General features: G+C 41.1%; 1 protein-coding gene across 3 annotated transcripts; it reads left to right on the top strand.

Annotated features, from left to right (window-relative positions):
• Nucleotides 1-1,801: 1,801 nt before the first annotated feature.
• CORIN (corin, serine peptidase) lies at nucleotides 1,802-106,950 on the top strand. Of its 3 annotated transcripts, none has more exons than XM_033159808.1 (22): nucleotides 1,802-1,895; nucleotides 23,478-23,622; nucleotides 25,895-26,332; nucleotides 36,435-36,645; nucleotides 50,880-51,061; nucleotides 60,764-60,877; nucleotides 64,342-64,449; nucleotides 66,217-66,327; nucleotides 66,713-66,835; nucleotides 69,704-69,811; nucleotides 71,738-71,969; nucleotides 74,580-74,725; nucleotides 75,152-75,259; nucleotides 82,879-82,992; nucleotides 86,044-86,154; nucleotides 88,186-88,315; nucleotides 98,815-98,937; nucleotides 99,484-99,533; nucleotides 101,041-101,215; nucleotides 102,788-103,059; nucleotides 105,409-105,542; nucleotides 106,474-106,950. In XM_033159808.1, the coding sequence occupies exons 2-22, from the start codon at nucleotides 23,502-23,504 to the stop codon at nucleotides 106,654-106,656; spliced, it is 3,294 nt and encodes a 1,097-aa protein (XP_033015699.1). In that variant the 5' UTR covers nucleotides 1,802-1,895; nucleotides 23,478-23,501; the 3' UTR covers nucleotides 106,657-106,950. The 3 variants fall into 3 exon arrangements, with proteins under 3 accessions (XP_033015699.1, XP_033015697.1, XP_033015698.1); XM_033159806.1 differs by lacking the exon at nucleotides 1,802-1,895 and adding an exon at nucleotides 2,322-2,390; XM_033159807.1 differs by lacking the exon at nucleotides 1,802-1,895 and adding an exon at nucleotides 11,657-11,814.
• Nucleotides 106,951-115,314: the final 8,364 nt, after the last annotated feature.

The following is a 115,314-nucleotide window of genomic DNA, read 5'->3' as shown; positions in this document are numbered from 1 at the left end:
TGCCCCCCCTGCCCCCTCAAATGTTTTATTGGTGGGGGGGGGCAAAATACCCCTTGGCCCCTAGGAGTTGGCTCCTATGGTTGCAATGTTCAAATTTACACTCTTAGATATATTCAAGATTACATTGCAATACAGACAACCCACAATTTTCACAGGGGTTACGTTCCAAGGCATCGTGTGTTTAAGTGAAATCACGTAAATTTGAAACGCCATTGAAAAAGCCTGCAAACACTCCCTTCTGCCTCTTTTTGTGATGTTTTTGTGACGTTTCCGGGTCACTTCTGGGTTCGGTGTGATGCACACATGCACAGTTGTGCAGATAATTAGACATGCCTAAAATGGTTGCTGCCTGTATTGCATTGTAACTTTAAAAGCATTTGAAATGTTTATTAGGGTCGTTTCCTGATGCCATGATTGGGTTGGTATTATTTCATCATGTGATGGAGGCAGGTGCGATCACTCCTCAGTTTTTTCTTTCTTACAACCATAATAATGCAAGGTTGAAACAGTTGTCGTATGTGCTTTTGGCCTGCATACCTTTTGTATTATTGTCACTGTGTAGCTAGTTCATAGTGATGATTCTGAGAAGTCATCTCATTTGCAAGAGGGTGCTAGTCATGAGAGATTTGGACCTATACTTCTGCCTCCCTATCCAGCATTTCATTGGTAGGCCTACTTGCTGCCTAATTCAGTAGGCAAAACATTCCCAAAGCATAGGGAGATACATAAGGTCTTGCACAAATAACCCAAGCACTAAGATATTCCACTGGGACGCAGTGCCACCACCACTGTCATAGGCTAAGAAGGCAGCAACGAACAAGTCTTGCTCATCTGTGGCACTGTGGTTGCATAACTTTATCCTGAATGAGACTCGCCTAGTGCCCACTGCATTATATTTTAAGACACTGGAATTTATTTATGCTTCAGTCACCCTCTCAGTTTGTACTGTTCATTATTTCTTTGTTACTTTTATGTGGCTTATTTTGTTTTGTTTTGAATTGCACCAATGACTGTGGCCAAAATATTATGAAGAGTGGCATACTAATACCTTAAACAAATGCATACTCATGCTAAACTTTGGATTTAATTTGTGGTACGTCTGTCAAAGAAGTTGTCAGTCACTGTTTTAATCCCATTTGTTTTTGTTTTTTTAAAGAATTTATTAGATTTTCCAATTAAAAAAACCAATTAAAGCCAATATATTATAATACATGGTTAAACACTCCAGGCTCCCCCCTCTAGGCTGTGTTTTAATCCCATTTGAACTGAGTGCGCATTATGTGCAGGCACTAACTCCTAAGCACCCTAGACCTATTCCATATAGCAACCCCAATAGCAAAGAATTTACTGTGGGGAAGAAAGCTGTGTGATCCGAAATGTTGTGCTCCCAGCTTTTACAAAAGTGTGTCAGTGAGCAAGAAAAGGTGTGGATTTTATGCGATTGTTAGGGAACCTACTGAGAACTTTAAAAGCGACAACCAAAAACCATGAACAGTCCCATGAACAGGCCTCACTTTGTAGTTCATCTCCTTATGGTCCGTGAGATCTATCCACTACCTGCGTTCTGTATTTTCTCTGCTGCAGCTAAAATCGGAGGCAGCGGCATTCCACCACGGGAGCTGGCTTTTAGAAAGAAAGAAAACTTTTGTTGAAAGAGATTTATATAAGCCTCGCCATGTACTCGTACTAAGTACAGCTTAATACTGTTTCATAAGGAGAAGGGGGTGCTGCTGGGAAGGAGGGTATTCAGGAAAGAGTCGTCTCTTTCCGCAGGGTCGCCGGTGGACGAAGGAACAGCCTGCCTAGCTCTCGACAGGCTAGCCGGAGCGAAACTCCGGCTTTCCTGGCGCCGGTGCTTCGACTTGGCGACTGAAGACGACCAAGGCGCGCAGCAGGTACGCGGCAAAGGTACCAGAGGGACAGAGGCAGCGAGAGCCACGTCGCCTTTAAGGCTGACCCGCGACAGCCTCCTGCTCTCCTTTCGCGGGGTCTCTTGGGGTGCGGGTGGGGCGGCTTCCAGCTCTCCATCTCCGGGCGCCCTTTCTCATCCTTTCCGCCTTTGGCACAGGTTCCCCGGGCTCTCCTCTTTCTCCGAAGCTGGCTGCCTTGCCGAAAGAGAAGGGGCGGGCGGGGGCGATGGGTGGCTTTCTCCTGCAGTTGATTCTGATCATCATGGGGAGGGGTTGGGTGTGGATTGCTGAACGGACAAAATGCCGAGCCACCCCCACTCGGAAGGAGCCTGCCTGCCTACCTACCGTGGGGGCACTCCGCAACCGTGACGGTGCGCTTTGCTGCCAAGGCGCCGAGAGACCCATAGCCGGAGCATGTTGGCGCTGCAGCCGCTCCCTCCGGAAGAGGAGCGCTACCGGCAGGTCCTTGCCAATCAGCGGGTAAGACGAACGCGGCTCCAGCGCCGCTTGGCCCGGCGGCGCCCTTTGGCCACTTGGCGCGGCCCGAGCCTAACGCTGTAGATAGAGACAGGCAGCCGGGGAAGGAAAACTCTCCTAGAAAAATGCTAGGATCGCAGCCTCGCGCGCTCTGCTGGTGCGCGTACCCTGCAGCGGATGGAAAGGCTCTCCTGGTAGAGCCGAGCCTGAAGCGATGCCCTTTTACTACTACAGTAGTGGTACCTCTGGTTAAGTACAGTACTTAATTCGTTCCGGAGGTCCGTTCTTAACCTGAAACTGTTATTAACCTGAAGCACCACTTTAGCTAATAGGACCTCCGCTGCCGCTGCGCCGCCAGAGCACGATTTCTGTTCTTATCCTGAAGCAAAGTTCTTAACCTGAAGCGTTATTTCTAGGTTAGCGGAGTCTGTAACCTGAAGCGTATGTAACCCGAGGTACCACTGTACTACTTATTTGTGTCTTTTATATTTTTAAACATCGCGGGTAGTTTCTCGCACCTTTGAAGCCGCTCTGACCCCAGGTGGGGTCAACACGTAACGGTGGATTTCCCCCACTCTTTCTTAATTATGCCCAGAGTGGGGGGTTTTAATCGGGTGTGGGGATTGTAGATTATAGAAGCGGGACTTGTTCCAGATTAAATAAAAATGACCTTTTGCGCTTTCACACTGCAACAATTGAAGCGCGCGCTTAAAAATTAAAGTGAATGCAACGTTGACTGCGTGTATTACGAACGCTCTCAAAGATTGGGCGCAGCTCCCTAGAAAGTGGAGGCTCGCAGGAAGCCGGAGTTTGCTGCCCGGTAATGTTTGGAATGGGCCCGTGAGAGGAGGAAGAAGAAAGCGATTTTCCATGGGAGTTATTTGCCTAGAAACGCGCTTCCCCTGTTGTTCTAGCCAATCTCTAATTTGAAGCGAGAGGTTGCCGTGCCAGTTTCTGGAGACATTATTTATCTTCGGCTCTAGAAATAAACGCCAAACTAAACAAATATTAATTAATCAGTAGCCTAGCGGGAAGTGGTTTCGCTGCGTCGTCCTGTATTTATCCCTAGTTCGTGCGTCTGCCCGTCCTAAACACACAGACTCAAACACACGGGTAGTGGGGCCTTTGGGCGCGTTTAAGCGTCCAGGAATGACATGGAGCGGTGGTTACCGACCTCCCCCTCCGTCCTTTCGCTTCTGGTGGGGAGGCAAGTGGCCGCGCGTCTTTTGATGGTGCTGAAACCAGCAAGCCACAAGGAGATCCAGCTGCAGGTACGTCTGTCCTGCTACAGTACAGTAGTTGCAAACATGGATAGCCTGGTCTGGGAAAAGCGTGGGGGGAAATACGAAACAAACTGATTTTTACTGTATCTGAAGAAGTGTGCATGCACACGAAAGCTCATACCAAGAACAAACTCGGTTGGTCTCTAAGGTGCTACTGGAAAGAATTTCCTATTTTGATTTTTACTGTGTCACGGTGAAGTCTCTGGACAAAGTAGCGCCTGCAACAGGTTTGCGCGTTGCGCCCCGGGCTGCGCGGGAGCTGCTGGGACTGCCTTAGGAAAAGCGGGACGGGTTTTAAGGAGAATTTTGTTTACTAGTTTGCTGGTTGTAGACAGGAGCCGTGGTGTCTGGACTCTTCCTCCTTTCTTCAGTGGGACAAAGAGATCAGAACAAAACTGATCTGTCACCTGAGTTAGTTTTTGCTCGTTCTCCCTCTCCAATTCACTTAATTCTTCGGGAGGACTGATCCGCTGAGATACTTGGCTTTTCTTTTATAGCGTTGTCTTTCCAAAATCACCTTTTTCTCTCCGAAACCTTCACCCGCAGTGAGTGTGGATCCAGGGTTTAACAAAGCACAGAGAAAGGGGTTATCGTGTTCCCTATTTCCGGAGCGCCTTCAGAATACAAAGTGATTTATACTGTATAAGTCTTATGTCAGTCCGCTTTTCCTTCTCTCTTTCCAATAGAGAGTCAGCAACAAGAGTAATTCCTAATTTCCTAAGAGGTGAACAGTTGCACATAGCAAAGCAAACTAAAGCGGAAAATGGGTGAGTTTGTTAGTGCTTGTTTTCACCCAGCTGCTTATGTCCAATTAAGTTGGCAACAGACAGTTCCTGATCAATACCTTAAACCTCATAGGTTGGAAAAGACCTGCAAAGCACCACCTGGTTTTGACATTTAACTGCTTCCAATCACAGTATGCTCTAATAGCAATGCTTAAAAACACCCCTGTTTTTAAAAGGATCTTAAAGAAATATGGTACAATGCAGGCTTCTTCAGAAGCAAGTTCCACCAAGTTTGGTGACGTTTGCACTTAAGTAAGGGAGAAATCCTATTCATTTACATGGGAGTAAGTTCCACTGAGCGTAACGGCATTTTCTTTTGAGGAGACAAGTATAAGCTTGCACTGAAAGTATGCTCAGGCCACATACTTACTGCCACTTTCCTGCATTTGACTGAAGTTTTAGGTCCTCATACAAACAAGTCGGTTTTTTGGATACCCAAATAATGCTTGGATCCACAACTCTTCAAACAATCTGGTCCAACCATCTTCAGTGACAAATGAATCTTCATCAAATCTAAATAGCTTTATGAGTTTGTGGGTGCCAGGCCCAGACTCCTATAATCCTGTGTTGTTGTTGTTCAGTCGTTCAGTCGTGTCCGACTCTTCGTGACCCCATGGACCAGAGCACGCCAGGCACGCCTATCCTTCACTGCCTCTCGCAGTTTGGCCAAACTCATGTTAGTAGCTTCGAGAACACTGTCCACCCATCTCATCCTCTGTCGTCCCCTTCTCCTTGTGCCCTCCATCTTTCCCAACATCAGGGTCTTTTCTAGGGAGTCTTCTCTTCTCATGAGGTGGCCAAAGTACTGGAGCCTCAACTTCAGGATCTGTCCTTCTAGTGAGCACTCAGGGCTGATTTCTTTGAGAATGGATAGGTTTGATCTTCTTGCAGTCCATGGGACTCTCAGGAGTCTCCTCCAGCACCATAATTCAAAAGCATCAATTCTTCGGTGATCAGCCTTCTTGATGGTCCAGCTCTCACTTCCGTACATTACTACTGGGAAAACCATAGCTTTAACTATACAAACCTTTGTCGGCAAGGTGATGTCTTTGCTTTTTAAGATGCTGTCTAGGTTTGTCATTGCTTTTCTCCCAAAAAGCAGGCGTCTTCTAATTTCGTGACTGCTGTCACCACCTGCAGTGATCATGGAACCCAAGAAAGTGAAATCTCTCACTGCCTCCATTTCTTCCCCTTCTATTTGCCAGGAGGTGAAGGGACCAGTGGCCATGATCTTAGTTTTTTTGATGTTGAGCTTCAGACCATATTTTGCGCTCTCCTCTTTCACCCTCACCTATAATCCTAGCAAGTGTTAAAAGCTAATCAAGCCAGGCTAGCTTCCTGATGAGATAATCACCTGGGTGATTCGGCCATTGAGAGAACAGAGGAAAGGGGGCTCTGTGCCTGATGGCAATTGGGTGGGGGCCCTTCTTCAACTTTTAGTTAGAAGGACAAAGTCTGAGTTGGAGGGTAGAGTTTGCTGTGATATGACCTGGAAGAAAAAGCTGCAGGCTGGAAAGGCAGAGAGAATCTCGGTTGATTTCTGCTTGACTCCAAGGTTACAGCTGTGGAAGGAACAAGACCCTTTTGGGTGTTAATGTTGTCAGCCCCTCCATCATTGGCTCAGGTTGTATATATGTGTAAATGAACTGTAAAATACAGAGACTACAGTCACTGCGGTGCCTCATTCACAAAAGGAAACACCAACCCTGGGTGAGTGCCTGGAAGCCCGGAATCTCTCACTGCTCAGAGATTGGGGTGGTGTGCAACAACACTTTTGGTCCATCTGGGGTCCACTGCATAGCACGCATAACAGATCCAGACACTATAATGTTTATGGTAGCAGCAGTAGTACTTGTATAACTGATTTTCCTCATGAATATATGTTAATAATTATGGGTAAGAAGGAGATAAAGGGATACCTTCTTATTTGCATCCCATATCTATGTGATTTCCCAATATGGAGGAGCTGCCAACATATTATTTTACTTCTTTCTACAAAAGTTTCAAAGTGGTGTACAAGAATACAAACTATACAAGTGTAAATAATAGAAATGTAGCATTTAAAATTAGCAATGACAAGTTAATGAGGCACTAATAAAAATTAATAAATGAAATTATCCTCTCCATGTACAGCACAAGATTGATCACCCAAAAATCCTGCTTAAATTACCATAAAAACCACAACAGTATTAATACAAAAATACCTACAGGTTTTTTTTTAACAGTACTTCATTGGGCACCTCCCTCGGGATAGCATTCAACAAATGAGGGGGCTGCCACACAAAAACTGTTTTCTCTTTGCCACTCTCTAAACTTCTCTGGGGAGAGGCACATAGAGTTCTTGGTGGTTCATATAAGAAAAGGTAGTCCATGAGGTATTGGGATCCTAAACTGTGTAAAGCTTTGTAGATTAAATCCAACACTTTGAATTGGGCAATGTGAGCCTTAAAGCTTCATGCACCAAAATAACTTTGGAACAAAGAACTCATTGGTACCTTTGCTTCATTCTCTATGTGGAAACTTTTCTGTGACTGAATGAAGCTTTCCTATCTTGTTTATTTTAAAAGTATCATTTCTCCTGTAATGGAACCATTCCAATTGATAGCACTCTTTCTTGCAGGAGTATCTTATGAATGACTGAACCAAATTAAATTTTCCAGAACTGAAACGTATGCGATCACTCCAATTTGATAAAACCATGTTCTGGAATTTTGCCAGGTCTGGTGTTTTTTTCCAGTCCATCTGTTGAGGGAAGTCTGAACTACAGTTGATAAAAAGTAAATTCAATAGTTATTTGTGCAAGACCTTGATGTTTAGCCCTGTAGTTTATGTCTTTAAACATTACCTCAATCCATTCCCAGTTTTGAATAATCAATATTTTCCTTTCTGGATCAGAATGCTTCTGCAATTTACCCCAGAGGCCATTATAGTTTTATAGGAAATAAGTAGCCATTCCTCATTGGAGCTGCCCACACTCTTTTTCTCCCAAAGAGGAAACACATTCCTCCTCACTTGGCCTGGGCATTCAAGCAGTGAAAAACAGCCTGTTATTCTTTCATATGTTCCCATAGCAGTTTGCAACTGTAGTATGTTTATTCACTTGGCAGTAAGGAAGTCTTTTGTCACTTAGAAGGTGTCGGCCAACAGCATATGGAGGGCTATCCTTGACTGAAGTAGTTTCACTGAATGTTGTGGAAATATTCCAAAGTCTGAGTATTAAAGCCAAAATAATATTAACGATCACCTGCCCTGGGATCTGCTGGTGATCTGGCTGCTGCAGTTCAAACCAGCTGAAGTTTCTGAGTAGTCGTCCAGTGCAGCCCCACACAGAGCACTTTGCAATAATGCAGTCTGGAAGTTACCAGAGGATGGAGTACTGTGGCCAAGTCATCTCCATCCAAAAGGGGCCATAGCTAGTGAACTAGCTGGACCTGTTAACAATCACTCATAGCCAATAATAATCAATATACCATATTCTGGAATATAAAGTCATTTAATTCGCAATTCAAAATAGCCCTTTAAAAAAAATGACACACAGAAGTGCACAAGCATGCACACACACAGACACATTCCACCACTCTGTATTTATTCAGCCAATTTGTAGCTGAATACTATGGACCTAATGTGGGTTACAAGTGCTACAACAGGAAGGAAGTGGAAGGGAACCATAGGCAGTCATGCAGTAAGGGTGTTAAAAAGGTAAAGGTAAAGGACCCCTAACAGTTAAGTCCAGTTGCGAACGACTCTGGCGTTGCGGTGCTCATCTCACTTTACTGGCCAAGGGAGCCAATGTTTGTCCACAGACAGTTTTTCTGGGTCATGTGGCCAGCATGACTAAGCTGCTTCTGGCAAAACCAGAGCAGCACATGGAAACGCCGTTTACCTTCCTGCCGGAGCGGTACCTATTTATCTACTTGCACTTTGACGTGACGCTTTCGAACTGCTAGGTTGGCAGAAGCTGGGACCAAGCAACGGGAGCTAACCCCGTCGTGGGGATTCGAACCGCCGACCTTCCGATCGGCAAGCCCTAGGCTCTGTGGTTTAGATCACAGCGCCACCTGCGTTCCCTAGTAAGGGTGTTAGCAGGTCACAAAAAGAGAAGATGGACTCCAATTTAGCTCCTGTTTTCTTCCAAGGGGGAAACAGTGCACAACTGCATGTAACCAGTGTGACTAATAGGTACATGACTGATAAGGAATAGGTGAGGAAATACCAAGCTACCATATGTGAGTTCAAATTTTCAGGGCCACATGAATTGCATCCTAGGGTACTGAAAGAACTTGCTGATGTGTTCTCAGAATCTCTGTCCATCAACTTTGAGAAAGTTTAGAGAAAAAGTGAGGTTCCAAAGTACTGAAGATTAGAGCAACTGTTGTCAATCAGCAAAAAGGGGCAAATGGGAGATCCAAAAAGAATTATAGTCAGCCTGACTTTGGTATCTGGGAAGATACTAGGAAAGACAGTAAAGCAGTCAACTTGAAAGCATTTTGATGACAATGTAGTGATTAGTAGAAGCCAGCATAGATTTGCTAAGAATAAATATCGTCAGGCTAATCTTTATCTGTTTTTAAAAATCGGGTTACTAGTTTAGTAATTTTGGGAATGCTGTGGATGTATTTTTTTTTTATTTCAGCAAATATTTGGCAGTGCTCCCCACTGGCAGAGCTTCATGCTCCGGCACCGGGAAGCAGGTGGGGTCGGGGCTGGCGCGCGTTCTGGGTGGGGGTGTGGCGTGCATTCTGGGGACGTGGCGCACAGCGCGGGTGGGGGCAGCCGAGATGTAACCCTACCAGGATTGCGCTGCCCGGGGTGCCCCGCCCTTCCAACGCCCCGCCCTTCCAACGCCAGTGGTGCTCCCCATTCTATTCTGGATACCAAACTAGTTAAATGTAATATGGAATTGGTTGAAAAACCAAATTCAATAGCGATCATCAGTGGTTCCTCATGTAACTGGAGGAAGATTTCTAGTGGGGTGCTGCAGTTCTCTGTCCTGGACTTTGTGATGAACAGCCTTTTTATCAAATATTTAGATGAAGTGGTGGTGGAAAGGTGATACTTATAATACTTACAGATGACACAAAACTGGGAGTTATAGTGAGCACTTCAAAAGAAGGGAATAAAATTCTAAATGGCCTTGATGAGTCAAATCTAACAATGAAATTCAACAGAGATAAATGCAAAAATCTGCATTCAATTCATATTATATAATAAAAATCAAATGTATATGATGGAGAATTACTGGTTTAGCTGTAGTGCGTATGTAGTGCATATGAAAAAGATATTGGGCTTGCAGTCAATCATAAGTTGTCCACAAGCCAGCAGTGTGATGTGGCCGCAAAAAAGACTTATGCCTATTTAGTCTTCTTTAATAGAAGTTTCCAATGCACAGGAAGTAGTATTTCCACTTTATTCTGCACTAGTCATAACTCAGCTGGCGTACTGTGTCGAGTTCCGGGCATCACAATTTGAGGATGTAGATAAACTGGCGCGGGTGGCGCTGTGGGTTAAACCACAGAGCCTAGGGCTTGCTGATCAGAAGGTCGGCGGTTCAAATCCCCGCAACGGGGTGAGCTCCTGTTCTTTGGTCCCAGCTCCTGCCCACCTAGCAGTTCGAAAGCACGTCAAAGTGCAAGTAGATAAATAGGTACCGCTTCAGCAGGAAGGTAAACAGTGTTTCCGTGCGCTGCTCTGGTTCATCATAAGTGGCTTAGTCATGCTAGCCACATGACCCGGAAGCTGTACGCCGGCTCCCTCAGCCAGTTAACGCGAGATGAGCGCCGCAACCCCAGAGTCGGACATGACTGGACCTAATGGTCAGGGGTCCCTTTACCTTTTAGATAAACTGGAATGGGTTCAGAGGAGGCAGTGAAGATGGCCAGCAAAATAAGTCCTCTAAGGGAAGGCTTAAGGATCTGTAGACGTTTAGCCTAAAAGAAGGCAAGACTGAGGGAGCACACAAAAACCCTCTTCAAATACTTGGAAGGGCTGTCCCAGAGGCAGGACTAGATCTAATGGATCTGAGTAACATGGGCAGGTAGATTGTGGTTGGACATTAGGGAAATACCTTAATGAGCAGCAATGAGACCAGATAACGGGGGGGGGGGGAGTGATGACTTCTCCTTCCCAGGAGGTTCTTTAAGCCGGGGCTGGGCAGCCATCTGTTTGGGAAACTCTAGCTCTGGATTTCTTGCATTGAGCAGGTGGTTGGGCTACCGCCTACAACAAGACCCTCCACTCCAACTTCAATTCTATGGTCGTACGAATTTAGGTATAAATACAGGGATTGATCCCACTGGGTCCCAATATCTCACTTCCTCCCCGCACAGAAATCCAGAGTAGCTTTTATAGTAAGTGCATCACCATGCTGGGTGGGGCAGGGAAACGGGACCTGTTGTATTTGTGTCCATTATGCAGCTTATAAATGGCACAGAGCTTTGGGGGGGGTGCGTGGGCTAAACCTCAGAAGTTTTTGCTCATCCCAAGAAAACAAGATTATTATTTTAAAACGCCACTGCTTTCCCCTCCTACCACAGTTAACCACAACAAAAAGCCTCCAAGTATCTGAAATTGGGGGGGGGGTTACCTGTCAGAAAAAGGGGGTGCCTGCTTGACAAGTTTGCCAGGCTCCCTGTGATTGTCGTAGGATGCGCATAAATCTAACAGGTGTGGGAAATTTTTCCCTAAGCATCCGTCTCAGTTATTGGGTGGAGGGTGTACATTAATCCGAATTGCAAAATCCAGAGTAGCAGCTGCAAACTTAGACTGCAAACTTACAAAACCAAGGAAGGCTTGCAGCGCCTTAAAAGCCAGCCAAACCCATGGAGGCTTTATTATTATGCCATAATAAATCTGTTGATTCCCCCCCCCCCCAAGCATCTGCTGCTGTTTCCTGCAGAATTTGCAAACGCACCCCAGACCCTGCTACGCAAAAAAGCTTATTTGGGCCGAGGGGGCAAGTTTAGGAATTAAGCGGTGCTTCCGAGGGGTCGCTTCTCTGGACAGTTTTGGGCATCCTAAATAACGTCTATGGAAGTGGGCGCGAACCAGCACACGGAGGAGATAAATCTTGTTATTGAAGCCCACGTTTAAGTTGTTACCTCAGCAAAAGCACGGCAACGGGAACAGGAGGCCGGGGGGGGGGGGGCTGCCGTCGGAAGACGAGAAGGGGATTCCCTCAGAGATGTCGGCTGAAAAAGAGACCTGACCCGTCGGTGTCATATTTTTTTCCCCCTTCCCTGAGGGGGAAGAAGCGCACAGCAGTCGGCCGGGGCAACCCCGCCGCTATAAATAGCGGGAGCGAAGCTGAGATGTCAGATTCCCGGGCCCTCAGCGCTTCCCCCGCGCAATGGAAAGTCTGAGGTAAAAAATGTCGCCGTAAAAATAGAGCGCCCGGGGACGCCGGCGCCGCTGAGGAAGAAGCCTCGCTCCAGTCACGGCCCTCTTGAATCCATGTAGAGACAGGCTGTTCTCCGGGTGCCGGAAGAGGCCCTATTTCCTTGCCAAAGCCTGGCGTCGAGTTTTGCTTCACGTGAGGACATAAGAACCTGCATTGGGCCTGCTTCGTGGCCAGGGGGCATCAAGGGAGGGTAGCCATATTTCTCTCTCCCCGCCCCACCGCCGCGCCTTCTGGGGAATTGAACAACTGCGAGATAGGAAACTTTCCACGTAACTTTATTTATTTATTTTTAAAGCTTCGCATGCTTCACTTCTGCCTGTCAAAGCCCACCAAAGTGACTGCTGTAAGGTTGTCATATTAACCTGCCCCCCCCCAAACTCTTTCCTTTCACAATCACCACCACATGGTTTGTAATCTAATGGATTCCATAAGCCATAAGGATTCCATGAGGTCACCAAGTGCCTACCCAGCTGCCCTGTTGTCTGGCAGGTGAAACAGGGTTGCCAGAACTATTTTTTTTAAAAAATATGGTAGTTTACTGCTACCTCCTTGTTTTTCTGCATTTGCAAAATCCAAAAGGAAACGTCTACAAAGGTAAATGTAACTCAGCAAATAGGTTTTACTCTTCTGTTTGTTTGTTTTTAATGCAACAGAAGATTTTAGGAATCCCGCCATGCACGCCTGTTTTTAACGGGAAGTGCCTTTGTTCGGGTTTTACATGTCTTCTCTTTCCATATTTGCTTTGATATAAAGTTTCAGTTTGGAAAGAAATGAAGGCATGTAAGCAAGACTAAACTGAAGAAGGGCTATGCCCAAAATAGATGTGGTGAAATGTTTAGAGGATGTTCATGTTATTGGGGAGATTTCACATAAGCTTTGTATAAATAATAAACTTACTAAAATGTAATTTCTCAACAATCAGCTGAAACGGTGAGAAACGCTAGCATCTTTTCATAACCTTAGAAAGGAAGAAATAATTATGTTATTGAGAACAATCTCAAGTTTAATCATTCAGCATCAATGCCTAACAAAATGTAGAGTATCTGTAAATTATTGTTGATTTGAGACTAAAGACATCATACTAAATTTGAAAATTTCCCCCTCCTCTCCCCTCAACTCTGATTTAAGGGTAATTTTAAACTAGACCCAGTTCAGAGTTACTTCTAGACATTCAAGTATGTGAAATTTCTATGAACCTGTGCAACTGACTAGAAACAGAAATTTCTGTTAAGTGTTTTAACTTGTATTAGGACAGCTTCAGATACAAATATTTTAACTAATATGTTATTGTCTGAGCCTTGTTAAGCTTTTTGATACTATGGCAAAACATACATTTAAAAATGTGCATATATCAATATTCAGCTAATATTCCCAAGTACGTGGGTATCTCAGTTCCTGCAGTATTGTACACAACAGTAATTGTGGTCATAAATGTTTTTGTCTATTTTAGGTAGCACAGTAATTAAGCAGCTTCCATTTCTTCCTTTCCTCCTTGTTAACAGTAATGACTGCTTTTGGAGAAAATCAGGATTCATTATAGACATTTAATTCTCCATTATAGGTTGAGTCGTGTAATGGGATTCCCTTTCAAATGTTTGTTGGGAAGGTACCAAAAGGGAACTGCACACCAAAGATATTTTCTCTTCCTGGAATCACTGGTGTGTAATTCCCTTATTGGCATTATTCCAACTACATATTTGTACAGGAATTCCATGCTGCCAGGAATGAGAAAACATATGTGAATGGGTCCTAATTTAGGCTTCAAGTAGACTATTGCATCCTCTGGAGAATAGAAGGCATAAGAGGATTCAGTTATTCTGCACCAGTGAATTTATTTCTTTTGCTTCCCCCCCTACAGAAATTGAAGTTGAGTATTAGGTCTTACAGAATGAGAACCCTTTCAAAGACTTGTCAGATACCTACATACCAGAGAACCAAATTTACTGTGGGGACCCAATACCCCAATTAAAAATCATCCTTCACACATTAACAGTATTTAATATTTTTTGTGATTTGTGTGTTTTGTGTATATGTGTGAGTAGGAGGGTGGGGGTGGGGGTGGCCACAGCTACTTTTGGCATACTTGCTGCTGGCATGTAGCTATTGGAGGGTTAGCCAAGAGGAAATACAGTCCTCTAGACAAAAAAGTTAGCTACCCCTACCTTCTGACATGCCTTATTTGAACATACTTACCTGCTTAATTTCTGCATGCTCTGCAAGTGTTGCCAGGTTACAGTCCATATACTAATGCCATATGTTTTGTCTCTGCCCTCATTTTGTGTTGTGTTTTTTCAATAGTAAGCCTATGGGCACGGACTGCTTTGTTTTTATCATAGCACTATAGAGCTGGAAGGGATCCCAAGGGTCATCAAGTCAACCCCCCTGCAATGCAGGCATCACAACTAAAGAATCCCTGACAGATAGCCATCCAACCTCTGCTTAAAAACCTCCAGTGGAATTTCAGCACCTTTTGAAGTAGTCCGTTCCACTGTTGAACAGCTCTTACTGTCAGAAAGTTCTTCCTAATGTTTAACCAGGATCTCCTTTATTATAATTTGATATCATTTGTTTGGTTCCTACCCTCTGGAGCAGGAGAAAACAAGCTTGCTCCATCTTCCATGTCATGGCCCTTTAGATATTTGTTGTTATCATGTTACCTCTCAGACTCCTCATTGCCCACCTCCAGTCCACAGAGATCTCACCTGTTCTCCATGAATTCTGAAAGCTTATAGACTAGTTCTGACACTGTACCTGCAAGTTCTTTTAACATCCTTGGATGCCGTTCATCAGGCCCTGGATCTGAATCCATTTAAAGTAGCAAGAAGGGACGCGGGTGGCGCTGTGGGTTAAACCACAGAGCCTAGGGCTTGCTGATCAGAAGGTTAGTGGTTCGAATCCCCGCGACGGGGTGAGCTCCTGTTGCTGGGTCCCAGCTCCTGCCCACCTAGCAGTTCGAAAGCACGTCAGAGTGCAAGTAGATAAATAGGAACCACTCCAGCGGGAATGTAAACGGCATTTCCGTGCGCTGCTCTGGTTCGCCAGAAACGGCTTAGTCATGCTGGCCACATGACCCAGAAGCTGTAGGCCAGCTCCCTTGGCCAGTAACGCGAGATGAGCGCCGCAACCCCAGAGTCGGACACGACTGGACCTAATGGTCAGGGGTCCCTTTACCCTTACCTTAAGGTGCTACTGGAAGGAATTTTTTTTAAAAAAATTCCACTATGGTAGACCAACACGGCTACCTACCTGTAACAATAACATCTTATGTACTTTAGAGGAGAAATTGTGAATTGCAGAATTTTAAATACCGGTACCCGTCTTCATCCTTGGCTTCACTCAATTTTGTTTATAACACTCTTCCATTTTCTTCCAGTTGTGAGGGTGTGGGATTGGGAGAGGCCTCACAAATAGAGTAGCCTAGGGCCTCTCTTCATTTAAATCCTGGCCTGCAAAAAGCCTAATAGAATGCTCCACCCAGCCCATATTTCCCAGTGGCTTTTGCAATTCTGTAGCTATTTAATTGCTGTGGCTGTTTGATCAAAGAAGATTGCTCTGTTTAAAAAAATCACTGTTTTCTGGACTTAAGGGCTCTCTTGTAAGCTATGTCTGTCTGGAGAGTCGTATGCATATAAACATTCATAGGAGGCTGCAAAGCCTGAACTTAATTGAGCAGATCCTATCAGCTCTTGGTTGTGGGGCAGATCTTATCAGCACTATTTTATTTGTAGTAAGAACATTTTGCTCTAGTTTACAACAGTTGTCCTTGTTTCCAAACTTGAAGCAACTTCTATTTTGGTATACCAATGATTTAATCAGTCTATTATTGTATGTATATTTGTGGTTGTGAGTCAAGGACCCGCCGCCCGCTTAGAGATAAATAAGACACAAGGACGGAGGAATTTAGGTTAATGGGCTAAAGAAGGACACAACTTTATTGGTTACAGCATGTGAGTGGTATTGGCCTTAGGCATTGGATCAGACAACTACACATGACTCCACCCCGCTCAGTGGGGAGTCATTAAAGGGTTAACAAGTGGGTGGAGCTTGTTGATATAAATACAACTGGAAGCTCCCCCTGATGTTACCGGGGGTCGTGCCATGGCCCTAGCCACCAGCAGGGCATCGGACAGGATCCATGACCGCTGGATCCCTTTAACAGAATCCCCCAAAAAGGGAGGGGTAGGTGATGGCCAGAACCTGCCTTCAACACATCACACATATTCTAATGCCTAACCGCCCGAACCAAAAGGCTCGCCGCCAAATACCCTCATAGCTGCAACCAATCCCTAATGCTTCTGATGATATCGGCCAACCACACATCATTTCTTTGATCAGAAAAATGAAAACCATCATCATGAAACAGAGCCACCTCGCTGAACCTGATGTCAGCATACTCGATCACATGGCCATTAATATAACGCAATTTGCGAGCCACCACACGATTCAAGAGTTTACTGGATTTGTCAATGGCCACAGGGCAACCACTGCCACACCAAACTCTCCTCTTCAGAAGGGAGGACCAGAACAAGGTTGTCTCGGGAAATAAAGCAGCAAATTAATCTAAGTCCTTCATTATGTTCAAAAACAAGTCCAAGCTCTTCCTGAAGGTCAAATCGTTCTTCCCAAGCTGAATGACCATGATGTTGGGAGGACCAAACAATGCTGCTTTTGCCTTTACAACTGGCATAAACTCTTCCCATTGCATGCCGCATCTAGAAATCCAGGAAACCTGAACATTTGCTGGCAACCCAAGGTTGTTGCCCAAGCCGCAATCTCTGGCTCGCACCCGGGCCTAGTGGACGATATTGTGACCGCAGATCCAAACTTGAACGTTAGCAGAAGCTGAAGAATAAGAAAGCGAAAAGACAGGTAAGTGGTTGTGTACTAAAAATTCTTTTTGTATGTACCCTTTGTATGCATTCGACTTCCAGCGACCCAGTTCCTTGATTCTGTCTGTTGGGAGGCCTAAATGGGTGGCCACTGTGGCAGCCCCAATCCTGAAAGAGTGGGCAGCATATTTCCTGGCAGGGAAACCACAGGCATCAATCGCCTTTCACAGTACACACGTGAACTGATGTCTCATCAACTGGGAACCATCCTTGTGTATGAGTAAAGGGCCATAGCCAGCAGGTCTAAGATACAGGTACTGCCTGGTGTCCTTTACTGGGCATGGTCCCTGGTGTTTGGAAGCAGCAAGTTTGATCAGGGCACCCTTTCCACTCTGGTCTGTTTTTGACCGCTGAATACACACTATTAGCTCGGAGCTGGAAAATTGTATGTCATTTACATGGAGGCCACGGGAAGTACTATTTGGTTGGACTTCAGACACCACCTCACCAACCCTCAAGGCTCTAAAGAAGTCAATGGCATACGCTGCGGAAAACAATCGTGATTCATATTTTGACCAGCATATTAACCTAAGCTTTTTGCGTATCAAGCAGAGGAGGTCAAATCTTACCGGCCTTCTGCCTTCATTTTTTGAAGGTTGGAGTCTGCCCCAACCCTCAGTTGCTCTGTGGACAACAAAGTCATCGCAAGAGTCAAAGGAAAATAAAGATTTGCTTTAAAAGGTGATGGCAGCAGTATGGATTTTTAAGGTTTTGGCTGCCCACCCCAAATTATGGACGTGTGCTAGGTACTGTAATACGTCATTGGTAGAGGGCGGGATGCTGGGGGCAATAGCTGAAGCTTTGGACCTGAATCCATGAAATCGCACCAAGCTTTCTTATAATACCTGAGAGTAGAAAGTGCCACTGAGGCTAATACTCCCTTGATCACATCGCGTTTTCAAGGCTCCAGAGGTGGTCCGGGAAAGGTTCTGGCAGCTGCTGAGCCCAAGGTGCTAACAACCGGAAGCAGTCTATCTGAAATTGAGATAGAGCATCTGCTATGTCTAATAACACCTGGGATTAATTTGGCGGAGAAAATAATGTTATACTTGAGGCACAGCAACACAAATGAGCGAAGCAGGTGAGACACCCTCTCAGAACGTGATGACTGTTTGGCTGATACGTTAACCACTGCTTGGTTGTTGGTCCTAAAGCATACCAGGTGATTTCAGAATTCATCGGTCCATAGGTGAACAGCTACCACTATGGGAAAAACTCCAGAAAAGTAAGATATTGAGTAATGGATTCGCCCTGCCAACTTTCCGGCCACCACTGAGTGGACCGGTGACCCTAAAGAAACCCCTGAACCCAAGGGACCCTGCAGGATCGGATTGAACCTGGAAGTCTAAAGACAGTTTTAGATTGTCCTGCCATAATGAGATCCCGTTGTAATGCTCCAGAAATCTACACCAAATCTCCAGGTCTGCTTTGACAGACTTGGGAAGGCGGACCCTATGATGCGGAAGCTTAAGGCCCGTAGATAATACTGCCTCTCTTGGTTGGGCCAAATGCTTCAGGGCCTCAGGCAGTTGCATTCAGGGAGAGTGCTGTGTGCAGTGGGGCTATGGTTTGCACTTGTTGGTTTACAGCAGGCTGGGGAACCTGATCAGAAAGTCTATTTTCTTGCACTTCTCTTCACATTCAGGGACTTTGGATAAGTGAATTTTTAAATAGCAGTTCTGGTCTTGCTGCTCCTTCAGCTTCATCTGAAGTATAGCATCTGTCAGCTTTCCAAGATGGGTCTGGTTTTGAAGCCCCAAGTCCAGCACTTCACTAGCTGTCACAGATGTGTCTGCTGCCTTGCTCGATATATCTTTTGGTCTCCAGTGGTTTTACAGCTTTCTCCAATCTTTAAGCAAATCATGTGCAAACTTTTTAATTTGTGTAGCTAGTTCACCTGTCACTATATACTTCACTGAACTGGAGACTAGATGATAATCTCAGTGTTTTGCCCCAGGACTGCCAGTTGCTAATCATTGCCTTTTACGTTTTCTTAATTCTCTTAATCTCAGCAGTTTATAAAAGGTTAACTGTTTACACATCTGTTTATATTTTTTAAATGAAATATTTGAAACGAATGGAATTATTAATAACAGATGTAAAGATAACAATAGCAGTATGTGAAAACCAGCTTGTCATATAGAATTTCCTCAGCTATTTTCAACTTTACAAAGACATATTTCCTGTATAATTTATCAACATGGTACTAATTACATTCTCATAACACACATAACATGTCGTTTATAAATGAGGACTTACCGTATTTTTCGCTCCACAAGATGCACTTCTTCCCTCCTTAAAATGAAGGTAAAATGTCTAGGCGTCTTATGGAGCGAAGGCACTGGACGGCAGCAGGATCCCTCGAACGGAGGGATGCCACTGCCGCTGGAGCCATGGCTCCCAGTGGTGGGGGAGGGGGAGCAGCCCGAAATCGGGCTTCCTCGCCCCCCTCCGCCGCTGCCACTGCCAGCTGCAGAGCAGCTGTGCTGGGCAGCAGCTGCTTAGCTCCTGCCTAGCCCCACTGCTTTGGGGCGAGTGGTGAGGGAGGGCTCTGTCTCGGCCGCTTTCCCTCCGCTTCCCCACAGTGAGCCGGGGAGAAGGAAGACGCGGTTGCCCCGTGAGAGGTGATGACGGGATCAGCACCCTGAAAGCACTCCTTTCAGGGCACTCATCCCGCCGCCACCTCTCACAAGAGCAGGCTTCCTTCCCCCTCTCTTTCTTTCTCTCTTCTCTCTCCCTTTCTTCTCTCTCTCTCACACCACCCTTTCCTTCTCCCCCCCCCTCTCTCTCACACACAACTCCTTCCTTCCTTCCTTCCCTCACTCTTTCCCTCTCACCCCTTCCTCCCTTCCTTCTCTCTCTCTTCCCTCCCTCTCTCCCCCCTCTCTCCTTCCTTCTCCCTCTCTCTTTCACTCTCTCTCACCCCTTCCTTCCTTCCTTCCTTCCTTCCTTCCTTCCCTCTCTCTCTCTCTCTCTCTCTCTCTCTCTCTCTCTCTCTCTCTCTCTCTCTCTCTCTCTCTCCCTTCCTTCCTTCCTTGTCTCTCTCTCTTTCTCTCTCTCACCCCTTCCTTCCTTCCTTCTCCCTCTTTCTTTCACTCTGTCACCCCTGAATGCAGCGGAGGTGGGGGGCGGCAGCGGTGGAGGAATGCTGCTGGTTGCTCCCCGCCAACCCCGTTCGCCAAAGCAGGCTTGTTTTTGTGATCGGGGTTGGCGGGGAATAACCAGCAGCATCCCTCCACCCCCCTCCCAGCCTCTTAGTGGAGGAAAACCAGAAAAATAGCCCCCCCCCCTGTTTTCCTCCTCTAAAAACTAGGTGCACCTATGGTTCGGTGCACCCTATGGAGCGAAAAATACGGTACTTATTGAAATGATGATTTAGGAAACAGCAACATTTTGGGACAGTTTCTGTGATTTTGCTGATGGCAACAGTGAAAATATACTTCGTTCCTTTTTGAAATATCTGCCATTTTCTGTGCTATTACAATTTGTAAGGTTTTTCTAAAGAGAGGACAGAATTATTATGTTCCACATAATGGAAAAAAGTGGAACAACATCGCCAAAAAGGTTATTATATCCAGGTTATACTTTAGGATTTTAGTTTACATACAACAGCATGCAATACTGCATATGCAGCCTGAGACAATGATTAGAGATGCACATTCTCATCAGTATTGCAATGCAGATGGAAGTGTGCGCTCCCCCAATGCGGTTTAAATAACACCTGGACACCTCAAATCATCATGCATTTATTTCTCTTTTCTATTGATATATATATATTTATTTCAAGCTTAAAAGTTACATTTTGTTATTCAACACTTATATTAAGTTCTACAATATTAATGACTTCCCACTCACCGATTATCAATGCTTATACAGTATACTCAAGATTACAGACAATGGCATTTTATAATTCCACCATATCCAGTTTCATCATCTTTAACAGGTTTCTCAATATGTTCTGCTATTTTTTTCTTAATCTTCAAACTCTGCTGTGGATTTCACCTATGGGAAATTTTTTTTTAATAGACTAGAAAGCGTTGCCAGTCCTCTTTAAAGGATTCTGTTATTCTGTCTCTTATCAGTGCCGTCAGTTTTGCCATCTCTGTATATTCCAAGGTTTTCACCAGTCATTCTTCTTTTGAAGGTATTCTCTCATCTTTCTGCATAGAGATTCCTTACCCACAGTGGTTACATAGATAAATGCAGTTTAAGTTTTCTTTGGAATTTCACTTTCCAGTATCCCCAGCAGGAAGGCTTTCTTGAGAAAGGTCAGTTTGAATTTCCCCCCAATATCATGGCCCAAAAGGCCGTGGCCTCCATGAATTCTCCCCCCCCCCCCCAATATCATGGCCCAAAAGGCTGTGGCCTCCATGAATTTCCACCCAGTATCATGGCCCAAAAGGCCGTGGCCTCCATGCAGGTCTACCTCGTGATAGAATGACCCCTCTCAATTCTTACATTTCCAACACTTGTTTGATACATTCTTTTACAATCGAGCTAGCTTCTTTGATGTTAAATACCACCTGTACATCATCTTTCAAGCTACAACATGCTGTAAATTTCATACATGTTTTCCGAAGCTTTTCGCAGGCAGCAATATCTATATTGTGTCCAACATCTTTTGCCCACTTAATCGTTTTTTTATGTGCAAAGGCCTCTATTGATGATATCCATAGGTTTTTTTGTGTTCCAGAAGATTTTTATTCCTCCTCCACACCCCCAACAGACTCCTCCTTATATAATGATTAAGCAAGTCTTTATGTACTTTGACTTTGTCATGCCACAAATAGGAATGCCACCCATATCTTTTATCAATTCCTCCCAAATCCAGTAATCTAATCTTCATTAATGTTACCCACTTTTTAAACCAAGTTAAACATGCTGCTTCATGATGCAATTTTAAATTTGTTAAGGCTAAGGCTTCTCTTTCTTTTACATCTGTTAAATTATTGAAACTTATTATTGGTCTCTTCCCTTGTCAAACAATTGTAGTAATGTCTGTTTGCAATTGTTTAAAACATATTACTGAATTGATTATTGGCACGGCCTGAAAGAGAAACAACATTTTAGGTAATAACATTCTTCTTCACCACCAAAATTCTACCCATGAGGGACAGATGCATTCTTCTTCATATCTGTAAATCCACTTTAACAGTATTCCATATTTTCACATAATTGTTTTGAAACAAAATTGCATTTTTGTCAACCAGACCAGGCTCACAAGAAAATTGGTCTTAATACAGTAGCTTGCTTCCATACACATACTGCTCCCTCAGTATAGTCTCCCTCATTTTGTACTCATTGCTTTGGAGTTCACACTATTTTCAGAACTAATTCACCCCCTAAATATTAGCCACATTTATTATATAGGTCATTAATAAAAATGATAGCCTGTGATAGGATTTGTTTAAAAAATGAAAAAAAAATTGGAGTACTCTTTTAACTCTGCATTATTTTTCATGATGCAACAGAGAAAATAGTGGAACTTCTGTTCCAAGTTATTTCTTTCTTTCTGAGCATTTTGTCTTTACTCATTTTTTCAAAGCAAATGTTTAATGCAAGGATTAATGCTTGTCCATCATAGATATTTCAGTTCATAAGAATACCAAAGAACAAAAACAATTTATCCTTTGTGGTTTTTACTGAAGCTATACAACAATGTTTGAAATTTAAGAAAGCAACAGCAGAGTTTACTAAGCCCCAATAACTATGTTGAGCTTCTGATTATCCTTTCAATTCTTCAAGGAAGACTCCAAAACAATTTTTGTCATTCATTCACTGTTTCCATTGTGATGGACAAACCAAAACAATGAAATTGTCTTCAAATCCTGGGCTAAATCTGCACATTCTGAATCAATAGAACCACAGGATGCCTTGTTGTGAGGACAAGATAGCAAGTTGATTAACTGGACTGGGAGAAATGCCCATATTTTGCGGGTGGTAAGGAGGAAGGGGATAGTATTAGGTTAGGGAAGAGGAATTGGTTTTTAAGGATGAAGGAATACTCACTTCCAAGGTTTGGTTGGTGGATAGCTGGAGCCTGTGAAAACCACTGTATATACATTAGAATGAACCATGTAGCTTGAGTCAGTATTGTTGACTTTTATATTGGATTTTATGAGAGATACTGTCCTTATTACATAGAATTTGTCTGCCAAAGAATGCCTCCATATATTGGGCATTGTTTTGGCAGTGGGTAAATGTACCCTCTTTTTATCCCATCACTGTTTGCCTCCAGCTAGTACAAAACAAATCTCTTTTTATGTTCTTGTTGTTCCTGTGTCAGAAATTGTATAATTTGAGGAGTTGTATTCAGCAGAGACCCACCATCTGGGATTAATAATCTTGCTATTCAAATAAACACCTTGTAAAAGGTTGAACATTTGCCCTACAATCCTAGGAAAAAACAAAAACAAATATAGACTCTTTTTTAAAAAAGGAATGTATTTTATATTAGCACTTCTAAATCTTTTAGGACAGCTGCTTGGCTTTTGAGCCCCTTAATATATAGATTTTTTTGTGTTTCCAGAAAAATATTTCCCCTCTCACAGCCTTCAAAGCATTTCGGACATGCGTTTCCTTATAAGAGCATGTTGTCCAATCATTGCAAGTGCACCATAAATTAATTTAATAAATATATTCTGTTGAGTATATTTTGCTTTAGTGTCACTATTATGTCATACTTAGATGCAGCTTTTATGTTAGAAATTTAAAAACTAGCCGCCTCTGTGTTTCAGGCCCCTGTAACAGATGAAGATAACATGGAGGATGGTTGCTCTCAGAAACTTGTCTCTGCCAAGTACCTTCGACTCTTGTTGCTAATATTGATTCCATGCATTTGTGCTCTTATACTTTTGCTGGTGATCCTTCTTACATTTGTGGGTAAGTACTACATTCATATGCAAGGACAAAAAGATCAGTGCAACAAACCTTGCTAGTAATTTAACTTAATAATGTAAAGTAGCACTGATAGCATTCTGTAATTTAAGTGAAAAGATATTTAGTTATCAATTTCTTCTCTTGGTAGGCAAGAGGAATACTGCATTAATAGTTGTATGGGGAGCATATTTTGGGGTTCCATATCTCTGACTCATGGGTCACTTGATAACCTTCTATGCTTGCACTAAGGTCTGAGCTTTAATGTTCATGAGAATCCTGCATTAAAGTTCATCAACCTGGGAAGGTAGCCCATTTAGGAGAAGGAAAGGTCTGATCCTAAATCTCCCCTGCCTTGTGGGATAACTTTGGGAAAAGAAAAGGCTAAGGAGCAAACCCTACACAAATCCGGAGTGGAGTCCCTGAGATGGTTGGATGATGCCTGGTACGCCTCTTTCTGGCAACTGCTGCAGCCAAGCTGGTTGCATTTGAAGAGTTGCATTTGGCCCATGGGCCTGACATACACTACCTCTGACTTAGGGAAAATAAATAATATTAATTCTGGCCAAGTGAACTATTAAAATGTTGGAAGCAGTCATGCTACGTGACTGTAAAAAACATTTTTATAGCATCTGCATTTTTTATTTGTTTAGATGATCAAAAGAATCCTGCATTGCCAGGGGTTGGACTGGATGACCCTCATGGTCCCTTCCAACTCTATGATTCGTGGGCATTACTGTATTGTCTGATAACTGAGTCTAGGGATCCGTCTTTAAATAGAGAACAGACTGAAGGGAATTAAGATCAAGTAAGCTAACAAAGTAGAAACATGATATTTAAAGTGTATTTCTAGGAATAAAATAATCCAAACCCAAGATTCGCTGGGATAAGAGAGTTTTGATTTGATATGTGCTGGGCTTTCCCAGCTGAGTCAGGGCTGAGCAGGGTCTATGATGGCATAAGTCCTGCACCCTGTCTCAGACTGTGGAACTTAAGCTGATGTAACTTATACTGGTGTAAGTCCCCAAAGAGGGGTGTTCTGGGGGCCTGATAGGAGTTGGGTGGGGCAATGAGAAACCTATTCCAACACCTTTCAGCTTAGTCATGTGACTTAGCAACTCAATGGAACTTAGGCAACAGAAAAGGTGGTATAAATCAAATTCTTCCTAAACAGAGTTTGGAATAGGAGTAATTTATGTTGGATTTCTGTAGTTAGGAGAGCTCTGCAACTAAAAAAACTTTATACTTTGGTTACTTTTGTTACCCACATCAGCACATTTATTTTATGTAGGCTGTCTTGTTGGCTCATACATTAAAAGAAATATTCAAAAGAAACATAGGAAGAATTTAGTAAATACATATGAACAAGTAATTGTTAGCTCATGCTTTTAAAAATAAATTACACAGTTTTAGAATTAAAGATAATTACCATGGGATCAAGTAGTCTGCTGTGGTGAGATTATAGTTAAGAAATCCTCAATACAGTTGAAATTTATTTACAAATAAAATATATGCAGTAAGTCTATGAGAAGCTGGCCAGACCAAAATACTCATAACCCCATTTGTATTTTTTGTTGTTATTAATCTATTTATAGGTTTGAACTTTAAACTGCATAATGCTCTACATAGCAAACAATGTCTGTCTGGCATTTTATTTTTTATTTTTTTAAAAAAAACAATTTCTATTGGTTTTTAACCAAAAACAAATACAAGAACCATTAAGCACTTATCCAGCAGTACATTGAATGGTGTTTGTTCTATCAATTGACTCTAGATATAAACAATGTTCAAACATACTGCTTAATGTAACCTCTCCACTGAAAATATTGAGCAGTTGATATAATAAGGTCTTGATTTTGGTCATTAATATAATTAAAGAAAGGGGTCCACATTTCTTGGAATTCCGTTTCCACATTTCTATTTGTTATGTCTTTAATTGCCCTTCTGTGTCTGGTGAGATGCTCAGACATTGCTGTATCCCAGATATTATTTTCCCATATGTTCATTTTAAATGTTATTAAGGGGGAAGTACGTTTGTCTATAGAGCTACAAAGTGTCTTTTAAAAGATACAGATGGCAATGTACACAATGGAAGGAAAATCGGAAAACTGATGCCTAGAATTAAACAAACAAAAAACCCTTATCCTCTCCTGCCTTCTATTCTATAGTTTCCAACTACCTATCTCTTCCAGTAGGTAGTGTATGGGATGTTCATTCTTGTTCAGTGAATTTTGTCAGGTTCTCTGGTTTATGTTCTATGATTTTTCCTTCCATTCAGGTGTGTTGGGGAAAAAATGCTTACATTCAAATGAAAGCGACTTACTTCACCCTGATGGTGACACTGAAATGCCTGATACTCCTTTTCCAAACATGACTGAAGGTCGTTCAAACGTGGTTCCATCTATGGGGAACAAAATACAGCCACCATCTTGGACCACAAACCCATTATTTCACCTTGACCAAATACATAAAAACTTTAGTATACATAAGGGCGCTGCACAGGTTGCCTCACAAACTCCATCACTGAAAACTAGTCCTACAGGTGAAAAGATTTTGACCAAAGCTCCTGGAGACAACTCCTGGTCATCAACCAATATAGGAGACGAAACCCTAGAGTCCACAGACACATCTGTGAAGATCATAGACAAGAATTCATCTTTTTCTATCCTGAAACCTACCAGACCATCTGCTGTGCAGCAAATGGATTTGAAAAAAAGTAAGTTTATATTAATATGGATCCTTAATTAATTATGATGCAAGAAAGATAATATAATTTTGTGGTGTTGTAATTTTCATACGTCCTAAATCAATAGCTACCAAGGAATATCAGGTGGGTAGCCGTGTTGGTCTGCCATAGTCAAAACAAAATCGAAAATTCTTTCTAGTAGCACCTTAGAGACCAACTGAGTTTGTTCCTGGTATGAGCTTTCGTGTGCTTTTCGTGGTATCTGAAGAAGTGTGCATGCACACGAAAGCTCATACCAGGAACAAACTCAGTTGGTCTCTAAGGTGCTACTACAAGGAATATCAGTTTGTTCAGGTAATTCTCACCATTTTTTGGGGGGAGGGGGAGTTGTTGAGCTTTTTTGTTACTTTTCCCCAAAGTTGTTGCACAATACGACAAGGGTTGCCATGCATCTGGAAATACGACAACCCTATCATACATGTCCTCATCTGGACCTTGTTTAATGTCAAACCATTATTTAGCTGGCTAAATAATTGTTCTGAACACGGATGATTGAAGATCGCTGCCAGTATGGCAGACTAAGCTCTTTAATCAGAAGCAAATACTGTACAGATAACTGCTTAGCAAGATACATTAAACAAGCATGGTAAGTACATTAAGTACATCATATTGAAGTGATAAGCCTGTTCACTTTTAAAAACTGGCCATTTGTTGACTTGCCTGGTTGGAAGGCTGTTGATAATTCTGTAGTCAATAGCTAAAATCCAAGAAAATTAGTCTCATTTAAATCTCATTTGTAATCAGTAGAACTAGCTGGTTTACAAGCCTTGTTGATTTAAATGGCACTTAAGCACAATTGGTTGGATTGAAGCCTTTGTATTATAGGAGGGCATCTCTTCTCAAATGTGACAATTTTACTTTTATATGTGTCTTGGGCACTTCCTCCATAGTTGTGTGTGTGTGTGTGTGTCTATATATATATATATATATAGAGAGAGAGAGAGAGAGAGAGAGAGAAAATATATTTAAGGGCAGCTTATAGACTTCAGATGGGACATTCTGAAATGCCCTGAAAACTGGAACTGAAAATATCAAACTGAATAAAATGTCTTTCCTTGTTTTACCTTTCATAGTTTTAGTACATCTAGGTAGTCTACTTAGCACGACAATTATTTATCAGCGACCATTTGCTTACACTACATAAGGTAAAGGTAAAGGGACCCCTGACCATTAGGTCCAGTCGCGGATGACTCTAGGGTTGCGGCGCTCATCTCGCATTACTGGCCGAGGGAGCGAGCGTACAGCTTCCGGGTCATGTGGCCAGCATGACTAAGCCACTTCTGGCGAACCAGTGCAGTGCACGGAAATGCCGTTTACCTTCCCGCCGGAGCGGTACCTATTTATCTACTTGCACTTTGACGTGCTTTCGAACTGCTAGGTGGGCAGGAGCAGGGACCGAACAACGGGAGCTCACCCCGTTGTGGGGATTCAAACCACCTACCTTCTGATCGACAAGCCTTAGGCTCTGTGGTTTAACCCACAGCGCCACCCTGCAAATAAAAGGGGGGAAAGTAAGGAACTGCTAACTTAATAAAAATAATTTTATAGATGTAAATGTAATATGATGTAAATATCTGATCAAAAACAGATAAAACTAGATAAAATCTGAGTTGTTCTGCAACTTGTCTCAAAACATTGCACTAAAGGGAGACTTGGCATGGACGCAGTCCTCATTGAAGAGATCAGGGCCAGCTCAAAACTGCTGCCTCACTTTGTCTAAAGGTGTAGGGTTAGCCCTAGCTGGGATAGTTATTGGTTCTAACATGTCCACAGAGGGGGGTATATTCTTATTTTAAGTGATTTCTTTTAATTTCTCATGTTAATTTATATTCCTTCCCTATATCCATTGTGTTACATATACATGCATGGTTGCATACGTAAATAAATAAATAAATAAATAAATAAATAAATAACTACCAAACAGTTGCTAGCAATTCTCTGTGACCTCTTACTACCTTTCAAAATTGAAGAAACAGAAAGCTCCTTCCATTGCTTCATTCTCAACTGCATGTCTTTCCAACAGCCTGTCAGAACAATACAGTTTTTAAAAGACATCCAAAAGAAAGCAAGGAGGATTCCTGCAAAATTTTGGGGGGCAAGGAGTTCCACAGGGCAGGCCCTGCCACTCCAACAGTCCGGTCCCTCATTTTTGCAATGGGGTTCTCTTTTGGTGCCTTCATCTTATGTTATACCTTGTTCCTGTATAATTGAAAAACACAATGTTTTTGAAAAACAACTTGGCCCCTGGCAAAGGCCGACCGACTAAACCTAATTTTAGTTAGAGTGAAGTTAACATTTTTTCTATAGTAAACTTAGGGAACAGCTCTGTTATAGAAATATTTGTGGAACATGTTCTTTGTGTGTTTATAGATTAAAGCAAGCACAAACATTTACTACAGCAGTCTACCTGTAATGCTCTACTTCCTTCCAAGATAAATTTATCTAAGGCCAAGGAAGAAGAGTAGCCATAGGTAAGGTAAAAGGTAAAGGATCCGTGGATGGTTAAGTCCAGTCAAATTAGACTATGGGGTGTGGCGCTTATCTCCGCATTTAGGCCAAGGGAGCCAACGTTTGTCCACAGACAGCTTTCTGGGTCATGTAGCCAGCATGACTAAACTAAACCACTTCTGGAGCAACAGAACACTGTGATGTATAAATTATCAGAGATAATTTTATCCAAGAAAAAGAAAGAAGGGTAGCAACAGGCACACGCAGAACATGGGGTGTTGACCTAGACTGTGCAAACCTTACCAGCATGTCATTCTTTGCTTGTTTAGACCTTTTACCTTTCGCCAAAATAAATTCACACAGGAGTTTGGTTTGGTTTTTGGCAGAAATTTAGGCCACAACTTTATTGATTACAATCAAGTGAGTGGTTGCATAGGTTCTGGTTCAACTATCTCCCTGCACCCATGTAGGCAGCACTGTCCCAGAGCCACGTTCGTAGGACAGCCATGGATGAACACCAGGGACAGCTGATGGAGGGAACACCAAACAGCTTCCCTGATGTCCCCTGGACTCGGGTGCAGGCCGAACCCCTTCTGGGGAATGCCAAACCAGTGTGTCCTTGGATTCCTTTACCGGAATATCCTGTCACATACCTTTGCCTATCACCTGAACCAGAGCCTATCCGCCACCAAGAGCCAGTGTGGTGTAGTGGTTAAGAGCGGTAGACTCGTTATCTGGGGAACTGGGTTCGTGTCTCTGGTCCTCCACATGCAGCTGCTGGGTGACCTTGGGCTAGTCACACTTCTCTGAAGTCTCTCAGCCCCACTCACCTCACAGAGTGTTTGTTGTGGGGGAGGAAGGGAAAGGAGAATGTTAGCCGCTTTGAGACTCCTTCGGGTAGTGATAAAGCGGGATATCAAATCCAAACTCTTCTACTTTTCTTCAAGAGCGTAAGTGCTCACCGCCAACCACTCACCCTTGTAACCAATCCCTCAACCCTGCTGACATGGAGGTCAGCCATAAATCATTCCCAGATACAGACAGGTGAACACCATCAGACCTGTAAATGGATGCATTGCGATAGGTGATGCCTGGGTGGCATATGAGTGCTCCCCCCATGGACAAAACCTTTCTGGCCACCACGCTCTGGATGTGTCTCCTGGCCCTCTTGGTGGCAGCTGGGCTACGACTCTCCCCATGTGCGCCTATGCAAGAGTTGCGACCAAAATATTTTGAGTCCAGGAATAGTTGGCCACCAACTTTTCCAAGTCCTCCTGCATGCGGGTCCGCAGGCTCAGACTGGGAGCTTCCAGCAGGTCGTTCTCGCCCCGCTGGAGCACCATTGCAGCAGGCACGTTCGCAATAGACAGCCTGCTCCTGATCGTTGGGAGAAGCTCCACCCAACACATTCCATGCCTGTAAATCCAGGATAGCCGCATGTGCTCAGGAAGCCCGAGCCGGTGTCCAGTTCCAGACTCTGCCACCCTCATGCTGGCCCAGTGGACAACGCTGTGCCCGACTATCCAAATGTGCAAGGGAAGCGGACCTACAAATGAACAAAACACAATTACTGACTGTACCTCAGTGCCGTTTCCAAACGTACCCTTTGTAAGCCTCGGATTTCCAATGGCCCAAGTCCTTGATCCTGTCTACCGACAGGCCCAGATGCACAGCGGTGGTAGCTGACCCAATGCGGAAGAAATGAGGTGCGAATTCAGTGGCCTGCCGGCCGCATGCTGCTACTGCCCCAAAGAGGAAGCTCGTAAGCCTCGCATGGGTTTATATAGGTCCCGCATTACTGCTTCTTCAAGGCACCCCATTGGCCAGATTGCACCCAAACAACGCAGTACCCACCTATCAGGGGTTGTGGCTGTTCCAGGATTACCCACCCACAACACCGGGTCAGGTGGCCAGCTCACACCACAACACGTGCCCTCTTTAATGGAGGACCCAATTTCTCTTCTGTGTCAAGCAACTAACAAATGTAAGAAATAATAAAAAAGAGTATCCACATATTGAGTTCTTCCCTTACTCACTATTTTAAAGCATGTAGAAAAATTTCTACCCAATGTCCTGAACTCATCATATTGTGCATCTCTGCTACCAAGCACTCAGTGAGGTTAGAGGTGGTTCACAATGTCAAATTCCTTCTTGAGATTGTGTGTTGCAGGCACAAGATTGAGTGTCAGCAGTCAAGTATGAATCAGGTGGTGTAGACCCAGTAGCCATTTCTGAGATTGCAGACAGTTGCTTTCCAGCAGCCATGAAGACAGAGATGGCTACTGGTTTCCTAAATCCTCATATTTTTTCCACACAGTTTTATACCCACATATATGATTGCCTGTAATAATTTGAAAGCATGAAAAAGCCACTGAAGTGCATTAAAAGTAATTTAATGTAAAGAACAAGAGGCCCTTTCGGTTTTGAGCCAATAATGTTGCATCTATAGTTCAACCTGTTTACTCATCTTTCGCTTTCCTTAATGTTTTCTTTTTCTTTTCTTTTCTTTAAAAAAATCAGTTGATTTTTAAAAGACCAATTGTAAGTTTTACTACTAACGAAAGAAAATCTTTGCCATGGGAAATTATGAGTAAAATTCAGTGCTGCTGTTCCTCTTGCAGAATGTTTTCTGATCCAGCTGAAGGGGAGGCAAATTTTGCTAGTTTCCTACAGCCTTGGTGCCACTTTCCACATTGTTGGAAAACGATTTTCAGAGGGTACAGAACTACAGTGGGGAAATTGCTCCCCCTTTTCTTAGGTTAGTAGACACTTCCATTGGATCAAAAGTCATTCTGCAGTTGGAATGACAGCATTAGTTTTCCTCCATGTCTGGACTAGAGGCTAAGACATGAGAGTGCATTTGTGTTCATTTTATAGTATAGCTTATTGGCTGTCATAATTGATCTAGCAGCCTGTCATGCTTTGCTCTGAAAAAGTGTTTCCAGAAAGAAGCAAATGATATGAAAGAAAATAGTTTCCAATTCCAACAGAGGAACTGAAATGCACACATAGTTTTGGTATTCTTGCACATACACACCTTTTTAACCAGACACACAGTTTACATGGTAAAAAAAACTGATCATGGGAAAAAATCATCATTGTGTTTCCATAGAACACATAGGCAGCATAGAAACGCTATAAATAAAATGAATATAATCTCAAGTGATTGTAAGATATTGCATCATCAAATGGAGCTTTGGATGGGTTGTACCAAGTGCTGTTCTGGCATTCTTTGTTACTATAATTTTACACCTAAGGGGAAGATAGCCTGCACTAGTGATATAAAAGTTGGTTTAAGATTTACTTTATATGTGAAAAACGTATTTTCAAATGACATCAGGGAGGTGGTGTTTTGGTGAAAAGCTGTGGTGTTTGATTTTTGCATTATCAGCATTTTAGTCACGTGACACTTTATTTGATAATTTGATTGATACTGCAAATCAGAAGACACCTGGATTGTTGGTGGTAGAGACTTTTAGGGGGACTCTGAACTTAGAGGTGGCGCTGTGGTCTAAACCACTGAGCCTAGGGCTTGCTGAACGGAAGGTCGACGGTTCGAATTCCCTCGACAGGGTGAGCCCTTGTTGCTTGGTCCCAGCTCCTGCCCACCTAGCAGTTCGAAACACGTCAAAGTGCAAGTAGATAAATAGGTACCGCTCCGGTGGGAAGGTAAACAGCGTTTTCGTGTGCTGCTCTGGTTCGCTGGAAGCAGCTTTGTCATGCTGGCCACATGACTTGGAAGCTGTCTGCAGACAAACGCCGGCTCCCTCGGCCTATGGAGCAAGATGAGCACTCAACCCCAGAGTCGTCCGTGACTGGACCTAATGGTCAGGGGTACCTTTACCTTTACCTTTAAACTTAGTATTTCTGCAGGACAGATTTAAGTGCATACTGAAACTTTAGGATTGTACAGTTAAAGAAGGTTGGAAAGTGATGGGAAAATGTATTGAGAAGTGTGAGATGAATAAATTGGAAGACACAAACACCCCACAAGCAAATCAGGATGAATGTTAATTGTCATGTAACTACCCCACAAACAGATCAGAACAAATGCTCAATAAAGAGCAGATATAGTCTAACCTTCATTTAAGCTTTGTGCAAGCAGGGTTTTTTTCCAGCCAGAACTTGTCAGAACTCAGTTCTGGCACCTCTCAGGTGGGTGCCATTGCCATTATAAGAGAACAAGGGAAGCATTCATGGTGAGTTCCAGCACTTCTTTTTCTAGAAATATAGCACTGTGTGCAAGCAAATCAGGGTGAATAGTCCCTAAATAGATTGTCTGGAGAAGTTCTTTGGCTGCATCTATACTACAAATATATTCTGGTTTTGTACCAGTTTAGCTACTTGCGCCCCAATAATCATGAGAACTATAGTTTGGTGAGGACCAAACTGAAAGGGGAATAGATGACATTTCCCATTCAGAATCGCTGTTTTCACAATTCTGAAGTGAAGAAGGAATGACTATTGGAAAGTAATACTTTTGTCCCTATGAGGCATGTGTACAGTTCATCTTAGCTTCTGGCCAATAATATTTTTGGAAGATCCTAGACCAGAGGATTCACAGTTGTTTCCAATGAGGCTCAGTACAACATGGCTCTGTTTAAGAAATGGGAATTGTGTTTGTGTGTGTAATGCCGCATAATACTTCAGTAATTTGTTCCAAAGATTTAGCCACTCCATTATTGAACATTATATAAAATAAATTGGGTTAGCCCCAGAGCTTATCCAGACAGAAGTATCTCCCAGTAGTCTGCAGAATGGGGTTACAAGCTCATTGGATGTAATCAAAATTAACGGGGATAATCCTTTGCACAGTTTTATGTTTATACAGTATTTCAAGAATGGGCTGGACCAATGTACGCTCGCACAAAGTATGGCATTTCTGGATAGTAATTAGACATGACTGGCAAATGTCCTTTAGACACTATTATTTATCTCCTCTGTGTGGTGATTGTAGAGCCTCAGGTTATGCAGTGGAAGACCCTGTTCTTCCCAGCTGTTGTTCCATCCTCTCAAGAGAAGGGATTTTGAACAGCACATTGCTAGAATATCTTAATAGCCAAAGTGTGGGGCCTTACAGTGGAAGAGGTGGTCCTGAGAATTTAATTGCAAAAATGTGCAACATATAGTATGAAATTGGTTGTTTAAATATATTAATAGAGGCAAAACATGTTGCAATAAATATTGTATCCATGTGTTAGGAATAGCATTGGGGAATCCTTGCATTGTAAAAAGCTAAGTTATGTTATTATAAGTTGTTTATTTAATTAAGAGACTGTAATATGTTGTGGAAACTTGGACATAAATTAGAGGGAAGATAAAAGAAAGGAATACTGAAAGGAAAATTTAGTTAAGTTGTCACTTTAAAAATAAATAGAAATTGCTACATGCGGCGTAAGAAAAACTCTTGAAAGCAACCAGTGGGAGTCTGCAACATATGACAAGGATTGTTTAAACCCTGAAATGTTAGATGCTTCTAATTAAAATAAGACAGTAATTCTATACCATTTACCTGGGAGTAAATCCCATTGATTCCAACAGGCCTTACTTCTGAGTAGACATTTATAGAATTGTGCTATCAATGTATTGTTGACATGACCTACAAAGGCACATGTAAGACTAGGTCAGAAATATGTACAAATACAAGAATGGGAGATGCTAAAAGAAAGCAGAATTTCATAGTATGAAAATAAATGCTGTCGATAGGTACTCAAAGTAAACAAGATAATTAACACCAGCTCCCACAAGAGGTGGTGAACACTCCTTTCCTTGGAGGTTTTTAAGCAGAGGTTGGATGGCCATCTGTCATGAATGCTTTAGCAAGATTCCTGCATTGCAGGGTGTTGAAGTAGATGGCCCTTGATCTCTTCCAACTCCTAAGATTCTATGAACATTGCACTCCTATGTATATCTGCTCATCAAGTGCAGTGGGACTTTATCCCAGGCATCAGATTGCAGTGTGAATAAGACAAGTTCTGACAAATAAGATCAATTTCAGAATGATGAAGGAAGGACTACATTGGCAAATGACACCAGCTAGGTTGATTAAAATATACCCAGAAACTACAGATCATTGTTGGAAATGTAAAATACCAAGGGGGGGGATATTCCATATTATGTGGTCATGTACAAAGACCTAGATATTTTGGAATTTAGTATTATCAGAAATAAAAAATATAATGGGCTACAACTTCCCAAGAGATCTAATGATAATATTATCCAGATATCTGGGGTAGGGGGCATGGAATACCAGAAGATATAGATATGACAACTTATTTGTAAATGGCTACTATCAACATAATATTTCAGAACTAGAAAAGTACCACCTATTTGCCTAACTAAAGCTTGGGATGTGGTGCATATGGTAAAATTAACCAATCTGGTTAAAATGATAGAGGGTAGACAAAGAGAAAATGTTTTTATAGAAAAATTGAGTTTGTTTTTTTATATTGGAACAATAAAGTGCAAGACTCAGTGAATTCATACTATTTGTTGGGGAAAATTTAAGAGTACAAAGTATAGATGAAATAATTGAGCTGGGGAAGGATTATTACTAGGTTCTTTTTTCCTTTTTTAATGGTTAATGATGTAATTAATTACTGGATATTAAAACTGTATTTATGAATAATATTTTGTGGGAATTGCACAGTATTAATTATAGTTCTGTACTACTGTAGCATATTGTACATTTCTGTATTCTTATAAAGAATTATAAATACTCTGAATAAACTAAACTGAAGGAAGGAAGGAAGGACTAACCAATGTTAATATTGAGTCTATTTAGGCAGGCTGCAATCCAATATACCCATTGAACTCAGTGGCACTTACTTGTGTTATAAGTAGGGTTGGAAGGTTGGAAAACAAGGAAAATCCCATATTTGGAATTACAAAAGAGGGATTGAAAAGAAAACTGCTAATATATAATAATATCTTTATGTAAATCCATGGTGTGGCTGAATTTAGTGAACTGGGGAAGCATAGTGCTAGAGAAGGTGTAGAGAACATCATTCAAATAATGTAGTGATTTGAGCATTTTCCCTTTGACGAAAGGCGAAAACACTTGAAACTTTTTAGGTTAGAAAAATGGTGGCAAAGGAAAAAAATTAGGTAATAAAACACTTCAGAGTGTGGAAAAACGGAATATATTTTTTCTTTCAATTATAATACTAGAAGTCAAGTTCTCCCAATGAAATTAATGTACCAGGACAGACAAATGAAATGACTTCTTCACACAATGCATATTATATTTAATTTATGGAATTCACTGCCTTATGATGTGTTGACGTCCAGTGCCTTGATGACTTGAAAAGAATTTTGGAGAGATTCATAGAGTAAAATTCTGATTGTCAGCTGTTGAAGGGAAAACAAGAGAGGAGGGATGTTGCTCCATGTGCCCAGGGGCAAAATGGATATTGGTGGGGTGTAGAGTGGGCAACAGTATATCAAAAAGAAGGAAATGTAGATGAGGTTTAAAGTGAGAAAAACAACAGCAGAGAAAACAAGGAAGTACTGTACTAACAGAAGAGGCAACTAAATGTCACATATTTATTTGAACTATTCAGCCAATTTTTACTTTGTAGTACAATAATGTTGTTCATCCCCCGCATATGTTCTTGTTTCACAGGTTCCTGCATAAGTATCACCTACAGCCAGTGCCAAATGCTGCCATATAACCGCACCACTTTAACACCAGTCCTTTCCATTGTCAAAAGCATTGAAATGGAAAAATTTCTCAAGTTCTTCGGTTATCTCAACCGCCTCAGCTGCTATCAACACATCATGCTGTTCGGCTGTAGCCTTGCTCTTCCTGAGTGCATCAGTGATGGTGATGACAGGTATTTGGGAACTAAAATGGGGTAATCAGAACTAGCTACAACCAAATATTGAATCATGGCAATGCAGCCTAGAGTTAAACCATATGGCCTTTTTGATTGAAATAATTTAGCTGTGGATAGCAGTCTCCAACAGATTTTTGCCAAGCTAAACGAGCTCAAGGGAACAAGCTGTAGCGTATTACTCAGGGACAATTAATAGCATTCTTATAACAGTTTGAACACATTAACTCTTGTGAATGATTTTGTTATAGATTATGGGCCAGTTGGATGCATCTTAATCCACATTTAATTTAGTGGCAGAATTCAATATGCAGCGTTTTGAAATGTCCTGTGAAAGTATTTGTCCTCTTCCCTAGAAAATACAGCTCACCTTAAATATAAACAAATTCTTACCTATCTGAGGTAGTTTTTGCCTGATGTGTTGTACTTTGAGTAGCTTTATGCAAGGTATACATTCCATTTCTCCCATCAGTAGCCCTATGCAGCTGAATATTTGGTGGTTTCTATAGTCCTAGATCATGCATGTGGTTTTTAGGCTCTGTGGCGAGGTTTCAGTGGGGCCTGCTACTGCCATCCCCTCCACACATTATTTCACCCTGTATAAAATACCCTATGTATTCTAGCAAAAGAAGGTTAAGTTTTCCATCCGTGTAGCCAGTAAAGACACAGACTTGTTTGAGGCCAGGCACGGGGAACCCTACTCTTGTTATGGTCACATAATTGTGCTTTTCAGTTTAATAGGGACAACACTTGAAAAATACTGTGTTTTGTGTTGACACCAGGAGATACGTTATAATATTGAAGATTATGATTTCTCAAGTCTTAAGCAGAACTAACAGGCTTACAGTCACAGATCTAGACAGGAGGATGAATGTGAGCCAAGAGGTCACCCACATATCCTGAGGCTTAGCCCCCACACCTTACTCTCCCCAATTTCCTTTCCTTCCCAGTGCCTTCCCATGCTGTTGGAAAGTGCAGAATCGCCCTTGTGCAGAGTGTGCCAGCACCAGCCAATCTCTCCCCCCCCCACACACACATAGAAGGTTCTCCGAAACTCTTCTCTCCTTTCCCTCCTCTGGCTCACCTCTGCAGCATCCTTGGGCTGCTTCTGGCACAGATCTCCCCCACTTTAGCCTGCTGCTGGGCACCTCCCTTTTGTCTGCTACATCTCCATGCTGTGCCATGGCCCGTGGTGATGGTAGCTCCACCTCTTCCTCTCTTGGGGCTAGGAGGTTGCTAGAGAGGCAAGGAGGCTTGAGTTGTTCCAGTTTTCCTGGGCTTCTGGTTCCATTGGATGCCACCAGGACTTAAGTGCACCAAGCCAGCCCTGTGGTTCATGGGTTATTGAGCCAGGCTGGCCCTGCGAGGGTGGACAGCATTAAGTGGGAAAACTCTTTCTCCCCTTCTGTCCTGTCTGTGCACGCTTCCTTTTCTTGGTGGCGGCAGTGGCAAAGGGTTGATGAAGAGGGGAAAGACTATTCATGTTTCCCTGCCACCACCACCTTCTTTTCTTTGTGTCTTGGGACACAAAGGGGAGAAATACTTTTTTGTGGTTCTGGTAAATGTCATTAGGGCAGGGTGCTGTTTGTTTCCTCTACAGGGCCGTCTTAATCATATCCGGCGCCGTGGTGCAGAAGGGGCAGGGCGCGACATTCTTGGAGCCCCTCCCCCCTCCTCCCCGCTCCCTGCACTTGGCAGCTCAAGGCTCACTTGCCGCATGGGCTTCCTCAGCAGTCCCGCTAGTGCCGCAGGGCGGGCAGGAGGGAGAAGGGCGCTGCATAGCTTTGTGCGCCGCCGCCACTGCCTCCTCTCCTAGGCAGGAAGGAAGAGAGTGTGGCTGGCCGTAGGAAGAGCCACTGATGCCGCCACCCAGCATGCCCTCACAGCTGTTCCCAGTTGGTGCTGGACTCTGATGGGCGGGCGCCATGGTGCAGGGCGCCACTAATCCTAATGTGTAAGACAGCCCTGTTCCCCTCTTACCTGCCACCTGCCATATGTGGGGCATGTATCCCCTCTTGCCTCCCCTTGAGCCACATATGCAGGCTTGCAATCTAAATAGGTGCAGGTGGAAAAGGAAAGAAGAAGTGGGTAAGGTGGGACAGCAAGAGAAAATAGATTACTAAATTTTAATAACTGGAAAAGTTACATGAAAATGGATATTATTTGAGGCACTTGTTAAAGAGCAGAAGAGTTGAATCAAATGATACTCTGGAGCCAATGAGTTCCAGAGATAAACTACTGCCAAAGGAAACAGGCAGAGGCATGAGAAAAACAGATGTAATCTTTGATCTAAGTAAGAGATTAGTACCAGAGGAACATAGAGCTCAAGGAGGAGTATAAAGCTTAAACAAGAAATATGAAAAGGAGGTTCAAGCATTTAGAAGTACAAAGTAAGAAATTTAAGTGAATGTGTTAAAGGCAAGAATCCAGTGCAAATAGGAAAAGAAGGAGAAAATCATGATAATTTTTACAGACAAGAGCGTGAGATGAGCTGCATAGTAAAGGATGATGGATACATGATTTTGAAAGGGCTTGGATTTGCAATGAAAAAAGAGAGAGAGTCAAATATTGGTATTGATTCTAGTTACTCTTTGAGCCACCTTGATGTTACAGTCAACAAGTGATGAACATGTATGTGTGGATGAGCCTTTATTTTCATGAGCTTCATGCATACCTATAGACTTAGAAAGTTTTTCTAAGAAAGTCTAACAATGTATCCACCGCACCACATTCATCAAATTCTCAGATGTATTCCCAGTCAACCTTATTCACTATTTAGGCTGCAGCTACCTGAGAGTAAACAAAACTTAATTCAGTTGGATTTACTTCTTCTATGAATGATAATTTTTACTTCTTCCATGAATGATAATCATATCATTCATAGTATTAAAGATGAAACATTGGGTTTTGAACCTAAGGCCTAATGTTTGTCCTGCCCCCATCTCCAGTAGATTCCAAATTAGTTTTCCAAATCAGGGTGCTGGCTGCTTTTCTTATTTCGAGGCTATTAAAATTATATTTAAATAAGCTAAAATAAATAAATGTTAATGATTATAGTTTTTGACGTTGTGCATTTTAGTTGCTGCAGGTGTGCTGGTATATCTGAGTGGAAATCAATTCAGAGTGAAGAAATCTCTTCATTCACAGAGTGATTAGCATTGATTCACACATAATGTTTACATGTGATTACACACTAAATCATATGCAGTGCTCATCTGTGCAATGTCGGTGATTTCATAAAGATGGCAAGTACACGTACATAGGTTTATCATATAAAACTTCATTTGACAGCCTTCCATGCCACCATTAGCTCCTGTGGTACTCAGGCCCACTAAGCATGATTGATCACTGAATATACCCAAGTGATGATGCCCTCTCCGTGTGGCAGCTGTGGAAAAATATATAGTTTGCCTACATGGAATATGATTGCATTGTTTCTCTTCAAATCGTATAAATCTTGTGTATCATGTATTTGGTGTGAATAGTGACAATTATCAGAACTCGTTTCCCATGTCCAAGCCTTTTTGTGATTTATATTTATGTGTGTGTGTTTTGTTTTAGTGCATTAGTAGTTGAACACTTCTTTGTTGCACCACTCCAGTATGGGAGTGCTCATCAAGACATGAAAAAGAAGTGGCAGATACCAGCAAGGTCACCCTCCCCCACTTGCCCAAAGCAACATCCCATCATTTTATGAGGTTAATTCATTTAGTTGTTTAAAGGCATGTTTGGGGCTTCCTGTCACTGTTCATCTACACAATCCCTAATATACCTTACATTGTAACAAAACAAAGAGATAGTAAGGTATTTTATTCCATTTTTTCCCTTAAAATACTCTTGCAATTTTTTGACATAAAATACCTCAATGTTCACCTAGTTGCCAAATATTCGGAGTCTGATTATATTGGTTTCAGTTTTTTTATACTAGACAAATACCTAATTGTTGTATTTAGTAATTGTATTCAGTAAAGACTGCTTACCTCCTTTGGGGACAGCAGCACAGCACGGTGAGCCACAGGGAGAGGGCATTCCATCGCCGACATGGTGGCTGATGTCATCATTGGCCTCAGCTGGCTGCAGGGGCACTCAGAATTGCCTGCTCAATTTTATTTGAATTGGCCAATCATGGCCTTTGCAGGGAGGAGACAAGACCCTTTAAAGGCTGGGCGCACTTGGAGTGGGCAGCATACTCACCCCACATGTCTGGGCTGCCCGGTAGGTGAGCAGCGCACATGTACAGTATGACTTTGCTGTGGAGCTAATTGATCATTGTATTCAGGGCCAGGAAGGAATTTGCCTGTGGACCTATTGAGCCTGTCTGAGCGTTTTCCCTTTCTCATAGCAATTGTCACAACTTTGGCAGAAAAAGACATTGGGTTGGATCCATAGTCTAAGTGTTGGGGTGGGGAGTGAAGCCTCATCCACTCCTAGGTCAGGATCAAAATGCAGGGTACCCCAGTAAAGGAGTCTAGAGGGAGAGTTGTATCTGGTGGTCTAGACACCCTACTGGCAGCCTGGTGAGACTCCTGATTTGGGGAGATACCTGAACCCAGGCTCTACCCTGAAGGAGTAACTAATCAGGACATGCCCACTTGGAAGTAACCTAGAGTTCAGTGGAGCTTAATCCCAGATAAGTATGCATGGCAGGAATGCAGAACTTGTTACTCTCCTAAAGCTATTGGATTCTAACTTCCATCTCAACTTGAACCATCCTAGCCAATGGGCAGAAATGAAGGGAGTTGTAGTTGAAGAACATCAATGAGGTATAGGATTGCAGGCTCAATAAATGAATTACGTTTACAGTAAAGAAAGCTCTTGATATCACTTAGTACTGTGAAGTACTAAACCTATGAGTGCTGAAGGGACAGAAGAAAATCACATCAAAGGTATAAGCTATTAATAGCTACTAGAGGGGGCTGGTTATGTGTCAAATGAAGAGTGGTAAGAAAGCAGAGGGCTAAGTGATAAGGGCAGCTGGCAAGGAGATTAGTGAAAAGAAAACTATTGTTCTTAAGATATGAGGGAATTTGTGGAACACTAATTATGATTGGCAAGTATTAACATAAATATTGTCAAGTGTAAAAACAGTCTAATTTTGACATCTGGTTCAATTATTTAATCTTGATTTTTTTAAATATAAAAATGTGTCCTCTGTTTTAATTATTTCTTTTGGCATTAGAAATCTGAAACATTTATTGTTTTTATAGCATGGTATTAAGCACATGTTCCGGGAGTTTTATTGTCCAAATCACAAGCGGAAAGGTTTGGTCAGGACACATAAAACATCTTTCCTCCATTGTTACAGAGGAAACATGAGTTCCAGCACCTATTACAGGGTTGGAGAGGAACATGAATAGTCAAACAGAAGAGGAAAAGAGCATCTAGGTGTGTGTCTCCAGAAAGCGTCTGTAGAAAGAATAGCTCTGACTAAATGGAGTTTAGAAACCAGTGCATTTCATTTGACACAGCAGGTGAAAAGTGTTTTTTGTGGGCTCGGGGGGGGGGGGGAGAAGGCCGATTTCACTCAGCCAGGTGTTTTTCAAACTAAATTAACTATATTTGGGAGGTCAGGATGAGCTAGTGTGATGTGCATATTTCCTGCAGAGTGCACCTGGCAGTTCTGCCTTTAAATATACCCCTTGATTACAAGGTTATCACTGTTGATTGGTGTAAATGTTTTTATGAGATAATGCAGGCCAGTAAATCTTCCATTTTGTATTGCAACTGATTAGGGACTAGGGAACAAATGTTATAAAAAAGCAAGGTCTGCTATAAAGGATTTAAGTACATGTTCCATGGAAATTAAAGGGGGGGGGGCTGCTCTGTGAATAAGCAGATCCAAACTTGCTTGTGGCCTGTGCTTGGAAGAAAAACATCAACATGAAGCAGTAACCTCAGCCATTCCAGTGGGCACATAGCACTTGTATGCGGATGATCACCAGAAACCCAGTGATTTTATGTGGGCTGGTGGAAGGCCCGACTGGATGGCCGTGGTGGCTGTGCCTACGCAGAAGGAATGCGAAACAAATTTTCTAGCCTTGAGGCTGCATTCCATAATGGCTTTTCTGAGAACCGCAGTGAACTGGTATCTGGATAAGTAGGTGCCATCCTTATAAATGAGTAGTGGACCTTCAAAAAGGCAGGGACCTTTCCCTAATGTGGCTCCTTTCCCTAACTGATTTGTCTTGGAGGAGCGCATCAATCGTGGGTGGCATTTAAAGGGTCTTGGCTCCTCCTGCCAAATGCTACGATTGGCCAATTCAAACAACATTTAATAGGCTGTCCCAAAAGGCCCCACAGGTAGCCAAGGCTATGTGGGTTACGGAATGCCCTCTTCCCCCATCTCAGCTCACTGAGGCTATACAATGTCGCAACCGCCACTGTCCCTGAAGAAGATAAGCGAACTTTCTGTTGGTGGATATTTGAGGGGGAGGGTAGTTGATCAAAGGTAAGCTGTACTACTTCCTCTGCAGTGAACTATGGGGTGAGGTGGTGGAAAAGAGAACAGGTAATAGAATCAGTCCCTCTCCTCTTCCCTGATCCCCATCTATTCCAGAGTAGGGAGGGCGGAGAAATTCAATTCCGTTTGCATTTAAAGTCAAATTTATCAATTTTGTACTTTCTGAAACATATGAGAACTGAAACATGGTTATTCTTTGAAATGTACTTCTCCATCCAACTAATGTTTACAAAAATGTATATATTAGCCACCCAGATTTGCTGGGGCAGATGGGTGTGTCTACAAATAATAAAATTCCATTAGGATAATTGTGCACCAAAATGGCTATGAATTTTCATGAGAATTTTTAAAAAGAAATTTTGCAAATTTCTGCAGAAATGTGGAGAACCAAATTTAAGATTGGAAAAATGAGAAACTGAAAGAACCAAAACTGAAAGAACTTGCCATCCTTATTTCAGAGTACCCAGTGGGCTATTTACAGATAATTTTCATGCTGCTTTTGTGGATGTGACAGCATGCACACAATTAATAGACAGGAAATTATTAGGGCAGAGGTATTTTTTTGAGAAAGCTCATGCAGTACAAGCTCTGGTAGTCATAGCCCAACTCTCCTGACCCAAGTCTGATATTCAGTCCACTGAACCACATTGTACTTTATGAAAGTATTAGGAAGGACTTGCAGAAAACACAGACCAGAATTGATGGCATTCTGAAATAACTTTTCTCTTGTACAGAAAAACTACGATAGGCCAGCTATTCCTGATAATTCTTCTGGTTAGAGTCAGCTGCTGAATACTAGAAATGCATTTTCTATGTCCTCATACTTGCCTTTCTGCAATTAACTTGATTCCTCTTAAATAGGAGGACAGAAAACACTCAATGAGCCATCATGAGGTCATTTGGCTGAGAAGCAGACAATAACTGGTGGCACTCTTTTAGTTATTAAACTCTGAACAAATGGCAATAATTAGTGTTAACAATGTTCAGTTTGAACAAGAAATTACTTCAGGTATTTAGGAATGTCAACACAGTACAGCTTTAAAAACTCTTGTCCAGACTTAACAGCAGGCTTCTCCTAAACTTTCAAGCTGTGAAATATGAACCCTACCATTTCCACATTTTACACACCCTTTCACACACTGAAATACTATCTACAATGCGCATCAAACATATCCCCTCTATTTTTAATCTATTTCTGTGCAGAATTTGCTGCTTGTAGTGTTGTCAACTTCAGTTAGCAGCCTCATTCTCATAGAATATGTTTCAACTGATTAAGGCTGTGTACACACCACACTTTTAAAGCACATTTGAAGCACATCCTTCCCCTCAAGGAATTCTGGGCACTGTAGTTTACCCCTTCCCAGCAACCCTTAACAACCTTCAGAGGTCAGAATCGTCTGAGGGAAATAATGTGTGTAGGAGTGGGGTTCATGCTTGTTGGTTCAGCCCCAAGCAATCTGCATATAGTAGGTGTAAAAGGTTTTTTTTTTAAATGTACAATGGATACAGTTGTATGCACATATGGTATTCCATGTGATTGGAAACCCTGCATGATCTTGAATCCAGTCCTTTTAAGGACCTGCCAAATGGCAAGGGCCAGAAGATCCCACTGGGCATCAGTGCACACGCAGAACACATAAGGCTAATGATAGTCAAACTGAGACTACCGGTATTTCTCCATCAAGGTGACATTCTTGGGACAATGTTTATGATGGAATGAACTGTGTGGAAAAGTGTTACAAGAATAGTGCATTACGGTTATACTATACCAATGTTGGATATGAAAGAGCAAACATTTCAGATAAAGAATAGTTAGTCTACTACCATTTTGGAGACCTTAGATGATCCAGCATTTTAGTGTTCCAAAACCATAGAGCAATTTACTCTTAATTATCATTGGATAATGCTGGTTACAATGCACCACAGGAGTCATCCTATAAGTATCCTTCTTTCACTTTAGGGCAGTGATGGCCAAACTTGGCCCTCCAGCTGTTTTGGGACTACAACTCCCATTATCTAGCTAACAGGACCAGTGGTCAGGGATGATGGGAATTGTAGTCCAAAACAGCTGGAGGGCCAAGTTTGGCCATCACTGCTTTAGGGTCTAAAGATTGCACTAGTGGTGCATACCTGTCATGTACTCCAGGTGCATGAAGTGTGCGTATGAGTGAAAGCAAGACCTTCTGTGTGATACATCCTTGGCATATTATTTTATTTTAGCATAAGTGCAGTATCCCCAGGGCCTGGATTGAGCAGCACATGGTGCTTGCCTGCATAGTCTTCAGGTGATCTTTCACACATCTAGTGCATTCATGCTTCCATCCACATGAAACTGTCAGGGGCGGGATCATGGTCTAGTTCAGGAAGAAAATGATTTCAGAGAACAATGCTGGCAGGTAGCTCCTTTTTCTGTAGCATTTCACAGGAGGGTTTCATAGGTATTTTATCATAGGAATCATTGTGGAACTGATCTTCAGGCAGGAAAAATATCTTGCATTCATGGGTTCCATTTTGGAATGTGCAAAAGATAAGCCACACAGAACACTGACAGCTGATTTTATCTCATGATCCAAAGAAATTTAGTCAGGGAATACAAGGACTCATGCTGTGTTACATTATCCTATGTCCTATGGTGGCTTTAAAAGCACACACACACAAATGGTAGCACTCATTTATTTTTAACATCTGGTATATAAAGATTAATCAAGATGTAGATGCTTAACCATAATATCATTGTTGACAGGGGGAACAAATAGGTCTGTATTAAATTTGATCACTGCTTCATATTTATTTGCTTTACTGAGCTTAAAGGACCAAATGTAGTTGTGGCAAGTGTTGTGGTAAATGGTATGGCATAGAATTAGCATTTTCTTGGTTGCTTCCAGACCATAAACTTGGCCTATTTATCATAAATTTCTCCTTTTATGAGCCCAGTCATTTCTAAATTATTAAGTTGTTAGTATAACCCATGCAAGCATACTGCTGCATAAGAGACTGATTTATAATAGTTATGCTTGAAATAATTTGCTGAATCTTCCTCCTACACACATAGGTTTTCATTTAGAAAATCTAAACTTATCACTGTGTGGATGTGAGCATTGAAACATTAACTTAGTTGATAAAGTGGAGGGGAAAACAAAGCAATGTCACAAAGGACCACCCATCCAGAATCCCTGTTCAAATCCAGAAGAAAAACACACACCAATAAATAAATTCCAGTTGTGCAGCTTCCCACTCAAAGAATGAATTTATACAACAAAAGAGCCACATGGATTTGTTTACATTTTTAATATTCAGTATAATTAGTTTCTAACTGTATGCATTAAAAGCAACATGGTGGAAAACACATCATGCCATAGTTTTATTGGATTATTTATTGGAATTTTTGTATTCTGATCTATGGAGTTGAAAAGTCCTTCTGCACCACCCAGAATGAATGAAGGGCCTTCTGTTTTTATTTTATTTTTAAATGTATATTTTTTTACTGACGTGTTTGCCTCTACCAAGTGAACTGTTAGCAATTTTGTCTTCTGCATTAGTGGAAAAATTCTCCCCTTTTAAGATAGGTTTGTTGTGTAATTATTATTCTATTTGTGAAGTATTAGTTTTTTAGTTTTTAAAAAAGAGAAGTAGGTTTTACATATTTTAAATTAAATGCTTTCTCAAGTTAATTGAAATCCTGTTTATATAATACTGTTATGGGTTTGCAGGGGGCCAAGGATCCCTTAAAAGTTCTGGGTGCCAGGTTCTCCTCATAATTTCTGAAATTAGCAAATTAGGAAAGATGGGGTTTGATCAATGGATTTAGCAAGGCTTTAAAAAGCAGGTCAAGCCAGCTTCCTCAGGAGATTGGCTGAGAGAGGTGCCATCAAGGAACAAAACAGGTGATGGCAGAGGCAATGGCCTGACAAAAGGTGAACCATTGGGACATTCAGTGTCAGACAAGAAGGGGGGGGGGGGAGAGAAGGTTGCCAGCGTTACAAGCGGCATGGTGTCACCACAGGAAAAAAGTGTCCTTTTTGCACGAGGCTTGAGTTGCATTTTAGCAAGTTTTTGGGAAAAAGAAGGATGGGGCTAGAGGCCATGAGGGCTGATGAACAGACAAGCTGTGTGGAGGAGACACAGAGATAGCGTTTTGGCTGCTTTTGAATCCTATGCTGTGCTGCTGTGGGGAATCAAGCCCCCTCATAAGATGCAGTGCTCAGAACCCTCTCTACTCGGGTGTAAATATGTGTAAATAAACCCTGGTTAAGTACCGAGACCCCTGGAAGGTGGCCGGTAACAATATTAAATGCCCTTTATGCACAACACTAGTGAAATTATCATAGATCAGAAAGATGATGGGTTTATCTTGAGCCTTGCCTAGTACTAACCTCTGACAGCAGCTTACTTGATACTTGGAAAGGGAGCCCTCACATTCCAAAATAGTATCTTTCACCACTATTTTGTGATGTGATGAAAGACAGAAACGTTCCAGAACTATGTAAAAGGTCTCTGCCAGTAGCAGATGCAATACCAACAATAAATGACTTGCAACTTCTCCCACTGACAAGGGCAGCTAGCTATCAGTATATACCGGTACCCACATTGCTGCCTGCATGCTGTCCTGCCAATTAAAGCCCTGTTATCTGAGCCAGTAACACCTTTTCAGAACAAGTCACTCAATAACTCTTTTCCTGTTTGTGAGGGAGCTTTATTTTTGGAGAGTGAAAGACCTCAGAATATTTTGGAGCCTGTCAATGTGTAATGTGCAGCTCTGGGGTAGGTCCTGGAAGCCACAGAAGGAAACTAGGCAAGACAAATAAGTGCTTATTTCTCTTTTGTCTCTTTCTTTCTTTTTTCTTTGTTTTATAGAGAACTCTTAATCCATAGTAGTATGGAAAAACATCAGTACACAATGATAACATTTTTGGCTTACTGGACACTTACATATGGATTTTTATATCTAGACTGGATCTATTCGCTTGATCATTTTTTAGAGTTAATATACTCTTCTATCACATTTGAAGCTTATCCTTTGAACATTAGCCTAAAACAAACTGAAATATACAACAAGGTCTCTGCATATTCTAGCTCAACGGTAGCAAATGTTAGGCCCTCCAGATAACTGTCAACATCCCCCCAAAATGGCAATGCTGGGATGGAGCTAAGATGCTCAAGATACCTCCACTACAGTGGCCATTGAAGTGGTAGTTGATAGAATCCAATCTTCAAGAAACTCCCTTTTGCAGTTTTCAAATAACTGTGATCACCACAAGTACCAGTTTGCATGACTGGGGTACACGTTGCTAAAGTCACTTTGTACAGGTCACATTGGAGCTGGGCACCATCAGAGCAGAGGCATTCCATACATTGATTGGAGCTGGCAGTGGCTACTTTAACATTGATTTAATTTGTTCATTCCTTACATATCGGTCATGTGCTGCTGTGTTTCAGCAATACAGTAATTCACATATGTGTTGCCAAGGTGGAACACCATCAACTTACCTGCCAAAAGACTCATTGCTCCTAATCAGCGGGCCAGTAAGAAAGATACTTATTATCATGGTGAGACACTCTGCGGGGTATAGTGATGTTCAGGTGGCCTGGCTGAGTGGCACCTGTCTCAACGGGGTTTCAGGAGTGTATAAGCGGATCAAGTGGCAACAAGTGGATCAGTTGGCAAGCAGGTCCCACCGTCAACTTCCATGTGGTTTCTCCAGTTTCAAGGTCAGTCATGCGGAAGCCATGGGTGCCATGATGGCATTAGCCACCTCACCTCCCTTTAAGTTGCCAAGGCCCATTTTTCCTTCTAAATCGACAGTGCCTGTGTCTGACTGTCCGGCATTTGAACGCAGCTGACTAAATCGCTAAGGAATTAGGGTCGGCATTTCTCAGGTGTTTGATACCCCCAAAGGGGCCAAGCCAACAAAAATATTGGCTCACTCCATTATGTCACCGTCAACATGGTGCTATTGTGACTAATACTCCTTTCCCAAGTATATATACCAGGCACTACAGAATGGCCCTGTTGGCTTCAGCTGATGCTGACTTTGGGTGCATAGTTCATAAACAGGTACTCTAGTCTCAGTAAATGCAGTTGGAACCCACCCGGTTGGGAATGCTGTGGTGTGTCCCAACCCATTCAGGTCCTCGGTAACCGTATCAAATAGCACACTTGGTCTTACCTGATGCATAGATTTGATAGGTTCTGAGGACACGAATTGGGCCCATCCCTAGTACTGGGGTCTGCAGTTCCTTCTCTACTTCAATTCTTCCTTTGGTTATTTGAACTAAGCTGGGAGGGAGGCAGGCAGTTGTATAGAGTTTTTCTTTCCAGATATGTTCAACATCTGATGCTGCTTGGATAATTGGGAAAAAAAACCTGAAGGGAACTGTGCCTGCCTTCCAGAGTTCTTTGCTCTCCTGCTTCCATCATGTGATGAGGGTCATAACCCTTGCTGGGCAAACAGATTGTCCTGGGAAACATGGATATAGCTGTTGCTCTCTGAAGGGCCTTATGCTGCAGTTAGGCCCCATTACAGTCATCTGAAAGAATACCATAAGAAACATCTTTTCCATAGCAAGTTATCTCCATTTAGGCTGTAATATTTGCAACAAGTACTACTCAATATCACACAAATCACCTTCCCCTAATTATGTTATGAATTTTCACACTTCCCAGCAGCCACCAACAATCTGGAGCAGTAACTGGTGAAACTGATAACGTGGCATGACATGTGTTGAATTCTTACAAGTGTAAGATGCCCAGTGGAAGTTGTTTGCTAGTTGCTACAGGAAGATTGTTCTTGGCAGCATTTCTCTAGTGACCATAATGTGTACTCTGGACTGCAGGTGAAAAAGATGGAAAGTTATAATAGCCTCTAAGAGCCAAACTAGATGCATGCATAGTTTAGTGTGAAGCATGCAGGCTTCAGAGAGGAGATTGCAGTCTTAGCTCTTAGGCTGTCCTCTTGTTTTTCCAAACCTGGGCTCATGGCTTAGCTTTCTCCTAATAGTCTAAGAGCTCATAGTTTGCCTGATAAAACTAAACCACAAGTCCAGATTCAGATGACATGTTAAGTCAAACTGTGGCTTAGCTCAACACAGCACAGCTGCAAAAAGACGGGAGAAGCAAAGTGGCCACAATCTCCCCTCCTGGAGCCCGTTTCTGCTTGTTCATGCAAAGCTACAATTTGGCTTAGCATTCACTGTGAAATGAAGGCAGTGCAAAGGAAGGTGAGGTTTTATTTCTTCATTCTCTTACTGAGCTTGGAATGGAGATTGGCCCTTCTTTGAGGGTAGGGTAAAAATTTCACATCTGCCATCCAACACCTGATGTATATTTTGCTCTAGGAGGCTTAGTTTGGTCAGAATCTAGTATACACTTCCAGAGTGAACGCTAAATACATTACTTCTGGTAAATGAGCCACCATAGCCACAAGAGGACTGTGGAAATTTGTGTCACAGGCTTTTTAGACTCGTCAACCCATGTACTATCTGAAACCAAAGGGCTGCATTCGTTGCCAGATGGGAAATATATTGCCATTATTTTCAGCTCTCCTACCTCACTATAGGAGCCCATTGGGAAATTGGTACTTTTCCCCTTAAGGCTCCTAGCTGGGCAGAGGGCAGGGGCGGGCAACCTCTTTGCTGTTTAAAATGAAAGCTCTCTATTTGTGCTTTTCGTTTAAAAATCAAAAATAAATAAATAAATAAATAAATAAATAAATAAATAAATAAATATGGATACTGGAAGGACAATAATCTTAGAAATATTTGTTTTTCTTTCTAGTCATGGGCTCCTGCCTTGCAGATCATTCTGTGAAGCTGCAAAGGAAGGTTGTGAACCAGTTCTTGGGATGGTGAATTCTTCATGGCCAGAGTTCCTAGCGTGTTTCCAGTTCCAAAACAAAACTGAAAATAACAACACCACCAGGGTATGCTTCTCCCCAGAACAAGAAAAAGGAAAGCGATGTAAGTTCCCTTTAATTTTTTTACTAAAGTTCTGCAGCGTGTTTCAGGTTCTACATATAATGTCCAAATTGCATGTTACACACAGCCATGTCTTCTTCTTTTTTGGCAATTATTTTAATTGAAATGAATCTCAGAGGTAGAGATAGAGGTAGAGTGGAATCTGTTCCACTGTGGGGAGGGGGCATTTTTCAGTGGTTTACTGACTGGAATGGAAAGAGATAAACATTCCCATCCCCGGTTGTTTCTCTGCTGCAGTCTCAGAAGCTGCTCTTGTGTTACAAAAGAAAAGAAAGAGGATACATCCAGCTGTGTGTAACATGTTAAAGGCTCATTTCTTTCTTCTAAGATTCTGATGCTGCAATTTTGATAATGTTTTAGTTCAGCTTGTATTCTTTATAGCTTTTATTGCATGATCTAGCCTATCCATTGGTTTAAAGCTGCTGTTTTAAATTGTTTTATACTGTGTTGTAGCAGGTTTTTACAACTGTGATTTCTCTCTTATTTCAAACATATTTGTATGTATGTAAACCACCATGTAAGTGCCATACCCTAAAAATCCCTATTTAAAAATAATTAGCTAAACAGACAGACAGACAGACATGTAGTTTGGCCCAGTGATGGGGAAAACCTCAATGAACTTTCAGGTCCCTTAAATAAATCATGGAAAGATTCTGAAGAGGAAAAATGTAAGGTGGGAGAAGTATTAGCTGGAGTCGTCCTTCATGCTTAATGCTATTATTTCAAAACAAATACGTTCCATTAATCTTGCTTTTGGAGTTGGAATCTGGAAAGCAATATTGAAATTCACATAAGCTTAATGGTACTGTCTCTGAAGCAGAGGTGGCATTTTCTAACACCCCCCCCACCCATTTTTGTTGGGACCCCCCCCCCCCAATGGCGTAGCAGCAGGAGGAGGAGGCCAAGCACCAGAGAAGAGTTGCTGCTGGCTATTGAAGCCATGCTGGAGCCACGTTCGGCTCTGCCCCTGGCTTCTCCCAACATCATGTTGCAATGTTGTGCATGACACATGCTGTGCCCTCTCAATCTTCAGCGCAGGTTGGTGCCTCTGCTCTGAAGCCATGATGTAGGTTAGACTTGGTAGCAACTGAAACATTTCCACCCTGCAGTTTGAAGTAAGTCAGGTTTCATTGGTCCCCATAAGAATCTGTAACAGATGCGCTGTCTATTGTATATCAATTCTAGTGCTAGTATTTGGATGGGGAGGGAGAGGGAGAAAGAAAGAGGCCAAAAGCTGTCCTGTGATGAGGGCAGACCTGAGGGCTAAGGCACTTGGTGTGTTCTCCTTTTGTATTTGATAGAGCATTTATGACTGTGGTGTGTGTGTGTGTGTGTGTGTGTGTGTGGTTTATTGTAAGCTGTTCAGAGAATTATACTAACAGTAGTCTATAAATGTTACAGATAAATAAATGAATGTCTGCTTTATGAAGTCTGCAAAAGACATCAACTTTCACAAGGGAACAGAAGGAATTGAGAATTTAGCTGATTTGGAATAAATATTTCTACAAGTTTTTCCGATGTCAGCATGCAAGGGAGTGAAAGTCAAGCTTTCATCAGTCTTTCCTTCTGCTTGATCCCTTTAACCTATACTCCACCTTGTTCACCGACTTGGAAAAACAGTCTTTAAATGGCATTCCTGTGGGTCAGAAGTGCACCTCCCTAGCAATGAAAATACTTCAGTTATTTTTCTTCTAGTCCTCCCTTCATATCTTTTATATCTTGTGTTATTTTAAGTAGCCAAAGCTGGGAACAGTGTTTGAAACAGCAGTAGATAATATAGAAATCATAAATGAGAAAAGCAGATAAAAGACTAAGGAACAAAACATTTTATTTGCTTTCTGAATCTTTCCATTTGATCCATTTTTAGAGCAGTAAATGCCTTGTTGTCATACCTTGTCGCATTGATTGAGATATTTCCCCTCCAAGTTAAATTTCTGCTGCACTGAATATGCTGCATTTTGCACTGAGGAAAAAAATATCTGATCATTATATGTCTTCTAATCCATGTCCATTATTATTTTCTGATCACTGTGTGGCATGTCACTGTGAAAAATTCAGGGCACTTATTGGTGCTTAAATGTCATGTTGTTTCATATAAAACCCTGAATGGCTTGGGACCAGGTTACTTAATGGACAATCGATATCTGTATAGTGCTACCCATAACTTGAGATCTAGCTCAGAGGGCCTCAGTGTCCATTGTTTCAACTGGCAAACACACATGATTAAAGCATTTTGCTGGTGGCCCTGGAGCTATGTAATGCAACCCCTGTCAAAATTAGGCAGGCCCCATCTGTGTTGTCTTATGTATGAAGTTCCAGATTAAATGTAACGATTTAGAACAGGCATTTTATTAATAAGCAAGCACACATATATGTACAACATCCATTTAACGTTCTCTAACTTAACAAGTTAACTGACAGGCTTGTGCTTAAGGATCTATTTATCTTAAATGCCCCCATCAGTCTCTACAGCCACAACAGGCACTGTAACTCTCCAACAGTTTGACCTCACCATGAAGGCATGTACACACCTTAAACTGCCTATCAGATATTTCTTGCATAAAAATCCATTAACCATTTTGGTGGTACCCTTTTGAGTGAGGAATGTCTGATTTTTGCCTTTCCATTGTACCTTGTTGCCCTCCCACCTCTTCCTTAATATCAGTAATATATTTTTCAGACCAGCCCTCTTGACTTTCTAAATAAGTAGGTGGTGACACCAGCTGTAAATATCTCTCCTATATACAGTACAATCCCATCGTCACCTTCTGTCTCAAAAGAGCCACTTGCATTGTTGCTGTTGCTTCCTTACTTCAGCATTTACCATTATGCAATCTCACCCTTATCATTTTTACACCATGCTAGTAACACCTTTGGTCCTCAGGCATTGCACATTTTTCTACTATGAGAACACAGACTATTGTTTTACTAAGTCGAGGCTACTGTAACTATAGTGTATAAAATTCAGGAGTTTTAATAATCTGGGAAAGCCCTCCTAAACTGGACATGGGTGAATGTAACATATCTCTTCCTCCTACGATGACAGTATCTGTAAAGATCCTGTGTATTAAGAAAACAATGTCCTCCCTTATTAATATATATCCTAATATACTTGAGACTGTGTGGGTTAGTTAATTCTCACTAATGCTGATTAATTTCATGGGCAATAGTAAGATATTTTTTCTTAGAGGTATAATAGTTTCTCATTTTAGTGTCTTTCTCTTTTATTTATCTATTACACATATCTTGCTCTTTACTTGTTACTTGATCCTCCAAAGCAAACACGCATCTTGGCACTGACTGGCTGACCTACTTCAGTGACAGGTAGGTAGCTGTGTTGGTCTGCCATAGTCAAAGCAAAATAAAAAATAAATTCCTTCCAGTCGCACCTTAGAGACCAACTAAGTGTGCATGCACACAAAAGCTCATACCAAGAACAAACTTAGTTGGTCTCTAAGGTGCTACCGGAAGGAATTTTTTTTTGTTTTTGTTTTGACTACTTCAGTGAGTAAAGATTGATTTGCACAGCGACTTTGGCTATGAAGAAACAGTTATTTTTTTCCAGCCACTTATTTTGCCAGCGGTCTTATGCAATCACAGCTCTCACAATAGTCTTAGGATTGCAGTAGTGTAATTACAATAATGTTAGATGTGGTACCACAAACCTTCAAAAATACGAACTGCACCTTCTCTTGAAGAAAGTCTAACCTCTCTCTTTTAGCCCTTTTTTAAGTCAACAAAGAATATGTATGCCCTAGTAGTGCTAAAACAATGGTGAGGAAATAATTGCCTGTGTTCTAGTGGGACTTGGTTAGCTGTTTAATGCAGAACAAATATCACAACATCGGTCAAGATAATGTTTTATAGATGAAGTAAGGCAGTCAAATACATCTTAACTCTGGTGTATGCATACCCTCTGGAACATGAAAAAGTATGTGTGAGGATTTGGTTTTCAGTAGAAGAATTAGGCATGTCTTTTGTTATAATACTGGATTATTTTTCTGTACTCTTTGACATGTTCTATTGTATGTCTGGCACAACTGCAAGCCTATTGACAAAAATAATGGCTTCAGATCAGTTCCTGCTGAGTTATTCTAATTTGTGGATACAAGGAAAGAAAATTTATATGTGGAAATACTCATTTTTGATATACATTGGAAGCCATCTGAGGCCATGTTGCATGCTAAACAAAATTGTTTTGTTCACATAACTTAAAATATTGAGGCCCTGACTTAGCAAGAAGGATTTACAATTTGTTTAAAATTACTACCAGTTTATATCTGGACCTGAAGACTGTTTAGAACTATTTTCCCAAGCAAACTGCTTTATAAATAAACTGTAAAATACCTTTTTGTTCTTTGAAAAGTTTGTTTGATAGTCTATATGCTGTAACTGTGATGCATAAGCCTGGAAAATATTTAAAGACTTCTGTTCTAACGTGTTGCAGCCAGTTGTGTGGATACCAGATGGCTCAGTCTGATAATTAATTTGCTCTCCCTGCATGTAGTTCCAATCTGCTGCGTGCAGAAAAGTAGATTTCTTTCTATAACTGTTTGAAAAGTAAAAGTTGTTAACCGTGAAGGAGACATAGAAATAATTTAATGAAATTCTGTCTGAAGGATATATAAGATGAGGGGAGAAGCTTGGATTTTCAATTTTCAGTAAGGGAAAGAGTGAAATTCAACTGGGTTTGGGCTTTATTTTTTTACTGCCTCTGCTACACCCTCTGTTGTATTTCCTGCAAAACAGCTTCTGATAGCAACTATAGGTATATGGGACAGAAATGGTGTTCTGGTTCTATGCTTTGCTTCTTTTTGTCACTTAAAATAGGTTAGATATTACTATGTAGGAGCTGAACAGCAAAAATGCACATTTATTTATTAGTAAGGCTTAAGCTCTGAAAAAGGTTTACAAAATGGCATAGTGTTATCTGCCTTGTGTTGTTCGTCACTCACAAATAATATTCAATAGGTGCCTATGAGACATCTATACTTGCAATCCATATTGCAATCAAAATAGTTTTAAATTCATATATGAGGGACTGATTGTATTTGCATAGCTCATATTTGCATGAATGTTCAACAGTGCACTGTAGCTAGAGTACATGTGGAATATATATAACAAAATGGGGGGAAATCTGATGTCTTTCCAAGTCATCAGTTTGATGCTTTCGTAGTGCTGGGAAACTGGTGGAGCATCATAACAAGAGATGGGAATAGGATGGTGGCTTTGGGGTTGCTCTCTTAGCAGTGTGGGACAGGGGAAGCATAGCATAGCACAAGTCCAAAGCTTACTTTCCACTCATGCATTGCATGCTGAACTATGGTTTGGTGTGTTGCATGAACATGACCAGTGAGTGAGCGAGGAAAATGTCTGAGTTGCATTCCAGCATACCTACTACATCTTGCCATGGGATCAGACTTTCCCTTCAGGAGAGCAGAACACTGGTACAAGAGAAGTCTGTGGAATCAGTGCTTCTCTGAGCCAAGGACATTGCCCTTCTCTGAATCTGAGGATCCTGCCAGAAGCCTTGGTACAGTGGAGAGGGACCTCCAGTCCATGGGATAATCTTGGTGTTCTAGGAAGTCCAGTTCACCCATGAGGCCATTTCCCCAGCACCATGTCCATTTGCAGTCAGCTGGTGTCACTCTAATGTGAGGGCAATGCCAGCTGAGGTTCAGTTCTGAGTTGGTTGCACACACTAGTTCCCACAGGAAACTGGCACATGCAGCCAAAGCAACAGTATTTAACCCCCTGCCCATCAGTAGGTGTGTGTGTGAGTTAAACCTTGCCTGCAGAGAGTAGGGTTGAAGTCTCCACTCCAGAGATTCAAAGAGCAGCTGGGAGCTGTTTGAAAGCCCTTTTGCAAACAGCCCCATGTTGCTCTTTGAAATTCTGAAAGTGAGAGGTTTAAAGAGCAGCAAGGTACTGTTTGCAAAAGGGCTTTCAGACAGCCCCATGCTGTGCTTTGGAGTCCTGACAACTTGGAGCTTCAAAGCACCGTGTCATAGTGACATCAGATGAGCATCCCACCCACCTGTCTTATTTGGCCCACTATAATGATCTGACTATAATGATGCAGGTGGTGCTGTGGGTTAAACCACAGAGCCTAGGGCTTGCTGATCAGAAGGTCGACGCCGGCTCCCTTGGCCAATAAAGCAAGATGAGCTCCGCAACCCCAGAGTCGTCCGTGACTGGACCTAATGGTCAGGGGTCGCTTTACCTTTACCTTTAATGATCTGGTCTACTGCTCAGAAAAGGTTCACAACTCCTGCCTCACCACCCCTGCCTTAGTGGAACCACTATCTCCCCAGCTCTGTTTGAATCAATGAATGCAAAAGCAGATAGATACCCTTTCTATAAAGTGGCTCTTCTCATGGAAGGTGGAACTAATTACTGAGATACAATTGCAGTTCCTATTTAAGGTTCTTGAGTAGAATTGCTGCTGAAACAACACTTTTCTCCTGCTTGAATGGAGCTGTCCATGGTGCCTTCGATATGCAGGAATGGGAAAGTATTGCTGGAAGGACAACATATGAGCAGTACACCTAAAGAAGACATACTTTGTAGGGTTTATGAGTATTTTCAGGGTAGAGTGGAGAGCATGGTCCTGTTTGAGCCAAACTACCAAGACTGGATGAAGAAATGTTTCTGCCTGAGGCAGAGCACCAAATACCCCCACATCCATCCCCACAAGTCATGGTGCATCATATACAACTGGGACAGTGCATGAGAATGTGCCACCTGAGCCAGTATTGCTGTGCTGCCCCCCACTCCTTTGCATTCCTCTCTTCCCTCCCTCTGCTGCCCCTCATTCTTTGTTGCATTGGTGCCCCCTCCTCTCCCCTTCAAGCTTTTCCTGCGTTCTTTTACAGCCAATTTAGCAAGCAGCTGGGGTGAGTTCTTCTGCCTCCTCCTTCCCTGTCTCATTTTAGGAAAGACCTAGGCATGTAAATACTTGTAAAGAGGACAAGTCTGGAGAAAAGGTGGATTCAAACAACAGCAGGATTAAGATTGCCAAATACTTGAACAACATTTCAGATTTCTTAAAATCTCTGTGGTGGAGGGAAGCTACTCTAAGACGCAGTAATAACTTGATCAAATGTTTCCCCTCCTGTTTCAGCCATAGTGGAGCTGCACAGGAGGTCGCACGCAGATAAGAAATAAACATTGAGACAAGTGGGTATTTCTGGCTGTAATCCTGCCAATGTGATAGGCAGAAATTCACAAGGTGAATTTGACTTGGAATAGAGTTGTGATGATGGAGAAAGCTTTGTGAGTTTAAATTTCTGTGCCTTATGTGACAGTTAAAGCCACAGGGGCCTTGCAAGATAAAGGGTTTTCCACCTGCCATCATGAGGAAACATGAGCACCATTCTTTAAGAAGAAGAGCATGAAGAAAGGAACCCTGCTCAAAGGTGATATTTTGCTTTTGGATGAAGTCTTTCATCTCCAGGCACATGGGGCTTGAGGAGAATCATCTGACAGACAGTTTCATCTAACAACAACTACAGGGCAAAGAGATGAGATGGGTGGTGGAGAGTTAATGTACTGAATTAAAACAAATAGGCCCTGTTATTGTTTTCTTTAATATATCTGTGTCATGTTTTCATGTAAAAACCATCTGTCTACTTAAGAAAGGAAAGTCTTGTTCCAGTGTGTCTTTATTAATAAACAGAGGAACAAGCGCTGAAAACTCTGGAATTTGGAAGAATCCAGCTCAATAACAGGGGAGATTCTATGAAGAAATACCAGACTGAGAGAGGCATATGTAGTACAGAATGTCCAGAGCTCATTTATTCTGAGAAAAAGAGCACTGCTTGTGCAGAACTAAAGCCAGAGTAGTAGTACTGTATAATATTTGGATCTCCAAACAAGAGCTCTTTTAATATCCTAAGAAAGGTTTAGGGATATCACATGGAGAACAGGTAGATTCAAGAGTCAGAGCAGACGAAAGATTATGGAAGCTCTCAGTAATATTCCCCCCATTCCTTCAGCAAACTTTCATTTCTAATTCTCAGGATAGGGCTACAGTTTTCTTTCCCAGCTCTTTTCAGAATATATTTATTTTCCCTGCCTTGGTGTCTAGCTTTCAGTTTTACTATCTGCTGCCACAGTATATGGGAGGAAGATACTGAGACTGAAAGAACAGGCTTAAAAAATAGCGAGCTGCTTCAACTTTAGAATCAGAGAGAAGAGTGTGGAACTGATCTGAGGAGAGAAACTTTCCTCTTTTGGCTCCTCATTTTAAGATTTAACTCCTGCCTCATCCCCAAAAAATGCTGAAAAGGAGCCTAAAATATTGAAAGCATGGGGAAAACGTTAAGGCTTTGTAGCTCCAACTTTTGCAAACTTTGGCCAGAAAAGGATTATAGGATTTTTGAAAGAATGTTGGTGTCTGATTTTATTAAGGTGTAGTATGCCTTATTGACTGGAAAATGTTTGATCTTTTAGTCATTTATATTCAGGCCTTCTTGTACATTCAGGTGAACAGTGGTACTGTATTTGAAAAAGCAGTATTCAAATAAGTAAGCTCACTAATATGTCAATGAATGATTAAAATAAAATAAAAGTAGCCTTCATAAATTCATCTCTTTTGAACGGATCAGTCAAGTCATGGGAAATTATAACCAGTTTGTTCAGCTGTTTAAATCTGATAATGTAGGAAGTAATACAGCTGAGTTGCTGGTAATGACCGCTCCCCACCTCAAATGGGGGGCGCTTTTTGCGGGGTCGCGCACAGCCACCTGATCCTACACGATCCCCGGCAGTTCAGCCTTGCTTCGCCTCCCTGAGCTGGATACTTGGAGGTTCCTGCCTAAACTCGGACAGTTAGCCAATCCCAGCCAGGGAGGTGTTGCCAGGGGAATTGACCAGGTAGGGTTAGGACTGCCCTGCACACACAATAGAGGGGGGGGGACTTACCTGGGAGTCCTCAGTTGGCTCCAGAGCTTCTCCCACCCTGCCCTCCCTCAGTTTGTGCTTTTCTTTTGCCGGTTAAACTCTTCTTTACAGGTATGCGGGCACTGCTACGGTCATTGATGGTTGCTGTTGAAGGACCGAGAAGAAATTACCCTGCATTGGCAGGTTTTGCCTTCCCTGTAGCAAAAACATCACAACTTTGGCGGTTTCAGGCCTTGGGCGGAATCCTTTAGTCTATCTTCCCAAAATGGGGAGGGGGGGCATGAAGCGGTGACCCATGCCCCCCCCCCCGCGGTGGCGATCCCAGGGTTCCCCGTTAAAGGAGTAGTCTGGAAGGGAGTCACTGGCCATACGCTGTTACATTGTCAGTGCTCTCAACTGCGTTGTGGTGAAATGGGCAGGCTCTCTGCTTGAACAGAGGTTCTCCAGAGCCAGCCCAATCCCCACACAGTTTGGATAACTCTGATGTTCCCCAGATCCCCAGATGGGGGCTGAGAGGGACAAATGCCCAATGCCTAAGCCAAGGTCCCGCTACATCTGAAAATTTAATAAAGTTGTGACCAATTTTAATCCCATAACACGTTGCCATGAGTCATTATTCTTCAGTCCCCAATAACAATGTGTCTGGACCACTGCTGGTTAAAACCATTTCACAGCAGCTTTAATCAAGCTAAAGAAAATTATGTTGTAATAGAAATGGAGTCTAGAATTTGCTTTTTACTCTGATAAAAATGTCTTTCTACCTTGTTTTTCACTTTTCAGTGCTTTGTGAAGGGGAGGAGAGCTTCTTGTGCACAAGTGGAATTTGCATCCCAAGAAAACTGCAGTGCAATGGCTATAATGACTGTGATGACTGGAGCGATGAGACACATTGCAGTACGTCACTTAAATGTATTATATAACACATGTCTGGCAAGAACAACACTTCAGCTGTTTGGATGGGCTTAGAAATAAAAGTCATATATTGTATCAGAATAACAGCTTTGCGTAGGATTTACGTATGCCCATTTCTGCCCTGTCATTCATAAATTAATGGGACCTTTTTAACTTTGCCCAACTAGACCACAGAATGTGCTTGTAGAGCTTTAAAAATGTTTAAAGCATAATCGCATTAGTAGTTCAACAGCTAAAATTTCTGCAAAGACACAGAGATTTTTACTTGTTTTTTACATGTCTGAGTAATTCATTCACAAAGGCTATCTTTGTAAAGAGATAACCCTCATAACAAGCCCTTGGTTTATGTGCTTTTGGTCATATATTTGTTGGCACATTATATTACAACACATGCAAAGCAACCTGTTTACAAAATTATTTTTGATCTGCCCCTGAGATTTATATGAGAAGGAGCTAAAGGCTAGAACATACATTCCACACTTAATGACTGACCATATGTAAGCAAATCTTCATCTGCCTTTTTTGAAATCCTGAAGGAGAAAGCAAGCTTCATTCCACCGGCTACCCTTACAGGCAGTGAAGACTGGAGAGCACTTGTCTAAGCCTCCCCTTTCCTCTCATATACTCACCTTCAGCATCAGCAATACTCTAACTGGTTGCTTACACAAGTTTGGGAAATTTTGATGTAATTAAAGTGATCCTATGTGATCCAAACCTCCCTATGTTACTGAAGCAGCACAAAGCTGGACAATGAGCAGTGGGGTTAGCATATCACATGGTAATGAATGAATTGTGCCTGTCTCTCATCCCACACCAGGACTTAAATTCCTTGGAACAAGAGCAGAATACCAATTGCAAGAAATAAATCATAGGGAGGCAGATTTATAAAAAAAAGCAAGAAAGCTGTGGGCTCTCAGATGTGGGAGCGGAGCACCGCTTTGAGCATTTTTGAAGAGGCAGGGAGTGAAAAGAAGTCTTTTATATTTATTTTCCAGTGTCAAAGGATGGAAAGGTCTATTAAAAAAGGAGGAAGGCCAGTAGCTTCACAGACATGATACCTCAGGCCAAGGGCATATCAGTCACATATTTGTTGTGTCTAGGAGTGGAAATAGACATCACATTAAGTGTGTCGCTGTGGTTTTAAAATGGTTAATAACCATAACGAGAGCTGTGGCAGGAGAGGACAGGATTAGCCTCTTCCTGCTTACCATGGTTCTGATAAATATTGGAGGCCCCAGGCAGCTATTACCAATTAAAAAAACAAACACAGCACTTCTAGTGACCTGTTTAGACTCAAGTCCAGTTTTAGCTCTGTGAGGTACTTATTTAAATAGGATTTCTAAGGGTTCTTCCACACTTCTGCTTGTCTTGTGCCTAGAAAGCATAGGTCTGAGCAGTTTTCCTCTTCCTCTGCTTTTTTCCTAGAGAAAACCCACTCTTTAGCTTTAAATAGGGGCAAACAGTCTGGGGAATGCCCAATTGACATTTCTTCCAACTGAGTGTTAGATTGGGTTTCCCCAAGGGAAAGTGGCGTGGCAAGCAGAAGTGTGGGTGAGCCCTGAGTGTAGATGCAAACTAGAGTGCAATCTAAGAGCTTATCCACACTTTCTCTTGTTCTATTGCTTTTCTCTGGGGAAAACCACTGTTTAGTGCTCAGTTAGAGCAAACAGCAATTTGGGTTTCCCCTGGATTGCCAATTGTTCTGATCTATTACTCAACAACAGATTTTTCCTCGAAAAGGAGCCGAGCAAGGGAGAAGCCACTTGAACTTGGGCCCGTGCTTTCTAGGTGGACAAGCCCTAAGTCAGAGGAGTTGTTCCGATGAAATGACAGACTTTCAGCAAAGAAAGGAAAGAAAAACTAATACTGAGCATTAAGGAGTAGCAGTCTGTGTTACAAGAGAGGGATGGATAAACAGAGAGAACTGCCAGGATACCTCATGCTGGTTCAGATTTTAAACTCAGCTGGGTACCACATTACTCAATATGAAATCATCTATGATCTACAGAGTACACAGATTTTCATTTAGTTTATAATGTTAAGGACTGTATGTCTTTGGTATTTACTGTCCTTTCATTCTTTGTGTTCTTTCAGAGCTAAAAATAGATTTCTCTGGAAAATCCAGGATAGTGTGAACTATTGCACTGCTTCCTCTTAAAAGGCAGTGGAAGTTAGCTTTGATGTGGTGTACTGGGTAATGTGCTGAGCTTGGATTTCAGTGACATGGGTTTAAATCCAGCTCAGCCATGAGCATAACTAAAGTGGAAGATGGTATTCTGGAGTGGATGAGTGGCTTCACCCTTTCCTTGCCTATTGCTCCTTCAAACTACTCTCCCCAAGTATTTCTTTCCACCTGCATTGGGCTTCTTAATGTGTGTTCACTCTTGAAAATGCACATTTTGAACTCTGCAGGGGGGAAAGTTGCTTGTGGACACCCCACTCTCATATTCTCCAAATGGCTTTTCCCCCCTGAGCCAGAAAACCTGTGGCTGCTGAGGTTTTTGTTAAGCACATTTTTGTTTAGTTAAGTCTACACTGGGTGACGGCAGGCAAGCCATTCTCTTTTCATACAACCAACCTTAACAGGTTTCTAAGAGGATTAAATGAGATAGTCCTGTGTAAAATGCTCTGAGCTTCTTGGAGTACAGTAGGATAATAATAAAGATGCTATGTATGTTAAAACAGCAGCAGCACTGGCCCAATACATTTTGCTGCCTGAGTTATAGCAGCAAATGTTTCATCCTCCTTCATCTCCAGACAAGGAAAGCTGAGTTATTTTGATACCTGAGACTTCTCTCTCTTCTTGGCAGTAAAAATATAATAAAATAGAATTCATTAATTAAAAATTTGCTGCCCTTTTAAGGCATCCAAAATATCTTGCCTGAGTTGGCCACCCTACTCTGATGAAATCTTTGAAACTTGGTAGGATAACTAATGGCCAGTGAGTGGGATTTCTGAGCCCTTCATGGCTGTTTCCCCCTCCATATAACAAGGAGAAGTTGGATAAATTATAGAAACCTGGAATTTCTATGCAAATGTGTTTAAATTGCCTAATTTATACAGGCAAATCCTTGGTGCAGAATTTTAATCTTTCTTTTTAGCTCAGTTGATACAGCCCTGGCTTGAGCCATATAGTCTCTTAAAAAGTACATACCATTTTCAGAATTAGCTATTGTTTATGTAACATTGCCCAAGGGGGATTGGATTAAGGTGGTTATATTCTATATGAACAGAGGCTCTGTATAATGTTTCCTGTGCCAGAAATTGCTTCACTTGTTGACTTCTGCCTGTTACGCAGCTTCTGAAAGCACAGAACATTAAAAGGTGGCCAGGGAGATTAACTTGGAATATGGATGCACTGAAACCTGTCTCATAATAATTTCTGGGATATGGTATTGTTGTGTATCTAAAGCAAAATAAAGTTTTAAAATATGTTTGTTTTTCAGACTGTAGCGAAGGAGTTTTCCGCTGCAAGATGGGAAAGTGCCTCAATTACAGCTTTGTTTGTGATGGTTATGACGACTGTGGAGATCTAAGTGATGAGCAGAATTGTGGTAAATAAGAAACAAAGTTGGGTTCATTACAAAATCACAGTTGGTGGAGAGAGACAACTCTGGAGCAAACGGAGGCAAAAATCTAGCACATAGTTAGGCAAACTTAAGCCTGTTGCATTCAAAAAGTTTAAGTTTGTCTCTTGCGTTATTGGAGGCCATTTTGCATTTTCCTGTGATGTGGTCTAAGGTGAAATTATTGTTTCAGAAATGCTAAAAAGTTTCATTGCTTCACCCTCTATTTATTACTTATAGAAGCCTTTCAAATGAAATTCCACACATATGATGTTAAAGAATTGGTGAGAAACCTTTCACGTCACCTTTCCACTTTCATCACCCACTTACATAATACGGGTTATACTTACATTCTGATGTGGTACAGGTCTGCGAGGAGAATACCACATCAAAAACAGCATGTTGTCAGAAACAGTACACAGATAGAAACTGCACTGTTGGTGTTATTCTGTCATCTTTAACCTGCAGCCTAGTGATAAATCTAATGAAAAGGTTAGTGTTAGTACTGCCTTTTTTAATTCTGACAGAGACTTTACACTTCTTGTAAACAACTGTGAGAAAGTCAGAAGTTCAGCAGAGACAACTATTATTGGCAGGAAGATGCAAAGACTGAGAAGGCTGTAGTGAAATTCACGATAAGGGCTATCATGTAGCTTTTACATGCATGGAGTCCCTGTCAGGATCAAAGGGATGGATTCCAGTCTTTCTCTGGGAATGAAACATTTGGAAACAGCTTTTTTGTTTTGTTTTGTTTTGTTTGTTTCATGTTCATTTGCAGAACATCTTGTGAAGGAAGAAGCCAGAATTCCAGGGACTGTGTCTGTTTCTGTTTCTCATGGCCAAGTTACACATGACACAGATCTGTGATGGAATCTCTGACATCTCTTTTAGTCAGAATAGTGGCATGGAATGGAAATCATTCTCCATAACATTTCCGGATTTAATTTCCCTTAGGACTGCTATTAGGTTCGGAGGGGAGGAAAACCTAAGAACGATACGAGTACCTTCCTTTTTCTTCTCCATAATGGGCAGCAGTTTTGTTGGATTTATTGGGGTAGAGCTGTGGATTCCTTTGACTCAAATAAAAAGGTGTCAGGACAGGAGACAGGGCACATCCACACTTCCACTTGTCCCATGCCTTTACTGATAAATCAGAGCAAACGTCAATCTGGAGAAAACCCAAATTGCTGTTAGTTCTGATGGAGTAATAGCACTTTTCCCTGGATGGTGGGGTGGGGTGGGGGAGAGCAATGGGACAAGAGGAAGTGTGGATATATTCCTAGTTGCCTGCTATGGAACATGTACTTTAGCGTTTGAATGGCAGGCCCTTTGGGCTGCATAGTGGCCTTCTTTTAAAATGAAATTGAATTCAGAACATTGGTTTTGAAGCACCCTATGGCCTCAAAAGCAGGTTGCTTTAGTTTTGGAGAAACACATTTTAAAATACTCCTTGGGATCTGGTGTTGAAAGTATAACACAATAAATCCTGCCATGCACACATGTAATAGCTGTTTGAATTCTGGTCAGGGTTATTTCCTAGTGCCTGACCTTAATAGCTGCAAGATAGTGAACAATTTGGCAGGCACAACTTCCCTCATCTTGTTGGTGTCACTGACAACTCCCCTTCCCAATTTTCACATGTGTCATTAGTTTGCCCCCCCCCCAGCTGCATACTAAATATCAAATGTGTATTGATTGCAAGGAATTATTTCATTCATTCTCTCTGCTGCCCTTTTTGTCAATGTTCTAATAAAGAATGTGATCCAGTAACTCAGCACCGATGTGGAGATGGGAGATGCATAACAATGGACTGGGTGTGTGATGGTGACCACGACTGCACAGATAAATCGGATGAAGTCAACTGTTGTAAGTTATCTGATTTTGTAAGCCTCTTGAGATCAATACTTTTAAATGCAGTGAAGAACAGCATTACTAGAAATAAAAGGACTGGTCATGCTTGTTGATTTCTGCTAGATTTCTATGTGAAACTTAATTGGAATTTAGAAGCTAATCAATATTGTGTTTATTACTGTGTTATAACTATGTACATTAAGTAATTTTCCTCGTGTTTCTTATTTTAACCAACAAACTAATACAAGATTCATAGGATCTTATTGTAATTATACTGCTTTTATGATACATTCATTCAAATATAATAATAAATTAAGATGTGATTTAGCACACATTTTTAGTTTATAGAAAATGGGGAGCCTCTAAAAAACTATCAAAATAATTTATTGTTTTTCCCCAGCGTGCCATAGTCAAGGACTGGCAGAATGCAGAAATGGGCAGTGTGTTCCCAGTACCTTCCAGTGTGATGGAGACAAAGACTGTAAGGATGGAAGTGATGAAGAGAATTGCGCTGAAAATAAGGGTATGTCGCATGTGACTTGCTACCTTATTGAGAAGACCAAATGTGGGGAAATAAATTGTGATATCTTCATGTTTTATGGGAGAACACTTTTTTAAGGATGATAATTCAGACTGTCCATCTCCCAAATACCATAATTTTATTAGAAAGTGTCCTCTGTACTGTTCATCTTCTTGACTTCTGCATTTTTTTATGTTATAAGGCAGTATCCTCTGAGAGATTATCCTCTGGAGGTCCCATTGCAGAGCTCCCACATGTTTAAATGGGGCTTATAGCAGAGACCTTCCTAGGGGATTGTAGTCTCACAGTGTCTCCACACCAGAGACCCTCTGCTGCAATTTATTTCAGTTCTGTTGTATTTTGATTGGTTCATTATTATTATTATTGCTTGTATGTGTTCCTCTCTCTAACCACACCCACCCACCCACACCCCTAGCATTTTATTTTTTAAAAAAGAAAGAGTATTCTGTCATGCTGCCTCTGAAGGTGGAAAGAAACACAGACCCTGATATATAAAACGAGCTTCACTGCTTGTGGAAAAGCTAAGTAAGAGAGGCAACTTTGTGCTTCAATTTTGCATGTGTATATGAACAATCAGAGGAGAAGATTAAGTGAGGTAAATGAGTTGGTGGGGATGACTCGGTTGTAAGACGAGAGAGAATTACACTGGGAGTCTGTTTTCCAGAAACTCCTTGAGGACCCTCAGGAAAGCACCATTCTAATTGTGTTGCCTCATGATCCTGCTCTTAGACCATGCCCACTTTGGGACTGTGTCACTGTGCTTGACCTCGGCTTTTCTTTAAGACTCTGCATTTCTGGATTTCCCTGATATATGACTGCTACCTGATATATGACTGCTACCTCCGGAGTTGGAAAGCAACCTTTCCTGGGGAACTAGCTTCCCCTTCACCTCCAGCTCAGTGACCAAGTCTGGACCAAATCGATGGAAGACACAGGCACTGTTTTCTAACAAAAAATCCTCCCTGAAGCAGCTATTTGCCTCAAATGGCAAGTTGCAGGGGGGAAATGCAGTTTGAGGGCAGTTTTTGCAAGGAAATGGCTTGAGAAGAAATGTCAGTCCCCCTCCCACCATGTGTTATGGTCCCAATTCAGATTGCTGCCACCATGTGGTGGCTGTTTTTCAATATGAACAAATCCAGTAGAGGCAATCATGTACTGCTTATTTAAGACTTTATTAGCCGATGTAGGTCACCACTTGATACTGCAGTTAACAAATGATGAACATGTATGTGTTAAGTATGGCTTAATATGTATTGCACTTTAGGCCCTTCAGATTAGAGCCTGTTTTTAAGAGCTACAATAATGAATCCACTCTAAATGAGTAAACAAGAGACAGAGAGGACTAAAATCTAAATCAATAATGAATCCACTCTTGATAAATAAATGCTTTGGTTTGGTTTTAGAAATGGTGCGGTGGCGGGACAGTGTACATGTGAAACTATGAGCAGAACTGCAAGGGAGTCCTTTTAGTATTCTAGTATTTCATCTGTGTAATTTGCAAATGAAATTAGCTCACTACATGGTTGAATGAGTAAAGCAGTCGCCTTTCCATAGGGTCCTTAAGGAAATGCAATTAAGGGATAGGCTGAAATAACTGCCGTCATTCATTCTGTGGAAATAGAAATTCAATACAGGGTCCCTATGGCTACGTCAATGAAGTTGTCCAAAGACATGGTGTTTATAGGAATTCTGTTTAGGCTGTGCTATGATTAGGAAAAATCTGTGTGCTGTTTCATGCAGATTCTAGCTTCATAATGAACTGAGAGAGGAGCTCCCATAGGCAAGCAGGGTGAGAGTGAGGAATTAAGTTTTTTTCAAAATGAATTCCATTTCACAGCCTCATGGTATCTAATGAAAGCCTTGCAAATGTAATTTTAGAAACAGATGTGAATTAAAGCAATATAGCTCCAAACCTGCCTTTGAAAAGCCTGCACAAATTAGCCACTGCTTGTCTGGCAGTTCATTACACATCCTGGGCTACACAGGCACCACCCTGCATATATGCCAGCCTCATCCACTCTTTGCAGCCTTCCCTCAGTGCCAGGAACAGGCTGTGCCACTGAGAATATGGCCATCCAACCAACACAGACATGTAATTATCCACCAGAGGATGCAGCTAGTATTATCCTTTGGGACAGAGAAGGAGAGCCCACAGTCCATCTATGTCTACCTCTCCAGGGTGTCTCTGGTGATGTAGGGTGGAATTATCTACCTAGGTTTGATAAGGTGTATTAAAGTTCAGGCACGTCTCATTTCCCCACAGGCAGAAAATAATCTCTTAAGGTTAGGTTTCCTCATAGGGGTTGAATCAGGTTTGCTCTATGGATAGGCACAAATACAGGAGCTGCTGCAGAGCTTTCTACCCCTGCCCCCCAGCATTGGGGACATAGCAAGTCCAGGGGTTGCCATCACTCTTGCTACCACTCCAATTCATATTGGGGAGACCATCACCATTATTCTCCTAGCCCTAACCTCAGGGCCTTACACAGAAGGAAGGGGAAGAAACAGTCCAATTCCTCTATGTCACTCCATGACATTGTATTGGTCAGAGCCAAATGGCTGTTTCGGTCCGATAGGAAGTGTGCCATCAACCATTGGGGAAGAACAGACTCAGATGATAGCTGCTGGATAGCAATGCTGTCACCAGTATGGTCCATCAGTGCAGGCAACATAGATACTATGCTGAGAGGCCAGCAAAGCCTGGCACTAGCCCTATATTCATTACACCACACTAGCTGTCAGTGATACAGTTGCTCCCCTTTGGTGTGGGTGGGTGTAGATTTGAACTTGCAAGCACATAGGTAAAACCTGAGGTGTGGGGTATTGTAAGATTTTATTTTGTTCTTCTAGGTCAGATGCCATGCCATGAAGGAGATCAGAAATGTACTTCTGCTTCCTGTCCTGATTCCTGTACCCACTCGCCTCTCTGCAACATGAATAATAGCCGAACAAATTGTAGTGAGTAGGGTATTACTTTATGTAATTATTATATCTTGTACATATTCCAGTATCTTCCTTGCAAAGATAATGGTGTACTTCAGTATGCAGAAGAAAAGGGTCTTCATATTTTCGTTACTTCTGATGATTAATCATCACATGTCTCTGTTGAAATGGCTTTGATCAGATCAAACAAAAAACAAAGGTGTTTAGTCATGAGCTTTCATCATGACTACAGATTTAATTACCATTACTTGTTCTTCACATGCTTTCTGTCTTTTATATGCCTTCATTGTTACAAATTCTCAAAATACATTGTGAACGCAAGAGCAAGCAAGCAAGCAAGCAAGAGAACTAGAATTGGCTCATGATCTGCATGGTTGTCCAAACAATAAGATGAAGAGAATGTATAACAGACCTGGGTTTATGTGCATATTTTTTGTACTGCACAGTGCCTTTTTCAGTCATTTTTTGTGGTGAACCTCCTCATGGAAATGAGTTGTTGCAAGGTTTGTAGCTCTGGCTATGAACACACTCTTGTTTACTCAACTGGTTTGGGAAGCAGTGTGAACATGTCATTAGCCACACTCCATATTATTCTGTATCTATCTTATCATGTCTTATGAAATACTGCATTTTGATGCGTTCCCCTCCAAACCAGCTTTGATCCAAAATGAGGAAATGAACCCACAAAAAGGATGAATTCACTTACTACCTGGTGAGGTGGAGAGTCTTTTGCTGATTTTGATGAAAATCAAAAGAGAAAATATTTTGCTGATTTTGATGCAGTAAGAAGATCCTCCTGTCAAGCTGAAAACGAATTTCCTGGTACCATTGTTGCCTTCACTTTTCTTGATCTGCGATTGAGGAAAGAGAGGGAGATTGGAACATATGAATCTAACTCCTTTGTAATCTCAGCCTGGATATAATATTAAAGGCCAAATAACTAGTAAATAAGCCCTACTAGATCTATGTACACATTAGAGGCTTGAAATGTAGTGAGCTCATTTCCCTGTGCTGTGTTTGAAGTCACTGAAAGTTGCTGTTCACACCAGAGAAGGGGCAGGAATATATTTTCCCATAACCTGATTTGTTTCCCATGCTAAGCTCTAAGTCACAGTTGCCGTCAATGGCTGCTTGAAATGTACACACCTCAGCTTAATTGCACCTTCCATTTTCTAATTGAATGGAAGCTGGTTTGAGGAAAGCTGCATCGAATAGGAGTATTTCTCAATAAGCTACAGGATACCAATGGAATCTGTGGCTAATGGCATGTGTACTTGGCTTCAAACATCAGTGGTGAGAGTGTGCCAGAGCTGGAATACACAGTAATGTGTGCACAGTCTAGGTCTGCACCTTGAAGGTTGCCACTTACTTATGGCACGCAGAAGAATTCTTAACTGAAAGGGAAACTGATGAAAAACGTCTGGCCAGGCAATACAAAGCTGGAAGAATCTGAGATTGGTAAGAAAGAAAGTGAAATGTTTTGTGGAACAGAATTATACTGCAAGGGTCTCGGGGTGACTTACCAATTCCCATTGTGAAAAGAGAACATTTACTACCAGACACTTGAAAATTGATAGAAACAAGGGGATAAATTAAATCTTCCAAGAGAAATGGAAAAGATAGAACAGTAACAGATGTTCCTGTCTTTGTCTTAACTGATGGATTTTCATTCTTTAAATAGTTGTAGCTTAGCCAAAAAATGCTTATCCTTTAATATAATCGGCTCTGAATTAGAACAAAATAGACTTCTGTATATGACTGTAATTGATAACAGAAACATATGCATCATTTTGATTTTTCAAAATGGTTTTAGTTTGATAAAACAATACATTGTCAATAAAACTGAAATTCCTTGTGTAAAATTATAATCCAATGTAATAATAATTGCTTGAAAATGCCATATTTTTCCTGTATTTTAAAACTTTTTTATAACTTTAACAGGTCAGTGTGAGCCAATTATACTGGAACTTTGCATGAACCTGCCTTATAATTATACTCATTACCCCAACTATTTGGGCCATCGGACACAGAAAGAAGCCTCCATCAGCTGGGAGTCCTCTCTGTTCCCAGCCTTAGTTCAAACTAACTGTTACAAATACCTTATGTTTTTTGCCTGCACAATCTTAGTGCCAAAATGTGATCTTCAAACAAATCAGCGCATTCCACCATGCAGGTAATACTTGATAACTAGCTTAAAGCAGGCCACAAAACTTTCAGTGCAACTCTAATTCTGCTTATAGTGTGTTGTAGTATTACCAGTGCAATCCTTATTGTGTAAACTAAAGCCATGTTGGTTTTATTTAGTTTAGTTATAATAACCCTGTGTTCAGTGAACACTAATTTTATTGCTGTTTGTCTTTAAGCAGATTCACAGAAAACTCTTCTCAATGAGAACATGAGAACTAAATAGAACTTCTGTGTTTAGAAGCAGTATACAGTTTAGAAGCACCAGATGCTGGAGTCACAACAAAGGAGCATTATTATTATATTTGCACTCTGCTCAAGAAGTTGTAGCATTATATATGGCTGGTCTCTGTCAAAAACAGGATGCTAGATTAGATGGAATGAAGTTTGATTGAGTAAGGCAATTCTTATCTTTTACTCTTTTAGGTGTTCTTTTTCCTTATGGCATTTTTACAGATTTCTTTTATTTCGGTCTTTCTTTAAAATGGACATGCAATTCTCCTTCCTGCTTATCTATCATATATCTATAGACTCTGTTTCAGGCACCCCTCTAAACATATTCTGTTACTTTAAGCATCTGGTTGAGCACAGTGAGCACAGTGTTATCCCACTAAAAGGAATGAATAAACATATATACCCTTCCCTACAGAAGGATAATAACCAAACATGCCAGCTAAAATAGCTGTAAGAACCCAAATAAAAACATGAAAAGATGGCACCAATAATATGTTGGTATCAGGTGAGCTTCCTTGGGGAGAGTACTCACAAACTGGTGGGTGCCGCTTAAAAAGCTTGTTCTCTCATTATCACCTTGATCCTTGGACTTCTCCTTGAGGGGGCACACAGTTTATCTTAGGGTCTAGATAGACTTGTATGGGGAAGGTGGTCCATGTAGTATTGGGGTCTTAAGCCATGTAAGACTTTATAGGTTAAAAATAGCACTTTGAATTAGGCTCAGAAACTAATATTGTGACAAACAAGATTTGGTATTGTATGTTCCTCCCATCTGCTCCCTGTTAGCAATCTGGCCACTGAGTTCTGCAGTAGCTGCAGTTTCCAAACTGTCTTGAAAGGCAGCCCTATGTATGACACATTACATTAATCTAACGTAGAAGTTACCAGAGCATAGCTATTCCTGTTCAAATGGGGCTACAGCTGGACCACCAGCTGATGCTGATAGAAGGTACTCTGCACCACAGAGACCACATGTGTTTCCAGAGACAATGATAGTTGTAGAAATAACCCCAAATTGTGAACCTAAACCTTCAGTGGAAGTGTATCCCCATCCAGAACTGGTTGCTATCCATGATCATCTACTAGAAGTGTTTCTGTCTTCTCTGTATTGAACTTTTGTTTGTTGGCTCTCACCCAGTTCATTATTGTGGTCAGACACCAGTTCAGTGCATCCACCACCACACCTTGAACTGAAAAAGAGAAATAGAGCTGCAAATGATCAGCATATTGATGGCAATGTGCTCCAGAATGCTGGATGACCCCACTCAGTGGTTTTATGTAGAAGGTGAATAGTTTGGCACATGGAGAATAGGATCAAATCTTACAGAACCCCATACTGGAGGGTCTACGGGGCTGAACAATACCCCCCCCAAGCACCCCCTTCTAGAGTACCATCCAAGTAGTACTGGAATCACTGCAAAGCAGAACCCCTCACTTCCAACACAATCGGTGCTCCAGAAGGATACCGTGATTTATGTCATTAAAAGCTGTTGAGAATGGAGAATGATCAACAGGATCACTCTCCTGATAAAAGGACGAGAGTGACCAAGGTGGTCTCAGTGCCAAACAAGGTTTAAACCTCAATTGAAATGGATCAAAAAACCAGTCTCATCCAAGAGTGCCTGAATCTGGTCTGTAACCATCTTCCCAACTTTGCCCAAGAAGGTTTCAATGCAGATAGAGCAAGTCAGGTGCGCAGTAACTTAATATTAATTCAGTCCTTACCTGTAGGAAGCTAGTAGCATTGCCAAACCCACCATGTCTTCATTTAAGTAAGAGATATTGTTACTGTTAGGGCATGTCTGCATCACAAGTGAAGTGATTGCTGGTCTGATACTGAGAAAACATAAGTTTGGTTGTCTTTTCCCTAACTGGATAGAGTCAATGGTTGTGAATTGCAGCTTTGTAAAAGAACAGGCTGGCAGCACCCACGTTTGGTCACAAGTATAATTTAAATAATGATAGGCATTGGCAATAACTTCAAAGGAATCTGCAAGGCACTCTGGGATGTTAGGAACTGGAAGTGTGTTTTTTGTCTAGTTCCTATTATTTCTTGTTGATTTGCAATTGAAATGTGGGGGAAATAATGGTTAAAGTGTTTTAGAGCCTTTATAGGCACTGATGGTATATTGTTCCTAATAACAGTGTGTTCTGTTTCTGGTTACTCCATCTTACGTAGTTGTAATGAATAAAGAATAAACCCCATGAAAATAATTATGACTGAAAGAATCTAAAAAAATATATATCTTAATTTTCTTAACTAGTTTTGCTGGGTTTGGCCAATGGCTTTTTCAAGGAAAGTGTGAATTAATTCAGTCTCTAATTTTCCCATCCAAAATAATTCTTTTCCACATAATATTTTCAGAGCACTTTGTGAACAGTCCAAAGAACGATGTGAGTCTGTACTTGGAATTGTAGGCTTACAATGGCCAGAAGACACTGATTGTTCTCAGTTCCCAGAAGAAAACTCAGACAATCAAACTTGTCTAACACCCGATGAAGATGTAGAAGGTTACTAAATATTTAAACTAGACATTGCATACTTGAGGGGAACTCTGGTATGGAGGGCTAGAATTTCATTGCCTGATGTTTGAATTTATTTTTCTAATCAAATCATATGCAAAATAAGTTAATGGGATGAAGGCTGTTATTCTCTTAAGTGGGGGGTCAGTGCTACTCAGTTTTGGATTGCAGATGCATCCAGAGTATAAAGTTGTCACTAGATGTGTATGAAAGCAAATCCAGATATTCATGAAACTTCATAAGGTCAAAATTCCATGCAATTTTAAAATAATTGAACAGCACTGAAGGAACTCAAAGAAGTAGTTAAATTGAATAGCAATAGGTCCTTCTTCATGGCTCTTTTTCTTTCATGTCTCTCTTCATACTAATGATGAAAGCATTTTAATTTACTGGATTTTGTAATTTTCCTGGCAGAGTGCTCTCCCAGCCATTTCAAGTGCCATTCAGGAAGGTGTGTCTTATCTTCCAGAAGATGTGATGGGCAAGCAGACTGTGAAGATGATAGTGATGAAGAGAACTGTGGTAAATGATCTTCTATTATTATTATTATTATTATTATTATTATTATTATTATTATTTATTCCTATTATTAAAATTTGTATACCACTCTTCATCCGAAGACCCCAGGGCAGTTCACAAAAAACAAAAACAAAAAATGCAAAATATATAATAAAACAAAACCCAAAACAAACCAATTCAACCCTTCTCCCACAAACACATGAAAAAAACTATAGAATGTTAAACAGCTTAATGCCTGGTTGAAGAGAAATGTTTTCGCCTCATGCCTAAAGAAAGTGCCAGGTGAGCCTCCCTGGGGAGTGCGTTCCACAAACAAAGAGCTACCTCAGAAAAGGCCCATTTCTGTGTTGCCAACATCTGGATTTCCTATGGAGGAGGCACACAAAGAAGGTACTTGGATGATGATTGCAGGGTCTGGGTTGGTTCATATGGGGAGAGGCAGTTCTTGAGGTGTTGTGGTCCTGAGCCATTTAGGGCTTTATAGGTCAAAATCGGGTAAAATCATACCATATGGTGGAGTTAACATAGCCAGCCTTCATGTCACGTTTGCAGACATCTTTGTAACACAGAGTTGGTCTGCCAACAACCTAGTGCTTGAAGGTAGGTCCTCGTAGACCACATCCTTGCAGATCCTGCCATCTTCCATTCTGTGTACATGACCAAGACGTTATAAACACTGCTGAGATAGAAGTGTGAACATGCTGGGAATGTGAGCTTGGGAGAGCACATCTTTGTTTGAGACTGTCCTGCTATGTGATGCCCAAAATCTTCCTGACACAACACATGTGGAAGGCATTGAGGTGTTGCTCATGTCGGGTGTAAGTTTCCAACGAATCACTTCTATAAAGTAGCATGCTCAACATACATGTCTGGTAGACCTTTATATTGGCATTGATTCTTAGCATCACATTCTCCCATACACTTGCGGAGAGGCGAGCCATTGTCATAGCTGCCTTGCTGATATGCTTGTCCAGTTCAGTGTTGATGGAGTGGTGGTTGGTTATGGTGGAGGCCGGGTAGACAAAATTGTCTACCACCTCAAGTATGTGATCACCAATGCTGATGCATGGAGTGCTTGCGATGTCCTGACCCAGGATGTTGGTCTTCATCAGGCTGATGGTGAGGCCAAACAATTTGCAGGCTTGGGCAAAATGGTGGATGAGCCTCTGTAGAGCTTCTTTGGAGTGCACTGTCAACAGGGAGGAGAATATGCCAAAGAGAGCTGGAGCAAGAACACAGCCCTGTTTCACACTGCTCTTTATAGGGAAGGCATCTAGGGATGAACTGCCGTACTGGATGGTGTTGCGCATGTTCTCGTGGAAGGACATGATCATCTTGTGGTGCTTAGGTGGGATCCTATGTTGCTGAGCAGTGTGAAGAGCCCTTTTCTGCTGATAAGGTCAAAGGCCTTCATCAGGTCTATGAAGGCAATGTACAAGGGGTGTCTCTGGTCTTAGCATTTTCTCCTGCACCTGGCACAGTGAGAAAATCATGTTGACTTACATTTTTTTCATTTCCTTTAGCAGGAGATATCACTGAAGACATAGGCTTGAATATTACAAGTATCTAATATTTGAATTTATTTACAAATATATCAGTTGAGCATGGGCGAAGGCAGACAATGCAACACTCTTACAAACAGCAAACCCACTGCCCCACATTATATACCCAGATTGACAGTCCCCAAAAAGTGCTTCCCAGAGCTCAAATCTAGTTCTTTCCCTCTATCTCCACCTGAGTTTGACTCGAACTGGGTCAGATTTTGTTCCTGTATGCGCACACCAAGACCTAAATGATTTCACCCTACACCTGTGGCTTCCCCTCATTAAGAATAATCAAGGTTCCTTCTATTTCCTGGCTATTGGGAGCAATTATCCAGCAATCTCCCTAACAAATTGAAGGTATAGTCAGAATTAGCTGTCAAGTTTGACCAGAAAGGAACATTAAGCAGTCAATATCCCATTTCTGTTATATCTCTGGATTCTATCCTTTCCAGCGTTCAAATAGTGAGCTTATAACAATATTATGTGAGTGAACAGTGTGATCCAAATGGATGCTCTCAGTAATTCATTCTTGATTACAACTGTAGTGCAGATGAAGTCCTTCATGAACATGGACATTGCTTTCATCTTTGATAATGGGAACGTTATGAATACCCTTCAGTACCATTCCCGGGGCTATTTGAATTTGTTGTTAGTAACTGGAAGAAAGCTTTGTTTCCCAAATTTACATAATTGACACCAGGGATTGCACCTTTCTTAATTAGCAACAATACATACTGAAATAATCAGCATAGCACACAAAGCAAGGGCAGTCTAGCTAAAGTTATGCACTATTATATTCCAATTATTTCATATGTGAATGTACACATGTGTTCACATTTCTCTCATTGGCATTGATGAAACTTATCTAGGCTGGATCGTTCCCCAAATGTTATACATATTAAATGCTATTTGTAGGACTAATCTAAGTTTCTCTTCACTAGCTAGTCTTCAAATTATTAATTACAACACTGCATATTTGATTCTAAATACTATATTATGAATTATATTTCTGAGGTTTCTCATTAGTGGTATGTTGTTGTGAACATTTTTAAACATGTGTTTTCTTATGAGGGCTGGCATTGGTTGCAAGAGAAGCTGAAGATCCTTCTTTAGATAGTGAATTTGAGAGTAGAAAATTTGAAAACATTTTGTCCAAATAGACTGCCTCTGTGTTTGAAGCAGCAGTGGTGGTAGTTTAGGGAAAGCACAAGGCAAGGCAGCATTAAGCATGTTAATTTTGCGATGACGACGACGATAATGATGATGATGAAAAGGACACGGAATAAAGGATCAAATCTCCCTTCCCCCCGCACTGCAATCCTGATCCAAACCAGGGCTACCCTTGAGCTGCGACTGCTTTTAGATGTGAAAAATCCTGCAGGAGTCATGGATCTCCCGTTGTCTCATTTACGGTAGTTTGACCTTTAATCTTTCATGAGATACGCTTGCCATACATCTGGAAAATGTATGGCAACTGGGAAGAATTTATGAATTTTAAGAGATGTCCGGAATTTCCCACATGTATGGCAACCCAGGTTTCTTTTTCGGTTTTCTGTTTGTGTGTGTGTGCCATCAAGGCTTTATGTTCTGCTTCAGCCGCCTTCGGCCTCCCTTTCGGCTCCACTCTCGCCCTGCTCACCATATTGCTGCCGCTGTCTTTGGAAGGAAGAGAGAACGATGGATGCATGCAGGCATGGGTGAGGTGAAGCACTCGGTGGAGAGGGCCTGTGCCAGGCATGGAGCACCTCCCTTCTTTGAGTACCTCTCTCTCTCTGGGTTCCTGGGGTGTGCAATATGGGGGGTCATCTTCCCTCCTTGAGAACCTCTTTGGTCCTTCTTTTCCAGCGGTCTACGGGTCTCCTCCCCACCTTCACACCCCCATCCGGCCTCTGGTGTCACTGCTCTGGCAAGGCCTTCACGTTTCATCCCTTGAAAGTGGGGAGCAGGCTGCCGCCTTGAGCTGGGCATGGGTTTCCGCTGAGTCCGGGGCTGTATTCTGCTGCCCTTCTAGGCTGCCTCACAGCAGCAGCAGCAGGAGGGAGTCACCAATGTCTCCACCTGTGGTTGAGTTTGAGGCAGGAAATAATTGCCAGCCCTTCACAATACATCTGTATATGAGGGGCATAACCAGCAGGACAGTGGTCGGGTCATCGGGCAATTTTTCCTCTTCGGCTTCTTCCTCTCAGTGCTTCCCCCCCCCCCGCCACTCTCCAGGTATTCTGAACATGCCGTCGTGGCTTCGGCCCCACTTCTGGCCCTTCCACTGGGGCGGGTGTGTGAGGTGTCCCCATATCTCCTTGATACAACTCTGGCTCAACAATTTTGGTGGTTTGCTAAAAGAAGCTCAACAACTTTGGGGGGTGTCAGGAATTTTACTTTTTGAAATATGGCAAGCCTATCATGAGAAAACATTCTGTTTATATATATGAATATCTGGATTGGGAATCAATTGAATAGAAAACAATGACACTTTGTGTGTTCCTGTTCTATTATTTTTTAGGACAAGAAAAGCCTCCCATTATTAATTTCTTTGTCATCTCAAAATACTATACACACACACACACACCCTCTGCAAAATTATTTTTGTTGAACTTGAGGGAATATAAATGAACAACATATTTTTCTAGTGCTTTCTGCTGTTTGACTTTAAGGTATGGAATTCTGTTTAGTTACTACGTGAAGTGGGTTCATTTAATAGTAAATTGTATTTGCTCTCTCTGTGTCTCCTAGACAAATGTTTAGTGGTCAACAGAATTCTTATCAGCGCCTATAAATATGGGAGACTGCATCTGCTTGAAAATTACAGCTGTCAGAATGACATTTCTTTGACCATGGCTAATGTTGTTACTGAAGAACAGCCAATGCTTTTAGAGCTCTAGAAAGCTGTTCTGTCCTCATTCATGTTCTTTTTTTAACTGGAGGACAAAAATCAATGGCCTCTGAGAATTATTTCTGTAGATGACATTGTATAGATGGGCACAATCTGCATAAAGCTCATTGCACTAAAATACCATTGAAATCAAGAACACCGACAGCACAATCCTATGCATGTTTGCTCAGATATAAGACCCCCATTGACATACCAGTACTTCCAGGTAACTGTGTATAGGATTGTAGCCTCAAGCACTTTATTGCTTGGTGGAGAACTCACTGTATTCTATTGACTTATATTAGGCCAATTAACAATGGATGGTGTTCTTTCAGCAGTTCTTTCTCTATGTTGCCAGAATCTGTTAAAATCTGCTGCCACCTATAACAGATTCTATGTGCTAGTTCCATACTGGAGAGATTAAACATTTCAATCCTAGCCAGCATCAGTTGGTGGTCAGGTTTCTGGATTATTTCAGACCATACTGATCAACAAGAAGAGGATTTGCGCTCGGTAAAATAATTTGAATCTCTTTCTTTAGCTATTAAATAATGTTCAGGGATTATTGTAATATTAATTCATGCATGTAGTGACTTCTCAGAAGTATAGGAAAAGAGCGCAGAACAGTGCACACTGCTGATCTATGGATTCGTGTGGAAATGACGAATGTTATAATGAAACATAAGTCAAGTTGTCCCTCAACCTAATTATATTTGCCACAATTTATTATACCTGCAACCAAAGAATTTGTGAAATCCAGTTCGTGTATATGAATTTCTATATGTGTGTGTATGTGAATGTATTCACAGTCCTACTGCCTCCCACACATAAATACAGATTACGTTCTTATACCCCTCCATATTGCATGTTTGCTTTACTTAATATTGAGGATATAGTTGGATCATTGGTGTGACTATTTTTAATTTAATATCTCTTGTACTTAGTATTTTTTATACTCCAGGGAATGTGAGAAGCCAAAGTTCTTTGTAAAATGTGTCTTTTACACAATTACCAGTGTTCTGCTTCAGCAGAGCAGCCCATTCCTACATCTTGATAGTGAAATGAGCTGCTTTAAGAAAACAATATGTATAAAATCTGTAGAGAGATAAATATTTTATAGATCTGTGCTATGCCTTAATTTCCTCCATATGATGAACCAAGAATTTAATATCAAAAGACTGACACAGTTATACAAGAGTTCATATTGAATTTATTATAAAACCAGTACAGCTGATTAAAGACACTTGGAGGAGACAGTGACTGTGTTTGCTGTATAATGATGAGCCTCTAGAAAGGTGCATATCATTGTCAGAAAGCTGACATTTCTCCAGTTCAACTGTGTCAATGATCCATCTCTATGTGTTCTTTGAGGGTTTTTTCCTATTTCTTTTTCTGTTCTTTAAATGATCATTTAAGATATTTCAGGGGAAATGCAGAAAATCATTAATGTGTTAATCCAAATTCAGGTTCTATTTGTCTCAGTGGAAGAATGAAGCATATGAACAAGTCTGTCATTGAAATAATTAAGAATTAAGTTTGGCTGGAAAATACCTAGGGTTCCACACAATGTTATAACTATTAGCAAGGAAACAAGGAATCTCTTGACATAGACGGTTTTGAAAATGTGTAAAGTGGGTGGTTTTAGTGTACATAATCTTTTTTAAGTTTTAAATGAAATGCCAGATTTCAAAGGCTGCTTTCACACGTATAATTTATTTGAAATTTACTGTAGGATTTGTTGCAGGAAGTGATATAAAGTATTCTACTACAATAAAGTATTCTGATAACTCCCAGAAGATTTTTAATTACTGTAGGGAATTCTTGCAGTAGCTAGAAAACTTTCCTACTGCAACTTGCAGAAACCTCCACAGAATTTCTTTGAGATGTTGTGGTGAAAGAGAAAAAAAGGGCGTACTTGTATGGCATTTTTTCCCTTGCTGCTTGCACTGCCACCTAGAAAATGCTATTTTCAGTGTTAGCTGGGCGAAAAGTAATGTGCTGATTATTGTATGGTAAGCTTCTTAATCCTTCATTTTGGTTGTGTTTCTCTATCTATCTATCTATCTATCTATCATCTATCTATCATCTATCTAATTAAACAACCAAGTAATATGCCATGGCTTTACAGCAGCAAAACCTTTAGGGTAGCAAACAACATTAAAGCAATAACCATACACAAGAAGCAATAAACATACACAACCGTAACACACGAATGTTAAAAAAACTCCAAAAACTCCAGCAAAAAAACCAAAGGCACATACTTGTTTCAGTCCCTCTTATTTACATAGTTTGCACACGTTATTTATCATCCACATACAGAATACACAATTGTGATTTGTAATTTTAGTGATATGAAAGTTACACAATTTACAAAGCAATCCTATGTCCACTAAGGTTTGTCACTTCTATGTAAATGAGTTAGAATTGCAGCCAAAGAGAGCAAGCTTAATCAGTAGAGCTGCTGGCTGGAGTGGGCTAGCATGGAGCAAAGGTGGTTTTCTACTGACAAGGAAGAGCACCATTGATGACTGGGCACTTCCATTGAGATTAGAGTTAAAACCTCTGCAGGCATAGTTGTAGTGCCGCTAGTGTTTCTGGTAGGCATAGACCCCAAAGGTGATGTTCTGGGACCAGGGCAGATGCAGCCTTGGAGAAACTGAAACCAAACCCCCTTTGCTCTCCTATGCTAAGAGAATAATAATTAAAAAAAATGCTGCCCCCATCTCCCGCCTTAGCTGGCATAAGCTAGCAGGGTTTGGGTCATTTCATTCCTTCAACTGATACTGCTCTATGTAGTTAATGCTACACACATGTATGGGAGTAAGCGGTAATGGACTTAAGTAGGAGTAAAAAATGCATAGGATTGTGCCGTTATAGAAGTCCATCTGGTTTTTCCCATGTTTAAATTTGGTTAATAATATAGTTTAATTTCATGTTTCAAAATTATTTGAATGTGTGTTTCTTAAATTTAAGCACATTCCTAAATCTCTTTCTGGATAGAAGTGCTATCTTAAGCTATATTTGTAATAGACATACGATGACTGTATGTAAAACACAGGTCAAAGGACAGCAGAGGAAGTCATGCTGACTTTTGTGCATTTGTATTCTCTATATCTCTCAGTTGTTGAGCCATTCATAGCAACCACATGCTATAACTGATGTGCTGTTGAAGCTAAATATATTTAATGTCTTTAATTTTGTGCCTCTAGGTTGCCAAGAAAGAGGTCTTTGGGAATGTCCAGCAAGCAAACTTTGTATCAAATATACCATGATATGTGATGGCTTTCCAGACTGTCCTGACAATGTGGATGAAACTAATTGCTGTAAGTGCTTGAGAGGGCAAGAGCACAACATGCCCATTCTGGGCAAAAAGAAAGAAAGAGACGGGGAGCTCATTCTATCCTTCTGCTCCTTTAATTTCCTCTCTTGGATTACCGGTAGCTGTCCATCTAGCTCCATTTGCCTCTGTTACATACTTCCTTGCTCTTTTCCTCCATTTCTGTACCTCATAATGAATTCATGCCTGGATGTCCCTATCCCATTCTCATTCACAGAACCAAAAAGTTGTAAAGTTGGAAGGGATTGAATTGGTCATTTAGTCCAGTGTTTTTCAACCACTGTTCCGCGGCACACTAGTGTGCCGCGAGATGTTGCCTGGTGTGCCGTGGGAAAATTACTTTATATATAGTCAATTTAGGCACAGAGTTAATTTTTTTAACATTTTCTAATGGTGGTGTGCCTCGTGATTTTTTTCATGAAACAAGTGTGCCTTTGCCCAAAAAAGGTTGAAAAACACTGATTTAGTCCAACCCCCCACAATGCAGGAATCTCAGCTAAAGAATCCCTGACAGATAACCATCCAACCTCTGTTTAAAAACCTCCAGTGAAGATTAGGTACTCTTCTCCTAACATCAGCACAGCACTTTAGGCTCACAGCAGCTGCTTGTTTTCAAGGCAAGGTTGCCAGGCATTGGTAAAGGTAAAGGGACCCCTGACCATTAGGTTCAGTCGTGTCCGACTCTGGGGTTGCGTCGCTCAACTCGCATTACTGGCCGAGGGAGCTGGCGTACAGCTTCCGGGTCACGTGGCCAGCATGACTAAGCCGCTTCTGGTGAAGCAGAACAGCGCACGGAAACGCCATTTACCTTCCCACTGGAGCGGTACCTATTTATCTACTTGCACTTGGATGTGCTTTCAAACTGCTAGGTGGGCAGGAGCTGGGACCAAGCAACGGGAGCTCACCCCGTCACGGGGATTCGAATCACCGACCTTCTGATCAGCAAGCCCTAGGCTCTGTGGTTTAACCCACAGCGCCACCCGCGTCCCACCGCCAGGCATTAACTGGACGCCTAAAGCTGGCAATATTCAGCCCATTATACTTGTAGGAGAATTTAATGATTACAGTCTTCCACCTGCAATAGTGGCACCAGAACTCTGATCTCTGTAGCATCTATACATCTGTCAAAAGTCTGTCCCTGCTAAAGTGTCCAATAATATGATTTTTGGATGGGTGGAGTTTATAGTTGAGTATCTGGTACGCTACATGCACATACTACTGATATATTCCTGGGTTACTTAAAATATGTTCTCTCTACTCTCTTGTCCTCTAGACAGATTTCTACAGCTATAACCATAACATTTATTTAAAATCAATCAATATTATTATTTATATGGCCTTGGCAGGGAGTTAAGGCAGCTTACAGATAAAAATAAGAAAAGCTAAAAACATAGGGAGGAAAACCAATTAAACATTGATAGAATTAAAACACACATTAAAACCATACAAATAATTACAAAAAAAATTACAAAAAAACAGCCCTTTTATTAAAAGCATTTCAGAAAGATGAAGTCTCTGCCAGTCTAGCTTCGCTAGGGAGGGAGTTCTAAATTCTGGGAACAGCCACCAAAAAGGCTCTCTCCCACACCCCTAGCAAGTGTGCCAGTGAGGTTGGTGGGACTGAGAGAAGGGCCTCTCCTGAAGATCTCAGAACCTGGTCATAATCCATATGAAGGAATATGGTCTTTCATATAGCTTGGACCTAAGCTGTATAGGCCATTGTAGGTCATCATAGGTCATAGGTTTTTACAAAGGACTGTGGATGAAATAGGAAAAAATGGTCAGCTACAACATGCACAGATCACATTTTGTTTTGTCAGTTGAGTTTAAAAAAGACTGCAGTGGCCAAGATATTATAAAAAAAGACAGAGGAAGTGGGATTTCCAGGTTCAAAGACAATAGCCAATTACATTTCTAATTCTATTTACTGAGTAGCAAATAGCAAGTGAGAGCTATGCTTTCAAACCCTACTTGTGGTATTCATGAAAGCTTTGGGTTGGCCACTGTTGGGAACAGGATGCTCAACTAGATAGATCTTTGGTATGATTCATCCAAGCTCTTCCTAGGTGCTTATAATGGATCTATGTACTTTTATTCCATCTGTGTATCAACTGCAGAACTTGTGTTTCTGGTCACAAAACTAGCATTTTAGATGTACAAAATTACTTTTGTTTTAGAGGAGGAGAGACCCAATTCATATTAAGGTCATTTTCACAACTGATAGAACAGGTATAGCTCTGATGTGCTTTGCAATATAGCCACACACACCCCAATATTATTTACTGATCCCTTAAATGCTAAGCTGTATTTAAGCATTAATGAAACTAACCTGAATTTATCTCTATGTCATTCTTGGTTTTTAAAAAATATTATTCTAGAGAAGACTAGGAGGGTGGAGAGGTCTTTTTCCATGCTTTTGGTATTTGTTCCTTTTGCAGTCATCCATGATGATGATGATGATTATCCAAAGACTCTCATCCAATTGTTGTTTTGTTTTGGTTTTGGGTTCTGCTTTTCTTTTATAGTTTTATATGTCACTTAAAGCATTCTGAGCTCATGGATTTGTAATGCCTTTATTGTGGGTTATTTGATAAAAGGCATGTCAAGATTTAATGAAGGACTGTCACTATTTTTCCTTACTTGGAATTTTGTGTTAGTTTGACTTGTTTGTGAAAATTTTAATTCCACAAAGTTGGAACCATAGCCATAAAGATGTAAACAAGATAATACAGAACTGTTTGTTCCTTTCCATGGCAAATCTTAGAGGGGAATCAGATGAATAGTTCCCCCACCCCACAGCGCCATGGAGTGTGGGCACCACTGTTCCACTTGAAGGGGTACTTTATCAACAGTATGGCAGTTAACAGTGGCAAGAAAACTCATTAGACACCCACCCCCCAAAAGCAACTCTGGGCATTGTTAAAACAACATTTGTTATTGCTTTCCTTTTCATAGATAATGTCATTCTCAGTTCTGCAATGAAGCTATTTCTACTTCAGGACTTATTGTATGCTTTTGTCTGCATTTTTCATGGCAGCATTTTGCAAAACGGATGAACTTACATGTGCCAACCATGACTGTGTGCCTCGAAAATCATGGTGTGATGGGCAGATAGACTGTGCTGACAAATCAGATGAATGGAACTGTGGTAAGTTTTAGCATATGCACAAAAAGTCAGAATATTACGTTTTCCATCTTAATTTAAGGGAAACCTTTCAACAGTGCTTGAAGTAACTAGCTGGTTGTGGGAATTAGCATGGAAAAGTGCATTATCCCTTTTAAGGTGCATCATTGCTCCTTTCCACTTTTATAGATGGAAACAAAAAACCCAGAAATAGAGACAAAAACAGGAAACTCAGAAACAGAAAACTACTTACAGCACGGCCCAAACTCAAAATCTGCTGGGATAAGAGATTTTGGACTTGGCAGGTCTTGAGCTGGCTGAGCTGGGGCTATGTTTGCATAAATTCCTCATCCCAGCTGAGCTGAATATATGTCAGCATAATCCTCTCATTCTGGCTCAGCCAGGGCTCAGACAACAGAACTTAGGCCACCATAAATTATGCTGTCATAAATCCTCAACCAGGAGTGCTCCAGGGATGTGATTTGGGCAAAGAGAGACTTCCACCTATTTCAAATGTTTTTCAGCTTTATCACATGACCTAGTGGCCCAGCAGAACTTACACTGGCAAAAAAATGGTAGCGTAAGTTGAATTCCTCCTGAGCAAAGTTTGGAATAGGGGTAACTTATGCCAGTGTAATTTACAATGGCATTCTATAGTTAGCATTGCTCTATAGACGAGTCCACCATGTCTGTGTGTAGAACGGGTAAACAGTTGAACACAAATATGTTCCCTTCTCAGTACATAAGTCCAGAAAACAGGGCTCTCCAGAGTAATAAAACCAAATAAGACCCAAAATACACATTTCACACAGATCATACCAGTATTGAATGAATGGTGTTTTAAAGAACTATAGAAAGATGGTGTAACATATGCATAGCTGTCAACTTTTCCCTTTTCTTAAGGGAAATTCCCTTATTCCGAATAGGATTCCTCGCAAGAAAAGGGAAAAGTTGACAGCTATGATATATGTCAACATAAGTTATATGTTTAAGTACTGGTCTTTACAATAACCAATGGATGGAGGTTGGGGGAAGCTTGAAAGAATGGTTTTCATCTGATGTATGTAAAGCATAACTGTTTTAAACCCATATCTCTTGCGTATTCCTGGAGACAAGCAGCAAACTATTCTGAAACAGTGATTTCTGGCAATGGACACTGCTTGGTCTTCAAATCAAGCTCATTACATATTTCATAGCTATGGGAATATGGTCCACTGTGTAGTGTTTAATTGTGCCATCACTAAAAGTAAATTTTCTTCTTCAGTGATTGCATATATGATTAATCAGAAATAGAACTAATGACTAATTTTGCTGGTAGAAAGATCTTTAGAGTAAAATAGGCCCAGCAGATTGGTGGGGGGGTTGGTCCAGGTACTAGTGTGTTCAATTTGTGTCCACATTCAGGAAACAATGCTGGCAACAATTTTTAGATGGCACTTTACGCCTGTAAAACTGTCTCACTCAAATAAAACTTTATCTCTATTATGTTCATGGTGTGAAGAGGACAAATACTTCCTACTGCCGTTAGTGAATCTGTCACATAATGGCAAAATCATGGGGAAAGGTTTTTATAGAAATAAACTGGATTACTAAACAAAACTTTTTGTTAATACCTACACTGACTCTTCTTAGCAATAAGCTTTGTGATTAAGCTAACATTGTCTGTTGCTTGTTTCCTGGTAGCAGAGCTCTTTTCTAAGTTAAACATTCATTCCTTGTTCACACAATTCCCCCCCCCCCCTTGGACACAACAATTTACAACTGATTCATGTTACACAGGGGGAACTTAAGGGACAATACTATAGAAATGTTAAGCAAGTTTATACTTGACTGGAGGCATTAAAAGCTTCATAAAGGAAGAACATACCTAAGTACAATACATTACTTGACACAGAAAGAGCAAGCATGAATACATACATCATAAAATAGGCCCATCTTAATAAGAAAGCATAACACATGTGACAAGAAAGCATTTTATTTACATCTACGTGTAAGCCAGCCCACAGACCTCCACAGGCTTAATGAAGTTACATTTCCCTTTTTTCTTCTTCACAGTGACCCTGTCTAAAAACAGCAGCTCCTTGATGTTCCTGACTGTTCACAAGTCAGCTTCCAATTACCATGTATGCGCTGATGAATGGGAAGAAAATTTAAGCCATTTGGCATGCAAACAAATGGGTTTAGGGTAAGGTCAGTAGTTTGTAGCATTGATCAATTTTTCCGGGTGTGACTATGAGTCTGGGTGAAGCTGATTGAGTCTGTGACAAATTTCTTAATTATCAAAAATGTTATTTTCTTCCTTTGCTTCTGCTGCCTGTTTACTTAGCACAATCTAGAGTCTCTGACGTGACCTGGTTTGCACACCACACCGTGCCAAATGGGGCTGCAAGAGTGGAGCTTACAGCTGTTTTGTTCTTCACTGGACCTTTTTGCTACCATACCATGCTGAGCTGAGCCAGGGTATGGCTTAGCATGGCATCCAAACCTTGGGTTGTGGCTAAACTTTCTTCAGACTAACCATGAGCTGTAACCAATAATAAATGGGTAGATTAGTAAACTAAAGCTATAGTTGATTAATTGGGAGAAGCCAGATCTAATCAATGAGGCTACAAGTGAAAGGTGCACTTGTTTATTTTGTGAGGCAGGTTTGGTATGTTACTGTAATAGTGAATGAAAAAGAAAAAGTTACAGTAAGCTTTTCTTTTTAACAGTGAGTAGTAGCTTTTTGTTATTAACATGCAGGTAATTTCACACTTCCTTCAAAATTGCATAAAGGCATGCATGTTGGGGTTTTGATAATAAGCCAATTTATCTAAATGTAATAAGTTGATTCTATGAAAGATAAATGATCAACCAGCTAATCAATGTTTTTATAACTTGAGAGGCCTTCTGTGGAGAATCCATAACCTAGGGTTTTAAGGGGAATTTTGTTGGAAGTGGGAATCTCAGTGCCGTCCAGGTTTGTTTGGGGGTTATTAGGATTGGTTTGGTTGTGCATGATGAAATGATCAAGCGAGTCACATCTAACAAATACAGTTTTTTCCTAATGATAGGGTTATTGACCACTTGTCCTACTTCTGGCCTTCCAAAGGCATCTGGTTCACCAATGTGGGAGAGTAAATGCTGAAACAGAGGGCTTTGGTCTGATCTGGTTGGGCTTTTATTACTATTTTATCCATATGTTTGAAATTATGGCATGCCCATTGTAAACTTGACCTCTGAAGCAGCTGGGAGGACATAAAAGACCCTTTCCGATTGTTTTGTAAAACTTGAGTGGTTCTCTTCCCTATAAACTGAATTCCTAAAATCTTATGCTGTTGATCCTGATTTAACCACAGTTCTTACAGCATAAAACACATTGGTATCATATTTTGTTGCAGAAAACTCTTTTATGCTAGATGGGGCTATTTTGTGGAAGTATTGCATGTGTGTATGGCTTAGGTGTACCACTGTTTAATCTAGGCAAGAGGGTTTGGGGTACTTTGTTCTGCGCAGACAGGATATGAAACACTTCATACATGCTGAATTCAAGTGACCAAATATTACATGCTCCTGGTGTAGCATTTTTTTTTTTTTTGGTGCTAAAAATTCAAATTGTCCCTCTGTTGTTTAATACATTATTATACAATGTTTACATCTGAAGTTGCTTTGGGAACAAAGTGTACCACAAACATGCAGTTTATTTATTTAACAAAATTTCTATACTGCTGTGCTGTGCTGTTATGTGTAGTTGTTATTTTAGTCCCTTTTAAGCTTTGTTATTGTTTTATTATTTAAATTGATTATTGGTTACCTAAAAAACACAGAATATATGAAATAACTGTATTTAAAAATCAATCAATCCATTCCAGCTGTCAGAGTCCCCACTGACACCTCACCAGTCCTCACAGATATAGACCCAGCTAGTAGTCTTCTCTCAGTCCCTGCCTGTTTTCTACTCCTATCCTGCATTTCTAGCATTTTGGAGGAAAGGCTGCCTTTTCCAGGTCACTGTGAAGAGGCAGAAGGGTTGGAAAATGTAGTTCCTAGATCTCATGGTCTCATTACAGTCCCATGTGAATTGTTTTGAATGTGTAGATTGGTACTAAATAATAAGTAATAAAGAAGCCCATTAATCATGGCCAGGGAAGGCAGCTTAAGTTAGTGCCCTTTTACAGCACCTTTATCATTACAGTAATACATCTCTAGCCCCATGAGTCACAGGGATGTGGGTGGCACTGTGGTCTAAACCACTGAGCCTCTTGGGCTTGCCGATCGGCGGTTCAAATCCATGCGGCAGGGTGAGTTCCCGTTGTTCTGTCCCAGCTTCTGCCAGCCTAGCAGTTTGAAAACATACCAGTGCAAGTAGATAAATAGGTATCGCTGCGATACAAGGGTAAACCGCGTTTCCGTGCGCTCTGGCACTTGTCATGGTGTCCCTTTGCGCCAGAAGCAGTTTAGTCATGCTGGCCACATGACCCAGAAAGCTGTCTGTGGACAAAAGCCAGCTCCCTCAGCCAGAAGCAAAATGAGTGCCGTACCCCATAGTTGCCTTTGACTGGACCTAACCTCCAGGGGTCCTTTACCTTTACCTTTCTCATTTTTTAAAAAAGTGATTTTGTGATGCCTATTCAGAATTATCCTTTGCTTGGAAGTAACATGGGAGTTCTATGTCCCTGAGGAAAATCAGGTTAGGTAACTGAGAGGTGAATCTGGAAAACCTTTTTTCTTAAGGTAGGTGAAAGAAATGTATCAAAAATGTTGGAGTGGGGGGCAGTACTTCCAGGTGCCTCTCATTTGCTATGGTTGTGATCTGTGAAATTGTATGATGAATGGTGGAATTTGTTGCTGTATGTGAGTTGACCTGGCTTATGGATTTACTTATTTTGCATGATTTCTTAGCTGCTGCTAAAACATTCATCAAAAGAGACAATAGAAGAATGTTTTAGTGCCTTGCCATCTTCTCAGAAATATCAAGGAAGAAGAAAAATGTGTTTTGGATTTTGACAGTCTCTAACAGTGCAGGCTCTAAGCAAAGCTCTCTTAGGTACCTTGTGTAATTAATAAATAGTACAGCAATCTGTAATTTAGTCTGCTATGGTAAAACAACAACTGATTTACCAAATGCATGGCAAGCATGATATGCATGTACATGTGGATGTTCTCAAAAAAATCACCTAAAGGTGTCTTACCAGTAAATGCCAGCCACTAAGAGTTTATCAACTGTGCTTGGTACCAGAGGTTCTGGGGCACCTGAAATCAGTTATTTTAGACATGTCAGCTAAATGTGTTCTTCTTTTTGCAAATTTAGCTGCACTAAATTAGCTCCTATTCAAATGTAGTCATTTGCAACAATGCTACTCCCAACAGCAATGGTCAACACACTTTCCCATCTAAATTCCAGTGTAGATAGAATGCAGAACCTCATTTGCATTGTAGAACAACAGGGTCTGTGCTAGAGGCCTTGCATCATAAATTATATTGTAATGCAGATGTGCATCTGCTTCCATTCTGCATGCAGTTTCTACTCCAGCAAAAAGAAAATACCATGTGGAAATTACTCCTGTATGAATAGCTTCCCTACTGGGTTTCAGTGGGATTCATTTCATTCTCTGAATGTTACCAATTGCTTAGCAGTGTGTTAAGTTTTCCAAAACTATTATTCCAAAACCAGTACATTATAGTGTGTACTATTACAACTAGTCTGAATTACATCAGCCTAATACAAGTTGCTTTTAATAGTTTATCTGTTTATTCTTAAACTCAAACTACACAATATGTGAAATTATTTCCTCTTTTTTAATCCAAAGCACACCAGCCTTTGCTGAGCACAAGGGCACTTGAAGAGAAGTCTCTTTCCCCTCAGCTCAGAATTGCCCTCCAGGTGGTAAATATGCCAGATAAATGCATGATAAAAAAGCTCTTTTTTCATTCATAAGGAGAAAGATGCAGGGTCTTCTGCTCACACACAGCCTTCCCCAGGTTGCTTTGGTTTTTTAAAAAAAATGTGGAGGAAAGAATCACAAAACTTGCTTATTGTGCACTTTGATCCAAAGCCTTACACTTCATATTTCTACACATCTCATGTACTATATGAAAAAGAAATTGTGGTGTTTAAATATGCAAGTGGCAGATACAAAAGCAGCATCTAAGAAGCAGCTTTCCCCATATGTGTCCATTCAAGCACTTTGATCTAAAGAACTGGCACCATTACAGATGCCACATAATACTTGTTCTGCAGTTGTAGGACAAGATGCATCTGAGTTGCTGCCTTCTGTAAAATGTTATGTTGCTTCTAGTGCATCTCTCTCTTTTTACACTACAAAACATTTCTCTTTGACACACCCCTTTCTCAAAACTAATTTGTCATATCATCCTAGACTATATATACCAGCATTCCCATATTTCATGTCTTACTGGTCAAACTTACTCATGACTGTGTTGATCTTTGGTTTTCTGTGTGAGTGGGGTGGGTGGGTGTTTTGGATCAGGTTAGCCATATTGATTTGTATGCTGTCGGTAGGTTTTTGTCATTATCTTGTTGAGCTGTGTGTGTGATGAAGGGGGACTATATGGGGGTGAAGGTATCTTCTTCTGTTTGTCCCCGTGCTAGTTTTAGGTTGCTGGTTAATGTCTCAACAACCAAAATTGATCTGGAAATGCGAGAGACATTTTGTAAACCAAGAAAATCTTTAATAATAATAATTAAAAAAAACTTACTCATGACAATCGCAGTAATCCCAATGGGACCATTCTCCTCTGTAGCAGTTTATTGCATGATGAACATGGACCATAAAAACATAGATTCCCTGGGTCCCTGGCACCTGGCTGAGATGTTGCTATTTCTGGTGCAAGGGGGGAATGGAGTTCTTCAAGAAAGGCCTCCTTGCAGGGCTTTACATTGTCCTTGTCACTGCCAGGCCTGTTTTGGAAACAGCTGGGGTGGGGGCTTCTGTTGATGTTTGTGAACTCATTACTAGAAGGCCAGAACTTCATTGGGGGTTTGATTCAGCTTGTAATGACTTTGGATGGAGTACAAACTTTTTAAGTTCCCCTAATTCCAAACTTCAGAAATGAAGAGTAGAAGAAAACTAACTATACCATGCTAACTGCAAGCAATAAACAGTTCACCATGTGCAATATGCTAGATTGCTCTTGCAGAACTAATTATTTAATATGTCAGAGAAATGTACGATAAAAAAGCCATGAAGTCAATAACATCCAAAGGGAGGACCTGAATCTTGTTCATTCCACCAGTTCTGCTCAGATTATTTCCATTTGGCTGCTCTGACATACAAGCCTTGCCAAATTATCACTTTTGTTCATTAATCTGTAGTGTGCTTGGTAAAAGCTTAGTACCTGTTTTAAATCATTCTAAAACAAATCTAGCTGAAACTGAGAAATAGATTTTGATCAGCTGCAGAGTGTAGTGGTGCCCTTAAGGAACTTCGAGGATTTTAAGAAGTATATTTCATGATTCTCCAGTTCCTTTCCTGAAGCATTTTCTACAGAAGTATATTATTATATCAGCTGAGGAGGAGCACTGTTTGGAAAAAAATTGCTTGCTACAGATATATATCAAGTCTCACGTCATTAATTTTGACCTAAAAATTGAAAATTATAGGGAGAAAAAGAGTGCAGTCAATCACTTAAGACCCTTTTTCGTTTGTTTGTTTATGCAACCAAGCATCTAAAAGAACATATTCTGCAGTCAGTATTGACTGTAGTTATAAAGACAGTTTCAAAACAGATTACATTTAGTTCCTTTATTTTCTCATCACTTGATTATTCAATATTTGGGGATGGTTCACATATGTCCATTCATTACTTGACTACAATCTCAGGTAATTGCATGGGCCATCTCAGATCTAACAGTACAGCTAGAACTTCAAATGTCCTCAAATGCAGTGCTTTTCAATGGAGTTGAGAAACATTCAACAACCAGTTATCAAATGTAGAAAAGTCAAGCGATGTAAATGCATGTGTGAACTAGGGCTTGATTATTCATACCTGAATGTGTGAACAGAATCCATGGAAAAGCACTGAATTTGAGGGGTTGTGATTGTTTTCCCACAACATATGATCTGTGACTACTCAGTTCATATATGAAAGCCAGCCAATGGCATATCCTTCAACATTTCAATGAAAATAGGGACGTCCCATTCTAAAAGGATAATTTGACTATTTATACCCCACACATCTTACTTGGTTGCCTCAGCTACTCTGGGCAGCTTCTAACATATAAAAAAACAGAATAAGACATTAAACATTAAAAAAACCTTCCCTATATAGGATTGCCTTCAGATGGCTCGGGGGTCGGATAATTCCATACCCTCCAACATTTCTCCAATGAAAATAGGGACATCCTAAGGAAAAGTGGGACATTCTAAGATCAAATCAGAAACCAGGATAGCTTCTCTGGAAAATAGGGACACTTGGGGGGTCTACTATGGGTGGTTTTCAAGACATGAATAGGTACAGGTGAAACTCGAAAAATTAGAATATCGTGGAAAAGTCCATTTATGTAAGCAATTGTTTTCATTATCTACTGGAGTTTAATATATGAGATAGACTCATGACATGCAAAGCGAGATATGTCAAGCCTTTGTTTGTTATAATTGTGATGATTATGGTGTACAGCTGATGAAAACCCCAAAGTTGAAATTGTTAATTTGGGGTTCTCATCAGCTATACACCATAATCATCACAATTATAACAAATAAAGGCTTGACATATCTCGCTTTGCATGTCATGAGTCTATCTCATATATTAGTTTCACCTTTTAAGTTGAATTACTGAAAGAAATGAACCTTTCCATTTTTTGAGTTTCACCTGTATGTGTGAATCAGCCCTTTACAGTGTAATTCTAATCCATTTTCAGTTGCCTGTTCAGCAGGTACAGAGGATGCTTTCAGATATTGTACTCAACTAGTTAGAAAGGAAGCACCAGTGATTCGGCATCTCCTCATGGGGTGCATATGCATCTCCAGCTCTTTGGATTGTGTATGGAATAGCTGACAGAGGAAGTGTGAATTACTCATGCTTCCTTTCTCATTGCTTTAGTGGAATGTTGCAAATCCACCCAGACAATTAGCCTTTCCATCATAACCCTGAAGCTTTTCTCATCATGGGAAGTGATGTTGGCGATAAGCGTGAAAACAGAAATCGTCGTTCATTGAAGTTGTAGGTTGCGCTGTTGCCTGAGTTTCCTATGCCAGTGGTGCACTCTTCACAGAAGTAGACTCCCTGGACCTGTTAAATGCATAAATTAAATGCTACTCTGAGCTTTGTGGGAAGGATGGGAAAGATATAGATTTAATAGATACAAACAAGTACATGGCTAGTTGTAACATTCTTAAAAATATATTATCAGGTTCTAGATATGTTAAGTAAGTAGATTTTTTAAAATTCATTAATCATCTCTCTTCTAACCATTGGATTACAGTGGTACCTCGAGTTAAGAACTTAATTCGTTCTGGAGGTCCGCTCTTAACCTGAAACTGTTCTTAACCTGAAGCACCACTTTAGCTAATGGGACCTTCCGCTGCCGCTGCGCCACCAGAGCACAATTTCTGTTCTTATCCTGAAGCAAAGTTCTTAACCTGAAGCGTTATTTCTGGGTTAGCGGAGTCTGTAACCTGAAGCGTCTGTAACCTGAAGGGTCTGTAACCTGAGGTACCACTGTATTTAATTGGTTATGTTTAAATAATCACCCAAAACTCAATATGGAAGATCAATTACAATTAAATAAACAAAAGCAGTATTTAATAACATTTGCTTTTCCATAGCCTATTTCACTTACATATCAGGGCTAAGATGGCCTTGCAAAAATATACAAGTGTTCCTCTAAGCCCGAAATGCACCAGTAAAAATTGTCCCTTACTAATTGATTCAGTAATTAAGTTTAATTAAAATTGCAGTGTTACAGTGTGAATAATATCAACAGCAACAACAATATTAATAATTAATATTTTTTAAAAAAATGGCTATTTTTCAAGTAAGTTTCATTCAGACTGAATGTGCTAAATTTAGATGGGCCTTTATCATTCCGTATTAAAGTTTCAAAGGATTAATATGTCTCATATACCTTACGGGTGAGCATACGAACAAAGCTGCCCTAAAATATATTTGATTATTTTTCACACCTGTATGCTGTCCCATAACATAAAGTTCTCTAGGGAGCTTACAGTAAATAAGCAAAAAACAATTACATAAAAAATAAAACATAAAAAACTAAAGAAATACAGCAGGCACTACAGTCACCCACAATATACTACCACATATTTCAAAACTGAGAGGCCCGGACTGCAGAACTTATTTAAAAGATCTCAGTAGGGTTCTATTGCTGAAAGCTTTCTTCCTGATGATTACCCACCTCATTTCATTCAGTGTTGCCATGTGGAACAGGGCCTCCAAGGAGGATTTTAAGGTTTGAGTAGGTACATATTGGAGGAGGCAGTATTTCAGGTAAGAGCGGCTTACAGTGAGATGCTGGTGAAGCAGTGGCTGTGGTATATAAGGGCGGCGAATGGCGGGATGGTGCATTATGTCAGTGCAAACCTACATTTGCCACCAAAACCGCTGTCAGCAGGTAGCCAACCAGAGCTCCTAAATGAGTGCATATATTGGATACAGAGTTTGTAAACACACATTTGTGGTATTCCTATTTTCTGTATTTTGTACAGCTAAATCTGCAATGTGAGAAGTGGCACTAATAGGTCTTTCTTAATCCAAGCCAAGAACCTGGCATAGTTGAACGTAGGCTAGGCATAGGTCCTGTTTGCCTCCCTTTCACTGGGAGCAGCTGCCTTAATTGCTATCATGGCCATAAACATTTTACATTCCAAATACCCCACCATGACAATCATCTGGTCCAAGCTCATGAGCGAGGCCTCAGGCCCACCTAAGTAAATAAAGAGCAAAGGAAAGGGGACAGAGTGATGTAGTGGATGGTGCAGGCCTGTGACAGAAGGCTGGTTCCACACCCTGAAATCATACATAATGATGGGAACCTGTTCAAACCAGATGATGAGCACTTAATTTGCAATCGGCAATGGCTTTGATTGGTTGCAGGTGGAGTAAGTTTGGTGGTGAGTTGCCTGAGCTAGCCAACTTGAGTGGCAGAACAGGCTTTTGGCTGAAGCAAGAGAGGCAGCCGGGAGGTGGGCCCACCTACCCTGCTCAACGGGGGAATCTCCCTGAGGGATCTTAGAGGGAGGCACTTCTGTTCAGAGGCGGAAGGGCCACAGTGCCTATACTAGCTATCAAATGGGTTTTATGGATGCGGTTCATGTCATAGGCAGACCCCTAAATTCGGTTAACCCCAATGCATCTGCCAGCTGGCGAGCTGGTGGATCATTGGATCCATGTCCAATGCCTTCACCAAACCTTTGCATCTGTAATCAATAAAATTGTGGCCAACTTAAATCTGACACATGCCTCCTGGTATTGATTTATTGCCTGTGCTTCCCACCATGGCTCCATTGCACCTGGGCCCACAACTTCTTTTATCAACAAAATGATTCCATATTCTGGAGTGGTGTGGAAATCATTTAGCATGACTTTATTATGCTCTATTGAAAATTCAACTTTGACATCTGTCTGACAAAAGATATTAGAGAAATTCTTTAAGGATTTTTTTTTAAGACTGGATCTCATTGCCCCTTCCAGGTGTGAATTAACTGATTTGGGGGAGCACAAAGGGAGAATGAATAATTTAGTGAAATGTTAGTACCTGATGAATCAATAGCATCCCTTAGGGCTTAAGTGTTTGCATGAATAGCCTTGTAATAGAGAGCTTTGAAGACAGAAGGAAAGTTTAGTTACCCAAAACCCAAAGGGATGCAGAAACTGGACTTGCCGACTTGCCAGATCTGATTATTTGCTTCTGAGCCTTTTAAAAAAGAGATTCTGGATTTCAATACAATCTGAGATATTCTTCTATCTGAATAGTTCCCTTGATCAGCTTAAGGGGGGAGGGGAAGCATTGCTCTCTATGAATACTCCTGATAATATCTTATTAGAAAAGCAGTGGGAATTAGATTGACAGACACATAATGGGTAAGGGAAGAATGGCCAGGAAGAAGAAATCCACGGAGACCACAAACACTGAATGCAGTCATTAACATTATAACAAAACAGTAATGCATCAGACAGATGTAAAGAAAAATGAGCTATGCTTTGAGCCACTAGAGAGAACTCTTGCAATTTCCATTTCCAAGTCTCATTTCTTCTTCTGGAAGTCAGACATATTCTCTGTAATAATATAATAAAATGTTATCTGGTCCAACTTTGGAAAAATCTCTCCCTGAAGCATATGCAGAAGTAGGGTATAATTCAATTGCCTGTTTGAGAGCTGTCTTAGAAATTACTTATCCCATTTGAAGGCCACAGAAAAACCCTTACTTGTGCCAAGCCTGTGTACAGGGAGGATAATGTTTAAAAGCACTTTACATATAGCATCTGCCTGCCTATGCTGAAGGCATCTGGTGATAATGGCTCTGGTGTCCATACACCCTATATACTAAGCAGTGAGCACATGGTAATGATGAGCTTTCAGCTTTAGCAACAATAAGGGTTTTCCATGGAGTGCACATGGAATACATTTCCTCTGCAACTGAGGCATCCTCTTTCTTTCCATTAAAAAGTTTCAGATTCTAATATCAACAAATGTACTAAGCTACCTTCAATGTGTGTTTATTTCAGGGGGCCACCTGTGACAGAAATCGTCCCAGAGTATGGGCAGCCACCACATGAGAAATGGCTAAATCTATACTCTGACTGGGAGACAAAGAATATATCCACATTGCAGGCCCTTTTGGTGAAAGGGTGAGAAATAGCTCTGCTTTTATTGTAGATAGAGTGAAAATGAAATTATGCTTTAAAAACAGTAATTTTTTCAAACCAGAAACTTTGGGAATTTAGTTTTTGACACTTGGTATTTTGAACGCCTGTATAAAATTTCAAATTTCACACTGAAGGATTCAGATTCATAGTTTATTAGTTCATGTCAAAAATGTGACCTTTCTTTCACGTTCCTTTTAACACTTAAACACTTTGTTTACAAAGCCACATGAAAGTTTTATAAGCAGATTCCAAAATCTCATTGACAGTGATAAAACTAATGTAGGGATGTTTGACACATCAAACTCACATAGTTTGCAGATGTAAATTAAATACAAAAATAATTGCTTCTAAAAATGAAGAGCTCTCCAATTTTGAAGTACCGGTACTTTGTTTAATGAGATAGGAAGACCTTTGGTGCCTGTAAGAGAAATTCAGTGGATAAATGATGCATGTGCTTATATATTAAACAGGTGGAGTGTATGTGTAAAGACCCTGTTCTTCACAAAAGCTTTGTATCTCTATCTGTAGGTTGCCATGCAGAAGCAGGAGTATGGTTTCTCTTCTCTGCACCAAAGAAGGTAAGATACATAACTCATCTAACTATGAAGAAGGAAATTGTGTAGGTAACTTGGAAATCAACAACATGTCCCCCTGATTTCTAAGAGTCTAGGAATTTCCTTGAAAGATGCACCCAGACCAGCATCTGGCTTTCTGCAGTGGGAAACAGATTCCTCCCAAGAAGCCCACAACCAGGGTTTAAAGGGAGCAGGGTATATCCAACGGGCCCATTGAAATCAGTAGGCTTAAATTAGTCAAGTCTACTGATTTCAGTGGGTCTACTCAGACTATGACTTGGTTGGATACAACCCATGAGGAAACTCTCCTGTGACTCCTTAGAAACTTGCATTCAGTGACATTGTGCCCCTGAACCTGGAAGTCCCATATGACCATCATTACTAATATCCATTGACTAGTGGGACCTACAACAAAATGCTGCAATGTAGAGTGCTCCTTTTCTTCAGCCATACCTGCTTCTTAGATGCTTCATTCTGTTCCCACTCCTTGTTGGCCAAGATCCTTGATTAATTTGTTATTGATATTTAAGGGTACCTCTCACTTCCATTCCTTGGGAAATCTAAAAACAGCTTTTCATTGTGAACCAGGAAATGACCTATCCAGACAATGTGATGACACACTCTGTTTCTAAATATCTTCTTCCACTATTCTTTTCCATTCTGCCTCCTACTCAGTTTTCAGTCCCTGCCCCCAGGCAGAATTCTGTGTCACTGAGCACACTTGGTTCTTATTATTGTGTGTTGGGGGTTCCTCCCTTAATGTTTTTTTGTGCTTCTGAAAACCATGTGGTTACCCCAAGTCTACTGAGACCTTGTTGTGCACGAGTGCTGTAATTTTGGCTTCATAAATAGTTTGACAAAAGACACATAGTATTTGTCAATTGACATACTTTTGGAGTTTGCAGACCTTGGGGCTTAATTGAGATAGTTCCCCCCCCCCCAAAAGGGAGCAAAGTATATGGTATTTACAGAGATAAATGATCCAGCGTTAAGGGTGAGCACTCAAGTGACCAATTCTGAAGATGACACCACACTACCAAATTATTTCACATGGATATGCCAGGATTTGTGTTAGGGGGGCAGAACCTCAATATTTTTATTGATTTAAATGATTGGGGGGGAAGCTGCCCCCCCCCTTGGCTACGTCCATGGTCCAGAATCTAAATACCTGGGAAGTACAAGAAACAAGGTCCAGATACAGTCTGATGTCCAAGCTTGATGTGTGTATTCCAGTGAGCACCTAGGTGGCAGGGAAACACAAATCAGGGAACTGATGAAAATATGTTGTTCTGGCACTCTGTGCTTGCAGCTGAACTGGGTGCTCCCTGTATAGAACACAGCTGCAAGACGTCTGCATGCAGATTTGGTCTACTCATGAGGAGTAGCTCATTCATAAGTCTTCATTTTACTGCTGATGAGTCCTTGTTCCTCAGATGGGCTCTTCAGCATATTGTGGCCAACTGAATATTCTGTTCCTTATCAGCAAAATGCTTCATATTTTTCTTAACAGACTGTGGCCGTCGCCCTGCAGCTCGCATGAGCAAGAGGATCCTTGGTGGGAGGACCAGTCGCCCAGGACGATGGCCATGGCAGTGCTCCCTGCAGAGTGAGCCAAGTGGGCATATATGTGGCTGTGTCCTCATTGCAAAGAAATGGGTATTGACAGTGGCACACTGCTTTGAAGGGTGAGTGGTGCTGGGAATGCTTTGTTAGAGGCACATAAATCATTCCTAAACTGGTGTTACACAATGTTCAGCAGGCCTGTGGGCTGGAAGAGGTAGTACAAATGTTACACTGATCTTATTGAAAACTGCTTTTCTCTGGTGACTGATCCCAGCTTGCATTTAGAAGCATTTCCTCATGGGTAACTTTCCAGGGCCGATATGTGAGTGTGGTGAGTGGAACTAACGTCAAAAAGTGGGTGGAGCAGCAAATACAGCTTCTAGTTTGTACAGTAGCCCAAACTGTAGGAAGAGGGAGATTTACTATCCCCCTCTTAATTCCTGAATTATAGATCCAGTACACTTATGTTTGCCCCGCACACTCAGAAACATCACATGCTGACTATCATTTATAAACATCACTTTGAAATGCAGCACTCATAATATGATGTCTGAGATTTTTTAAATGCACGGTTAGTTTGCTATTATTAGATAACACTTTCACAATATGACTTTTTATTGGCCCAAGGATATGCATTTAAAATTGAAAAGTCTTTTCTTGTTTGGGCTCAGGGGAATGAAAAAATAGAACAAATTTCTGAGGAGAGAAATATCTTTATGATTTGACTTTCCAGCCTCTGCATGCCATGTTATTAATAGCCTTTGTGCCATAATCAAACACTTTAAAGGCATTTGAAACACTAGTTCTGTTTGCAGATGGACAAGCAGTCCATTAATATGTTTATCTCAGTATTGCGTGCATCTTAAACTCTGTAGATACCAATGATTTATTCAACTCGTGTAGCATCTGCTGTGTAAATTCTTTTTTTAAAAAAAAGAGAGGAGAGAGAAGTTACAGAATCTATAATAGAGCAATTTCTGTATCTGTTCATAGTTCTTTGCTTTTCCACTTCTGCTCTTTCTCCTCTCTCCCATTTCTAAGTTTAGCCATGCTGTTGCACACTCTTATTTCCCTTCATTATATCAATTAGGCTCCGCTTGCTTGCCTGACATTTCTCACTATCTCCCTTTTCTCCATATTTGGTACATTCTAATATCACATTATAACTGAGTTGCTGGTTTGATTTGAATACTGTTTCATTCATTCCTTCTTCATTCTGTAGCAATCTGCATAATAATCAGTATTTCTTCTTCATTGTTTTACAAAATAGTGCATTCTTTTGTCCTCTGGTCTGTTGTCTCAATACTATTTCCCCTATATATTATTGTGCAGTGTAATCTCCTCATAGTGCACTGTGACTCAGAGTTAAGGATCTGGAAACATTCTAGAAGGAAAGATTATGTCCTCATGTGGAACATGGTCAAGGGTTATACAGTTATAGTGTACTATGATCAACACTATTTAAAGCCAGCCAAAATGTCTAGAAGAATCAACATTCCCATAGTAATTCTCACATCATAGATTAGTCCACATAGTGCACAAGGCAGTTTTAATGCCATAACTAGGCCTGGACCCTGATTGAAGTAGATCTAGAAAATCTGCTTATTCTAAGAATGTCAGCATTTGAAGTTGCTCCTTTAGAAAGAGATAAATTCAGCACTAATGGCATATATTATTTCTTTCCTCTTCACAAGGAGAGAAAGCCCTGCTGTGTGGAAAGTGGTGTTTGGCATCAACAACTTGGATCATCCTTCAGTCTTCATGCAGACCCGCATGGTGAAGACTATTATTCTGCACCCCCGTTATAACCGTGCTGTTGTGGATTATGATATAAGCATTGTGGAACTCAATGAAGACATCAATGAGACAAGCTATGTAAGGCCAATCTGTCTACCCAGCAGGGAGCAGCTAGTTGAGCCAGATACCTATTGCTACATCACCGGTTGGGGACACATGGGCAACAAAAGTAAGACTAATGTTTTCCATATTTAAACACAAATCTATTTATCTTCCATTGAGTTCTGTTAGTTATCTGATTCTAGTGGAAATTTTACTGTTTCAACACTAATGACAAATCTGCTGTGTATTATGGAATATTAGAACGTACAAAATATACCCAAAGTCTACAGCTTGTTCTCACTTTAGGTAAAGGTAAAGGGACCCCTGACCATTAGGTCCAGTCGTGTCCGACTCTGGGGTTGCGGCGCTCATCTCACGTTACTGGCCGAGGGAGCTTCTGGGTCATGTGGCCAGCATGACAGAGCCGCTTCTGGTGAACCAGAGCAGTGCATGGAAACGCCGTTTACCTTCCCACCGGAGCGGTACCAATTTATCTACTTGCACTTTGACGTGCTTTCGAACTGCTAGGTGGGCAGGAGCTGGGACCGAGCAATGGGAGCTCACCCCATTGCGGGGATTCGAACCACCAACCTTCTGATCAGCAAGCCCTAGGTTCTGTGGTTTAACCCACAGCGCCACCCGTGCCTTGTTCTCACTTTACACTGAACTGAATAGGGACTGGAATACAAAGAAGGGAGAGAATTGTACGTGTACCCGCATTTCCATTACTGTTTATCCACAATAAGAACCCTAGGCCTTTGCATAAGATGTGTGTGTATGAGGCTTCCTGGAGGTGGGAAGCATACTGCTAAGGAAACTAGTGTTCTCAGAATGTCCAGGAACGCTGGGGGTTGGCAGCAACATCTGCCGTGCTAATCGGAATCTGTGACGGCTTGCAGTCATTAGCCAGGACTTGCAGTCACTTGGGTTTGCACTATATTTCAGAGGCACTAGTGAAAGCAGCCTGCAATCTGAAAAGTGATGCTAGGCCTTATCTTCCATATTGTGCATGATCTGAAATTTGCATCTTGTCATCTTATGTGACATTATAGGGAATGTAGGGGATGTACCTTCCACACTGTGTAGTGTTGTGAGAGCTGAGAGTCTGTGACATCCCAAGGGATCCTGCTCTTGGGATGGCAAAGTTTTCTGAACGAGTCCTGTTCAGCTATGTGGAAGTGACATGTGGTGGCAGCCCATACTGCTGCTATCATGTTTTAAAACAGTGAGAGCTGACCTACTGGAAAAGGAAAGAGCATAAACAAGTATATATTGAAGATAGTAGATTAAAATCTAAATAGTGATATAAGTAATGAGAGCAAGACATAGTGCTAGGAAATTGTACCTGAAAAATCTATGGCACGTGGTTGTGCAACCTCTAACTTTCATAGGAAACTTTTCAAAGGTTTGTACTAGAATAATAATAATAATAATAATAATAATAATAATAATAATTTATTTCTACCCTGCCCGTCTGGCTGGGTTTCCCCAGCCACTCTGCACATTTTTTAACAGAACATTAAAAACAGGATAAAACTTTAAACATTAAAAACTTCCCTAAACAGGCTGCCTTCAGGTGTCTTCTAATAGTAGGATAGTTGTTTATTTCCTTGACATCTGATGGGAAGGCGTTCCACAGGGCGGGCACCACAAGCGAGAAGGCCCTCTGCCTAGTTCCCTGTAACCTCACTTCTTGCAGTGAGGGAACCACCAGAAGGCCCTCGGAGCTGGACCTCAGTGTCTGGGCAGAATGATGTGGGTGGAGATGCTCCTTCAGGTATACTGGGCCGAGGCCATTTAGGACTTTAAAGGTCAGCACCAACACTTTGAATTGTGCTTGGGAACAAAATATATTTTGTTTTCAAATTTTGAGCAGGTGGTCAGCCAGCAGGCACATGGACAGATCATATTAGTTCCAAAGTAGCATCAGTTCCCCACAAAGCAGGTTCATAGACTCTGGCAAATCTATTAATCTGAGATCATAATTCCATAATTTGGTCAGAGGCTGTGCAGCCAAAGAGGAGATTGTTTTGAATATGCCGAGAGAATAAGAAATTGATTTTTGTAGCAGTCTATCAAGAAAGAGATTTAAGGGGCAGTGCTTGATCACCCTAGCATGACAGAATCATTATGATCATGATGATGCTCAACAGACTTTTTGCAATTAGGAAAGTGACAAATGAATTGAAAAATGAGGAATGAATGAATGTTTAATGGCAAGACATAGAAACACCCAACAGCAATGAGCATCAGCATGGATGATCATTGTCGATGTAAATAGATAAGAAAGAATGCTAAATAAAGACTGGACATAGTCTGATCTTTGTTTAAGCTTGGTGCAACCAAGCCAGGTTGAATGCTCAATAAACAGACTGTTAATAATCTCTTCTCTTTATACAACAAAACAGTGTGGATTTGATGGTATTTTTGCATAGCTGTATATGGTTTGACTAAAGTTGTTCCTCCCCCCATTTAGTGCCTTTCAAACTTCAGGAAGGAGAAGTTCGTATTATTTCCTTAGAACAGTGCCAGTCGTACTTCGACATGAAAACCATTACCGCCAGGATGTTATGTGCAGGCTATGAATCTGGCACTGTGGACTCTTGCATGGTAAGAGAGTTCTGGAGAGAAAAAAACACAAATACAAGGACATGCACACACAGAGAGACATTTATGAAAACTATAGCTGCAGATTATGAGTACTCTACCCAAATTAGCCCAATAGAACAAAAAAGCAGCTAGATCACATGATGGATGGAAATGGCTATTTTGTTGGCTTTGAGTCCTAAATAAAGGTAACAGTTACTGTACCTTTTTTTACAAATCCTTCTCAGCTTGGAATCTCATTAGATGACCTGGAGAGATTTGCTCTTAGTTCAGCTTGCTTCACAGGGTTTGTTGTAATGTTAAACTTCCATCCTAGATCCCTGAAGGAAAGCCAGGTTATGTAAAAGCAAGCAAACAAAGCAAGCTGGGTGGTGGTTCTAGAAAAACCTAGAGTATTTGTCCAGTAACCATATCTTTCAAGCATCCCTCACAATGATCCTTGACACCATCTTGGCTGATCCTAGGAGATGTGAAGGGATATAGGTTAGGAGGCAGATACAGCCAAACCATTCAGATCTGGATTGTAAATCTAAAACCTTGAATTGTCTCTGAAAGGATTATGGAAAGTCAGTGCTGGTGCTAGAGCTTCAATGTGTAATGTACTTGCTGTGAGCCATCCTTATCAGGAGACAGGATGCCATGTGTTGTACCATTTGCCTCTTCCAAAGCAACTGCATGAAAATCAAGAAAGGGCTATATAGCTACACTGCTGGTAATTGCGAAGACCTTGATACAGGGAGGGGTCAAAATATACCTAAGGGAGCACATGATTGATTAGGTGATGCCAGTTTCCCCCCTCCCCATTAATGACAGATCACAGGAACTATTCAACAACCATTCCGATCGTGTTATTTTCTATGATCAGTTCATACAGCTTTGTTGCTCACTCCCAAGGGCAGCCTTATGCTGTGGAATAACCTCTGTATCTTTACAGGGTGACAGTGGAGGACCCCTTGTATGCGAGCAGCCTGCTGGACGCTGGACACTGTTTGGCTTAACCTCTTGGGGCTCTGTCTGCTTTTCCAAAATTCTGGGACCTGGAGTTTATAGCAATGTGTCTCACTTCATTGAATGGATTGAAAGGCAAATCTACATCCACACATTTCTTCTCCACTAATTCTTCAGGATAGGAATTCTGTGCTGACTGACAAAAAGGCAGCACACCAGAACAATGAAGATGTTGAAATGAAGAAACCTGTTGAATTATAAATTCTGTGGGTTACAGATGACAGGCAACAGAGCAGAGTAAAAGAATGGGTATATCTTCTGGTGCCAAAGGTGCTTCTGGGTAATTGGTCAAATATTTTTGTAATCGTTTCTGGTATTTTTTCTTTAGCAGCGTTGTGTTACCTTTCACATACACTCACAACAGAATGCGTAAAGGAAAAAAAATAAACACATTTCTAATGTGATATTTGAGATAAACCATTAGGGGTTCTATAGAAGTACTAGCTTTCTAAAACACCAAGAGAAAAACATATATTTGCTGATAGAGAATTTCAGCTTCTATCTCTTGCAGTGAATAGTTTGTAAATTTGCAAAGGTGATGGGCACATCTATTCATAAGTAGTTCTTTTAAAAACTCTAGTTTGTCCTCTTGGTTCCACCAAGTTAACCTGGACTCCACTCACTTTAAGAGAATTGGGTGTTTCATATGCTATCAAATTTTGCATGTTTTTGGATACAGATTTATTGCTTAACAATGACCAGTGGTCATCACATACACATTACAAGGGAAAGCAATACAATACAATACAATACAATACAATACAATACAATACAATACAATACAATACAATACAGACAAAGCAAACCTAATTCTATGGCAACGGTCAACCAATCATTTTAAAACACAATTGCCATAAAACGAATAACAGAATTAAAACGAAGAACCACCAGTATAACCCACAAAACTGGTTAAAATGATTTCCATACAACTTAAGTGCTAAGACTAGCATGTTAGGCTTATTCTGGACTGAACAACCTAAAGAAAGCACTTAAGACTTGGATCCTTTTGCATGGAGATCCTAACCATAGTAGCTGCAATAGAACTGGGTGGTTTCATAGAATGAATAGATCCATGTGCCAGTGAGAATGTCACATAGATGGTTTCCTCCCAAATTACAAGATGCAAAATGAAATCACCTCTTAAGCAGGAAGTGTCCCTATAGCTATTGTGTGGACTAGCCCCTCATCCCAATCCTTGCAGTATTCTTAACAAGGTAGTCCTAACTTTTGTGGCATCACAGAGGTAATCCAATAGGATTTACAATGAAAAATGAAAAACTTGTAAGTCAACAAGTATCCTCCTGGAATCTAAATTTGTTCCTAAAAACTATAAATAATCAGTCCTAAAAGTTATAGTTAAATCATTCATGAAGCCTTGCTTAGTAACACTATATTTTCTGACTAGGAGGATATCCAAGTTGGAGGCTTTTTCTCTCTAGTCCTAGGCTCCAAGCCCATGGTGACATGTGATTTATAATTTTCAAGATCTAGCTTTGCCATAATTCTGCCTTATCCCACAGGATCTGCAGGAAAAGGTGCGGCACACGCCAGATGGTTGGAGAGCAGATAAGTTTTTCAGTTTCAGGAAATAATTGTTTTAGAACAGCCACTGCATTCAGGCAGAAAACATGCATTATGGAAATCTATAGGGCCTCTCTGGGGCTTCTAAAACACAGGTTAAAGGCCACTGTCTAACACTGCAGTAGTTTCCTGGTGAGGTTGTATAGGGGAGCTACTTGGCCATCATCCCCTTCTGAGGAATTATAGGAGAGAAAACCTTGCTTGCCTCGCTTCAGTCTGCATTTGGGCAAAGGCTATACAAGACAGGCAAACAATTTGTTCAGTTTTGGAAGCTATCATGGAACATTCATTGATTCAGTGCAGTTTGTCCCACTCTTATAGAAGTGTGTACTGCTTTGGTACAACCCATCTTGTGAAGTGGCACCTGAAACAATATAATGAAGCAGCTGTTTTGCAGTCCTCCCTTTGAAAACCGTAGAAGACATAGACTGGAAACGCAACCCAGTGAATGCCTTTCTAAGTCTACATACAGAGAAGTCTGAAACACATTTTTCAAAGCTGAAAGAGGTTTTAAAACACTGTTTGAAACATTCCGTCATAACCTGCAGGACTATCAGTCACACATTCCTGACTACTGTTACAGAACTCGTAACCTCGCCTCCTCTTTTGATGCACCTTATGGAGCTTGTAATAGACAAATGTCCACTGTATTACTAAATGTTGCTATTTATGTGCATTGAAAAGCTGTATTTGATTGTTTCTACTTTCTTAACCACAAAGAAAATGCTGCACTTTTATATGTTTTTGTTCATTCTGTGGAATTCGGGCACAGAAAAACTGAGCAAATTTCTCCCCTGGGTAAGGTAGGTTGCAGGCATTATTGTCTTGAATACAGGTAGACTGAACCACAACTGGTTAAGAATGAAGGTCCAGTCCACACTGACAAATTTCTCTGTGTGACTCTGTATGTGGGTACACTACTGTATAAAGGAAGATTGTATATGGTCGCCATCTTCATGCTTCCAGCTGCTGGAAAATGCAGCCGTTATCATGAAAAAGGCTGCAGTTTCCCATGTGTACAGCCTGTATCAATTGCTAGCCTTTCCTTTCATGTACATGATCACACAAACAGGATAGCTGTATTCTTATTCAAACCATGGTTGTAGACAGTTTTACTCCCAGTATACAATAGATATATGTGTAGCTCGTTTGCTGTGTGTACTGAACCACCAAAAACTCAAATGCAAGTATGGCTGCAGTTGAGAAAATCTACAGAGTTGTGGACTGATCTGTAGGTCATTTGTATATTGTGGACTGATCTGTAGGTCATTTGTACATTGATCTATGTAGGAAAAATCCTTAGCTACATAAATCAAAATGTAAACTCTCGAAGGAACTTTCTTTTAAAAATTAATCTTACAAATCACAAATAGATATTTGTCATTCGTTATCCTAGACAGACTAAGATTTTAAAAAGTATTCCTGAAGGACACATTTCAAAAACAAAAGTCAAGTGTTCATAAATTCAGTGAATTTGCCGTAAGCTCACCATCGCCATCTAGTGTCATATTTGTACAATGCACTTATTTGTACAAAAACTTATTTGCTGCTGTGTAGCCAAGTCCTGGATCTAGCTAACTGGTTCAGTTCAGTATGTGAGGTTCTGTCCTGCCCTGTTCCAGTTAGTCTCCCCTCCCTACAGCCTACTGTTCCCCAATTTTCACTCGCTGCCTAAAATACATGGGAATTCCTGTTCCCTGGCCCTGTTAGGTTTCTCCCCTACCTTACATGTGGTGCACAGGCTGCATACAGCCCACGGCCAACTTTTGTGAATCCTTTTGGAATCTCCAGCTGATTCCTCCCTCCCTGTTGCTCAGCTTTTAGCCCTGGGGATAGCTTTTCAACCTTCCCAGCACTGATAAGTGAGGCAGCAGGAGGGGCATGATAGGATCTCCCCGATGCCTGTACAGAGAGATGGGGGCGGGGAGGAGGAAAAGTGTCTTGGGGAGGGGGCTTACCCAGGCCTCACCCACACCAACTGCCTGCATGCAGCCTCCAATTCACAGACCACCATTGCATTTGACCCTCAGAGGCAAAAAGGTTGCCTGCTCATCTTTCAGCTCCTCTGCCTTCATGGCCGTTTGCTTTCTTAGCTCTGCATTGTCTTTGCCATTCTTTGTAGAGAACTGTGTGTTAGGGCTCATATCATACTGCTCCTGTTCCCCCACAACATTCCACGTAGAGAAAATATATTTCTATTATTTTATACTGCTTCCCCCCCTCCTATGTATGCTTATGCAAATATTTGTATATGGTGTGGGTTTTATGGAACCAGATGTCATCCGAAGTGTGGTTTTTAAAGTACCAGATGGCTCCAGATGTGTGGTTGTAGAGAGACAATCAAATGTATCCCAGCAATTGTGAGAAAGGAGCCTTTGATGAGATTCGTACTCCCAATGTTGTTTTACTGTCACTAGGAAAGCAGCATATGTAACCAATGTCATGTAAGCAAAATGATTTGTTTTAATTTAAACCCAAAGTGAGCAAAAATGCACATATTTATTTTTTCAAAATAAATTCTGTGAACAAAAATCGTTTCAGCTTCCCTTCTCCCTTCACAATAGCATATCAGATTGAGCAGAGGTTCTGAGCCATTCTTTTGAAGCAGAGATCAACTGGAATCTCTCATATCACTTGAAAGAAAAGGAGTGAGTTTGTTAACTTAATACCCACTGAGTTGTTGGGGCCTTGATGCAGTAATAACATATGGGTTCTATTAAGATATGGTATTCTTTTTGTAATGGAGAGATATGCCGTAGACTGGCCATGTCATGTAAAGGAATCTAATTTAGATCTTATTAGCAGAACACCTGGGAGTCTTAGGGGCTCCATTTCAAATATTTAGGAGCATCATGCATCTATAAACAAATTCATAGTGTAGATAAAGTAATATAAAATAATTACTAATAATACTGTAATAAAGCAAATACTAAAGTATATATATATATCTGGATAGGCTTGTTTAAATAATAAAGATAGATTTTAGCAGGCTTCTAAAACAGTATAATATGAATGCTTATCTAATGGTCAATAGGTAAAGCTGTTGCATAGCTTACCTCTGTTGTAAAGAACATTGTGAACTCCAACACACATCAGCTCCAGCCAGCATGGAGAATGATCAGTGATAATGGGAGTTTTAGACCAACATCTTGAAGACCAACATCTTAAAGGAAGAACAACACTGATTTGCATTGTTGACAAATATATGGATGGAGTGATGAATACTGGACAATTTCCAAAGGTAAGACTCTTTAATTAACCTGGCCTTTGTATTGATTGCCTGGCTCATTGTAGAAGAGCATATGAAATCTAATTTTCATCATGTAATAGTCATGAATGCACCCCAAGTTTATTTCCTTGCTGTGTCCATAGCTAATTTCATTATTTCAGCAGCAGGAAAAGTTAAAATAAAAAGGTTGTCACTCTATACACAGCACATTAATTAAAGACTTGCTGTGAAACGAGTTACACAAATGCAGAATTTCTCAGTTAATTTAATTTATATTTTAGGATGTACCATTTTGTGGCATGCTGGAAATAACATCACTGGGCATAATGGTTAAAAGATTTACATTTACTGTAAATCCAAAATTATTGCGATCATGGAAACTGCTGTTGACTACATACCAGTAGTTCTCCAAAAAATGAGGAAATGTGCAAAAGCTTGCATTACTTACATAGATCAATGCATTGTTACAGGAGTCTTTCACAAATGGTGCCCTCTGGGTGCTTTAGACTGCAACTTCCGCCAGCCCCAGCCAATATGAATTGTGGTCCACAGCATCTGGAGGGCACCAGGTTGGGAGAGGCCATTTTAGAACATGGCCAGCACCTATGGTACAGGTAAATAGAGGTATCAAATATGAATATATGCCAGGCCAGTGGTACTCTAAATCTTTTGAGTGACCATGTTATACAGCAATTCTTTTTTTTTTTTTTTAAATCATCTTTTAATCAATGAATTAGTAGAGTGTTTGTTTCCCCAGGTCAGCAAGGTTGGAGCTTTGGCAGTGAAGCAGCCCAGAATAGGAGTTTATCTAGGAGCTGGCGGTTCAAACTTTTCCTGGCTCTCAAAGGCAGACCCTAAATCCAGGAAAGTCTGCCATGTACTTCTCAGCAGCGTGAAACTAGCCTGGCACCTCAGCGGCAGCTCTGTAGCTTTTGTGCGGCTCGCTGTCTCCTGTGGTCCTTAGGAAGAGGAGGGCCTGAGAACTGGCCAGGAACCCAGGCAGCTGATATAGGGACCTCTAGCCCTGAGCCAGGGCTGTACCAATCTTACTGCTCTTCAAGGTCATTGATGAGGTGAAAAATCAAATTAAGGTAGCAAACGTAAGAGATCACTATTCATAAAAAATAAAAATGCAGAACTGAGCAGACTGCAGACTGTTTTTGGAGGTGTTTTCTGAAATGGTTTTTCCTGTGGTGCTTTCCCTCATTTTTCACTCATATCCTAACAGGCTGAGGGGGCACATGAAACAATCACATTTTAATATGTGCTTTGCAGTCAAGCAACCACAACTTCTTAGTATCTGAGGCTGTAGAGAATTTATTTAAGTGCTTCAATGGCTGCTAAAATGCTTAAAGGTGTAAGTATAGTGAGGTTTTTTTTTTAAAAAGTGTTATTTAAGGAAAATCCTAATGGGGATACGCCTGCAAAGTGCTTTTTGGCTTGTAATGTTCTCCTAATCACCCCCTTAACTGTGGAACTGAAACATGTAGGGCACTTAATCTTTTTCTAACAAATAGGCAGTCCTGAAGCATGTGGGTAGACTGGACCACATGCATACCTTCCATGGATGCATCAAAGACCTTGACAGAGTATATCCCATTCTGATGTTTATATAGCAAATAATCTTGTGAATTGGGATACTCCTGAGCCACTAAGGTAACATGGAGCTGCACATAGGTAATAGATTTTTTTTTTTTTGCCGTAAGTGACATTATGAAGTTTTAACATTCACCTATAAATGACCTGTACCAAAGTTAGTTGTAATTCACATGCAGGACTCCCAATGGCACACAGGATCCTTGGAGTCTGCTGGGACCACTATTGATTCCTACCCTGCCCTGGGTTTCCTTTCACCTGCGACTCCACTTTGAAGAATGGTGCGACAGCCAACTTGGAGAGCTTACTGCTGTGAGGTAAGTCCACAGGACTGGGAGGGCATTGGTGTAGGAAGGGGCTCACCATAAATTACTTTGCCAAGGACCTTCTCAAACCTGAGGCAGCCTTTCTCAGGTTACAATGCTGTGGTCACTTACCTGGGAGTCAGCCCCAATGAACTTAATTGGAGTTTACTGTAAATCCTACTGAAAGCAGTAAGATGAGTTAGTTGTGAGTGACAAATGCAGAGCTTTTTTTTTCAGCTGGAACTCAATTCCGGCACCTCTTATAATGGCAATGGCGCCCACCTAAGAGAATGAGGTGAGTTCCAGTGCCTCTTTTTTCTAGAAGAATAGCAGTGGACAAATGTTTCAGTGGATTAATGTCAATGAGATGCAGGAATGACAATTTCTGTGAACGCCAAATGGTCCTCAAGCTTCAGTTTGCAAGTGTTATTCAGAGACCTCACAGTGTTTGGTTACAGACTTTGGAAGGAAAGTTAAACAGTCCTGCAACACCCTGCCTGCCGCAGTTTAAAGTTTGTCTCATGTAATTTATTCATTTTGCAAACATAAAAAGAGAATAGTAAAATGGAGCTCAATGTTTAGCGATTTATTGTCAGCGGCTGCAGTTTCTGTATGGCTCAAACAGGCAACAATAAACTTTCAAAAACAGGCAATTCTCCCTCCCTCCCCAAGAAGGCGTGCTAAATTCCCCAAATCAAGCTCCTACTGTGGACTTGGATAACAATACAATACTGGATTTTGTTCCTATAATTTGTTTTATAGAAAATATCTGGCTTTTTTTTCCTCAGGTCCCTCTTTTGTTGTTATATTTGCACTAAAAAGGAACAGAAAATGGTAAAGGGGTTGATGCGTTCTTCTTTAGCATGTGAGGTCCAGCGAGATAAAAGGAATATGAAAAAAAGATTGGCACATCTAGAAAAGCAGGACTTGGCTCCAGTTCAGGTTAGTCCAAAATCACGTTATCAGCTTTAAAAACTGCGACCGGTTTAAGTTTGTTGCTTGAGTAGCATGTAGAAGAATGCCATTATGCAGGGTTGCCCAAATCAAGTACATGCTTCCTTCTTTTACCAGTGGTGAATGATGAATGGTGCTCATGTATGAAGTAATCGTATGATTCAGGCTCCATGACTTAAAACAGATTGCTTACTTGTGTCTTTGGAATGGTGGTCTGTGCAGTCACCACAATTACGGATCTGCATTTGTGCACAGAAACATCTAGAGCTTAAGCCAGGGAACTGGCACTCACTTCTCCTTCCAAGAATGGAAAGATGCCCATGAGGCAGGCATCTTCCACTGCTGTGGACAAGAGGTGCCCCAGCAGCATGGAAGGATGCAGTGCAGTGCTTTGTGTGGTTACTCAAAAATAGGTTGGACTGAATCCCATGGGACTTATTCCATGTCGTGCACTGTAAATAAGCCTTAAAACAGGGGTGGGGAACCTCTTGTCCTGCAGGCCAAATTTGGCCCCACCAGGCCTCCCCACTGGGTCGACAAAGTCACTTTGCCCAAGCCACATGCCCCAGTCTTACACAGCAGCTAAGGGCAGGGCTTGGCTGAAAAGGGCCTTTTGACATTCAACTGATAGTTGGGCATTTAGTGCTGGGCTGTGGCAGATGTCAATCACATGCCATTATGGCATCAGTTGATTGACAGGGCCCACCTGCCTGCTGAAGTTGGCATGGGGAAGTGGGCAGGAGATAAAGATCTGGCCCATAGAGCCAAAAAGTTCCTACCCTTGCCTTAAAAACTGTGACACATGATTAGAAACCAATACTTTCATTATTTGGTGTTTACAGATCTCCACATGCATTGTGGAGAGCATAGCAGAAAGAGCATGTTTCAACTGGACACAGTGACACAAAATTAGGTCATGATAACCTGGAGTCATTATCCTGCAAAATACAGTTGCATATTGAATAAAGATTACTATTTGTTATGGCAAGGCAATCTTGAACACCAGCTGGAAGAAACCAGTATTTTAGCTCTGATAGGCGATGCTAAGTGGGTTCAGCTGCAGATAACAGCAATTATAGTTACGATCCCCAAAAGGTATGAG

This window comes from Lacerta agilis, chromosome 9, assembly GCF_009819535.1.
Source record: "Lacerta agilis isolate rLacAgi1 chromosome 9, rLacAgi1.pri, whole genome shotgun sequence".
Taxonomy (NCBI): Eukaryota; Metazoa; Chordata; class Lepidosauria; order Squamata; family Lacertidae; genus Lacerta; species Lacerta agilis.
Note: the sequence above shows the minus strand (reverse complement) of the source record. Positions and strands in the feature narration are given on the sequence as shown.

Excerpts from the sequence above, each read along its gene's own strand:
- CORIN (XM_033159806.1), top strand. The coding sequence starts at position 2,325 with ATGTTGGCGCTGCAGCCGCTCCCTCCGGAAGAGGAGCGCTACCGGCAG. Across the intron at positions 66,836-69,703 it reads GAATTGCGCTGAAAATAAGG|GTCAGATGCCATGCCATGAA; the intron begins GTATGTCGCATG and ends TTGTTCTTCTAG. Across the intron at positions 75,260-82,878 it reads TAGTGATGAAGAGAACTGTG|GTTGCCAAGAAAGAGGTCTT; the intron begins GTAAATGATCTT and ends TTGTGCCTCTAG.